Below are 140,131 nucleotides of genomic sequence, written 5' to 3'. Positions count from 1 at the left end.
AGTTGTCAGAAGTGTGAGCAACCTCTCCTTTTATCAACAACAGCTCAAGACTGCATCTCTTGGGTAAAACTCAGCTTTTCTTAGCAAGATGTGAACATTATATTTAACAAGGAAAATAAGCTCTTTCTGCTCCCATATGGATCCTGATTGTAGAATCACCTTTTCATTGTATGATGTGAGAGAACACACTGGGGCTAATTTCTCATCATGGCTCATTGATATTTGAAGAGCACAATGATGGTGGTTCCAGTCCTATGGATATGATGCTCAGCTTTCAGATTTATCTTGCAGCAGTCACTTGGCATTTGGGCACCCCACAGAGTGAAGCTGGAAGCACACCAATTCCATTCTTTTCTTCATGTAAAAGGAAAAGTAATTGAGGAAGCTTTCATAATAACAGTTACTCCTACAGGCCTGCCATACTGAGGAAGGAAATAAAGTGAGTATGTTGCTCAGCTGTAAAGGAATATGTAGTGTTTCATGTTTAATACAAGCCATATTACAGTACCTGCTCTTAGAAATCCCTACCATACTGACTGGTCCATTGTATTACACACTCGTATTAAGAAGCAATCCCTGCCCAAGAGTGCTTGCAATTAAATGTGAGACTGACAAAGTGTTGTCCCCTGAGTATCCCTAGTGTAGTCAGGCACAGGTCTTTAAAGTGTTTCATTGCCTAACTACCACTGAGGACTATGGCAAAGTCATAAGCTGAAGGCAGATAGAGTCCTGTTCCCATGACTTAACCACAAATAAGCCTTTCATCTCTTTGCCTTTTGAATGCTCTTCTGAGAACATCAGGTTCTACAAACATATCATGTGTCTGTCGCTAGACAAGCCAACAGGCAACAGCTCTCCCAGGCAGGTAGGGCTCCATCAAACAGATAAACTGAAATCTAAGTAAAGTTAAAAAAACCCAAGCCAAACAAAAAGAACCAAAACCCACACCAAACCCTTGAGATTGGGAATATTTAAGGGCAATTTACAGAAGTCTGTTCTTCAATATGATAATGAACTGAAGAATCGAAATCACTTAACTTCATTTACAAATCATGAATATGTATCAGTGCCTTTAAATAAAAGGGCTACTAAAGCAGATATAGTGTTTGTTCAATTCATTTAAAGGAAGACAATTTATCAGGAGGGTTTTTTCCACTCTTAAACTAAAGCTATATGCAAATGTTGGGAAATCAAGACCTTGCGCTAATTCTGCTGCATGATGAATATTTTTATAATCCTAATTAGAACTAGGCATTTAGTTCAGCAATTTCCCCCAATCTAGCCAATTTGAAATTAAAATAGATGCCTTGATTACAAAACTCATTAGCAAAGAAGCACCCTTTTCACTAACCAGTTCATTTGGAATGCACGAGCTGAATGAAGTGAGGAGCACTTGTGTTGTCAATTGCCGTAAGTGAAGTGAGCCTTAATTGTTAGCATTGTGAAGTATTTGTATTGCTGCATGTTTCATTGCAGTATAATATATCATTCATTAAACGTAACAAAAGCAGTTTTAAAATGATTTAATTAAGTGATGTTGGTGCACTAGGTAATTTTTATAAAGTCAGATGTCACAATTGTTTGCATTTGAAGTATTGATGGGCATTACTGTCGGAAAGAAGACATATGACTCTACATTTATCATTCTGATTATGATAAGCCTGGCAATTTTAACAGGAGATGAGAAATTAAATTATGCAACCCTGGCTCTACTTCAGAAATGCCCCATGAATTTTGTCCTGGCAAAATACTGAACTTTGGGTTTGCGATGATTTGTGGTGGCAAAAAGAAAGTAACGGCTCATGAAACTTGATTTAGTTAGAACAGACTTTCCTGTTGCTTGTTATTTATGTTATAGATACTTCAGGGGCAGGTTTTACTTTGAAAAGGGAAATATAGAGATAAATGGAGCGAGATACATTTGATGCTTAAATGTGCTCTTCTGCTGGAGCAACCTCATTTATTGTGCAACAGAGCGAGGATCCCCTGGTTTATTCCTGGGCCATGCTAAATCATGGCTGTATATTGATTTTATCTGGAGCCTAAGTGGGGTGAAGAGTGGTTATAAATACAGCAGATGGGAATAAACATGAAGGAGTGAAGAAGGCTGAAGAATAAGAACACCAGGGGCATGATTTATTTTGCCTGACTGTAGAGATCCAAAATGTTGCAATGTATGCCTACATTAGGTGTTGAGGCTTCACATTGTGGTTGGTGGTGATCTTCTAAGGTGTTGATTGATTTCTGGAGGTAAATGTAGGTGACTGCTTAAGGATAAGGTAAATTGTGCCTTAGACTCGTTTGTATTGACTAGGCCTCCACTGACTGTCAAGGAAGTAATTTCCTTTCCTGGGATGCAACTATTTTCTATATTACCTGAGATTAGGGGACTTGAAACTAACTCTGCTATCTGGATGTGTGCAAAATGGATTACATGGGATATGATTCTAATATGATCAAAACAGCAAAAAGTATTAAGTTTCCCAGCTCCTGCTATCATGCCTACAAATTACAATGACTTCCACCGTGGAGGACAGAGCAAACATGATGTGCAAGCTGAGAAGGAATTCACAATCTTTTGTTTTTCTTTATCAAGACCCATTTTTGTAGATGTGGGTTACTTGCAAGGCTGCTTCAGCAAAATGAGATGAACCCAGAGCTTTCTTTTTTTTTTTTTTTTTCTTTTTTAATCCCCATTCCATTTTCTTTGCCTTCCATATTGCTTTTCAAAGCTCTTTCTCAGGATTTGCATGTCCTGATGGCAGCATTAGTCTCTTCTAAAATCTGTTGAGCAAAATTAGATGAAGAAAGAACACTTGCCTGGTGTTGACTTCACCTCAGATATTTGCTGATGCTGACTATGAAAAACTTCAGTTTGGTTCTTTGCCCCTTCAGTAAGTTGACTCAATGTGGTGCTTGAGTTTAGAAGTGTGACTATTGCATGGCAAAGCACAACAGGATTAATTTTGCCTAAAATATCACAGCTAAAGTAATAGAGAGGGGCTTGTGACAACGAATGTAAACTTGTGTGAATTTACTAAAACTTGTTAGAAAAAAAAGGCAACCCTGACCACAGAGCAGCCAAATTATTTAGTCTGGACCTAATTTTAAGGTTATACATAAATGCTTTTGTGATTTAAGGCCTTGAAGTATGTAAGCCTTTACACATTAGGGTGTGAGGTAGCTATACAGACAAGCTTTCAGTACTTGCAAAGTGTCTGCAAAGACATACAAGTCATGTGTGGGATTTTACTGTTGAGATTTTAGGTACTTTCACTCTCCTGGGTTTTGCTGCTCTCTCATCTTTCTTTAATGCTTCAGGATATTACAGCTATAGCTTAGGGAAGATGCGTCTGCCAGCACCTGAAATTACTGCTGTGGACATGTAGAATTGAGTACAGAGGGATGCTAATTCCCTTGGACTAGAGTACTTTCTGGGAGATGGAAATTAAGAAGCTGTTGTTTTGTTAACCATTAGGGTTACTCTTGGTCCAGAAGGATTTGGGACCCAGCAGCTCCCACTACTATCAGTGATTCAGGCAGCTGTTGGAAGTCTGTCCAGTGGGGATTGTTCTTTCTGTCCAGGTAATGGTGGCATTTCTCAGTATTTGCACATTGCCTTGACAATACAAGCCCCCACTGTTGAGAAATATTGCACATTGGGATGACAGTAGGCTACTTAAGAAAATTTTTTCAGCCTTAATGTCCTTAAAGATGGATGACTGGCATAGACTAGTGTCCTTGAGGCAGCCAGGATGATGTTGAGGGGTAGAGGTTGTAAGACCGCAAGTCTCAAGCTATGAGTTCACCAAAGGAGTTTCACTTAAAAAAATATACAAGGTTCTAAAAATTCTCCAGCTGAATTATTTAGAAGAGTCATCGGTTCTTTTAACACCTTAAGAGAGACTGAAAAGTAGAAGATGCTGCACACATTTTCTCAGGAGGTACTTTACAGGTAAACTTCAGGAAATAAGAGTATTTGGCAAGAGTCTACAGGGGAAACATTCAACCAAAATAAAGCATTCCACCAAGTTTTGACATAGTACGTGCTAACCCATGCAACTTAGTAAAATCCAGCCCATCCAGTCCTAAGCTACCCAAAATATTAAGAAAGGAGATTAAGAGAAGAAGTAAAGAAAGGGAGAGAAAAGGAGAAGCAATAATTAATATAATAATCCAGTGTCTCACGAAGGTACAGTCCTGTCTCTCCCAGTCTCCCCATGCAAGCACCTTACATGTGCATTTGTTACATGATCAACACCCAAGAACAGGGATGGTCTGTGAGGGTTCTTCCTGAGCGATGCATTTCCATGTGAGGGACTGGGAGCTTGCAGTCAGGAGTAGGAACAGCAGGCCTGGAAATAGCAGGCTGTCCCTTATCTGAGTTCTGTCCCTGAGACAGTGGTGTTTTAGCTTCCTGTTAGGAGCTGTGGAACCTCTGGAATATTTGCATAACCTGAAAAAAATGCTAGCACTTGGGAAGAGGGCTACGTGAACAATCCAGGGATGGGAGCCTTTAGGATGTGCTGAGTCAACCAAACAATTTTCCAGCTTACTTCTATCTGCTCTTGTAGCTGTGCTTTCCATTGCAACTGAGAATGAGTAGGGCCCAGTCATCAGATCCTATAGGCTGGCCCTAGACCACATTGAACATTTCAGACCTGATTTCAGTGGGGATCCTATGATGGCAATATCTGCATAATGAACTTCCTGGTGGGCATGTTATATCAATATCCATTTACCAGGAAACCATTTTTATATCTTATTTTTATCAGTACATTATCAAAATCTTTTTGTACAGTTGAAAGATGCGTATCAGAGAGCCAAAGAAAGAGAAACTCCAGAAAGGAGCAGGCAGGAGCTGACATTTCCTCTCCACCACTCTTCTGTGAAGTTCAACTAGGTTTTGTAAATCCCAGGATACCCTGGGGATTTTTACACCATGCAGCTCTTGGTAGTCCCTTTGTGCCATGACAAATCATCTGTGTCAGTGTTACTATAGTCTTGTCCCGGTCTCATTACCTACCACTGCCATGCAAAGGGCATTTAACTGGCTCAGAAATCCCAACTGGGTGTTGCCAATACAGAGACGGAGTCAGTGAGACAGAGAGAGAGGCTGAAGGGAAATAGAAGCACAGGAAGGTGAAGTGAGCTGTGCCAGGTTAGCCAGCTAACCAGTGACAGCGGCAACGTTACTCAGACTTCCTCAGTAATGTTCTCCTTCCCTTTCCACTGGCCCAGGGGATCCTACAAAAATTTTACAGCTTCTTGCAACACCATGTCTCCCCAGGCTTCAGGCTGTGGCAGAACTTTAGGTGTGGTCAGGGTGGGGTCCCTGTGTGGGAATTTCACATAGTAGTAAATGTCCAGGGTCCTTCTGAAGAGCAGAGAGGGTCCTTCTTTTATATTCTTTTATGTTGCAGCACAGCAGTATACTAAAAACCTCATATATTTAATTTCAAATCATGTAGTGTCCTTTGTATGTAATACTGGAACCTGGTATGTGGCCCTAGTTTTGCCTCAGATTGCCCTTTACAAATGTGTTTCTCTCTCTTGCCCTCTCCCTGTTCTGAGTAACTACAAACCATCCCTGTCTCCAGTGCTTGGTTTCAGTAGGGAAATGGACCATGTTCTGATTTAATAGCATACCTGAGTTGGTTTACAGAAGATGTTTACAGTCACATATGTAGCAGCTGATATTCAGTGTGAGTCCATTGATTTTATCTGGGAAATATGATTTGCATCACTGGATGATCTGACCTGTAAACATACATGGTATTTTTTTCTCACATAAAACAAGATAGATGTGCTTTCCTGAGCACAGGTGGTTTTTTTTTCCTCCTAAAATCTGCCTGCTGAGAGATGCAGAGTCTCTGGGTTCATCTTCCTTTTGTGTAAGCTCTCACTCATGTTAAGGCAATTCTTTATTTCTGTTGTTCAACCTTGACATACGAAAATTTGCTAATATTTGGTTTTCATTTTTCTCCTTTTATTTCTCCTTTTTTTTTTTTTCTTTCTGATAGAAACTGCAGGTAATCAATATTATTCTGGGTAATAAAGGTACCAAAGGAGCAGCTGTAACTCCTTTGTACCCTCAGTAGGCACAGATGATTCAAATGTCCCTTATGCTTATTGGTAATCCAGTGTATGTTTCAGCTTTTCATGATCATTGTATCCGTGGTGAAAAAAGAGGACAGTGCCTGGAGTTTTGGTCTAGAACCTCAGGAACTAGAATCCCAAGTGTTTAGAAATAATTAATGGGTCCTTTGAAAATCATGAGTTTGACAGAGAAAAGAAATCAGGAATGTGTTTTAATTACTTCAGTTGTCCTCTATTATATTTCTCTTGATGCTTCTGTGACTGAGGAAAGGATTGGGAACCATGTTTTTCAAATGCTTCCTCACAGTTAGTAAAACTACAAGTTTTATCATTAAAAAAAAAAAAAAGGCAGCAAAAACCTCAAGATTTTCATAATGTCCTGATTCCAGCATTGTTCTGCCACAGGCCATTTATGCTTCTGTATCTTTATTCCTCATTGCAAATGCTGCTGCACATCTTCAGTTGTGTTTTGGTGCACATTTCAGCTGGATATTCATATTGATTGTCTGGGAGAAGACTGGTGGCCTGTTTGTACAGGGTGTGCACTTGCCTGTGTGCACGTTTGAATTTTTGCAGCAGAAACCCCACAGCAGTTGTGTGACAGCTACAAGAAGTTCTTCCAGAGTAATGAAATTCTTTAGTTTTGTGTTCAATTGATTTTTATAGGACCATGGGTGGCTATAAAATGCAAGTTAGGGCACGATGCAGTAAAATTTTGGCACATCCGAAGCATTGTGGGTATGATAAAAGCAGAAGATGAGGCATCAAAATGAAGGGTGATATTTTTGAGAGGAGGACAATTGATCAAAGAAACAACAAAGCTTAAAGCTTTATAAAATATTCCTGAGATTCTGTAGTGCAAAAGGAGTAAAACAGGATCCTTCCCAAAACCTCCTACCTTGGGCCTCTCATTTCTGCCAGCAGCTCAGTGATCATAAACTGTCTGGATCTAGATTTTGTAGCATTTTATGCTTGCAGTGTTCAAGAGATAACAGCAATACAAATAACATGTTAGCAGAATATACTGTACCCACGGGGCCTTTCCTGCCATATAGTAAGAGAACAATAATGTCATCAAAAGTTTTGCTGCCAAAACAGGACTCTGGCTTTGTCCTCTAACACAGCACTTGCTTCAGGCCAGTTGATTTTCTCAGATCTCGGTGCAAAATCCACAAGAGTTATACACACATACCCAGTGGCACAAATGTGACGAGCCTGAAAGTTCTGCTGCAAAACTGAGTCTGATAGTCCCCAGCCAGATGAGCTGTGCTTTTTCTCTAGTGACAGCATGGAAACAGTTGCTTTATTTTTCCTTTGTGCCTTCCAGTATGAGTTATGCTGCACCATCACTGTGAACTTAGGTTAACTTCAGGAATTAGAGTTACATTATATCAAGTTTGGTGAGTTGTCACCATTTTTGCCTTGAATCAGGTTTGTTTATTGTTGAGGTTTTATGGGAGCTTTTTTCCTCCACTCTGCTTCGTAAGGTGGATTGAAGGTACCTGGAGTTTGAACTAAATGGGATAAATAGCTTAAATATAGATACCACAGAATATTTAGAAACCTGGAGAGCCGCTGAGAGAGCTTGGTTAGGAACTTCCTTTTTCTTGCATGATCTGCAGTTGCAGATTCAGTTATTCCAAAGGTATAAATGTTGTTTGTTTGCAGGAACTGGGTGATGGATGAATCAAAGACAGCAGTGTAAATGATGTAGCCTGGCAGCTCTAAGGGATCCCTGAAACATGCAAGTTTCTCGTTTGGTGATTTTTCTGGCAGTGATGCCTCAATGCAGTGACAGGTTCTGCTACAGCCGTCAAGATAAATTGTTCCTGATGGTGGCTGCTGTTTACAATGATGCTGTTCATTTGGGTTCCTTCTGCAAACTGTCTCCCTTGCACATTTGGATCAGGATAAACCTAATCACTGTGAAGTGCAGGGAGGATACCATCCCTCATCTCCCATGAGACCACTTTCTGTTCCCTTCCTACATGTGATCTCTGGCTTGGCTGTGTATGTGTGGAGATGAGTGCCTGTATAATCAGGCTCTGCTTTTCCTTTCAGTAGTTGCCTGCTCTCAATACAAGGATTTCTAGGGAATCTGGTCAAAAAGAATTTTGGCTAGATAGAGATGAACTGAATTACCCCACTGGATTTTAAGTGTCATAGTAAGAGCAGTACTGAAGCACATTTTCAAGCTAGCAGAGCCCCTGGTGGAGACCAGAGTTGTCCACAAAGTAGGAGAGTAAAGCTGAAAGGAACTCTAAGTTTCTTTATTATATGCTCAAGCTTACCTCTTGATTCATTATAGGACAGGACAGACAAGCATGTGGTAATGAAGATGGCCTAAAAGAAAGAATTGTAGAAGACAGTACAAGAGCTAGGGTATTCAAGTAGGAGATAATATTTGCTGAAAATGCATCTTAAATGTTATCAGAAACTGAAGTTTTCTACCTTGTTTTTATAATTTTTTACTCATAGAATTTATTTCACAGTCACAGTTGTCCTATGAGCTTCTATGTTTTCCTTTAGGGGACATAAAACTCCCATTAAGTAAGGTGGGCCTTTCTCTGAGCTGGTTTGGTCCAGTATCTGGCCTTGGTCCCAGGCAGAATAGAGCATAGGCTGTGTGTGTGGACCAGAGAGGGATTTGTCTCAGTGCAAAACCCATATAATTCCTAAGCAGTATCCATTCATCTACTGTAGTTTCCCAGAAGCCTTTCAGGGTGGCACTGGGAGCATATCCATGACCAAAGAAGACAGAGGTGTCCCAGTGTGCTGTAGCAGCCTCTAAATGCCTGCTCAGCATTGTAAATGTAAAAACCCACCGTAAAATAACGAAAACATGGCCTCAGGCTGAGGTAACCTCACAGGGTGAATGAAATATAAGAATATGGACAGCTTGTGAGACTGCTCTGAATTTGTGAAGAAACAGGATCACACAACACCGCTGAAAAGTGGGGTGAATGTCTTAAGGAAGTTTTCATCTAGTGAGATGAGAACCTTACGAAGAGAGCGAACATCTACCCTCTGTCAGGGCTGACCCAAGTGGGAACAGCATTTTCATCTATGTGAGCTAGAGCAGTTCAGGTGTGTGTCTTCTCAGTGTCTGAGGGTGATGTGTCACAGAGCTGGGAAACCCTTGTCTGAGAAAATGCTGATGAATGGAGAACTGTTTTGGGTGGAAGGGGTGTGTGTGTGTGTCAAATAGCATACAGTTTAACCTGGAGCAAAATACATTGCTTCAATTTTGCCTAAATGACATATTCTGCTTGAGCCCAAACTAGTATTGCTTTCAAGCCACGTGAAATTTTTCACATGAACAACAATTACATCTCAGAATAAAGTGCTGTTCTAAATGCAGTTTCAAAACCTATTCATTAATGCCCATGTAGGCACTTTTCTTAGAAATGTTTTTTCCACTTACAGAAATAAATTGGAAAAATCTTATATAAATTTGGAAGGTGGTTTGGTGGTGTGGAATCTCTTTCTTTCACTAATCTGAAAACAACCCCCTCTGCCATTAAATCCTATTCTGTGTAATATAGAGGTTAAGCTACAGATAGTGCCACAGGGTTTATAAAGGAAGGAGGAGAGGAACAGCCAAGCATGTGATTGCAGTTTTATGTCCCACTCTGCCTTATGTCTGAGCCTCTCCTACTTTCTCCCTTGTAGTCTTATGCTCAATAAACATGAAAGATTGGTCTGTAATAGCAACAAATGTATCCAGATGCTTGCACTGTAATTAAAGGCATATATCACACAATAAAGCACATTTGAATGAAAAATCTTCCCATTAGACATGTGGTTCCCATTTATTTCTCCTTATTGTTAAACTTTTGGAGTATAAGCATTGATGGAGTGTAAGCAGGGACTTCTAAAGGGCTGCAGTGTAGAGCCCCCAGGGGCAAACAGGATTTTCCTCTTGATCTGGGAGGGCAGAGAGCGACTCAGTGAAGGCTGACCTGCAGAGCAGCGTTGGCTTCATCCAGATGGATCCATTTAGCACAAACCTCAGACCAAAAACTGACTAGTGATTTTTAACCTGAGAATAAACTGGATACAAGAAAATCAGCAGCCACTGAAGCTGATTCATTCTTTTGTGACTGTTAAAGAGCTGATCCTAGGGGCAAAAAGCAGTGAAGCAGTAGCTGCAGACAACAGGAACAACTTGCAACCCTCCTCTACCTCTGGCTGAGCCTATTGGATGCCAGTGGAAGAAATAACTCCTGCTTATATATAAATAAAGATAACTCCTAGTGTACTTCCTAGATTCTGGTAGCAGGAGGCAGCCCTGCCATCTTCATCCCATTCTGATCTCTTCACAGTCCCAGTATTGTTCCCTTGTCCCCCATTCTGCATCCCTGTCCCTTTCTGTGTCTCATCTTGCTCTCTGCTCTGCGTGGCTGATGTGGGAAACTGTCCCCCCGGACATCATGTTGCTTTTCTTGTCTGTTACATCTCGATCCAGAAGCAGCCTTTCTTTTTGGTTTCTGTGGTTTTTCCCCTTTTATGTCTTCAGTTTTCAATAAGAATTGTTAACAAAACACTCATCAGAATGGGGGTGGTGGCAATGTATTACTCTGCTTTAGTCCTCCCCCAAACTTTTAGCTGATTTTGAAATGGTTAAAATGTCAAAGAGAAAGGAATAAACAAGAATTAAAAAAGTTAGCCTTCCCTCAAAATGGCATTTCTATTTATAGTGCCTTTTGAAAGTTGCTAAAGCTAAATTATTTAGAAATGATTGAAATGTGTTTTGAATGGCCAAAGTGAACATATTTTTTCCCCAGATTTTCAGTTTAAGAAAAAAATCTGGAAGTAATATTTTTTATCTTGGTTCTGAACCACTCTGGCATATTTGGAGGTGGGTAGAAGGCAGAAAAAAAAAGAGAGGCTGTTTTTCACCCAAGGCTGAAACGTGCCTTAACTTCTTTGTGATACCCATTTATGATGCTGTTTCTGTTGAAACTGGACTTCTTGTTCTACTACACACCAGTCACAGAGTAGAAAAGCAAAAGGTATTCTTCTCTGGGCAGAAATAGCAAATTTTTGTCTGAGTGTGCTTGATATCAATAAGGCTTAAGAGAAATTGTGAAGGTTTTTGAATGGACTTTTTTCACCAGTTTAATCCGCTTTCATCTTTTCCTTGGAGATGAAGTGGCAAAGCAGACAGAGGCAAGTCTTGCTTTGAGCATCAAGTTTAGGCAAAGTGCACTGCTGTGAGTGGAGCCATTAGGTGAAAGCATTTTTTAAACTATGAAACCGTGAAACATAACATCAGAGTATTGTCTTAACCTACCTCTTTTCTTGGTAAGTCAGGTCTGGATTTTGCCATACAAGTGCAAAGTGAAGTCAAACATTTCCAAAGAATTTGGTCTTTGTACAGAAGATCCTTGACCAGTTTCTTACAGCAGTGAGATGGAGTCTGAGTTTCTTTTTCCTGAAGACCTACTTTTACCAGCAAGCATGTAAAATATTTCAGTATATCAGATTTAAAGTGCAAAGAGAACTTCCCAGCCTGTGATATATTTAAATTTTTTTCCTCCCTATATGAGACAGATGATGGAAATTAATTTCCAGTGTCCCATCTAGTATACAACATCTGTAGGGAAATGAGTAGCTCTCATGAGTCTTAGACATGCAGCAGTTTGGGAATGTTCTCTTTCCATGCTTAGGACAGTCTGGCTGTACCATGCTAGAGAAGAACCTTGGGCTGCAGTGAGTTCTCCTGATGCAGCTTTTAATCACCTGGAAAGGAAATCAAAGCAAGAAGATAAACTGATCCATTTGTTTTCATTACAATTACTAGTTTTTACAAGCTTGTGTAAACAAAGCCCATAAATATGGTACTGGTAGACTTCTTTCTCCTAAGTTCAGCTCCACCAGCTGCTGCACAAATCTTTTGGCTTGAGAAGTAGGATTTATTTTTAGCTTCTTTAGTGTGGAGTTGTAAAGGATGCATTACCTGACCTGTGATTTCCAGGCAGTGTGTGACAAGGGAGGAGAGTGATAAGCTCTTCTTTCCACTGTTTAAAGGTCCAGAAGCACTTCCAGCCTTCAGATCTTGGTACCACTGGAGTCCCAGCAAAGCAAAGTGTCAAGGACAGGTATTTCCCTGGGAGGAGGTGTAAGAAACAAGCATAGATAATAAAATTGTTCTTGAGTTGGTCATCAGCTTGAAGGTGACGTTAGCCATTGTGTCCCCAATGGCAACTGCCTGACACTCCAGAGGTGTCTCACTAAGGCCCAAGCTGAGGGGAAAGGTGGAATACAAGAATGAGAGGAAGGCCCTGAATCTTTCCTTGAATGCAGCCTTTTCAACTGTGAGTAATAAAGCCCCTTTCATGGTAAGGAATGTTCCTGACATGGTTTCAGCCACACAACAGAAGTTTGTTAGACCTGAGTCCTGCACCTACAATGGTGCAAGTAGCATGTCCTGCCCCACAGGAGAACCTGAGAAAGGGGTTTGCATAGACCACAGAGTTTAAACATTATACTGGTGCTGTGAAAGGGAGAGGTATCCATCTGTCCTTAAACAAGGAGGGATGGACGATAGGTGAGGAAGGCAAGATGGAAGATGTGATATAGAAGCAGTTTCTGTGGTACCAACTACTGTTTTCATGGCTACACCAAATCTATGCTGTTTGTGTTCTTCTCAAGTCTGTTGTCTTTCTTTTGTTGTTTGCTCTGTTGAGGCTTCACAGTCTGCTCTGCTCCCAAAGGCATGCCATGCCAGTTCCTGAGGGCAACTTATGGCTTCAGAACTCTTGTAGTGGGGTCTACACAAGTGGACCTAGCATGTGGGACTATGAGAAGGAGGAAAGCCACAATTTTATGGCATCTCAAAAGGAAAAATTAGTAAGAGGAAATGATGTGTATTGTGGGTATTGGTTAGAAATCTTTGGGTCAGTCTTGGCTATTTGGGAGTTAATATTCCAACTTGAATTTCTTGGGGATTTGAGGATCCAGTTTCAATTTGTATGAATGAGGAGTTATAGGGAGATGGTGTCTCAGGGATTCAGCTGGAGCTGAAGGAAAAAGACACCATATACAAATAAAGGGAGCTTGGAATTTCAGTGCTAAATTCAACAAAATGGAGAGCATGGATCTGACTTTCAGGAGCAGTCTTGCAGTGGTTGAGTAGCACTAGGTGCTATATTAGAGTTACTTGAAAGAAATACGACAGGGAGAAATGCAGTTATTACTCATATTCTTTTACTTGCTGATACAGTTATCTCCTATGGTGCAGTCTCTGGTTTAGTTTTTTTCTGTTTAGTTTTTTTGTTTATTTGTTTTGGTGAGGAGGTTGTGGTGGTTTTTTGTTTTGTTTTGTTTTTTGTTGTGGTGGTGGTTTTTTCTTTTTACAGGCAACTTTATTTAATTGTTCTTAAATCCCATTTTAGGAAAAAAGACCTTTTTTTTTGCAGTGGGTAAAGTGAGGGCCATCCATTCATTTTATTCTGAACATTATTCCAAGGTCTTGCAGAATGTTTCTCTTGCAGTACTCAGCTGCTCAGTGTATCTTTAGAAAAAAAATGTTGATGTTATCTCATGAAACATTTTCCCTGCAGTTTAAATTTGTTGCTGTGGTGGGCTGACCCTGGTTGGATGACAGGTGCCCACAAAGCCACTCTATCACTTCCCTCCTCAGCTGGACAAGGGGGAGAAAATATAATGGAAGACTTGTGGGTTGAGATAAGGACAGGCAGAGAACACTCACCAGTTACTGTTATGGGCAAAACAGACTCAAGGAGATTATTCTAATTTATTGCTAATCAAGTCAGAGTAGTATAATGAGAAAGAAAACCTAAATCTTAAACTACCTTTCCCCCATTCCTCCCTGTATCCCAGAGGTGCTCCCACAATCAATGATGGGAAGAAGCTTCTAGCATGCTCTCACAGAAACCGCCCCTTTAGACCCCTGCTACCAAAACCGTGCTGTGCAAACCCATATAGTTACATGTGTCTCTGTTGTGCCGTGTGATGGATCAGCTCTTGCAGTTGTCAGACATGGCTTATCTGTTCTTTATTCTCAAGAGTGAAAAGTGATCTGAAGTTTTTATCCAATTCATTTTCTTTCTAGAAATGAACTTTCTGGAATTTTAATGATGGCACCTTCTTTTGGAATTTTGTCTGCAACACAAAAGTGTAAAGAGACAAACCTTGCAATTTTCTGAGAGTTTACAGCTTTTTCTGAGCCTCTAATTTTTTTCTAGTGATTATGGTCATTTTCCCTTTGTAGAGAAAATGTAAGACCCTGCAACAGGCTTTCTTTTCTGAGTTATTCTTTGCAGATCACTTGCATGCAGTCCAATTTCCTGCAGAAATGTTGACCTAATTTTATTTTTCTTCTGTCCTGGTTTGAGATTTTGGCAGGAATCCTCCACACATCTTGTAGATTTTTCCCACCAGCTCTGGCTGAGAAGGTGTTAGTTTGCTTTGTGCTTTTCTGGGATCAGAGCCATCTTTTCATGTAAGCAATTTGAGCTACTGCTCGGGATCATGCTCTTCTGAGGCCATGGCAGGCCAGACTAATCTGACCCTCCTCTTCCATCATGTGTCAGCTGCTGCCCAGTTATTACCACTAGACTGCCTCTCACTCTGCAGCATTTATTTTGAATGCATCTTCCCATCATTAGCTGGATGTATTGTCTGGGGAAGTCTAATTTTGTGTGTAATAAATGAATTGTTTCTCTAAGTGCATATAGTCCAGCTGTTCTTTCTCACTTTATCTGACACCATTGTTTGCACTCCAGGGTTTGCTGGCAGAGAGGAAACTATTGAGATTCTCACCAGATGTTTTCTCAGGCCAATAGACCTGATTTCATAGCAACGGAGAGTATTTGATTTTATTTGCTTATAAGCTTTTTGTATATGTTCCTGATACCCTTCTTCTTGTGTGCTTAGGCACAAAATTCTATAAATATAAAAGGTCTATGAATTTCTTCAGTCTGTCATCTATTGCTTTTCGATGTATACATGACATTTATATGTGCTTCTTGCTATGATAAGGTGTACCCAGGCTCTTGCATGCTTGGTCTTTCTTTAGCTTGCCTTGAATATTCATTCTTCTACATACTTCCCCCATGAAGACCAAGCAGGTCAACCTGGGAACCAGGAACCAAACACGACATCCATCTCAGCTAAATCATGTGTCTCTAGTGGGGTCATCTCCTTCTGCACTAGTCACTGCTGGCTGCTTTTAGTGTCTGTTGAGAGAGGTGGAGAATTCTAAGGCAGGGATAAAAAGCAACTTTAGAAATTTCTTGCCTGTCTAAAAATGAGCATTGGTGACTAGCTCAGATGTGTGTGACTAACATCAGGGGGTTGAGTCTCTTCCAGGGTTTCCATGTGTTTCCTTCACTGCTCGTTCTCTTCCCCTCTCTCTAAGTGGAATTTAAGCAGACCAGTCTCTCATGCTGTTCCAGTTTTGAGAAGCTTTGTTTCTTCAGGAAAATCATCCTTTTCAATTTTTTTGCTAGCTCTCATTGGCAAAATAAACAAAACACCCAAAACAAACCCTGAGAGTTTGTACTGGAGAATTTCAACAGCATTTTTCATATGCAGCTCTGTGGATGTATGTGTGTGTATATCTCCTTCCTTTACAGCTCTGTAGTTCTGACTGTGTTTCTGTCACATTGCGTGTGTTTATGGCACAGTATCTGACACTGGGGATAAAGCTCCATCTTTAAGGGGCTTGCCACTTTACTTGGAAACAATGCTGGTGTGAAATAAAAGGTTACAAGTATTCTTAGAGTTCGAAGACGAAGCATTCTGCCTGTGATATGTAGTATCTTTATGATTCAGATTTGTGCTGAGCAAAACAAGCATGAGTCAAGGTTCTGGCCTGTGGTGAAACAAAGTTCTGTATCACTTGGGCTGCCAATGTCTTTGCTCGCACAGATTGTGTTCTTCCTAAAAGGCAGGGCTGTGTTGGTGGATGTGATATGTCTGGTGCTACGATCCTCGAGTGTGGAGTATCGTGATGCTGTTTGGATAAACATTTGCTATTTACAACATTTACATTTTTAAATGAAAGATCTAACTAGGCTCCTGAATACAGGCAGGTTTTGAGCAACCTTGTCTAATAGAAGGTGTCCCTGCCCATGGCAGGGGGATTGGAATGAGGTGATCCTTAACGTCCCCTTCAAACCATTCAATGACTCCATGATATTTTCCTCTATTACTCAGTACCCATTTTCAAAGGCTGGAGCTGTACTGGGTGACGCTCAAAGCCAGGTGTGAAAGCAGAGCTGCTCTTGAATCCTACCCGTGTCTATCACCAGACACACTAAACAGGGCTTGTACTTCAGGGTAGTAGTTTGGGTACTTCTTTAGGCATGAGAGCACATTAGAAGATATATTTATCTGACACACAAAATGCTGGACCCTTCATCTTCCTGAATCCCAGCTGCACTGTAGCAGTGTCACATGCCAGTCTGTGGGCAAGCAGGAATTCTAGGACCGTGACTAGTAAATCCCCTGGCTGTCTTGCCATAAGGGTGGATGAGATTCATAAGTTTCATTTAGATGGGCTCATTAGGGTATCTGAACATTGTGTATTTAGCATCTTGGCTTTCAAGAAGCTCCTGAAACCTGTCTGCTCAAAGAGGTGCAAAGATTGCTGGGATCAGCCAAGTGTTGTGACTATGTTTATTGAGGTGTCTCTGTGGTAGAAGCAGGGTTCACTTTCATGTTAAAAAAACAAAATATTTCACCCTTGCCTTGAGCCAGGACTTTGTCTTTCTGTTTTGGGCCCTGCCTTGGAGTTACTCCTTAGTCAAATCCTTCACCTATCACTCTTCAGCTTCATTGAGGGACAAGAGCAGCCCATACAAATATAACGGCCCATCATGGTCTTAATTTTTCAGTCATCAGAGTATGTCAAATAACACAAGGGGGTTTCAGAAAGGGCATACCTCACACTGCACCCTCATGGTACGCTGGAGCCCATTCCTCTTGAACTGATGTGTTAGAGTGCTCTGGGAGGTTGAAATGCCAGAGATTATTTGTCACTAAAGAGCCAGAGCAGAGCTTTAAAAAGGTAAAATCTTGGCACCTTACCTACCTTGTTTCTTTCCTTTGCTCAGTATTCAGCCTTCAGAGAAATTAATCTCTATTGAAATCTGCTGTACTTGCCACTAAATTTCTTTTCTTTTCTAAAAATATCTCATCTTCTGTGAAGGGAGATAAAGAGAAAGTGCATGTATATATTCAATTTTAATGCATACTAGAAATCTATTGTATGTTTTATTTAGTAATTCAATATTAACCTTTACATTTGCATCTGTAAATAATACTATAAAAGTGAACTGGGCCAGAGAGGCCTTTTAGGAATTTGCTCTTTCATAGAGCTTTAAGACTCAGTCATCTGGTTAAAATTCAAAGTGGACACCTCAAACTAGAAGGTGAAAAAATAAGTAAATGTTATTGAAATGAATAGTATTCCCCTTATCTCTTTATCTGAAATCACATAAAGGCTGCAGGTTTAATTTAATCCTTCTACCATCAGTCAGTCTGAGTGTTAATAGAGAGAAGGGAGGAAAAAGCCAGACCAGTAACTGCTTTCTGGTTTTTAACTTGATATAGAGAAGGATGCTCCCTGAATGAGACACTGGGAGAGATGAGTAGTTAGAAAGAGATTGTGCTTCATGCTGCTGAGCTATCTGTAGCTACTGCTGTTAGGCTGCTGCAAAAGAAAAGAAAATGCCAGGGGCAAAAGATAAAAGAGAATCCATGGAAACGGATGTATTTTGCTAATCCTTTCCTTTAATGGCAGGAATGGTTAATCAGTTGCAGAATACAATCAGGATGCTAGACCCACTTGCCCTTGCTTGTGACCACGAGTTAAGTGAGGGTAATGAGTTAGCTAAGCTGCCTGGAGCCTGTGATTTGCACAGCACCACAGTTGTACAGCCCCATGGCTCAATCTGTGAGTTGTACCTGCGGTCAGGAAATAGAAAGGGTGACCAAGTTTGATGCAACTGATGCAACTCTGTGTGCTGAGGTCCTTGTATGTGTCAACCATGTCAATTGACTCAAGGAATATTACTGGCAGGCACTGTGATAAAGTCAGGGCAGAATTGTAGCACTTGTAGAGTTTTGACTTTGTATGTGGATCCTCAGTTATTGTTTCTAAAAATCCGGATGTTCCAAGAAGGTAATTATCTTAATATTGACTTCATAAACCTAATCTTGAATTTGGACAAGGAATTTTCTTTTCCTGGCTCCTTTAATTAAAAGAGATAAACAGTGCTTTATTTTATATCTATGCAGAATTCCCTTTGGGGCACAGGATTCTCTACCATATTTTTGTAGACAATCACTGTGATTGGTTGACCAGAAAAGCAGAGGAAGAATGTGGGGTTTACTGCACTATCTGACCTTATCTAGTGACAATGTTAAAAAAATATGGCCAAATTAGAACATTCAGATGATGTCTGATCTCCTGAAGAACATGGGGCAGAAAATCTTTCCTAATAGTTCTTACCCCAAGCCCAGTGATGTTGGCTGGAGTGAAGTCTACATAATTGAAGCCGTTTTTGCCATGAGGATTGGAGGATGCCTGCTTCCATCTCTTCTCCCCTTATGTGCTTTACTGGCAGCTTGAGCTGTCGTTGGCCCAAACTGGAGTTCCAATTGGCATAAATGCAAAGGGCTGATTCTTTTGTCTTTGCTCATACCAGTGGCATTAAATACTTGATGGGGTCTGAATTTCAGGTTTTGAATTTCCTTTTGCTGGCTATACACTGCTTTGGTTATGTAGTTAAGTACAAACATAGCAAGAGTTAATCAACTGGCTCAGGATTTGGACACTGCTCAAACAGCCCCTTCCAATCATTTTTCTAAATTGTTCTATGGTCCAACTCCAACGTGGCTGCTGCATCTTTGTGGTCAAAGAAACTTTAATATTCAGTGTGAGCACATGTAGTTTATCTTCCCAGTCACATTTAGCCATCCATCATAGTGGTGCCACAGTATACATCACTAGGTTGTGAACCATTCTAATCTGAACATGGACCTGCCTACAATTTGCAAATCCAGAATCAAATCAAATGCAGAACCTGTGCTCAAATGATATCGTTTTCCCATTAATTACTTGAATTTTAATATTACAAACATCTAAGTTTTTCAGCTCAGTTATCTACCTCAGCCCCTGTTTTGTTAGGCCAGAATTTATATCAGATGAAATTTATTTGAAATACTGTTCAAAATGCTGCCTGATATTTATTTCTCTGGAATCTAGTAGTAAAGCATAGTAGTTATTTCTTAAAGTGTATTTTTTTTCTCTAAGAAAACTTGCTCGAAGTTGGAGAAAAGGAGCTTACATATTTTTGATCATGAGAGAGTGCATTGTGGGTAATAAACTAATTATATGGAGAATGATGTTTGTGATATTAAGCAGAGTATGCATAAGCAAACCTATGTCTGAGACTTAGGGTGGAGTTTCATGGAAATTTTTTTACATTACAACTGTGACATTTGTTAACCAGAAAGACTCAAAAAGATCATTATATCGAAAATTTAGCTTTCAAGAAGAACCACTTCACTGTCTTTAATATGTAACTAATGAGCTGATTGATTTCTAACTTATTTCAAAATTTAGACCTCATTCTGAATATTAGAAGATGTAAATTAGAAGCAATTTACTTTTTTTTTCCACACAGAAGAGATCTAAATCACTCCATAAAAAACAAATCACAGCATGACCTTGAGTCACTAGCTACCACATCAGAGTCATGTTGACTAATCTGATTTGCCTTTCTTTCTATTTAATTTTAAGAATTTATAGGTCAGCGATCACCTGCTTCCTGATGAGCAGAAAAAAACAGGGGGAGAGATAGGTTTCTTATATGGCAGCCAAAGTGAATGTATTGACAGCTGAAATTGGGAAGCACAAAGATGTTTGAAAAGGTTTTGGAAGAGTCAACCTGCTTTTGATTCCCAGGAGCTCAGTATGGGTTAAATGTGAGGGTAGGACGTTGCCTTATTAGCAACTGTGCAGGGCAATCCATTCAAGTTCTTTAATCTGAATTGCTTTTAATACTTTATCTAGCAACAGTCTTTCTTCTTCTTCCTCCAAGTTTATACTTTCTCTGTCTCTTGTCTTTCAGCTGTACAGCTCCATGGACTTTGGAAGGAAATGGCAGCTCATGCACGAGCGGGTCACACCAAACAGGTTTTACTGGTGAGTTATCCCCTCTGACTTGGATTGCTTTGGGGAGGTCATGGAGGGGAAAAGGGCATCTAACTTGAAAGGATTGGATGCTTTACCTGAACATTAGGTATACTGTTGGTTTTGGTCATCATCAATGTTATGTGCTCAGTCCATAGTACATATCGTGCAGTGCAGTAGTCTCACTTTGGTACCTTGCTGAGAGCAGGTGATGTCTTTTACAAACAAGCACAAGTCTTTTGATAATTGCAAAATTATAAAACTCCCTCTTCTTTGTTGTATACCTACTTAGAGTAACAGAGAAACTGCCCACAACTTCTGCTCAGAAACTGCCCAGAGTGGCAAAGCTATGATCATTAGACTTCCTATTTTTCAGCCCTTCAGAGAGCTACTTTAGCCTAGAACACAGTCTTTGTGCAGAGCCAGCCACTCTGACCAGTCTCCTTATGCAATCTTCATGAGAAAGGATGATTCAGACTTTGCTTTGAATCACTCTCTGAGGAGACAGTTTCTCTCTACTGACTGGTGAGAGCCCAAGATCTGCACACAGTTTGCTAAAAATCTGTTTTGTGACTCAATTCCTTTCCATTTCCCTAGTGTCAACCTCCCAGATTGGGAGAGTGTCTTAAAATCAGATGGTGAAACAAATTTAGTTCCCATCTGCAGCCTCGTCCATCTCAGATGCCTCTTTTCCAAACTTTCCTCCACCACGTGAAGGCCCAAGAATTGACTTTTAGAGAGAAAGAGAAAACTGTAGTTCTTCTGTAGTTGAACTTAGATTTGGGGCTTGAATCAGGTTCTTAATGCTGTACTTACTACGTGCCAGATGATGGTGTGTCTGAATGTGTAGAAGTGGTGATTTACAGAATATGTGTATATTTAAAAGAGGTGTCTTGTCATCAAGACCAAAAAAAACCACCATACCATGTTACTCTTCCACACTTCCATAGTGAAGGAAAGGAAGTTCTTACGTTGTCCTGGTTCTGGTGGCAGGTGGATGATTGACTTAACTATTAAAAATCTTTTGATTTCAGTATTCATGCTGGGTGCACATGATAATGGTGAGTGTAAATCCTCTCCATGTATATCCTTCTATGGAATAGAATAGCTGGTCCTTGGGATAATTTTACCCTACCCTTCAAATAACACAAGTGAGCTTAGGGGAAAGGCTTTCTTGGAGGATAAAATGCAAGGGCTAAGCTGACTTAGGAACAAAGCAGAATATCTTTTTAAAGGACAGGTTGTGGTGTTGTAGCTTATTTTCTACTTTTATATAATACTGGCTAATTGCGTCTTTATCTATTTGACACCAAAAAGTGTATTCTTTTCCACAGTAACCTCATTTTTCACAGTCTTTTGATTGCATAATTTGAACACTGTTTTTTAACACTGCATTATATAATGTCTGTTTCAGGTGTCTTTTTCTCTTAGGAAATGTACAAGTTTTCTATAGTTAAAACTTGTAAGACATAGACCTAGAAATCTTTGTTCCACTCAGAAACAGTAGAATCCCACTGACAATAAGCTTCCCAAGAGAGTGAATTAGGTTTTTCCCAGAGTGGGAGGGATTTGAACCAATTCGTAGTGCAAGGATCAGAGGTGTTGAAATTGTGGAACATAATAACTTCCCTTACCTGATTTCTCTGTCTTTTTTTCCTTTCTTTCCTTTTAAAGCAGCAAACTGTGATGGCTTACAAGCTCTGGCTTGTAAGATCTGTACAGAAAAAAAATACAAAGAGAACATTTCAGCCTCAGGAATTTGTTGGTTTCCTTTTATTAGGCTATGAAAGGGAGAGAAATATGGGCATAGCTATAGTCTTCAGAGGGACATGAGCCATTACTCTGTGGAGTGCATGGAATCATAGAATGGTTTGGGTTGGAAAATAATTTAAAGATCATCTAATTCCAACCACCCTGCCAAGGGCAAGGACATCTTCCCCTGGACCAGGTTGCTCAAAGCTCCATCCAACGTGGCCTTGAACACTTCCAGGAATGGGACTTCCCCATCTTCTGTGCACAACCTGTTGCTGTGTCTTACCAGTCTCACAATAAAGAATTTATTTCCATTATCTGTTCTAAATCTACCATTTTTCAATTTAAAGCCACTATTCTTGTCCTTTTATTACATGCCCTTGTAAAAAGTCCCCCTCCAGCTGTGTTGTAGCCCCTTTAGCTACTGGAAGGTGCTTTAAGTTCTCCTGGAGCCTTCTCTTCTCCAAGCGGAACAATCCCAACTCTCTTAGACTTTCTTTGTAGGGTAGGTGCTCCAGCCCCCAGATTATGTTCATGGTTTCCTCTGGAATCACTCCAGCAAGTCCACATTCTTATGCTGATGGTGCCAGAGCTGGATGAAATGCTCCAGCTGGGGTCTCACAAGAGTGGAGTAGAGGGACAGAATAACCTCACTTGACCTACTGTTCATGCCTCTTTTGACACAGCCTAGGATATGTCAGGCTTTCTGGACTGCAAGTGCACGTTGCCAGTTCATGTTGAGCTTCTCATTAACCAACACCCCCAAGTCCTTCTCCCCAGGACTGCTCTTAATTCATTTTCTGCCCAGCCTATACTCATGCTTGGGTTTGCCCTGACCCTGGCACAGGACTTTGCACTTACCCTTGTTGAGCTTCATGAGGTTCACACAGATCCAACTCTCTAGCCTGTCAAGGTCCCTCTGGATGGCATCCCTTCCCTCCACCATCTTGACTGCACCACACTTTGGTGTCACTGAGAAACTTGCTGAATGTGCACTCCCTGTCCATGTCACCAGCCTATCCCTGCCCATGTCATCAGTCTGTCAAATAATACATTATTGAACATCTTAATTAAAACTTATATGAAAGTTGAAATAATAATGATAGGGAGAGGCCAAAATCAGAGATAAGCTACTCATTGGTGCTGCTCTGCTCAGGTAAGCATCCTTCATCAAATGGGACAGTCTTCATCTGATTTGAATGCAGCTGGCTTTATCTGGGGCAGGCTTTGTTGAATGTTTTTGCCTTCAAAGATGACTTTCATCTCTCAGGCTGCTGAGAATGGGCTTGTGTAGACTATAAACTCCACCTGGTTCATGGGATCAGTCAGCCTTTCAGGGAAAGGTCTTATTTTTCTCTCTGAGACCTGTACAAATAATTATACATTCCCTGAGAGACCTCATATATAGAGACTTTAAAGCCAGGATAAAATTATGATTGCTTCTGAGCTCTTGAGATTGGGATGTGAATTTTCACTCAGCAGAATAAGAAAGACCTCTCTGTTAGTCATGGACACACAAATCACTGTGTATTTTGGTGTAGCTCTAGCAGGCAGCACCTATGATGGCTCCCCCTAAGTGAAAACCGAAGCCCTAAGCTCCAGTCCTGATTTGTAGCATTGTATCCTGGCTCTTTCCTTCAAATTTTTTCCTTAGTCCTAGATGTTGGTGCTACTCACTAGTTTGTAGTTTTGTGTTCTCATCCCATATGGATGTCACAAATCCCTCAGTTTATGGAACATTTCTTATCAGTTCCTGAGCCCTCTCAAAGCTTGTGCATGAGCTGAGATTCACCTCTGGGCCACTCATAGTTATAAAAACTTAGGATTTGAGATCTCTACTTCAGTAGTAGTGATTCATTTGTTAACTACACCCACTGATGGCAGTGGCAGTGCTTGAACAGAATGCGTTATTTGATGTGAGTACAGGCATCCAAATTTGGCTCCCACGTGCCTTGGCCCCAGAGATTTTAATAACTTAGGATCCTGTAAGGCTGGAAATAGGAGCTTACGCTAATGTGATACAGAAATTCCAAGATCACTCATCTCTCTGAAATTACTCAAGATAACTGGAACCAGCATGGGTGCAAAGTTTATTAAAGACCTACACAATGTTCTCTTCTTCCAAAACACATTTCTGCAGCTCCTTCTGGGCTCTGTTCATTTTATCTCACTATCACTTAGACACCTGTGCTGCCATGTGGAGGGATATAAAAAAATGAAGTCCATATTTTGTACCATAGAAATGTTGGGGAAGTTTCCTTGTTTGTAAAACACGTGGTGTGTTCTGTGCTGACTAAATACTCTTGATGCTGTGATAAAAACTCAAAGGACTTGAATTGTCCTTCAGTTGTTTTACTACCTCAGCTTTTTCCTGTGGTGACACAATGGGACCAAGCAGATGAGCAGGGCAGTTTGGTTAACAGGGCATTTACAGCTGGACCACAGTTTTTCCCTGCCATCTTGGATGACTCAAGCTGACTTTGCCTTGTTACCCCCTAGGTGAGACTGGGATAGGAGAGCACCTTGATGAATGTAGTGGGTGAATTACTAAAATATTGTAATATGAAGTAGTACAGTAGTGGATTAAGAGCACTGGAGGGCAAGAGAGAATTTAAAGATACTTTAGTGGCATATGAAGTCCTTTTATCATCTTATGGCTTAATTCCTTAAATATGGAGTTTCTCAAGGGGACCTGTGTTTTCTGTCTAATTAGCTAAATGGCTGTGAATTTATCCCCTGTTCATCTGTCTTTGGAGGCCCTTGTGTTTGCTGAGCAGACACAGGATCACTGTCCTGTGCAGAGGACAGAGCTTTATCCCTTAAGACACCCACACCCTTTCTTAAGGTCTCCGCAGGCTGATCTTTACTGGAGAACACATTATGAAGTGGTGGATATGGAACCCTTCTCCTTGGGGTTTATTGCTGGTTTTGTTGTTGTTGTTTTGGGGTTTGTTGTGGTTGTTTTTTAATTATTATTACGTGGGGTTTTTTGTTTGTTTGTTTTGTTGTTGTTTGGGTTTTTTTGTTTGGTTTGGTGTTTTGCTAGACATTTCCCTTCTCTCTTTCATTTTTCTTTTAATCATGCTACCTGGGACCGTAGATGATTCTGTGAAAGCTTGGTCACAGGAAAGCAGGGAAAACCCATGTGTGTTGAAGAAAGGGAGAAATCTGCATAGTCTGATGACTATGGGGATATTTGGAGCCCTGAAGTCACCAGCATGAGCCTAGTCAGTAAAAGACACTAAAATACACACTAGTGATGAAAGCTGGACAGAAAACACCAAGGAAGGAAAGGAGAGACAGTGGGAGGAGGAAAATAGGACATTCACTAACCTAGCTTCAAAGAGCACTCTTTGTATCTGCAAGTAGAAAAACTGTCATGTATCAAGCAGTTCTCAAATACAGTACTGATTCTTGCACTGAGTGTCCCCAGAATTTTATATTTTCTCTTTTTTTCCAAGATAGTCAGCCAGATTTCTGTTTGTTTTGGTATCCATGAATGCCATCATGTTTTAATTGCCAAGGATTAAAACTGGGGAGAAGGGAAAAGGCTGTACTTCACTGGGAGGAGAGAAGCTGTGCATCCACTAACTTAGGCTATTCTTCAGAGTTAAGGGTTTTCTGTCACAGTTGTTTGAGGAATGAGACAGCAGATTTTGTCTCTGGAGGGCAAGGTTTTTGGTCCTTTTTGTGATTTTGGGTAGGAATAGATGATAAAATGTAGCCAATGTATTTCTTTTTATTTGCAGCCTGAATTTCATTACGGCTATAGTGGAGGGTGGCTTGGTTATCTGAGAGTAATGTAGCAGAAGATAAGGGGTTTTCCTCGGTGTTTCAAAAGGTTATGATCTGGGTTTGTGCCTGCTCTGAGGCAGACAATTGTGTCTCTTTTTATTTCCTCATCCTTGTGACAGCACTGATATTTCCTAATTCCAGTGCCAATTTTGGTCCACACAGATTGTTTCAGCAGCAGTTCTGGTAGTGACCTTTGGATATAGCCAAGGTTAACTTTACTTACCTAGTTTGCCAGCAGTGAAATGGTTAGTCAAATATGTGCCTGTCTCTCCTGTAAATCCCCCTAATCATTAACTACCAGATGGTGTCATTGCACAGTGCTGGGGAAACATCGCCTGATTTTTTACAGCCAAGTTTAGTGTTAAGAAAACATAGTCTTGTAAATGTCAAACTGACTGTTAAGTAAACCTACATTAGAGTTTTTCAGAATTAAAACCATACCATATATGGAGCTATGGATAAAAGGAGTGATTCCAGTTTGGCAGCCAAGGATAACACCTCTTAGCATCACCAAGACACCTACCCAGTGTCTATTCACATGGACAGCACATCAAGAACTGAACAGGGAGCTATTACTGGAGCCTCCCTTGGGCTAATGACTCATTTGGCTTTGTTAAGGGACTTGCTTCATATGCCCTGTGGGCAAGAACACCTGGGAAAGGTTTTTCTCCTGGAGGGTAAAGCTAACATAAATCTGGAATGTGCCCCTCAAACCACCATGACCATAAACTGTTCTAAGCTGAGGACAAAATCATCAAATATTCTGAAATATTTGGCAGCTTTTGAAGGTTTTTTAAGTGATTTTAAAATTTGAATAAAAGTTAATTTTGCAGTATTTAATCTTTTTAAATTAAAGTAGAGAAAGAGTGCAGTTCGAAAAAAAAAGTGTGTGATTCAAGCCAACATTGAGAGAGATCCTGACTCCTATTCCCACCTTGGTTCCTCTGAAATGCAGAGAAGATATTGGTCCCTAATATTCCAGTTATATGTTCAGAATGCTTATAATGTATTACTTCATAACAGTGATCGGAGATTGATCACAGAGGTTGATCAACAAACTTTGTAAGTTTTATATTTTGCTTTTGTCCATGAACATACTTTTTGCTAAACATAATCCTATACTGTTTTTCAACTGCAGATTGGTAAGTGCTCTTCCAGAGATGTAGTGGTAGGTATCATGAATATCTAAGAATATAAAATCCTAAATGACCCTAAGAACGGGAAAATCCTTCACTTTCTATTTCTGGAAACACCTCAGGACTTTTTTTATAGAGATTGCTCAGACCCCCAGTGTTCCATCAGTGCCTGCAGTTAGTGTAATGTTCAGAGTACTATTCCCCTTTCTGAGCACAGTCCATGTTTTTTTAAACTAATTTAAGAGAGATTGACAGAAATAGTTGGATCCGGGAAAGCATCTTTGTAGGAGGTGAGAAAAAATCTAGTACACTAGTGGAGAAGTATTACAGAATATTTTCTAGTTTACCTGGGACTAAAACCAAAGATATTTGGGGGTTTGGTATATATTTATACTTTATGCTGACTGATGACTTCATTTTACAGAGGAAATTTTGTACATCTAGTCTCTTATACTACGAATGTAAGCTCAAAATAGTAGCTGATGTTTTACTGTTTTGTGGTGCTCCTCTCCTCACTGCCTGCTTTCCTAGGAAAATAAGTGTTTGGCTTTTTTTACAAAATCCTGTGGATGCCATTTTATCAGGCTGCCTGGGCTCAAAGGTTCTTTAGCAAGATTTAAAAAAAAAAGAATAACATATTGGCTACAAGGATTGTGCGTGATTGTGTGATTATAAAGGTAAATAATTTTAAATTATCCTTTAAAACCCAAGAACTACATAATAAATGAACAACAAGAAAAGTGCCACATGATAGCAAACTTTCAGTACATCTACTGACTCTTTAATTCTGGTTGCTATCGCAGCAAGAGTGAGTTCTTTCAACGAGTGGTGTATAGCCTCTGAAAAGGCAATTTTGGAATAAGTTGTCTTCAAGGAACTTTTCTTTCTAACCTCCTTTTACTTGAGAAGCACAGCATATCTTGCAGAAGGAAGGATTACCCCTTCTCTGCTAGTGTTACTGTGGATGCCCTGACATAAATGCTATCTGGCTTTTAGAATTGGAGAATTGTTGTGATTCTAGTACAATTTTGTAGTGTTTGCCATGTTCATGACTTTAATGTACTGTGGATTGCAGTTGTGGGGTCTTTAGGTGTTGAAAAGTAAGGGCTGAAATATTTCTGTTCATTGGGTTTAAATTTATTGCTTACCAATATATATTGTACTGCAGTTAGTGCTTTCAGTCATCAAAAAGCCTTTTGCTTTGGTCTCTCATCTGTGAGGTTTCTTTATGTCCCAAGGGCCAGTCTCTTCTCTTATTTTTCCCAGTGTTAATCTTGGATGATTAGCACCTCCCCCACACTCTCTTATGACTATGTCTCTGAGACTGAAGCTGACTAGATAAACCACTAATAGGAAGGATCTAAGGAGGAACTTGTTAAATATTTCTCCCACTTTATATTGATCCCTGGACTGGATCCCAATACCATGTCTCTGAATAGCGCAGGGTGGAAGGATCTGTTCTAATCTCATGCAAGAAGGTACCAGAAAAGAGTTCTAAACTTCATCACTGTGTTTCAAAAGCCAGTGTTGGAAGCTTAAATGCTCTACTGCCAACTCATGTAGTCTGCCTGGACTTCATTCTGGTTCTCCTGATGCACGTGAACCCAGAAACAAATTAATTTCATCCTGTCAGTAACAGTCCCAGAGTAATTCTTTGTGATACTTTGCAGGAAGCAGTGATGAAAGCCAGTCCTCTAATTAATATATTGAATAATGCATCCCTCTGAGGCATATGGGGATCTCCCATACTGTCATAGCTTGGCAAAGCTAATCAAACACCAGGCTGCCAGGCTGAAAGTAGCATCATTTTTTGTGCTTGTTGGCTAGCAGGGAATAGTCTCCCACTCTTTTTTTGTGGTGGATTTGGCTTAGGTTTTGGCCTTTGTTCTATACCATACTAATCTCTCTGTTTCTGGGCCAATGGGTGAATTTTCAGTGTGGGAGAGAATCCCTCGTGCTTTCAGATGACTGAAAGAGAAACATTTGGGAATTCTTTTAAAAATGTCCACTGTTCTGAGAAGTTTAGTAATAACCTCTTCACATACTCTGATTGTGGACTTAATTTTCCAGCCATTTCATTCAGTGGCAAAACACCTACAGGCATCAAGAGCAAGCATCAACTCTGGATCCAGCCTCCCTCTGTCTGCATCTTATCTCCAATCCACTTGGATTTCAAGAGATGCACCCTTAAGGGGTTTTACAGCTCGTTTCTTTGCAGCATCTGGGGCTGGAAGCATTCTTCCATTGGAGAAAGCTGCAATCTGATGGGGGATTTATCCTCAGCAAGTTCACCAACAGTAACAGGGACCATTTTTACTGGAAACTAGATGTTCAGTCACACCTCAAAGCTTTTCCGGGAGATTTTCTCAAGATGAATCAGGAAGGATTCAGGTAAATTCCATTTCTTTTCCCTGAACTGACTTCAGCTGCTGAACCTTTGGAAGTTCTCCTGGCATTAAGTTGAACAAAACCAGTTGTTTTATTTAACAGAAGAAGCTGAACCCATGCTGTGGAGGAAGAACAGTCTTATCATGGCAAAACAGACAAGATGTTTCTGCTTTCATTTAAACATGAACCATTTGTGTCGCTCAATAACATCCATTAAAGATAAGGAGGTCCGTCTTTATGCCTTCTGCTTGTTGTAAATTAACAAACTCTCTTAAAACGACAAGTCATCAGCAGTTATATGAAACAGAATTCATTCTCAGCAAGAGAAGAAAATGAAACTCCCATCCTTTCATTCCCTGGCATTCCCCTGAGCCTCCTCTATAGAATGAAATGAGTTTAATTTTGCTTTTGTTAAGCACAGCGAGCATGAAGCCACATCAGAACATAAGAGCGGGAAGGAGCACTTATAAGCTGTACTACAGGTTCTTTTAAATAATGTTGATTCAGTAACTTGTCTCTTGCTGATCATATACAGAACAAGGATGAGAAGCCAGTGAGTGATACTGTTACACTTGGATATTTGTAGTGAGCTAATTGGAACAGGAGATACAGTGGCTATCAAAGCTCTGTAATTATCTCAAAGATAATTGTCCTCCATTGTGCAGAAGGCAATAAAAATGGGATCTAGACCACATTTCCATGTTTAGTGAAACATCAGAAGTTCGGTAGCTGAGTTTAAGAGAGATAAACATGCTGACCTGTGTCTGCCAGCAAGTACTTAGGAAATAATAAATTATACCTGTAGACTTCAGAGCTGCTTTCAGTATATCTGTGTTTTTCTCCCATAGGAGAAAATCCTGCTTTTTATTGAAGAAAATAAAGAAAACTAAGCCAAAAAGCAAAAACCCTGCTAGGTTTTTAGCCAAAGGATACAGAAGGATTCTTAGTTTTTGCTCACAGTTTTTTTTGATTTTCAGGTTTTGATTGAAAGTCTTTGAGGGAAGGAGACATGTTCCATTACAATATTGATTTTAGGGGCAATCTGTAATAGTGATTCCCTGAAGCCATTTCTGGATCTGCAGTAGTTTCTCCAGAATTCTCTTTCTTCTTTCTACAAATCATTAGATTTGAACTGTGTGCTGACACTTTGGAATTTGCCTTGAGGCTGGAAAACAGCAGAGTTTTACTTTTCATTTGGCCTTGTACTTTTCTTTCCTTTTATTGCTCCTCTATAACAGTAGATTAAGAACCCAACAAAGAAGCTCTTGATTTACCTACATCTTGACCGTACAACTTTACTTCTTGATGTTTGGGTAACACAGACTCCCGTTGCAGCTTTCTGCCCTGAGCATTCTTACGTGAAAAGGGTAATTCTTTGAGGGTGAGGATGCTTTGGGGCCATTGTGAAGAGCTAGGAGTGTGTCTAGTACTCAGCTCCCTGGGCAGCCTTGTGTCCTTATTGTTTGGTCACCCATCTAACTTGAAGCCAAGGAACCCACAAAAGCTCCATGAGTTTCTCTGGTCTCTCCTGATGCATTGTCACTCTTCTACCAATAGAGACCTGCAAGTGACTGTGGTTGTTTTATTCATCTGTCCATTCAGCCTGTGAAGATGCCTCTGTTTTGAATGCAAACCTGGCACGTCACAAACACGTGGTGATCTGCAGACCTCCTGTCATTGTTGCCTTTACCCATCATAGCCACACAGACTTGCTGTTTCTACAGACAGTTTGTCTTTGCATATCCGTCTGCTGCCAGAATCCCTTTTGTTTCTTGCTTCTTTGTCTTTCCCCCTTGTGATGTTGGGACAAATGAGCATCTCACTCTCAACAGCTAATTGAGTGTGATTTTTTGGGGGCAAGGAGACATGTTGATGCATTTATGCTTGGTGGTCCAGAATAGTTTATTCTGTTCTTTCTCCTCCTTATTCTCCTTCTTTCCTCTCTCTCTCTGTCTCTTCCTTTCCTAGCTGGTGATTAAAAGTCAGAGAGTGAAATAAGCCATTTGTTCTCTTCAGGTTAGCATTTGAAATGCAGAGAAACAACTGTCACAAAAGGTTTGTGACAGAAATCTATTTTTTCACATTGTTTTTATCCAAAATGCATGAACTGAACCACAAATTCATTTCCAGAATGTTGTCCCAGGGTGATTCTTCACAATATCCTACAACAGGGAATGTAGAGACTCATTCTTCCTTAATTAATTCAATGTGCAATGCCCATAGGCATATGGGGCTCATCAGCAAATCCTATACATATTGTCTGTGCCAAGTTTCGTACTGGCATCCCCTCTTTAGACAATTTAAGTTTTATTTTTATCCATCTACTGCTGCATTCATTTATTAAATGATGCTCTGAAGCTTTTCAGAGGTGCTGTATTCTGCCTAGGACTCTGTTAATAGCTGGATCACTGAGCCTTAGCATTTCAGGCATGTCATATTTGCAGTTGGAAAATGTTCATACAAATGAGGGCAATTAAACACATAGTGAACTGAGGATTCTTTTTTTGGTGTAAAACATTTCTTCAATGAGTCACGTTTAAGATACTTTTCTAGGAGACAAATTCAGAGGAATTTTACAAGTCTTACAAACATTTCCTTTGAGAGAGGGAAGGAGTAACCCCAGTGAAGTTTTTGGCTACATGACTGCTGGACTGAGCTGAAAGCTTCTTTGAGCATGTATTTTGCTTTTCTAAAGTGATCTGAAACAGGCTCGATTCATGTTTCATGAAAAACCAGTCATCTATAGCAATTCCCCATGTGCATGACTTTCGAAGGAGGGTAGCCAAGCACTGGAAAAACATTAATTAACTGGGCTTCCTCATATAGTAGGCACTAAATTCATTTTAACCAAATACAAAAATTCAAAAGTATACTTTTATTTTTGCTTTATAAGAGGACATGAAATTTAGAATATTAAAAATAAAATTGTGTCCCTTCCTGCAGAAGGCAAAACAGAATCGAACCCTTCTCTTAGAACAGGTTTAAAACTTATCCACCATAAAGTTTGCAGACCTCCAAATCCCAGGTAAATCCCATTTCTCCTTTCTACAAATGCTCTCTCTGAAGCATCACTGTCTGTGTTGGATGCATATGGGATAGAGAGCTGATGGTATATTGTGCACTCAAACTTTGAGGTGTCTTCAAGACAATAATGTCTTAAGTCAGTGAGCTGATGCTTCACTACTTCCACCATATCCCAGTGCTGGTGCTGCTAGGAATTGGCAAAAAGAAGGGCTTCCTATTCAATTAGGATAAACCCTCAGGACTAGTTTTACATAGCCCATGTCAGCTGTACCCTGATGGCTCAGGATCAGCAGGCTGCCTGGGAGCAGCATGTTCAGTTCCTAAATGAGCAGCAGGACTGTGACTACACCTGGGAGTGACCCACTATGAGTGCTGGCTTGAGGTAGCTGACCTGCTCCCTGCATGAGCCTCAGTCCCCAAGTGAAGTTATTTCAGGCACCACAGGGAAATTAGGGTGCCACCTCCAGCACCCTGTTCTGCTGGCCCTTTCAAACCTTGACAGGGCCATGAATAACGATCTGTAGCCTTCTACCCACACACTTTTCCAGTAAATTTTACAAAAAATTGGTTATATTTATTGAGGTTTATAGTATAGGTTGGGGAAGAAATGACAAAAGACTTTAGAGGGCTAAGACTTATTAACTGGATGAGAACTAGACAGAATTATTTGTACATTCTTAGGTTTTGGTGCTAACATAAAGAGTAAATCCAAACTCTGAAGCAACAGCAGCTTTTTCTGTTGATAAATTCACATTAAAGGTATTCTCTGTTAATTTCTGAGATATAAGGAGTCACCTTCTTTTATGTACTGTGAAGAGAAAGAAATGTTTCTGTGTGCAGCAGAGCCTGCTGTCTTGCATAGATTTTCTGGTGGGGGTTGATACCGTTGAGACTAAATGTCAGTTTTGCCCTCAAAGAGAAGATTGATTTAGACCTCTTTCCTCTTCTTGGCCTTCTGTATCCATGAAATAACTATGTTTAGCAACCTTGTAGTTCTGGAACGTGTGATCCACAGAGTTTACAGGTGAGGTACAGCTTTAGACTTTCAGTATTAGTGGGGATGAGATGCAGGCAGGCAGATGCATGTATGCACATGTGGAAACACATGCGGATGCTGTGAACATTTTAAGTTTTGTTTCCTTCAAGATACGAGGCAGAACACCTTCTTAAAATTCACTAGGATCTTTTTAGAAAGAATCGGCTTTGCCAAAAAGGCATTAGCTGAGAATAAACACTTGGCAATTTTTTTGCCTTATCTTGCAAGCTAAGTCTCGCAACAATTACTTCTGCCGATGTCCAGAGCTGTAGCATCATGGAAATTAGCACTGGAGAAGATGTAGAAAGCTCCCGGGACCTGGCTAAGACAGTTTCTTACAGTATCTTCCTGCCCAGCTTTTTTCCCAAGCTTCATTTGAAATATGCTGTGCAAGGAGGCTTTGTCCATAACTCTTCAGAGGCCTCATCACTTCCTAACACATCCAGCAGTGTCTCCCCCTGTTCAATCACAGAGAAAGTATTGTATTTATGTGTTTAATAAAAGCATTCCATCCCCCAGCAGTTCAGCGCTCATATCTTTTCTTAACTATGGTAGTTTATGGTGTGTTGTGGGCTTGGGATGTGTTTAGGTTGTGTGCACGTTGGTTGTTACGTGCTCAGAGTTAATGTCTGATAGAGCTAATTTTAGACTTGACTGCAGTAAATAACATATGAATACAAAGAATCTCCCAGACCACATGAAGATACCTGCAGTTATTGATACCTGGACAGATGTGATGCAATGTCAGATAAAGAAGGTAGCCTGTTGTCCCATCTTTGAAAAGTATGTGTAATTTAGCAATGGTGCCATGTGAAAAGCTCCAGCTCTGTTGAGCAGGAATTGTATGGATTGTCTTCTGCTCCCACATACCCATATGGGCATTGCCCTTGTGTTGCTTGAGTGACAGTCACATGCACTGTTTGCCTGGTACAACACAGAAGTATTTATTCACTTCTGGAGCAGGGTAGAATTAAAATTGCAGCAGACTAATTGGCAACATCCACTAATTTGACAGCAGTTGCCTGCAGCAAGAAGATGAGGTTTTCCCCCCTTTAGATACTATTGCACAATAAATGTGCCTTGTTCCTTTCCTATTTCTAGCCCTTATCTACTGCACAACATCCTGCTAAGTACTCTCTATCTGTTTCCTCTGTCTGTTTACATGAACACTGGCAATTGCCTTCAGTCTGACATCTTAACCTGCAAAAATGAGTTTTCTAGTCCGCATCTTGGCAAAGTCTCAATTTGGTGTAAAAGTTTTGATTTTGTTTTCAAAGCTGGTGAATGTCCCCTTGACTGGTAAGAAAATAGACACACACCTGGCAAAAAGCTCAGTCCAGCAAATTCCAGACCAAGTCTGAAAGGCTGATCCCTGGGACCTATTTTTTTTAACCTTGTTGTAAATCCCTAACAAAAATGTTGCTCACATTCAGTGATACCCACTCACGCCTCCCAAACTACTGGGTCCAGGAGATGAAGGAATAGAGCATCTCTTATTACCTGTTGATGGTTTAGGGAGCAAAGATCAACAGTAAGTGGTTGGAATTGCTCAGCATTTTTGACCTAAGGTGCTAGAGTAGCTAAATCTCAATGCTGCCTTTCACCATTAAATGCCTGATGTCTGGAAAATGAGTAGAAAATAATGCGAAAGTTGTTTATTCCTTAGAAAGGCAGTAGTGTTAATAGAAAAAGTGAGCTGAGGTCTGCAGTAGGCAGGTAACCCAGAAAGTCTGTGTTTTTCTTTTTTCCTTTCTTTACATGTGTTAACATTTTTAATTTTGGAGTAAATAGCATCTTACATGAAAATGTTTCAGGAATAGCTAGTTACAGTGCAGAGTGCTGTGTTTTCCTTGCCCTTCTCACTTGCTCTCCCTCCCAGTCAGAGATGAAATATTAGCAGAGCAGCCTAGTAAATGTGCATCCAAGCACAATGCTCTTCCCTCAGGATAGAGATAAGAATCTTGCCAGGATCCTGTCCATCTTTCAACTTTCAAGAGCACACAATTCTCTTCTGAAAAGAAGGGAGAAAAGATCTTGTGAAAATCAAGAGCTACCACGAGAATAAAAAAGAAAAGCAGCAGCAGTAGATAGGGGAAAAAGTAACAATTGCTTTCTTCTAATGGAATTCAGAGGTATTTGAATTCCTAATTGGCAAATGATCCTGTGCCCATTGCAATTCTGGCTGCAGGCTCTTCATTTCGAAAACTGCTTTTGCAGCAGCTGGGGAACGTGTCAGCAGGAAAAACTGACCTTTCCTGTCACTTGTGCCTGCATCCTCTCAGCATTTTCTCATGGAAGGGGTGATTAATGAATAGGGATAGTGGAGGATGTTGATTTAGCATAGTTTCTTGCATGAAGGGTGCCCTTTTTTCCTCTCCATGCCAACTCAAGAGAGCAGCACACATGGGCATATTTTGTGGAACTTGGTTTAGATTTTGCTGTCTGGAGTTCATGTACAGAGAACACAGAGCTGAGCTGTGCATGGATCCTGAGGAGTGACCACGTGCCAGGAAAACTGTTTTCAAGCTGACCTTAGGCTTCTGAGTGTTGTTAAATACTCCTCTTTGTAAGCCTCTGAACAGAGCTGTTTTTCAGCCAGAACACCATGAAATCCCTTCCCAGCCACCCCACTGTGTGGGCTTCACTTGCTTATAGAGGACATGCTAGGGAAATGGAAAGTCAGGGGATGCTGACATCTCTCCTTGTTTTGCTTTAGTTGCTTAAATAGTATTGAGCAGTGCATCCTCCAAATGTTTTTCAGAGAGATAACGTGAGAAAATACAAGGCTGTGAAGGTGTCTCTTCTTGTTTTGTTGCTGTATTGCCAGACCTGAGAGGTTGTTGCAGTGAGTTCTCAATGCTACAGAAATTACAACATGGGATAAAAGAGTAGCTTTACAGTCTGTGTGTGTTTTTGCAACTGTGCTTCAGGACCTGCGTTCACATCTTGCTCTTTCCACTGCTGACTTTTTTGCATTCTTCATGTAAAGCTCCTCCAGACAAACAATGGTTTAATAAAAATATCTGAGCTCAGGAGGAGTCAGAGCACTGCAAAGGAAAGCTATGCCAGTGAAAAGAGACATGAGGTGCGGCATGAAAGAACAGCATTGATTGGGGATCTGTTTTGCAATCAGTCTTTTACGTGAGGGTGGCATGGTTTGAGCAAAGGAAGGATGACCAATGCATTACTTTCCAGACTTGTTATCTGTCTGCAGATAACAAAAGCCTGTCTTGCTTTTGGATTGCAGAAGATCGCTTTTCTAATCGAAATGCAGAATTTGGTGAGCAGAGGAGTACTAGGTGTGTGCTGTGTACCAGTCCTTTTTTTGTCATCATTGTTGTACTGAAAAGAACCATTAGGCTTGTCAAAACTAATTAAGGAAACAAGTAGATGGCACTGCAAAGGAACTTCAAGCTAGAATGACATGTTTCAGGAGACTCCTCTCATTCCCTGGTGCATACTTAGCAGGCATTATGAGAAGATCCACAGAGCTTGTGTATGCAAATGCACAATTGTAACGAGTATTCTGGATTTTGTTGGGATATACTTAGGTTCTTCTAATTACAGTCCCTTTTAAAATGAATAGTACCGTGGCAGACTAACGTATCTTATTACCTGGGTTGGGAGTAGCTTTTCCCCATTGCTGTGGGGAGAGACACAGTGCCCTCTCCATCTAGAAGGAAGGGACCCAGAAGGTGTCAGGGCTCGCTGACATTGTGGTGTCAGGACGCAGCAAATGCCTCTGGGTAGAAAGCTGGTGTCTGGCTTCCAGCAGAATGCATGCCTGGAGTGTGCAGGCCCAGGGGAAAGGCTGGATTTAAGTAGGAAACCTGCTGGGAAGGACTGCAGGGCAGGTCCCTGATGTGTTCCCAACATTTACCTCAAAGCGCTGGAATTACTGCTCCCTTTGATAAAGTTGTGATGGATAGATAGGATGGTAGGCATGTACCTCTGTCTCTACTGGCATGTCATAGGCAAGGGTCAAGGTTGCTGAATGACTGAAATTACAGCAATTAGTGCTACTTGTTTGTAAAAGGCAGAAAACTTCTGCTATGCATTAGACAGATGTGTGCCCCTTCTCTATGTATTGGGAAATAATGTTGCTGTACACCATAATGTTTCACACTGACATTTAAAGGAATTTTTATTTGTCCTACTGTCACTTTTAACTATGTCCAGATATTGGGAAGACTTGACCCTGATAATTACTTGATCACAGAAACTCAGGCCCATTCTGGCACCCATACTGCTAACAGGCAGCACTTTCTTCCTTGTGGGATCACCCTGAAACTGATGGTAGCGATTAAGGGGCAGACTATTTCTCACCGGGAGTGGAGTGATGAAAGTTCTGCCTGTGCTGCTTTATTTTTTGGCTGCAATTCAGGGTGTTGTGAATGGACACGCTGTCGATGTGGTGCTCTAGTTAGCAAGTGATGCCAGCTTCAGTTACCTACCCAGTGGGTCATAATGTAGCTGTTTCGACATTTGCAGCACTGGCTGATCTTAGCTGAACTCCAGAACATTCAAAAATGTATCAGAACATCTGTATTTTTTTTTGTTTGTTTTTGTGGTTTTGTTTTGGTTTGCTTTTTCTTTTTTTGTTAGTGTTTCTAGTGTTGATGCCCCAAGGATGGAAGCAACAACAGATTGTGATAAAAAATGTCTTCAGAACATTAGGGAATTCTGAATGTTGGCTGGCTTGAAGGGAATCTATTATTTACAATCTACTGTATCAAATTCAACTCCCACCAAATTAGAAACTGATCTTTGTCGTTGTCCCTTTTTAATCTAACCCTTTGGTTAACTCAGGAGAAGCAGCTCCATAAATCACGTGGACATCTATGGATTTTTTTTCCCCCTGCCAGCTATTGCTAGGACTAAATGTTCATCTCCCAGTGATTCTTATCAGCTAGGACACTAATAATAACATTTCTGTTCTGGGCTTGACTTTCCCTCTGCCAGGAGAAAAAGTATCTTTTTAATGTGCTTGGAAAAACATTTTTAGGGAGTAAATAACAATGCACAGGAGGATTTGACTTGAGGTGCTAGTGAGATTAAAGAAACTCATTGTGCCTTGTTTCACGATTATAAAGGACTGTGGCATGGGATCATGTGGTGAATAATGAACACTTTATCACATTTTAAAATCAGAAATTCACCATATGTGCATCGTTTTTCTTTTGAAGATGGGGAAACTGAGGTGAACAATAGCATGTTTGCCCAGCAAACTGGGGCAAATCAGGAAACTTGGTCTTTCATGTCACTATTCAGTCAAATAAAACCTCCTTTCAATGTGCTTTCTATAAGCATGAGGTTGCTGTGCCCTCATCTGATTTTATTTGGTCTTGGAACCAGTTCCCTTTTTCACCACAAGAACGATCATAGTAGTCTTGATCTTGTAGACAAGGGGTAGGCAGGATCACTCACCCATGCCTGGGAAGGTTTAGGGCCCCTGAGAGTGGTCTGAGTAGGAACACAAAGGAGACAAGTTAGTGATCCTGAGACTAGCTCAGGTGGTTAGAGCATGGTGCTAATTAACACCAAGCCTGAGGCTTCAATTCACTTAAGAGTTGGACTTTATGATCCTTGGAGGTCTCTGCCAACTCAGAATATTCTGTAATTCTGTGGTAGAAGGTAGAGACCTACATACCAGGTGTCACAAGATAGACTGGGACTGGTTTTGTTTTCCCTCACCATCTCTCTATCTGATTGCAGCCTTTTAGCTAACTGGCTGTCTTCTTTCTCTTTCTCTCTCCTCCCAGGTCAGTGACTGGTTTGGATAAAGAACCTGACCTTGTGCACATGGAAGCCCGGACAGCTGATGGACGTGAGTGCCTGCAGACAATGCTAAAAATGTGGGCTTTGAGCCAAGAATGGAGTGGTTATGAAAATTCACTTTACTCACTTTATCTCCCTATTTACATTTTAAGTGGTAGGAAATATGTGGGTCATGGGGGTTTGATGTGAGGCATAATCTTATCCTTAGCCCATTTGGGGAAAGTCACTGGCTGCAGGCCTTGTGTCCTTGGAGGGAGTGGGAAGAAGAACAATCTGTTGGGCTAAGGACCCATCTATTCTGTTTCCTATTTAGCTGTTTCAGTGTCATGTAGTTTACATGAATCATAAAGACCTGGGATACCTCCACTGTGCCCTGCAGCCTTTGTGCATTTCCAGAGGTGCTCAAAACAGCTGGGTTGTACCTTGGAATTTAAGAAATTGCCTGCAGTGAGACTTATCCTCTGGTCAGAGTGTCCCTTTGTCCCCTTGTCTTGTACTGAAAGTACTTCTTAGTTTTGCTTATAAAATATGAATACCAAAACATTACAGGCCATGAAAGGTGCCTGGATCTGAAGTAGGAAATAGAAAAACATTTCTTAACCCCTCATTGAAATGAATCTAGTCACATTTGTAGTAGAATGGACATAGAATATAGGAGAATAGTATAATTCCTATGTAGTTAGATTTCAGCAAAGACAGTATCAGATATAGATAATGTTTTAGATATTTCTCTCAGGAACTACAGCATGGTAATGCTTCTGCTCCTGCTATGGAACTTCAGCGGGAGTAAATGGGAGCAATGGGGCAAAAGTCCTCTTTCACTACCGGGACAGTTTATAAGAGCAGCATATAGGACTGAGGTTTTAGAGGATTTTTGGGAAGAAAAAAGCCTCATTTTTGTTGGTTGCAAAATTTTCTGTTTTAGTCAAGTGCTGCGTAGGCCAGATGCTGTGTGAACAAGCTCCTGTCTGTCAAGGTGGCTTCTCTGAGGTTGTGGATCTCCTAAAATCACTCACTGGCCTCCCACTGCTATTTAGTGATGGCAGCTGAATAAATAACCAGGCAATAAAAGCTCAAGGGTGACAGCTGTTTGTTGAATATTTGGAAAAAGAAAAACAGGTCGGCAGGTGGGTGGACAAGGTAGGGAGGCATCTTCAGTGCCTTTGCTGCTGTGTGTGCTGTTGCAGGGATGCTGGGAGAAGTGGTCAAAAGCAAGTAAAAAAAACCCAAGCAAACTAAGCAAACAAACTGCTGATGGAATCTGTTTTCAAACTAAGTTTAAACTTTCTCACCCAGCTATTTGAATATTGGATGTCTCAAGGATGTAAATGCTTTATTTAAAGATGTTTCCCCAGTTTGCAGACAGCTCTCTTCCTTCAGGTCTGGTTTGCTCAGGGGTTTGCTATTTGTTCCTTTTTTTTTTTTTTTTTTAATGTATAAATGCAGCATTTTGAAGTTGGCAGGTAATGGTGTTGAGGGTTTCACTGAAAGTCAGACTTCACCAGTAGTGTCAGCAAAACAGCCCCTTTGCAAGCCATCGTCCCAGCAGGCACAGCAGAGACCCGTCGGGCTGTGCTGGCCCTGCTGGCAGGTACCACTGGGGCACAGCACCAAAATCACTCCTCTCCCAGCCAAGCACAGCACAAAAGAACTGTTTTGCTCCAATTAGAGTTTTTAAGGCTTGAAACAATATTAGTTTGTGTTACAAAGCAGCAACTGCCTCACAGCTATAGCCTCAGCTGGTGTGAAATGGCACAGCTCTGTGTGCCTAGAAATGGGAAGCTGAACTTTTCTCCCAGTTGGCTCTGTAACCAAATTGGGCTTTCATGTGCTCAGTGAAATGGCTGAGGCACTTCTACCTGGTGGAAAATGGGCCCCTGCAGTTATTTCCTCTCAATCAGAAAGTTTCTGATGAAAGTTTTCCTCAGTAGTGTAGAGAAGGACCCCTTAGGTCAGTCTGATGGCTCAGTCACTTATTTGATGCATTAATAGACATGGATGTAAGTATTCCCATTAGTCAGTTCAATTCAGGGAAAAGAATCTATGCCTTCAGTGTCACTGGCTACTTGAAAAATACATGATTCTTCTAAATGGGGTATTTTTCTTTCTTCTTCTTCTGTATTCCCCCACGGTTTTCACCTCTCTTGATGTCTGTCCTTCAAGACATCTTGCCCCATGGTTTTATCTGCCTGGTCATTAGGAATGGTAGTGTCTCTGAAAAAAACATCTTCCCCAGTATCTAATCTCCTCAAATATTTGCAAGATGCTGATAATTCCATTCCCGTCTTATCTCAAGCTATTCGTGTCTTTTGTGGCAGATGAAGTTTTTCAAATTTTTTCGACACCTTGGCAGAGCTATTGTAGCAGAATAATAATCGAGGCTTGCATTTTTAAATTATAAAAACATGTAGGAGCCTTGGGCATTGTACCTTCTGCCTGGGTGTAATAGGCAGCAGAAAGGACAGGGTTGGATGCAAGGAAACTATTATTAATGCACTTACACAAGCACCCACCAGCATTCCTTGGAAGGATATATTAAACTTTTTGATGTTCAGTGAGCTAATCTCCCCACTCACGGATATGATGCAATAAACAGGCTTTGAGTGGAAGGAAAAAGAGGGGAGAAAAAAAACTAACCAGTAAGATAAAACAGGATAACTAATACTTGGAAAGTAATTTACAATCCTGTCTACATTTCTAGATACTTTTTTCCTTCAGGGGAAAAATTGTTGAGGCCAGTGAGCTTTTTCTTCTTTCCATGGAAACCTTCCCTGGCAATGTTTGATTTTAAGTCTTGCCTGGCACCAGGGCCTGACTGAAGCTGAGCCAATGTGCCAGTGCAACTTGTTTTCATCAGCTGCCCTTCCCTCTGTTAGCCATGCTGGTCAGCCATCCCTGCTTTCAGCTGCCTTATAATGCTGACAGCAAGCAGCAGGACTTGCTGTCCTGTGTGTCTGTGAGCCACAGTTCCCTGCACACAGGTAACTGTAACACAGGCCCTTCCAGCCTTCAGCACAGTGACAGGTTTGACTGTTTCACAGTCTCCCTTTAGGAACCCACATCTTTGGGTGGCACCCACCATGGAGAGCCTCTTGTGCTCCTGCTTCCTGCCAAAGCTGGCATGGTTGCTTGGCTTATCTCACCCGTTTATCACTTCAAATTTCAAGAAATTGTTTCAGTTTTATCACTTCTAAAAGGGTAAAAATACACTGCAAATTCTCAAGATGGGAGGCTATGTTAAATAGCAATGAGGAGGTGGTTCAATCTCCTCAACTGCACATCTGTGAAAGCCGTTCCTTAATCCTAAATGGTGTGGGAAGGGTTTGTGTGGAGATATGGATGCTGGGATTTGAGCTGCAGCAAGCCCTCCAGGATGTTTGATGTCCATATTGCTGCCCTCACAGATGAGCTGAGAAAGTAGCTGGATGTTGGTTAAAAGCATGAGAAGCTTTTGATGCTGTCTGGGAAGGAGGGAGCTCTTCTCAACTTCTTTTGCAGCAGAACAGAATAAAAAACTCAAAGGAAACAAAACCCCCAACCCACTTAAAAAAAAACCCCAAAACAAACCAAAAACAAACAAACAAACAAAAATCACCAAAGCTAAAACACCCAAACCCTTTATTTCTGGTGTTGCATGGGACACTGGAAATAATCTCCAGATGGAAGCCAATCTCCCTTAAGACACACATCTCCCAGTGAAAGCAAGTAAGGCTCTAGAGCCATGGCTTGGGCTTATGTCACCTGTCCCTCAGGATGTCCTTTTTCCTTGTGGTTGTGCAAAAGAGGGGTGAAAAAATAACCTCATTTTGGAGGAGAGGGAGATAACAGCTTGGAAGTTAGGGTCCCCTCTTCTCTCTTAATTGAGATTTTTGTTGAGGGACCCTGTGCTTTCTATCTAAGGGAAGATGTTTTCTGCGAATGGGACCATAGCTCAGGAAGGAATCATACCTTTCAAGAAGCTTGAGCAAGGACTTGTGATTGTTTCTCACTTTGAGTTGCACACTCAAAGTGTAAATGGGAACTGAACTGGGTACTGTCATATTTTTTACCTGTTTTTTTAACATATTTGAAAGGGCATTATTTTTCATTTTCTTTGGGGCAGGAGAGAAAAAAATAAGACTTGAACTCTTTTTGGTATCCTAAAGCAGACAGGTTTGAATATAATTTTTGTGTCTGTGTTTTTTTTTTTTTTTTTTTAGACCTTGTGTTGTAAAATACATGAAAATAAATAAGTAAAGCAAGTGACAAAATGGAAAATGGGTAGTGAGTTACCCCCCTTCTCTACCACCATCGTCTTGTGAATATTAATCAGGTGTCATTCTTCGAGTATATTTGATTGCTGGTGTAACACACTCAAAATGACACATTTCCCAATAGGCAGGAAGCTCGTTGTCATGTCAACACTTGTGATTTATCTGCATTTATTTGTGACAGGTTTTTATTCCTCTTCCCATTCTGTCACTCAGCAGCAGCAAATTATCCCCTTTTTGGAAGGATAAGAATATCCAGGCGACTGTGTGGGAGAGTATACTGGAGGCAATGAGCTTCTAAAAATATGCCTCCTGACCTCTCCTCCTTGTTCTACCTAATTTTAGAGCTACCTCAAAGAACAAGCCATGTCTGTAGATCTCTTTGGGTAGCCTGGCAGCATATAAGACCCTCTTGTTTTCTGAGAAGTTGCTTTTATCCACTGCAAAGTTGTCTTAGGTTCCACATTGAGGAAATAAATAGCAGCTCTGGACCAAAGGTGTATATACATGTCATTTGATGAAGAACCTAAATTTATGCCAGCTGAAAGTCTGACCCCTCCACTGCTGCTGGTATTTTATGCTCGGAGAAAATACAACTCTGATACTCTGTTTGTTTGGCACTGTCCCTAGGTCAGATATTTTTCACCATACACTTTAATTATCTCCAGGCACTCTGAGCTGGCACCAGCAACATTTTCTGCTGCTTTAGCATCTTCAGTGGGACTACGATTTCATTACTGCATCAGACCTATGCAACTGCTCTGAATCAACCATGTAGCTCTCATTAACCTGGAATCCCCAATGCCTCAGCACAGAACCAGATCTGCAGCCTTTAAACATGGGACTTCAGCCATTAGGAGGCTGGGCATGAACCTTTATCAGGTTAAAGCTTGGTTGTAGTTTAGTGACCTTTTCGGACAATTTTTTTTTAATTATTATTTTTATTATTAATGCCTCTGACTTGCATTCTTTTTGCATTTTTAAGAGTGTTGGTGGGACAAGTCTATGAAAGGGGAAAATATCAGTCTGTGAATCTTGTCTTAGAATCTGAGAAGGCAGTTTGCTGAGTCTCAGTATTTCAGTCGTGCCTCCCAGAGCTTTTCACTGAACCCCGTTTTTCTGTCACTGGAAGGACACAAGTTAAGGACAACAGCAGGTTTTTTGGTACAGAGAATCATGTAAGCAGCTTTGTTAGGCAAGTACTGTTTGACAAGATCCGTGTTAAAAGGTTCTGTTGTAAATTAAAATCACAGCAACAGGCTCACCCTAGCCTTTATAAACTTGCTGTTTTCTTCATTGATGGTCTGTCCTCACCCTTTGTAGAAAAGCAAGCAAGCACTTGAATCTAGGAAGCCTGTAGAAGTGCTGCAGTGTAAAAGATATGACCCTTTTATCACTGCAGCTGTCATCTTAGTAGTATTTTCTTTTTCTCCCTAATTTGCAGTTTTCAGAAGAGCAGTTGAAGAGCAGAGAGGGCATATTTAGACTACATACATCCAGAGACACAGTGTTTTCATTTTTCTTTTCATGAGGTCCTTTCTTAGCCTGACTGAAATAATGCTCAATTTCCTATAACCCCTGTCAACTTGCTGGAGAGGAGCACATCTCTTCTTGTGCTGAGCAACTTTCTGTATGTCTGCCTTTGCCTTCTGTTATCTTCATGCTCTTCTCCCAGTCCTGTTCCTCCTCTCAAGCCATGCCAAATCCTGTTGGTATGATGGCATTCTCATCTTGTTTCTGATCAGAAGCATTTGATGGTTCTTGCAGTGCATATAACTACTGCTAGGACTCTTCAGCCAGTCATGCTATTTCATACCCATGGCATTTTCATACCTAGTCTATAGTGGCTATAAAGATTTAATTTTGGGAAATGCTTGGGTTTTTTTCACGGCAAAATAAGTTAAACTTAATAGTGTTGGCTTGGGCTTATCACTGTGTGTGTGTGTGTGTGTGTGTGTGTGTGTGTGTGTTACTACCACAATTAAAACCAGTCATGTAGGGTCTTTCAGAGGGAGGACAAGGACATAAGTCCCAGCAGGGTATTGGAACCGGTAAATTCTACCTGAATGGCTTCTGAAATCTTCTTCTGCTCCATGTAGACTCACCACCAGCTTTCTAGTACATTGATGGTGGGTACCTTCCACTAATGGTTTGAACTTCAGTCTCCTGAGGTATGTCTGCACAGTGGGGGAGAGAATGGTGAGTGTTCAAGTGTGATGAATTCCTGACTTCAGAGAGCAGTTGCAGTGTTAAAGGCTGGAGGCACATCATGAAATAATGTCTCTATAGCTGGAGATGAGGTTAAGACTTCTCTTCAGAGACCTTTTTTTGAGCTGCTGCTGATGTTGTCAGACAACTGGCTCCTACCTGGGCATTTCTCATGTGTACATATTCTCCCATTACAGACACCCACTATTTGACCTGTCGGATCCAAGAGTGCTCAGAGACCAAAAGGAGTGGGCCATTTTCACGCTCCATTGATGTCAGCTCCCTTGTTGTTCAGGATGAATATATCTTCATCCAGGTATGTTGGCTTGATGCAAACGTGACATGAATGCTGCCTGCACAAGGTATTTTTTCTGTGCAAGAGAGGAAACATATTCTTAGGACCAGCATGTGGGGCCACAAGTCATAAGACGTGGGAGTCTATACCTGCCTGCTATAGATTGGCTGTGCAGTCTGGGGCAAAACATTTAATCTCTCTGCTCATCACTTGTCTTATGGTGAATCTGATATATTTTAAAGTTCACTCATCAAGGGTCCATGGATTTCACAGAAGCTCTAACTTGATATTTTTATGGCTACTTGTAAAATACAAAGAAGCTATTGATAAATTGGACAGAACAGAGAAGAAGGAAGGAAAGGTGTGAATGATTATTTTAACAACGGGAAAGGTTTATGCTGATTTGACAGCATAAACAGGAGGTAAAATAGCAGAAAGATTAAAAAAGAGGTGTTATAGGGCAACTTCAAAGTGAAAGATGGCTGTAATTTTGTCTGCTAGTTGGTGATGATTTTGGAGATGAGAAGAATGTGACAGAAATTGAATGAGAAGCTACTTGTTTTTGAGATTTTTTGAGAGTACACGGGGTGGATGGAACTATGCCATCTCTCCCCATTTCATTTCTGTGGAAGTCTGAGAATGAACAGCACAGTCAGTATGTAAAAACACTTCCTGAAGATGTACCATTTGGGTGAAAGCTGGGAACCAGGCTGCAGTGATTCCAGATTGTAGGAAGCTCGGGAGACACAGAGATTAGAGACAGGATGATGTTAACTGCTTGTCACCAGTGCTGAAGCAGTGGGAAGGAAATGAGATGAGGTGGAGCTTTGATTCAGGTGGCACAAAAAAGACATACACTTCCCTTTTTGAATGAGTCTGGGTTGCATTAAGCTCCTATTTCATTTCCTTGGGGGAACATTTTTCCTGACTGTATTCAAATTCTGAGAAAGTTTTGCTTAGCTTATTGTGAGATTCTCTTATAAAGGGGAGTTTAAATGGGAAGGATGATAATTCTGTCCTGAGATTAGGTGGAGGACTGGATCCCCATGCCCCGGGAGGACTGCAGTATGAAAACTGCATGCACTGGAGTAACATTGGCAGGGTTCTTCTTTGAATAGGGGAGTCTGCTGCTCTGGAGATGACCTACTGCAATGGGAGTCACAGTTCCCCTCAATGCCCCCTGAAACTCAGCCTGCTATTGCTTCCTTTGGTATCACGGGGGAGACCTGCTGCTAGAAAACACTGTGAACACAGTTTTTGCAACCTTAGTAAGTCATGATTTGACTGGAGGCAGTGGCTTTCCGATCAATAAATGCTCTGCTCCCCAAGAAGTATTTCAGAGACGCTCTTAATCTGGAGGTTTATGTCTGTGGCTGAGGATGTTGTGGAACACCCAGTTCTTTAAGGCTACAATGTTTCTCATTCCACAACCCTCACCTGTGTTAAAATAAAGGCTGCTCACTTTAGAATATTGATCTCAAAGTGAGGACGTGGGCCTGGTGTGTGTGTGTGTTCCTCTGCCTAAAATTAGCAGCAAGTAGCTAAAACTACTAGCTGCTAACTACCTCAAGTTAAAAAAAAAACATGCATATGGGTGTATACACACATATAAACGTGATATTCTAGTGCCTTGACTATTCTTAGCAATGTTTTATTGCAGCTTAATGGGTGTTTGAATTGAAAATTACAACCCCACACCTTTAAAAACTGTTACATACACACACAGAACACTGCTGCTGCTTTGGGCAGCAGACTCTCCATTCACAGGTTGTCAACCCCTTTCACTCTTTTCGGTATCACACTTGGAGGGTTTCTGACTGTCCAGCAGCCTGGCAAAAGTGCCTGCAGAAACTGGGTGTGGACTGAGCCCATATGGTGCTCAAGTAACACACAGGTACTTCAGATTCACAGCACACACCTCTCTGAGCTGAAGGTGTGTTAAATCCACTGTGTCCAGCATAGAGTCGATGGACTATGCAGAATGTTTGCTCGGTACATATGTAGGAGTGCTGATATGCCCTGGATGTATTAGTCTCACAAGCCGTGTGATGTAGCTGGGATGTGTCAGATTGACTCTGTATGCAACGTCTCATGCATATCATTCAGTCTGGATAATCTTGGACAGAAGTATGGGAGCCAGGTCTTTAGAATTTCAAATACTAGGCAGAGATGAATAAATAAATATCAAATTAAATGTTAAGAACCTAGTGAGGTTTAATAGCTGCATAAAGGATTGGTGCATGTGTTCTGATCTTTCTGTGCTGGAACAAACCAGAACTAATGTCTTGGAGTGGAGAGAGGAATTTGTTTCTTATAAATTTTGTCATTAAACAAAAATTTTTAGGCTTAATCCATAGTCAGTTTTCCTCTAAAGAGAGATCAAAATCTTCAGGGCAATTTTCCTTCTCCTCTTTCACTAATCCAAGATGAGATAGGTTTCTCTTGGAATATGTATTTCTCATTAACATTAGAAGGAACCTAAGTATAGCTTAGCAAAGACCTCTAAATTTTTGACGGCTAAAATTAGGGAAGATAAATCCCAGCTATTGATATCAATGTTTTAGGTTATCTGCATTGGTTGTTTACTCATGAATATCCATTGTGATCAAGTTGATGAACAGGCCTGTAGTATAAGATTCCTGGGATGCATTAACCTGTGTAACTGTGCACTCAAAGCAAATGTGATACTATGGTGCATAATGAATAGAGAAAAGAAGAATAAAGAACATGTTGTAATGCCTTTCTAAATCAATGATTCCTGTTGTGCAGCACTTCTGAAAGGATCTTGCAGAATTACAGTACAAAGAAAGAAAATGAGAATGATCCTCTACTTGAAAATATCTTGTCCATGAAGAGAGTTTGAAAAGACTGGGACTGGTTATCAGGCAAAAGAGATAAATAACATAGCCCATGAGAAAAGATGTAAAAGGTAATGTGGAAGGAAGAAAGAAATAGCTACTAAGAGTAGGAAGAATTCTTATGAATAAAACAGTAGCTGTTCACTCAGAGTTTATTGATTGACTTTCTATTTGATTGATCAATAGTTATTTAGGGATGCCCAGCACATCACTAAGATTGGGTTGGATAATGCTGCATAAATTGCTACATTAAAAGAAAATCCTTCTCTGCTTTTAATACTTAAAATTCATACAACTTACAAAACAGGTAATTTATTTGTGAGAAAACCGTAGAATATATCTGGACTTATCTACTTTACCAAAAAGAGCTAATTTGTTGACCAACTTTGCCATTTAAGGTCAATGTCAGTGGTGTTCAATTCATAAATAATAATAATAATACCTATCTGTGCACCACTGAAGCCCACGCTTTCTGCATATCTGTAATGTGCCATTCTCAGTGGCTGTACTACATCTTTCCTTTTTGGTGCCTTCGAGTACTTGCTACTAAGAAAGTATCACATTCTAAACTTATGTGCAGACATAACCTGCAACTGCCTAAAAGATCTGATTTCCTGAGAGTTACCAGAACGGCTACAGTATTCTCATGTGCAGAGCCTACATTATGAAACACGGGGATCAGGGATAGTCTTGGTTTATGTATGAATCTAGAATATTTATACTTTGGAGAACTGAAATGGTAAAAAATAAACCACAGAGGGAATTCTGTGGAAGGAAGTCTTGTATCAGGGTTTCTAATGGAGTTGCTCAGGTTGCTGAAAAGAGTCAAAAATGCCATAGGCTTTAATGAAAATGGAGATTATTTTCAGGAAATTTTATTTTGAGAGAGAAAACATTGTTTGGAGAAAACCTTTTTATTTTCCTGTAAGTAAACAAATAACATCAGTGCTACGTAGTTCTTTAAAGACTAAAGAGAATAGCCTGAATGATCTGTGTATCTTTCTTTGCCAACAGATGAAAATTTTCCACTAAAAAATGCAAGAATGAATGAGTAAATATCATCAATTATTGCAGGGAGGGAGGAGAGTCTGGACCAAAAAAGTCTCAGTACAGTGGCACTTTGTTGTTGTCTGAGAATTCCTAAGGGTGTGAATAGGGCAACACATTCACTGGGAATCAGCTTTGGTCTGGGACAGTGGATTCTGCAGAAAGCAACATTCTTGTGGGAAGACCTATGGCTGCCATAGGAAGTTAATTATGTCTAAGTTAAAGTAGTTGTTCCCAGTTGCACATAGCCAGAGGTTATGTGCAAGCTCTCTCAGGTGCAATGGCTCAGTGGTTCTGCTGGATGAGTGGAGTCCCCCGTTGCACAAGCCTGGCTGCTGGCAGGGATGGATGACACAATGGTTGGGAATGTAAGGACTGTATTTTCACATCCTAGGTGTCAGGAGAGGGACAATAATACTGATGAAACTCTTCAGAATGTGTGACATGAAGACTGCTGGCACTGCTGCTGTTACAGCAGTGGTGGCCTAAGGATGTGAGACAATGTTTACAGGAAGGGGCACTATTTTTCAAGAGATTGGAACTGATGAGTCAGAAATGGCAGAGCTAAGGTTTTGGGTGTACTCACAAGATCCTGAAGGACTTTTTTTTCCCCCAGCTGTAGATGTAGGTATCATAAATATGTTTCCATCTTCCTATTAATCTTGTTGTGTTGTATAAACCCTTCAGTGTGTGGCTTTCATCGCAGAGATCATACCAGTCTAGTTCAGCAAGCAGTTATCACTGTTCCCATTCCTCTTTTAAGCTTCTGTCTCTGTCAGCACTTGGAGACCCTCAGGGTAACTTTGGCCTTTTTGATTTGAGCTGGCTGTAAGTCAGTGCAGAGATGTGTGGATGGGTGATCAATACCTGTCTCAGTTGTTTTTTATGTCTTTATTTTTCTCTGGGATGGTGCAGACTCTGCTATCCCAACCGAGTACAGCTGAAGTTGATCTGAATTGTAGCTCAGACTTTCAGGACTTGCTATGGCAGTGACAAAGCTACTGGTCCTCCGATACTAAGAAATTGATACCTGTTTTGAATTTAGGGATGATGCAGACCAAACAAATGCCTTTGGAGACGAACACTCTCAGATCTGTCTTTGACTCCCAGTCTTACCTCACAAAGACGAGGAATGATACCTGCAAACTTTGATTGAAAAGGATTGACCTTTTGCTTCAGACTCTGCTCCATTTCCACTTTAAATGGGAATTGTTTTGCACCATTAAAGAGAGGCATTCTAAGAGGCAGTACCTTATCACTTTTCCTTTAAAGAGTGGAACACAGGTGCCCCTTCCCCTTTCCATTCCCATGGCATAATTTAACGAGGTGTTTAACTGCAGGCTAAAATTCATAAAAGTGTCTTGTCTCTCACCTGGTCTCTGTTGCTACTTCTCCTGGGAAGCTTTCTTAGGTGCTCTCAATGCCATTTCATTTGTGATTCAGTCTCCTGGGAACCTTGGGAACTGCACAGCTTTCTCTTGACTCCAGATTCCTTTAGGTCAGGTTGTCCTGGGACATATAATGGTTCCATGTCTAAAAAGCTAAATTGCACTGTTGATGACCTTTTGTTTGGGGGTTGATATGATGAAGGGAGGAAGGAGTGTGAGGGAAGCTGGGAAGAGAGAGAAGGTCTTGGTTGTAGTTTATAGTTCTGCTAAATGTGATGGAGTCTATGGTGTTGCCATTTAGGAAGAGAGGATGGTGATTACTCCCATCTTGCACATGCAGGAGTGTAGAACCAGCCTGCAGTTCTTGTGGGAATTGTAGGAATTATGTGTGGAAAGTGAAAAGTTCAAGTCAAAATGTTCTACTTTGATACTGAAAATTTATCTGTCTCTTCTTCACTTTCTAAAGTAATTTTGAGTTTAGAAGACTTTTGCCTAATTCGGGGAGTTGCACAGGAAGCAGCATATCAGCCTGTTCACCACTGTCAGTGAGAATGAGCAGACCCAGAATTTCTCCAGATGTTGTTGTGTGGTGCAGCTGAGTGGGAGTCTTACAGTGCACATCTGAATAATTCCTCTGGCTCAGAGGAGCAAACACTTCTGCCAAAAGCTGTTGAACCAGTTTGATCTTCTTTTGCATCAGAAAGTCTCCTTAAAACATATGCAGATGTCAGTATTCACCCACAATCACTGATAGATTCTTATAGGACCTGTGGATAATACTTCTTTTATTGGATGAGTCTCATCACAGTGTGCCCAAAAATTTCAGCTGAAGTCATTTGACGTAAAATGACATCTGTAGACTTTCTTTTTATCTAAATCAAATTCTGTTTTTATTAAAGTGGATAAATTTATGGATAACATTTTTTTCCCCAACCTCAATAAAAAGAAAAATACTATTTATAATATTAGAATTCGGGTGGAGGAACATTTCTCTTTTAGGTTTACAGAGAAGGGAAAAAATTTCCTAGTTCTATAAGCTGTATATGCCTAAGCTCAGATCAGAGAAGTAGTTTAATAGTAATACTGGTTGTAACTATTGTTTTTAGAAAAACTCAGAAGTTTAGTAGGAAGTGTGTGTATGTTTCAAGTTTATTAGGTATTTAAGGCTAGGCTAAATGAGCATATTTCCTGGCTGAAGTCAGTTATCCGGACAGTAGACTTCAGCCAGCAGCCACAGATAAGATTATGCCAATTCAGAAGAATTCATAACTTTTGTTCTCAAGCTATCAATTTAATGACTTAAATAAGTGGTAAATTTCCGTTTCCCCAGGAATAAAGGAAGGGGTTTTTTTAATTTTTTTTTTTAATTGATGTGAAACTTCTCAACAGTGAAACAAGATAAGAGGGGAGAAATTAAACTTTGATTTCCTAGTATAGAGCCTCCTTTTTATTTTCATAGAAACTAAATACGCCATGTTCAAATATAAATTTCTTTCCTCCATTTTTTCCTCCATTAACTAGGAGCCAAAGGTCTTAACAGAAATCAATCCATGCAATTTATTTTTAACTTCACCCTGCTTAGCTACGATTGATTTTTATCTTTGCAATCGATGGTAGAGAAAACGGTTTGGCGGGACAATGAAGCACTCTCCAGCTTGTAGGGGTTGGTTTTTGAGTCTTTTATTGAAGGAATCATTAAAAGCTTATTATGAAACTAATAGGATGAAGACGTTTAAATGATGAACACGATTACACCTGTTTTACTGGTGAATAATGCCTGCTACAGCTGATCTCCTCTTGCCCCTTTTTAAAATGCTGGACAGCACTCTAGTGGGGGAAATTAATCCATACAGATGAAAGCAAGTGCATCCCACGTGCTAGTTAAAAACTCTTCTTCAAGCAAGACAGGCAGTAAGCAGTTAGCTACTTTCCTATTCACTACGGGGTGATTTCATCCATTTTTAGCACAGTTTCATCTTTTCTGTGCCAAATATCAGATTTGGAACTTGAACCTAAACATCTGTTGATAAAAAATTATTAACATTTTCCTTTATTTATTTATTTATATTGATTTTCCTTCTAGGGCTTTTTGTGCTGTACTTTCTTTTACCACTCTCTTCCCCTCCACTCACGTTGTCTGATTTATCGGCTGAAGATGTAAAGTGTCACCTTGGCAAAGCCATATGTTTCCTCTGAAATCCTTCAAAATGGGCTATAATGTGTACACTTATGCTCCTCTCTTAGCTGTTTTCTGTGTGGGGAATGTGCACCTGCAGCTCTGATGTGGCTCGTGCTTTGGTGTAACCATGCACATTTTCTGCACAGGAGTTGCTTTTAGAACAAATGCAATATTTTCACTCAAGATTATTCTGCTATAGCTGTGTCATCATAGCTCTGAAGAGAGAGGGAGGTGAACAGAAGTTGGACCAGTGTAATAAATGCTCCTTTGTCTTAGAAAATTTTCTCTGACGGATCTGCTGCTCTAGAAAGTGGCATATTTTCAAACATGCCTGCTGAATTTACCAGGCAGCTTGAGGGTGCTTTGCACACAGAAACACTGATCTGTGTGTCCCCACGGCACACTCAGTAATTGCATATTGCTTTAATGGCTGTGCAGAAGGTATTATATTAATGAAAACCACTGGGAGGGAATTCAGACTAGATGGTACCTATCATGATGGGATTTATGCTGGAGCAGTGGAGAACCTCAGTATGGAGAAATATCCAGAAGATGGCTTTTCCTGCCCATGGTGGATACTCAAGAAGGAAGAATGTTACACTAGGCTCATGTAGATGTGTTCTTACCTTCTGAATCTCTTATGACTGTCATTTTGGTTAGGCTTAGGAAAGGAGGTACAACTTTTTAATCCTCATACTGGCAAACCTATGCAAGGCCTAAGCAGTTGCTGGCTCTGAAGAACTCCCAAATCCCTCGCTAAGCATGTAAATGGAGCAGCCTCTCTGCTGACCTTGTTATCACTCCTCCATGCTTTAAGCCAGAATTTGATTTAGAGGATTTTATGCCCACAAGAAGGAGAAAAGGAACCAGAAGTTAAAGCAGTGTAGAGGGATGCCAGGGCTCCCTATGGAATTGGAGAACACATATCCAGGATGCCATTACAGTAGAGAGAGAGTGTATCTCAACTTTTGACTTTTACCAATTAATTTTTTCTCACTGGAAAGGAGGGAACTTTACAAGCGGAGAAAATCACCTCAGAAAACAAGTGAGGTGTTTGTTGAAAATAACATCAACTATATACTATCAACTACTTAATATAAAGAAGAAGTTTGAAGTTTGATTCTGTGAGCTTTCTGTTCACTTTTCTGAAAGTTCTTTGAGCAGCAGGAGGTAGATGGGGTCTTGCTTAGCCCAGGGCCATTACTAAGACTTAGTAGTTCCATGTTTGTTACATCAGTACCTGCCTGACACTGGAATTTATGAGTCCCAGCATCAGCTAGCCAGGAAGATGAGAAGGAAGCCTGGTACACTGTGGTTTACACTTCCTGGTATCACCCAGGGCGTTATTGCATCCTGGGACCTCTTAACTCATTCTGCTTGCTTTCCAAACTCTTTTACATGAGAAGTGATTTTTTGCTTAAGACTAACTTCAGCATGAGAAATGGCTTAGTGTGTGGCACAGATATGGCACAGAAATTACAGAGATCAATATTAATTTTTTTTTTAATAATTCTCTGCAGTCTCGTGAACATACTTGTTTTGTTTCTGTGTTTCATGCACTCTGTCTCATTACAGATCAGGAGAGGGAATGAGCAGATGTACTGAAATTTTCAGGGCTTTTAAAGAGAAATTTCTCATGTTTCTCTTCTTAAGTGTCAGCTGATATAAGTTAAATAAGATTTTTCTCTTGATACAAAATGTGGAAGTATTAAAGAAATTTAGTAGATCATGACTGGACCCAGGAAGAAAGAACACAGGTTATGAAAGACAGATGTGTTTAATAACAAACACATTTGTCCATAGGAATCATTTCCACTGGCCATAAACCCAATTAAACACATAAAGTAGAAATCCAGAAAAACAGATTAACGATCTGATCATTAGCAGTGGAGGAGGGAAAAGACAAACCCAGCTAATTCTGTACTAAGCATGACAGATGAGCTCACAGCAAATAATTGGGTGACATTCATCAAATGTGAACTGAAAGGAGGCATTGGAGGGCAAAACAGTACCATAATCTCTGGGATTTACAGTGTTGGAGAGTTTGCTCGTAGGAAAAGGAAAAGTTCATCAAAATAAATTAAGCTGTGCCTTCCAAAATTCATTCTCTACCACAGTGCTTGCCAAAACTTTATTGAAGGCTTGATCATTTTTTTGGAACTGTTATAACCGTGTGTGTAAATCATGCAAAGATGAGATCCTGGCTGGGAAAAGCTTCACACAATTCCTGCCAAAAGAATTGTGGGTGGCTTCATATTAACTGGCTCAGAAAGACAACAGACCGCAAAGATTTTTATTTCTAAACCATTGTCAAGGTGACCTAGTCCAGGTAGAGGACTGAAAGGGAGCTTAACTTATGCACAGTGAACTTGAACAGTATTTTAATCCTACCTTTCTGCATTAAAAAGCAGACAAACACACAATACAGCCAAACAAAAAACTTCCAGGTACCAATTTGCAGTGGGATAAAGCCAAAAAAACTGTGTAAAACCTGAGTGTGGCAGACTTGTAGTGGATCCTGTTTTGACACAGAAAGAGGAATTTGATCACCCCTTGATATTTTTGCCACTTTATGTTCTTTGGGTTAACTGGAAGATTGTTAGTCTGTTCCCAATTTTAATTGGTCATCACAGCATTTACAAAGTATGTAAATATTCATGTCTGCATCTTAAATAGAAGTTGAAGACCACATCTCAGCCCACCAGAAGAGGTGGATATTGAACCCAGGGTCCTTACCAAGTAGTCACACATGTTCAGTCCTATCTGGACTCCATTACAAATAATGGTGTGGTGCTGAAATAATAAGTGGTATAAAATGAGTTCATATGGCAAAGTTATATCATTTGAGAATTTGAATTTTCCACTGGAGGTTAGAAATAACAAAAGAGAAGAGGGGATGTTTAAATATTCCCTGTGTTATTTAGATAATATGACCTAGAAGTGTGGGATCCTTTGAGCACTGCTTGCAGAGCTGAGAGAAATAAAATTACTGCAAACATGTATTCTTGCCTTTGAGTTGGACTCAGCGTGAGCCAACTGCATAGTCTGTTCTCTCCTGTGAAAACTTATTTTGATGTGGTAGTATTAGATGGGAAATACATCCTTCAGAAATAACACTCAACAGTGTTATTTCAGCCTTTTCAGCCTAGAGGAGAAAAGGCGCTGGGGAGACCTCAGAGCACCCTCCAGTACCAAAGGGGGCTACAAGAGAGCTGGAGAGGGACTTTTACAAGGGCATGTATTGATAGGGCAAGGGGGGGGATGGCTTTACACTGAAAGAGGGCAGGTTTAGATTAGACATAAGGAGGAAATTCTTTACTGTGAGGGTGGTGAGGCACTGGAGCCGGTTACCCGTAGAAGTTGTGGATGCCCCATCCCTGGAAGTGTTCCAGACCAAGTTGGATGGGGCTTATGTATAACCATACAATGTCTTGAACTGGAAGGGACCCCCAAGGATCATCTAAGTCCAGCTCCTCGCCCTCTACAGGACCCCCCCAAGAAGCACACTATGTGCCCTTGAACACTGTACAGGTGATCTGGTGGAAGGTGTCCCAGTCCATGGCAGGGGTGTTGGAACTAGATGATCTTTAAGGTCCCTTCCAAACCTAATCATTTTATGAGTCTATGATCCTCACAGCTGGAGAGAAGGACCCTGAAATGCTAGCTACTGTGCCAGTCCACAGTGCACTTTACATGAAGTGAGACCCTCTCATGAAGTGACTCTTGTTCTGTCCTTGTTTCTGCCACTGACTTGCTTTGGGTCTGTAAGCAAATCACTTTAGATTTTCATGTTTGTGTTTACCCTTGGTTTTAGCTGCATGCTATCTGTATAGAGTTTGTTTGCTGTGGTATGGGTCATTCTTATGGCCTTCATATGTGGTGTGTGGTATAATAGTGGTTGTTTTTTTGACCTGGGAGGGCTAAATGCAGTTATGATAACACTACAAGTGAAAATGGGAAAAAATCAGAAGGGGAAGTCTTAGTGTAGAAGGCAGTCCTATTTCTAAACTTTTCTTTCGTTACAGTCCTTCAAACTCTCAATGAAGCAACATTATTTTGAGTTGATTAGATATCAAATTTCATGACCAGTAATATCGTGTCCTTCGAATGACGGCTTCTCTAGGGAAGAAAGCCACTATCTAGAGGTTATATCACTGCTGAGAATACAATTGATGCTGTAGCAATATTCTGTGTAAGCTCATTCTAAAATATCACTGTCAGATAAAGGAGGTATATCTAGGAGAGAATCTAGGACCTTTCTGTTAGCTTTATTGGAAACTTAAGAAGCCAACAAATGACATTCCATATAATAGAGAAGTGCTTTGTGCATTTTTTTATCTTAAGACCTGCAAGACCGCCAAAATAGCAGAATACAGGAAATTCACTGATGTAAGCCTTGTTGTAGCCAGACCTGAAATGGTGCTGGAAGGAACAACTACAGTAAAAGTGACTAGTGACAGGTTTGAAATCCCATATTTTACAAATTATCAGAGATAGATCTCATTGTTACATAGCATTTATGCATAACCTATACAATTCATTTCAATCCATAAATCCACAGATTTGGATGCCTATCAGTTAGTTCCCCTCCCCCATATCCTCTTTCAGAGAAAGTCTGAATTCAGAGAAACCAGTTTTATAGTGGCAAAGGGCAGCTAAGAGTTTAGCTCCATCTTTCCAAGAGCACATTTACTGTTAGCATTAAATGGTGCTAGTGTGGATCTCTGCTGCTAGTCACTGTAAAAGGTTGTGGGAAGACAATCCTGGCCCCAAGGGACTTACAGTGTACACAAGGTTGAGAAGCAGCAGAGAAAAGAGGGATTATCTCCTACTTACAGGAGAGGAACAGAAGCACAGACACTTAAAATTACCTGCCCGAGGTAGTTGAGCTGGAACCATGTGATGAAACCAGATGATCCTCTTCCTCCCATTCAGGACCTTAAACTTTATATCCACTCTTCCCTTTTTTCCTGAGATGTTAAAATCACACTGGATTTGAAGTGTGAGAAACAAAATGGAAAGTTCAATAGCACATCTTAAATAAATAATACTCCAGCCCTCTCAAATTTGGGATTTCTTTGGAGCTACGCAGATACCTTCAGGGACAGCTGTGTGTGCCATAGAAAAGATATCTGAAAGAAAGGTTACCAAATGATTTTAGAGGTGGCAGCATAGAGTGTCTCAGAAGAGTCATCACTTACTTTCTCTGGTGTTTCCACAGGTGACAACTGGTGGAAGAGCAACTTACTATGTGTCATACAGAAGGGAGCCTTTCGCACAGATTAAATTACCCAAATACTCTCTTCCTAAGGTGAGTCCACACTTTGTGAACACAGATATGTAATATCTTGGGAGGCCAAATATAGGACATTCAATAAAACAAAGTGCTGAGTCCTGCACTTTGACCACAAAAACCCTTGGCTTTCTATTCATATCAAACAAACCTCAACAAGGAGAATATGTCCTAAAATTATACTCAGATTCCATAGTATAGTCATGATGTAGGACTGTGTAAAACAGAAGGGACCAACCTTTCCAGTGCCTAGGCTGAACACAAGCTTCTGGGTAAACTAGTGGGCACCTGAGACCACTGTTGCACTTTGGATCCTTGGAATTGCTGTTGAGGCTACTCTCATAGAGGGCTGATAATCAGCAGTAAGGGATTTGCTCTTCCTTTCACAAGTGAAAAATTTGGGGGCTGTAGCTGTAAGACAGGTGACTAGGTTTGCCTTATGGATGGATCTACCCTTCTAATTGTCTATGGGATATCTGCAGTCCAGCAGATATGGCATATTTGCTTTAACTTGTACCTGAAAAGTTGTGAGAAAGTTGCATATCAGATTCCCAGTGTTACATCCCAACTCCTTCTCACTTGGGTTGATCACAGTCCATTATGTATTGACACCTGCACGGCACAAATGAATTTTCTTTTGTTTGTGTTCCATGGTGGTGGTGTGGGATTCAGACTGTCTGACTACACACCAACCTTTGGAAAACCTGCTGCCGTTTTTCAAGAGAAAACCATTATTTATGGTCCCACGTTATGGACTGGCCTTGAAAGCTGTCCCTCATTAAAAAGTCAAATGGATAGAGGGAGTGAATGCCCTTTGATTGTCCTGCTTTATTGACTGATATTGTCACAGATTGGCCTGTTATAATACAGATTTTTTGGTGGCCCTGGTTTAGAATTGGTGCATAGTATAAAATCAGGGATACTTCTGTAATTTAAAAAGGAGAAGTACTATTAAGCTAGTCATAGAAAAGTCTTCTAGCCATGTAGAAGAGGCTTGTTGATTCTGTCCTTAGTCACTAGAATATTTTTGCTGTACAGTAATAACTATCCTGTCAGCTGTAGATTAATGAACTCTGTTGGAGTTGTATGTATGTGAGGCTGGCACTAGGGTAATGCAGTATTTCCACTGCAAGTGGTCAAAACAGATTGAAGTCATTGGGCATTTTGCTTTATTTTTACACTGTTGGAATGGGTTGGGTGCCTACTTAATCTTTAAGGAATTATAGCTGCTGGGCAAGAACAAACTTCCTGATTTAGTCTTCCTACATTGAGGAAAATGGCAAATCTCTCACTGATTGCACTTGCTGGGATAAAATTAGGCCCTCACATGGTTTTCCCACTCATCCCATGGTGATAGGCTATGGCAGATCTATTAGAAATAGCCCCATCTAATCAATCCTAACTTTTCATCTAGATACCTCACACAAAAGATTAACTCGCCTCCTAGGCAGGATGAGGATATTGAACTGATCTTCCCCCAGATATTCTTCCCCAAAATCAGGTCACTCCACCCTTTGGGAGACTTCCAGAATTACGGTTTCTTGATGCGGAAACAGTGCAAGGAATTAATCAAGGCCTCCAGGCACCCTGGGGAAAGTTTAAATAGATACAAATAGATAAATGGTGTCTCATATAACCACAGTTATTTTGCTTCTAGCTGGACCTCTGTCAGTTTGTTCAACAATAGCAGCAAGGATGAAGTCCTTCAGTACTCATCACGACTGTGGAAATAATTTCCATGAACCTGTTTTAAAATAATAGTGAGAAAGTGCACTGTAAAATCTCTTTGGTATTAAAACTAAATGGGGAAACCCTTGCTGGACTTTCTGTATCTTGGTCAGCAGCAGAAATCCAAAAACAGCTAGCGGGTGGATTATTTCATAGCCTCTATATAGTGGGATAATTGATCTCAGATAAACTCTCAATAGGAAAGTGTGTTATTAAAAATCCTTATCAGCAGTAGCTCAAACTGATCCCTATACCTCACCTCCAAATAAATGTGAAGTCCTAGGATTTTTTAAACCATGCTTTTACCAGTTGGAAGCACAAGCCCATTAGTTTAGCATGTGAATGGAAATTATCACTGCTTTTAGCCTGGTGCTACACCATGCTTAGTGACTATGAGGACTCCAAGGCTATGAATCTTCCAGGAGTGATAACACTGGCTTTCAAATTTATAAATAAAAAATGAAACTGGACGAAATTCCTTGAAGGTACCAAAAATGAAGAAAGCAAAAATCCTTTGCCCAACTGGCGATCATTAAAAAAATGAAATGCAGAAAAGTCACAATGGTGGTAATTTATTGGCTTGCTCTAACAGAAAGTTGTTTAACATACCTATAATTCATGCTCCATCTCCATTCTTTCATAATTCATGGTAATTACTACATGTCCCGAAGGGCAAAGAAATACTGAGATCCTCAGTAACAGGCCTTTTGTCTTCTTTTAACAGGACATGCATATTATCAGCACAGATGAGAATCAGGTCTTTGCAGCTGTTCAAGAGTGGAACCAGAATGATACATATAATCTGTATATCTCGGACACACGAGGGGTCTACTTCACCCTGGCCTTGGAAAATGTGAAAAGCAGTCGAGGGCTGGAGGGGAATATCGTCATTGACCTTTATGAGGTATGTAGTAAAGGTCACCCTGCAAAGAACAGCAACTGCTTGATAGTTCAAGCAAGTGTAAATCTCTTACCAACCTCCCAGGATCTTCATTTGTTTTGAGATTGGCCCTGAGGCATTTACTGGGTTTGATGCTCAGTTCACTCACGTGGGAATAGATGCAGTGCATTCTGCTATAGGTGCAACAACTGGTTGCTTTCAAGTCAGTGACTGGTTAGCTATGTGTTATTTTCAAAAGGGAAAACCATTATCCTTCTCATAGTAATGTGGATGTCTATCAAAGGACTCAGAATACTGGGGCTTTTCCCCTTGGATGTTGAGACACCTGCTTGCAGGCAGGGAATCTGGATTCCACCTTCCTGAGCACTGAACAGTTTGTGAACTATAAGCAGAAGTTTGTAGGTACCCAAAGAAGACAGATGGATACCTTCTACCTCAAATTATCTTCCATTCTCATTCTTCTGCCAGACCTGTCAGCCTTGGCCAACAGCAGTCCATTCAGAGCAGTTGTTCTGGTTCCTGTTTTGTTCAGAGCATTCAGGTTTTGGTGTGTCATTACTTGCTGGATGGAAGGTCTGCTGAGATTCAGGGCTCAGTGCTTTGCCAGCAGCAAACAACTAATCAGTAATACTAATAGTAATGGTTTCAGGCTGACTTCTACTATTACATGGAGAAATGTTTTCAGCTACGTGTAGAAGTTAAGACAACACATTTATTTATTTCAGCCAGAATAATGCTCATTTACCAACATCATCAATTTGTTTGTAAAAATCCAGGTAGTTTAAGTCAATGAGGGAAAACTCACAAATAACACATATATCAGTAAGAAGAACAAGGTTTATATTTTATTTTCACCTGTTAAATGTATTTTCCTCTGCAAATGTATATTTCTTTGCTGTGATAAACCAACTAAAATAAATATGCATTGTTTCCAATTCCTGGGCAAACTCTGTATCCCCCTGTGGTTTATCATAGACTTTTCACTGTTAAATGCCTACAGAGATTTTCCCAGAGTCATTTAAAAAGTAGTATCACTCTGAGGGCTTTTGAGTAGAAGGGTTTGCATCTTGGCTGTCACCAGGAAGTTGCAGATTTGCAGCAAGTTCCTTCTTCCTGTCTCACTTTCACAGCTGTGCAACTGAGACTCAACACGAAATCTTCTTGGGAATGTTTTGACAGGAACATATTTTGCTGTACTGGGTTCTGCTGACAAAAATCAAAACATTTGAAACAACTGGGTTGATTTTGTCAGAATTTGGGAGTAGAAGGAAAGCGAAGAATTCAAGTTTGCAAAACCTCGGTGTTTTGGCATATTCAGGATTTCCATCTTTTGTGTTGATTTTTTTTTTCTTTTGCACACAAAGATCCCACACTGCTTCTGATGTGACCTGCTGTCTCCCATGTGCTGGCAATCTATGGAGGGAGTGGGGAAGCTCAGAGTGCTCATGTGTGGCATGCTGTACCTTCAAGTCCATCAGCAGCCTATCTGTAAGCACTCAAGGAAATGCTAAAGTGGGCAGTTTCCTAGGGATTTGCTCTGTGAACATCCTTGTCTTTTTCTTCCCAAGAGAGAGATCACATGAGGCCTTTCAGCTTTGCAGCCATCATCAAGTTGTACTTTTAATGCCATTCACAGTCTTCTAAAGCTGGATTGAGATGGCTTCATAGCTTTTTCAGAGACCTTCCGCTCCTGGGAGTGCTCAGATGGACACTGCTTTTAGCCTGTTCTTCCGGTGTATTTTTTCATCTCTCTCCGTTTTTCCTAGGTAGCAGGGATCAAAGGCATATTCCTGGCTAACAGGAAGATAGATGACCAAATCAAGACTTTCATTACCTACAACAAGGGCAGAGATTGGCGTTTGCTGCAGGCACCGGACACTGATCTAAGGGGGAATCCTGTGCTTTGCCAGCTGGTGAGTGGCAGATCTTTTTCAAAGCACAACTGACTCTTCTAGAGCTGCTTATTTAAGTCAGTAGATTAACAAAACTCTCTTGACTTGCTGGGTAAATTAAATAGATTTCTTTATCTATAGCTTCATAACTTTTAAGTAAAAATTCTGACCATCTTCCTTGATGGTTTTAATGGAACTCAAGTCAGAATAAGAAGGTTTCCAGGGAAAAGTGCTCTTGATCAAATTGTTGGTGAAAACAAGTGCAGAGTTCCTGATTCTCTTGTTCTCATCTACTTTTGTGGTGTTTATCCTGCAAATGAACATATGCTTCTATTTGTAACAGTGCTAAGAGCAGAGGGGTCATTTTCAGAAGGATCAGAGCATCTGTGTGTAGTCACCCAGGGTTCCTCTGACATTTAACTTATTGCATATTAAAGCTTTTGCCTTTTGTTTGTTTTCTGTCAACAGCCCTTTTGCTCATTGCACTTGCGTCTGCAGCTCTCAGAGAATCCATATACATCAGGAAGCATTTCCAGCAAAGAGACAGCTCCTGGGCTGCTGGTGGCCACTGGTAAGAGCAGAAGGGCTTCTCACCCTCACCCATACCTCACTGGGAGCCTGAGAGTATATGAGATGTTCCCTATTGATGCAAAAGCTTTCAGCTCTGTTTCAGCAAGTGCTGAGCTAATTCACTTTATCTCCCATTTGTAATGGCCCCAAGTTCAAAAAAGGTAATGCCTGTCAGGTGTTTTTTGCTCTTCAGTAACCCATACGCAGGTCTAAGCCCACACTTCAAGGGACCATTACCAACTGGCATTACTTATACCTCTCACTCCTAGGAGGTATCAGTACATTCCACCTTTTGAGCAGCAAGCACAGAATTGTCACAAAGTCCATCAGGTGAAGCCTGGGCTTCGTATGTACCTGTCTTGTGCTTGGCACCTACTTTAAACCCTGCGTTGCTCCAAGACCAGCAGCACCTCATCAGCCCTGCATGGGCCACTATTATTGTGGGTTGTTCTGCAAAACTGTGCTTTGGCAGGTCATGATGTTTTAATGGCAACCTGCTACAATGCTTCATGGTTGCAATGGCTGACCCACTGTCATTAACCTGACAACCATCCCAGGCCCTGTTTGCACACATCATGTAACCTGATCAGGATGGATGGGGCTACCAACAACACTCAGAACTGCTGCAGCTTTGTGAGAGCTGCTGGGCCAAAAAAGTGCTTTCTGAATGGCTGGTGCTACTGAAAGCTGGCCTCTGAAGCATGTAGGCTGTTCTATCTTTTCAAAGAGAGGCTCCTGCATATGCTCAAATATATTCAAATAGCCTAACTGTTCTTTCTAAGGCTCAGTTTATCTCCTTTGTCCTGTTCAGCCTAGCACTGGCTTGCAAGTGTGTCATGTTAGCATATTGCCTGTATGAATTTACACTATTTCTTCCAACCATTTTCATTCTCGTGTCCTTCTGTGCTTCCATGTGTCTGCCAGACTAAGACAGAACCTGAGAGACAGGTTCCCTTCATGACATTTATATCTCAACAAGGGAGACACCATGTGATTTCCAGTTCACTGATCCAGGCCAAATGGAGTGAGATAATTTGGTTTAAACCTCCAGATCTCCCTATGCTTAGCCAAGTGGAGTCATCACTCCTTGGCAGGTTGCACTTGCTAGATGGATGCTTAGGAACAAGCCCTACTCATGATGCTGCAATTGCAGAGGCTTTTTTTTTTAACCTTTTAGGAAGAAAATAGAGGCAGCAGGACAGTGAGATTCTAGGCATTAATCTAAATTGTTGGTAAATTAAGTTCTTTTCAAGCTGCCAGTGCATGGGATGAATGTTTTCCAAGTCTAACAATTAACCTTTTAAAAGGCAGAATACAATTTCTGCCTTACTGCTTTGTACATTAAAAAGCTTGACGTGTAGGGAATATGCACATCTGTTTCCGCTAATCAGTTTTCCAACAACGGGAACGTGTCACCAAATTTGTGAATGTGTTCAAGGATAAGCTTTGCAATTTATTCTCACAGGCATTGGCTGCTCAAAGACTGTGTCTTGCTTGATTTACAGTGGGACATTTCCAGCAATGACTGGAAACTTGGGCTCTTGATATAGGACAGAGGTTAGATTCTTGCAAATGAAAGAATTTTAGTAACCCCTTATACAGCTGTTAAATCCTCTTGACTTGATTGAGAGTTAGTTATGTTTTGTGGGGTTTGAAACCATGTAGCTGAAAGAAACTAGATGGAGAGAATGAAGAAAATAATGAAACAAGTTTTGCACAGAAATACAGAAAGAAGTGATAGCAAGAAAATCTTGGTGTTTTACTCCCTTTTCTTCCTTCAGTCTGAAAATCGCTGTTTGAAAATTGAGGTCTCTAATTCAATATTTAAAATATGACGATACAAAACTTACACTTCTGCACTTTAAATCAGTTTCTAATTCTTGAGGACTTCACCTCATAAAAAGTCACTGGGCAAAAAAGATCTTGAAACTAACATAGATTTATTCTCATGAACCTGGATGTCCCCATAGACTGACATTCTATATGGTTGCCCACATCAGGTTTTCCTCGTAGCCTCATCTAAAGCAGTTGGTCACTCTTGCTGTTGTCAAGGAATAAAATTAGGTAGATGGACAATGTGACTTTAGAAAGTAGGGAAGTGAGAAAAAAATTATTTAGAGCAGACCTGCATTGTTTAGTGAGCCTGTGAGTATAGTATGGGATATCTGTTCCCTAATGCATGGTGAAGCAGAGTAGTTCACCCTGTAAGGTTGTCAGCAAAATGGTTTCCATAACAATGGAAATTACTAGATTAAAATTAAGAACTGTATCAAGTAACCAGTAAGTTTAAACTCACGATTTGGGACAGCTAGGTCAATGAGAACAGTCAGTGTTGTCTAAAATGCTGTTCAGTCTGGTTTCTACATCTGTGCTGCAAAGTCATTTGACCCAAGTTAATTCTCTGAACCGTTTCTGCCCCTGGGTGTGGTTCATACTTAAGATTTTTTATGAGTGGAACTTACACTTCATTCCACCATAGTCTTCATCAGTTGCAAACCATTCATAGACCTAGTAAGAAGCTTTGTTTATTTGACTGCAGGGTCTGAGATCAGTTATGTGTTTGAGCGTTTTGACAGAATCTTGAGTAGAATTTCTAGCCCCATAATCATGGGCTTCAAGTGGGGTCTGGGTTTCACCTTTAAACTCAGCTGTAGGAGGAACTTCCCTTTGGGTGCTCTCCTCTAAACAAAAGCAAAGACAGAGAGGTAATTACCTTGCCCTTGGCTGGCAGATCACAGTGATGCAATTCACCAGCCAGAGCACAAAGACTGGAAGTTCAGAGGAAAATGTGTATGAAGTAAAATACCTGGTAGCTGGGGACAGTGGCCACTATTTATTCTGCTGCTGTTCTGATGATTTGTATGAAATGGGCATGAGGTTTCATGCACAGATTATCGGGTATGTAGGTCCTTGCCTACAATAAGCCTGGCTTTAGTGGCTTGCAATTATGGGCAATGTTATTTGTTTGGAAGATAAGCTGATAATACGGTTTCTCCCAGTGTCAATTTTGAAATGCCACAGCTCTTGTAAACGAATGTTGCCACCTGACCATGATGATGTTTTTAGATGAGAATAGAATCAAGAGCAGCAAAAAAGCAGGCCAAATTATTTTCATGTCGTGGAAATATGCAGTTCTGTGTTCATCCTTACAAGAATGTCTGATGCTTGTGTTGCAGGCAATATTGGCTCTGAGCTTTCATACACTGATGCTGGTGTGTTCATCTCTTCTGATGGTGGCAATTCCTGGAGACAGGTATGTTTTGCAGAGCAAAGGAAAGCATGGAGCCTTTTGCTATTCTTCTTCTGACTCTTCTCCTCCCAGTGGAGTGGAGCACTCATGCAGTATCTAATTTGTTTGCAGATCTTCGAGGAGGAATACAATGTATGGTTTCTGGACTGGGGAGGGGCACTAGTGGCCATGAAACACACATCAGTGCCCATCCGGCACATGTGGTAAGGAAACTTATTATTTTGAGGTTTCCTGATGGAGATAACCTGACAGATATGGCATCACCTGGTCAACATCTGCTAGAGTCTCTAAGATGAGAAAATTACCTCATTATTATCTGTGTTTTACCATCATTTTGGTTTTGTTGATTAATACAATGATTGTTGTACCATTTTATAAATATAATGTTTCTATACATAATCACATACATATATGAATTACTCTTTGCACTGGTCATGTACTATGAGCCTCCAGGTGGTGTTTCTTTCCTACAGACACATACATACTAAGTAGTGTCATCCTTTGTGTATCAGGTATTTCTGAGAGGATGTGTCTAATTTCTGCTCTTTGTTAACAGACTTTAACATTAACCTGGTAAGACAGATAAAGGCAGAGAGAGGAGAGGGCAGTAGGTGTAGATAAGGACAACAGAGATATGGTCCAGACGTCTCTGTTTCCTCTAGTATTCTACTATCAGTTTCCAGAGATACACTGGTGTCAACAGAATAGAGTTGGAGGTGAAATAGGGCAAAATGATTTCTCAGTGGAAGACACTGTTTTGCTATAAATGGGTCATAACAGTCTAAGCACTAAAGATACCACCCAAAATTATCCTCTCCTTAGCTCTTGCCCCTCTGACTTCTTCACCAGGGAAACATGGGAGAGAGGCATTCTGAAATTCAGAACTAACACTGATAACAGCAAATGGGTGTGTTAGCATCACCTTCAGTCTCTGGTCTTGACTGAAAGAGGGGCATGCCTAATACACGTCTAATATACATCTCTAATGGACTGACCTACCCAGTTTCTAATGTTTTGTGGAAATTAATTAGTTAGAAATAGCTTTCAGAGACAAGATTTGTGTTTCTGGCTACAATATTGAGTTGTCTCTCAGCTTGATACAGCTCAGCACATGTCCATCACACGTTTCAGAACAGTAAATGTGGTCTTCAGTCAAATAGAACAAGAAAGCAATGGTGTTTGGCAGCAGGGATGAGGAGTTAAGGTCTCCTCTACCTGAACCATTATTGTACAAACTCCTTCAGTGAAATCGCAGTCATTCCAAAGCTGGACACCTCAAGACAGGCTGTCTTTACTCATCAAAAGCTAACATCCCAGAGATGTACTTTAAGAACATTAATGGCTACATTTTCAATATAAAAAGATTCTGGTCTTTATATTTCTGACCTGACAGATAACTCTAGGATAACTGCATCATAGATTTCTATAAAAGTTTGAATATGTTGCATTTGAGCACATTTCTTTACCACCTGAGCTAAAGAAATGACTGCTTTAATCTTGGTATGGTAGTGGATTGTTAACCACAGGATGTATTGGCTCATATTCTGAAGGCTTTGTTATTTTTCTAGGATAGGGAACCAACTGTTCTTCAAGAGGTCTGTTCCTCCATGTGGAATTACATAAATTCATTATATACAAAATGAGGGTTGCAATTTTTGTCTTGCTTTCTAATGTTCAGGAAACAGGTTGGTTGTTTTATCACAAGCAAACTCATTGCAGTTCTAACTTAATATACATGGCTGTAAGTGAGTCATGACCAAGGATAAATCTAGGCCAGCACTCTTGTCAACAGCCTCCTTAACTGGACATATAATGGAAAGAACTAACAGGGCAGACTCACAGTGATGAGCTGCAGAATCCAGTCTGTGGTTGGAGTGTGTTGCTGTGTGACTAGAAACATAAGGCATTGACAGATTACTCAGTTCTCATGACTGTAACTAAAGTGCCCTCAGGAAAGAGGACATCAGGACCATGTAAAAGTCTTTAGACTAAACCAAGTATGAGTCAAGGCAGGAGAAGTGTGTATGAGCCAAGAGTAGGTGTCACCAGCTGTAGTTACATCAGACTGTGGAAAGCTGAGCTCCAGAAGGGTGAAAGGTGAGCCACTTACTGAAAGAGCTGCAAGACAGGTGTAATTGTTTTAATTGTGTCTTTAATTGTGAAGGCTCTTTGGACATAAAAACCACACTATATACAAGTGCCTGTTCTTAGATATCAGGAAAGACTTGTCCCCAGGTTGACCTTCCACAGCAGCTGAGAGCTCATTTCACCTTTATTTGCTTTGCAGAGGTTTGTTTCACATGTTCTGCCTTTACAGTAAGTCTCATGCAATGGCATGTGCAGTACTATGAGTGTCCCACCCGCTCCATTAAATAAGTAGTGATTTAGATCTGTTATCAATAAGCTCCAACAGGTTTCCTTCAAAATTGTACCCTTAGGGGCTTTGGAATTTGCTTCATATTGCCTCAGTAGGCACCTGTTTTATGGGCAGGAGTGCAATAGATTAAAGGGTACATGTAAATCTATTAGTTCTCAGGCTGAGACATTGTACAATAAGTTTCATCCTGGAGAAGAGAGGGGTGGATAATTGAAAAGCTGAGAGAACTTTAGCTAAACTAATGAAGCATGCTGTTCCCCAGAAATTGAAATGCTATTTAGAGAGATAAGCATGCAAGCAGAACGCATACAAATGCACAGGTGTATGGGAAGATACATACATTTAAATAAATAGATTAAGGGCAGATAATCTTTTTGTATGCTTTTGTACTCCTAGCTTTCTGTCTTTAGTCTAAAGGCAACTTCCTATTCTGGCACATATGCGTTGTAAGCCAGGTAAGGGTGTCCTTCTTGGTGATGTGATGACACAGAGTTAGGGAATGGGAACTGTCAGCCTTGGCTTTCCACACCAGAGACCTGAGGCTGGTGTAACTCATGGTTTGTAATACACACTACAGTGGCCTCCTGGTCCTTTGGTGGCATCTCAGATAGTGTCCTACATACTTGGAGTGGGGAGGATCCAGGTCCCACCTGACTAATTCAGATGCTCATGTGCATGCACACATTCAGCACCTCCCAGTCCCACCCCTGCCAATTTGGGCAAATTTGCTTTTATGCTGACTTTAAAATCAGAAGTGTTTCCTGCTATTCAAAGAAGAAATTTGTGCTGTATCTCTTTGGTAATGTCTGTTGAAAGTAATCTATCAACCTTCACAGCGCAGGTACCTCTCAGAATTACAGAGAATTCTGTAACAGCTGTGCTTGGAAAGGATGAAATAATGTTATAGCCAGTAAGCATATGTGCTTCTCTGTTTGTTCTTACTTCGCTTATACAACTCAGAGCTGAAATTTTGGGCAGAAATTGTGCAGGAACAATTGTATGGAGAGTCTGAGAGCAGAAAACCGCTTGGTTGCTTTCAGAAGTGTCCATTGGCAGCAGGTCTGGGAGCTGGGTGCTGATAGCTGCAGGATGCCTGTCTTTCCTGCTGCAGTAGCAGTTGGGTGTGTACACCCTCCTCTGGCTGCTTCCTGCACTGCTGTGGTCACAGGCTGTCAGGGGAAAGTGAGGGCTGGGAGCTCTCAGAGGGCTGCAAAGCCAGGAGCCCACTCAGATCCCTAGGGAAGTGGGATAGCATCTGGCAGCCAGGCCCCATCCCATCACCCCATCAAGGAGCCCAGCAGCCAGGGACAGCCCCAGCCCTGGACATTGGACAGCTCAGTGGGGACATGGATGGACTGAGACCACCTCTCTGTAAAACGAAGACTAACTCTGAAAGGGCATGCAAAGAAGTACTAATAGGGCTGGTAGCTAATGCCATGTGGCACTGATACATGGATGGGTCAGAATGTCCCGTGGCAGTGATAGCAATTTTCATGCATTCAGGCCAGGGCTGCTTTTGCTCTGAGTGATGCTTCATGCCAGGTGCTATTCCAGATCCAGAAACAGGTTTTGGCAATGCCTCTTGATCCCTTGAGGTCTGATGTACAGCTGCATCAAGTATATCCATGTCCTTATTGCCAGTGTTTATGCTTTCTAAAGCTTTGATCTTTTAAGTACATCAAGAGCATGAATTTAGTGGGATGGGAAATGGCAAAGATTGGTGTTTGTCTATAAATCTAGCTGCTGGAGCTTGCAGACCTTAGCCAATATTTAATTGCTGCAGTTGCTCTAGAGTAAGTGTTTTTATGTGTATAAATGTTGTCTGCTTCTATCACAGGATGAGTTTTGATGAGGGAAGATCCTGGAGTAAATACAGTTTCACATCAACACCACTTTTTGTGGATGGATCCCTTGTAGACCCTGGCATAGAGACCCAGATAATGACGTAAGTACAGCAGCTCCTCTTTCAAATTGGGATGACAGAGGGGGTGCATGGAAATCCCCAAGTGCATGGTAAGCCTCATGATGTGCAGTGCAGCATTGTGTAACTACACATGTAGTGTTGCATGAAGGCATGGTGTTGTTTTGTGGGTTTTTCTGGTGGTCACAGACCTAGTTTACATGTCCATGTACTATGTGGCAAATAGATGAGGGAAGAAAACTCTTTCCAACAGTGACAGGGGGTATAAGAGGGAGAGGTGATACCAAGCTGTAGCTTGGGAGTTCACATAGGACAGTAGGTAAATCTGCTTCTCTGGGGAGTGGTGTCCTTTCTCATAATTACTGCTAAGATTGTATTCCTTGGATCTGATGGCCCAAGGAATCAGTGCTTTTCATAAGTCAGAGATCTGTATGGTTACACCTAATGTCATTTCTGTGCTTGCTTCAGTTGTGCAGCGTGACTGTCTTTTGAGATTGCTGCTGGTATATGCTGCTGGTATTGCTGCTGACTATCCCCAAACCTCATTGCTTGCTATCTGCACAGTGCATCTGGTTTTACCTCAAGGTAAAAGTGTTCTCACTGTGCATGTGCAAAGCTGAGCTCAGAAAAACCTTCCTGTTCTGGGGTGTAGTATGCCATGGATCACCTGTACAGTGACAGAAAGAGCCTGGACTGGCACTGAAGGTGCTTGGACCTTCCTCCTCCTGAGAGGGCTAAAGTGCTGGGTAAGGCTGGTGAACCTGGTGGAGTAATGTTGGCCCAAGAACAGGCCAGGATCTTAGTTTAACAGCCAGGGGAGAGAGGGAAGTTTTTAAGTTCGAAGGCGTCTTCAAGGAGTCATCTGACCTCTTGCACAAAACGGATCAGAGCAATCTGTTCTGGGACTCTGAGCAAAGCAAGGAGTAGATGGACTGCCCTCCTTGCTTGCAGAAATGCCTTCTTACTTGTGTTTTCTCTGACCTGGCTGAAACAGCTTTCTGAAAAGAATCAGAAAGCAAGGTGGCTAAGATGCCTTAGTCTGAGGCATGGCTGTGAAGCATATCTGCAGTGGCTTGAAGGAGTGCCTTTGGTTAATCATATCAGACATTGTTGCATCACTCTAGTTCAGGGGCAGCAGATAGACTGTAAATTTCATCTTGCAGTCAGTTTGGTTTTCCTGCTTTTCTGCACCTGCACTTCCTGCAGATTTTCACTATTTGTGAGAGAAAAGAGATTCAGGTCAGGTTTATTCTTTTCTAGGCTTCAGTCCATCTGCCTACTTATATGGCAGAAGTGTGTATGTGGATCTCATTGCTGGTGTCAGAGGTAGTGATAAACTGAGAATAGACTGCTGGGTGTGCTTGTCATCAGTTTCTGAGGAAGTTTGGACAGCGTAATTGTTGTGTGTCGGACATTTCTGCTACTGATTTGAATTTATTCCAACTCTGTTCCATGATGTGTTGTTATGCCTTTCAAAAACCAGATCTACATCAGCTTTACACAAACAGAAGTGACTGTGTTGAAGAGAAGTCCGTATTTTAAGTTGAGCTCATCTTAGCTGCAAAATAAAAATCCTTTTTGGCTCCTCTAACAAAGGCTAATTTGAACTGACTTCTTTGCCTTGTATGCCAGGACAGAAAAAAAGACTTGGTGTTGTAGTCTTGGAGGGCTCAGGAAGGCATAGCCAACTCCTGGATCTCCTGTGATAAAGTGTCTTAGGAAGGCCAGGCTAAGTAATTATGGTTATCCTTTATGCCTTTATATAAAGCAAAGGAGCAGCACTCCTGTGCTTTATTCCCAGACAGTGCTTGGGCAGAACAAGGCGGCCTCTGTGTCTGTCACAGACAGCTATGGAGATTTTATCAAGTATAGGTGGTATCAATTCCATAGCATTGCCAGCTTTTCCTTTATTGCAAAACGATGTCTCGGCTTCGGCTTTTTCTTCATAAAAGCGGAGTACTTGTTTGTGTGAAAGAGTATATCTGTGCATCTGCTGCCTTGCTGTCTGCAAACATTGCCCCTATTTTTGCAAAGCGCAAAATGCAACAGCATATGATATACCTGTGAGCCTTTTCACACGACTGCTGTGAGCATCCTGTGGGGAAAATATATGCCAGCTCCCAGCTAAAGATTAGAACCTGCAATTCTGTGCACTGTATGCAAGGATAATGTGTCACTTTCTGTGTTGGTAATATGTGGGGTTTTTTCTGTGAAATCCTTTATGCAGTGTGCAGTGTGTGTCCCTTGCTAACCACACACACATGCAGACACGTGCACACACACGTGTAGAGAGACAGATCCGAGATACCATAAATCTGCACATCAGCACCTTCATTCAAATCAATGGGGCTATTCAGTTGCAACTAGCTGTGGATTTAGCCCATTTATTTTATAAGTCAATGTAGTTTTCTTTTGAGAAGAAAGATGCATTACGAATCTAAGTTTATTGTTTTTTTATATCTCTGTAGTCTTCTGATGAAAAATGCAGTGAGTTATCTTCCTGAATATTATGTATTAGATTTTTTGAGAACTGACTTTTTAAAATCTTTGCAGGCATATTATTATTATTGCCAGCGTTATTGCTATTGTTATTGTTTTTATTGTTATTGTCATCATTAGCAGTTTTTAAAACTATTCTTAATAGTTTGTAAAAGCTATACAAAGAAATTTCATGACGCTTGCAGTAAATATTTAGAGAAATTCCTATCCACAACATTAAAGGAGCTGAGGAGGAAAGGGCCTATTTGTAAAGCCTGTATGCAAACCATTTCTATGCAGATCATTTATGCCTTTCTAACAAAGAGAACTCTAGTGAATGCACCTATAAGGGCAGTGTAGGATCATGCTGAGCTTGTGGAAGCTTTGGCTGAGAAGAAATCGATGCCTTTCTAATTGCTACTGGCCATCCAAGATAGCAAGTAGTGTCTTGGAGGTACATGGAATTTGTCTTTGTGCGTAGAAATCCCAAAGACTTCAAGAAGTTTCAAGATGAGAGGAGCACAATGGTTTGGGATTAGCATCCCCCAGCTGATCATGGAGTCAGTGGGAGTGCTTAGACTAGAAGCATGGCTGAGGCAGAGAGACCAAGACTGTGATTATATTTGTGTACTGACAGACTGGATGGGTTAGCTGCTTTTAAAGAGTGGATTTTAAAGATTTGTCTTTCATCCCTGAAAATGCAAAATATTTCACTTAGGGGTCTTGGCTGATTCCTATTAGGGAAAATTTCTTCCATAGATTTGCATCAAAATTGTCTATGTTCAACTACTTCAAAAAATAATATTCTGAGGGGAATGTGTATTAAATAGTCATTATACTCCAACTATTACTAACATATTGCATTATTAACAATATTATCATAATCCTATCTTATTAAAATCAATATATCAGTAGAATGACTTTCCCAACCTTCATTGCCACATGCTGTGAAGGGCTCTCTGGGCTATGGGAAGCAGCAACCATTTTAGCACAGAATTTCATATCACTTCATGGCTGTTATTTGAGCAGTTGCAGTATCTGTCTCTATTGTATCCTAGGTTTTTTGGCTCTTCTGTGCTTTGGGCTGTGTATACATGCCCTAAGACAGTCCTAAAGAACTTTCCAGTATGGTAAAATCTGTAAATTTTCAGGTAGGGGCTTTATGTGATTTTGAATATCTCAGCATAATTTGAATTGGGAGCTGCTTTTAGTGGGAAGTGGGACAAGATATCTTGAAGAGATCTGTTCCAGTGTAAATTATTCTATGATTTTGTTACTTTGTATGGCTATAAGAGTGCAAAAAATAATTATTTCCTTACAAGCTTAGTGAACTCTGTTAAGAATGTGATACACAGGGAATTACCACGAGACTGTGTGAGCTGGTCTGCCCTGGAACTACTGCCTAACCAAGGTGAATCCACTCTCTTTCTTCCATTCCTGGCTGGTCATCCACTTCTGAAGTTCCATTTGTTGTTGTCTTGACGCTTATCTCATCTGACAAGATGGTCATTTCAGCTCCTTTAGTGAAGGGGATGTGCACCAATGTGTACCAAAGCACATTGCAGTGTTTGGTGCAGGTGTGGGGAAAGCACCTGTAGAAAACACTAGGTCATTTAGGGAAATAACTCCAGTGCATAAAGGTGATGGCTTAGACAGGTTCTTAGAAGACACAATGCAGTAGTCTTCTTGAAATCTAGTTTTTTAAGTTCTGTCCTGTAGCCCTCACTGGTGACCAGTATTTTTAATGATATGTTCTGCTGAGCCAGATCTAACATCTCTGTGTTGATAAGCCATAGGCACAGCATGTGACTTGCCTGATGTTCACCAGGGGAAAGGCATCACATTGTATTCCCCTTCTAGCTGATTGTGATATATCCAAACAGAAGCAGCATTTTCTTGGTGGAGTTGCTATTTTGTACCATTCAAATGTGAGACAAGATATTTTTGTGGGTCCAGAGAAGGGTTTTATGTTGTTCCAGCTCTGACTCATAATTATTACCCCTGCCACTTCATCTCCTGTGCTAAGCATCTCTCCAAACCTTCGTTGAGAGAAATAACCTTTTTGCTTCACAGCCCTGCATCATTTTACTAAAGTCATTATGTGTGTATGTGTGCAGACACTCATTTATAGATGGGGATCATTAAGTTTGTACTGGTAAACATATATTTATGTAGACACAGCCACATGTATGTATATAAATATGTATATATTTCTATGTATGTGTACTTAATGATCCATATATATCTCTGCATGCATAACTGAGCATTAACATTTTCAGTGAGCTGAAAGTTGATCTGTCAACATTGCTCTGACTGCTGCCCTTGGCTATGTGTGTTAGATAATGTTCCTGGTTGTAAATGGATAGGTTATGAGTCCTGGTCCTTCCTAACACTTTTTTGTTTACATGGCCATGCAGCTTTACCGGAGATGAAGTGGGAGCAGTTTTTTCCAGGAGACCCATAAAATAATGGGCAATCCATCACTGGGTGGCAGAAGAGTGAGGCAGAATGAATAAGTAATTGAGAAATGCTGGAAAAGGTGAGATGGATGCCAGGGGAGGTTTGAGGTGAGAAAGAAAGCATTAAAAGCACAGGCCATACTGAGTCAGACCAGAGGTACCTCTATCTCAGTCCCACGTTCCAAGAGTGGCAAGTAGAGGATACTAGAAATACATATTAACAAAATTACCTTATACACTTCTCACATTTAGAGATTTGCAAATAAGTGACTTTCTTGTCCAAATATGACATTCTTTGAATTTTTAAGACATTCAAGAGTTTTTCCATTTTTGAGTTTTTTCCCCCCTAATAAAAATTTTAGGAGACATATTATCCTGTGGCCAGAAGTTCCATGAGTAAACTCTTATTCTGAAGAACTGACTGGCTGCTAGAAGACACCAGCAAAGTGGGTACAGGTAGGAAGGCAACATGGACAGATTCTGATTCACACTTAGCAGAGATTCAGCAGAGGGAGTACGAGAAAGGGGCAACAGCTCCCAGGTCCAAGCTCCCACTGAGTTCAAAATTACATGGGAGCCAACAGTCATTTTCCTGTCGCTTTCTGATAAGCTGATTATCATCTCTGCTCTTCAAGCAAAGGCAACATCCTCACCCTTCTGCTCAAGTCTTCCTGTCACATTTAAAAGCTGATATAGGAAAGAAAATTACAAGGTGACACACTGTCCTTGAAACATTCTGCCCCTTTGCTTAGGGGTAGGGAGTCATGGGTCTGCCACCTCTGAGGGGTTGTGCTGAGAAAAGTTCAGGTGAAACCAGTGATAGAAAATAGGTACCATTAGATAGTAAAAGGACTGGTAGGTTCTAATTGTCCTTATTGTGGTTTCATCTTGCATTTCAGTTTTCCTTTCTTTTTCTGTTAATTGCAGTATCTGTTTGTGGTGCAACCAGCACTGTTATTGGCTATAGATTTTTCTGCAAGGTTCTGATGTGTCCTTGTGACTTCATTTCACTGTCCTGACTCATGGGGCTGTGCAGAGTGCAGTGCATAAACATACATAATGACTCTTCAGAATAGAATCCATGACATTAAAATGGATCTGTGAAAATAATGACTGCATACAGAAAGAAAAGTAGAATTTGGAACTTAATCTGAGAACAAAAATTTCAAATACAATTATTAAGTAAGGAAACCAAAATGATGGATTGGATATTGGCATTTGCTTTAGTGAGCTGCATTCCTGTATCGTCTGATCTAATTTCAAAACCTTCTGGAACTAATGAATAGCTTGGACTTTGCAAGAAAATGATCAATCTGCTAATGCCATCAAGTGACTTTACAATGGACAAGAAAATGTGTGTTATAGGAATTCCCATTTTATCCCAGCAGATGATCAGTTTATACCCTGGAGTAAGACAGTTGATTACCCATATCATTATCTTCGTTTGCAAGACTTAAAAACATTATTAACGATCACAGATTAATCAGTGTCACTTCCTCCTCCCCTCTCCCTCTCTGCCAGAGGAGTAGTCTATTTGCTAGCCTTTGGATTGCTGCCTGAATTCACCTAAACAGTCCACAGAGGCACAATACTTGTGGTATGAGCTGAGGTCTTTCCGTAGCACCTGAGTAGACAAATCATGTGATGAGAACATCTACTTAGAATAATCTTTCTCAGACAGCATCATGTGATTTATTTGGCTTTAGGAAAAGCATGTCTGTGACCTAAGATCTGTTCCCAGCAGTTGCACCATGTACGCAGAAGATTCCTGGCAGAAGCCCTAACACATGAAGATGGGGCACTGGGCTCCGTGACACGTGTTGTCTATCTTCAGCTTTCTGGGGAAAGCATTACTGTCACTAGAGTCAAGTGCTATATATGGACAGTAGATCAAATATTGTGCTAAAGAAATCAACATTGTTAGCTGTGTTGTGCTGGTAGGGGAATTGAGGGAGAACAAGGGGCACGCCATGGTCAGTCACTCAGGAGCCAGTCATGGGGAGAGCTTGGCATTAATGCAGGTCTCCTGAGTCCTAGGTGCAGACTTTTCCCATTCCTTAGGGGGAAGGAGACGCTAAGTCATGTCTGCAATGCTCAGAAAAAGTGTATGGAGAGATAAGCATGTGCAGGGAGGAGGACTAGAGAAAGATGTGTTGACTGGAGGCTGGTATTCATTGAAGTGAATGAAAAAAAAAATAAAAAAACCTTATAGAAGGAGCCAGAATGAACATCAGGCTGATACATGATTTCCCTCACTAACAGGACAAGGTTTGCCTGATGGCAACACAATCCAAATATTCTCTATAGAGGCTACTGTGCTTGGTTTTTTGTGCTGCTAAGTAAGGACAGATGGACTGGTCCTGTGCTGTCCTGCCAGCAGGTGGGCTGGGCTGTATGAAGCACTCAGGCCTGGTGTGGGGTGCACAGAAAGGGGCAGGATGCTGTGTACAGATACTAACCTCAGAGTCTTTCACCTTTGTGTTAGAGCAAGACATGAAATTTTCTGGTGCCCTCATCCCACCAACCCTGAGGAGGCTGAGAAATCATATGGCCTTAGCTCCTTTCCAGCTCAACCTGGCCCTGATTCTCCATAGGGCAAAGGGTGGTACAGCACACCAGCTTCTCTGGGAGCTTGAGGGCTCAGTGCTGGGTTGGCTGCAGAGTTCACTCTAGCAGCTTTTTGATCATTGGGAAAGCAGCTCTTCAGAGGTTCCCTCTTCTGAGCCTTCTTCTTTGATACCCAAGCAAAGCTCCTCACCCTGCTTCACCTGTCATGTGTGTTCGGAGCTTACATATTCTGAGCAATGGCTTCCACATTTGTATTGGACATCTCTGGCTAGAAATCTGCTGATTGATAGGATGAAAGACTGAAATGAGTGAATGTGCTGTGCTATCCAGCTTCTGGCAAAGGATGTGCACTTGCCTCTATTGAGACCACAGACTTGCTAGTGGATAAAACACTCAGATTGCTGATACCTGCCAGTATCTTTTCTAGAAGAGAGTGGCAGCATCTTCGGGTTTCAAAGCTGTCAGAAACCAGTCCTCTTCCATGACTGCTTCGAAGAAGAGAGAGAACACTTCTGAAAAACAGCATTAAAAATTAATGTGCTTTCCCATCCCCCTTCCTAGGTGTCTCACATTCCCTTTCATGTTGCTGGGATTTCTTTTGAAGCAATTGTCATGTAAAGTGGTTTGAGAACACTGGCAATAAATTTTTTAGAGACCAAATTTCAAAAGGTTTGGTTTGTCATTCAGTAAGTTCTTATTTTGATAGCACTTTCTATTTGAAAAAATAATAATAAAAGAATCCATCTCTCCCCCATTGCCTTTTGCAGTGTTTGTGCAGCTAATGGAGATATTGGGTCTGAACTGTAGGGCTGTAATTATACGTTCTGCAGATTACTTACTAATTGCACTTGGCATTACTTGCTAACTAAAAGAGCATGCTGTACCATGTCATTTGCAGTGGTTTTCCTCTTCTGCTAGTACTTTAAAGGAAGTGCCCATGGAGGTGATGAATAATCCCAGAACTGTTTTTGAAAGCTGAGGGAAAAGGATCTGCCATGGCTTCACTGCAGGATTTTTATTGCAAGGTTTTGGTTTTTTAATCTGTATTCATAGAAACTCTTCACCTGCCTCATCTCCTCTCTCTCTCCTACCCTGAAATCTGGCAGTGATGCACCTTTCCATGACTAGTTCAATATGGATTGCTAGTGGCCAAGTCTTTGAATTTCTCTTGTGTGGAAAACCTCCATGTCTTGACATTCAGTTTCACCTGGAGGTGGAAATAAATCACATCTTCATATTTCATCTGCATGAGAAGTTCTTTGAGATTCTTCTTTGACCCTTCTCCTTGCTAATTAAAACACAGACCAAGATTTTCTTGAACAAATTTGCCACCATGGAAGGTGCTGTCTGATCTTGGTATATTCTTGCTAGTTTCGCTACTATTGTTTTTTCTCCCTCTGAGTAGTAGCAGTGGAACAAGGTCTTATGTCTGAGATGGTCTCTTTAGATGGTCTAAATTACACTAATTTGAACCAGCTGAAAATCTAGATCCAAATGGATGGTATATTATATTTGGAAAAAAATGCACCTCTTCTTTCTAGAAAAAAAAAAAAAAAAAGGAAGCCAATTTACTTTTTTTTTTTGGTCCACAGACAGAAGTACAGCAGCCCTGAATCATCATCCATTGCCCTCAGGCTACTGTTCCTAGTTGACAGGTCAGCCAAAAGCAACTGAATTAAAAGCTCCAAAGCGGCTCTTAAAAAATGTATTTATTGTTTAGGAAAAAAATTAGACAGTGTTTTTTTGTTGGCAATTGCCAGCCTTTCCAGTGTCATCTTTCATTTTTTATGTTTCCTTTGTTTCCAGTCTCTTACTCTCTGCACCATCTTGCCAGGCGTGAGACAGCTTAACTCTCCCTCTTCCACTCTTCCTAATTGCTGATCTGTGTCTCTTTCAATTAAGTTCTACTTCCTCGTCTCAGTTCCTTTCCAACCAATTTCCATGTAACTGGTGACCTCCTTGTACGCTAATTCCATCTAAACCCTAATAAAAAAAAAAATTGGGAGATTACACAGCCCATTTGGTTTCTCGTAAGTCATGATTTATGTTTAATTTATGGGAAAATAGCTCCTCTCTCACGGCCTATTCGTAGAATCTGGCTCCACCAGCACAACTTGCAACAGTTCCATTGCTGTTTGTGTCATTTTGGCCATAACAGCTCAGCCATAGTCTTACTTTACTGCTACTTTCTTACAGAGAGATTCATATCTGGATTTCATTACAGACCCTTTTCCTTGTGTGAAATTGTCAGCACTTTCTTTTATTGTGCGATAAACTATACATGTCAAAAAGTGATGGAGGTACATCTAGATACCAAGATCTTCTGTAAGTGTTCCCTCAGCAAGCACCTCTAGCATTTTCCCCGAAAATGCAGGACCAGCCTGGATAGTAGGGAGAAAAATCCAAACCAAATCAAGCGAATTATGAATGTGAAAGATCCTTATACAGGAACACAATCAATTCTCAGCTAGAGCTGAGAATTTGGCTGAATCTTTACTGTTTCTTCCAAGGAATCCCCCTATCTCTGGTCCATGTTACCAAGCTCTCTGGATCAGAGGAAATAGGAGCACCCAGTTCATGCTTTACTAATGATGTACTAATCAACACATGGAGCACTGGAATACAAAGTTCAATAACCAATGGCAAACCACAACTCTGTTCTGGCTAAGCTTCTTGTCTCCACCTCAGTGATGCCTGTATAAGTGCCAGAATAGGTCTTGCAAAAGAACTTTATTCTCCAAGCTTGCCAAGAGCCACAGGAGTGGAAATGCAGAGCTTAGACATATGCAGGCTTTACCTGGCAACCTCTCAGGTCCATGTCTACGTGGTATACCCAAAATGTTAAATGCCTTCAGAGTTCATGAGAGCAGACCAGCCAAATTTAAATAGATCTGTCTGGTCCTTGACTTTTGCACTGATGGGTCCTAGTTGGTGCTGCATGGACATACCCTGAGTGACTGTGTCAGCCCATCTGATACCCATCCAAGCTGTTTGTAGAGAGGAACTCTCCAACTTGTGCTATGCCATTACTTTTAGGGTGGATTCGATCAAACACTGCTCATGAGACAGCATTGGTGATATTTGCTGGGCAGGTATGGTCTCCTTGGATACCTGGTTATCTCTTAAAATTGCAGCAGTAGCAACATGTGGTTCTTTTTGACAGATATCAGAGAAACTGAGCACCTTCAGTTGTGGATTAGTTACGCAGCGCTCCTGTAGCTGCAATTGCCCAGATCTGTGACTCCCCCTGGTTTTAGTCAGAGAAAATCATCCTCTCCAGGGGACTCAAACAAAAAAAAAACAACAAAAAAACAGAACAACACATGCTTGTTTGCTTGCCAGGAAGTGATTCTTCCAGAGTGTGTTTCACAGCCTTTCTTGGATTCACCTATTAAATATCTGCTTTTGGCACTACCTGTTAGAAGCACAGATGTAAATAAAGAGGGCTTTTAACTGAAATCAGTTGGTGATCTTGCTGGACTCTGTCCCTTTCTACATTCCCACAACAAAAGCACGGATTCAGGTCAACTGAAGCATTTACTTATTTGGGTGATTTTACTATTGGGAATTTTTTGCTTGCTAAGACACTTTCTCTGCAAGCGTTTTTCTTTTACAATGAAAGGAAATAAAAATCAAGGTTGATTTTAAGCTTTTCTAAATGAAACAGTCTATTTATGATGACACTGCAATTAGCTTTTCTCTCAGTATTATCAATTAGAGTATATATTTGGCTCTCTGTTGTTCTGGCTTTACTTTTCTGTTGATCCATCCATCTGTCTGCTTGCGTAGTTCATCTCAAAAGATGGTGTCAAGTAAGTATATTATATTTTTTGCTTTTACTTTATTTTTAGATATTAAGAAATGATTATAGTCTATCCTGTGGGACCTAATCTTGTTAAAATCTGGCTTCAGAGGTGCAATGGCTATTTTGGGAAAAGCAAAAAAACACCCAACCTTTTCATATCTCTCACCTTGTTGATGTCCAGTGAAGGGAAAATGCTTCAGAAAGGAGGGTACTTTTGATGTTTTGTGTAGTGAAGATTACCTTATCAGCTGCTTCCTTCCTTGGCATCTCCAATCATCTGTCTCAATGATGGACACAGCTGAGCACAGCAGGTGTTACACTCAAAGAAAGTAGGATGATTAGCGGAGGTAAAAGTATTCCATCCACATCCAGACCAGACCAGTCAAGTACAGGCAGCTTCAGTTCTTGCTTGCTCCATATAATGTCTTACTGGTTTACTTCAGAAATGATAGAAGGCGACTTGATTTAGGCATGAGAAGACATTTACATTTTCATGCTTGAGCAGCTTGTCTGAAACTGCCAGCAGGGATAGATCCACAAGGACACAGCTGATGCCTTTCCTGAGAGCAAAACAGGAGCTATTACTTGAGATCTGTTTCTCATACCTTAAGCAGGGACAGAGATGAATCTATGGACCAAAGGTAGGTGAGTTATCTTGTGACCCTCAGTTCATTCTATTGACCTGTCAGAAGTGAACAGTTTTGTATTACATAAAAAGCACAACTGTCAACAATGCAAGGTGAAAGTGGTGCAGTTTGAGAAGAGAGCTCTGTATAAATGTAAAAAGCCTTTTAAAAAGCTTCTGTACAAAGTTATCCAGTCAGTATATACTGAATTTTTAAGTTATTGTGTATTTTAAAAATTAATGAAAGATACAATTATAGCAGCATTACCAGTGACCTTCTCTAAAATGAGTCAATCAGGAATCTGTAGACATTTCAGAACTGTTTTCCATGTTTCTGACAATTTTTCTCCAAATAATGACATCCAGTCCTGGCAATAAAAGCCTTGCCTTGTTTCTCCAAAGAAGAGTTTGGGAAGCATTTTCTGGTTTCTTGGCAATGACTCCACTGTAAGCTATGCAAGAACCAATTGGGAAGTTGCTGTCCTGTTAGCTAAGATTTTATGCAGAGTTTTAACTGCTTACTCAGAGGGCTAGAACAAAATCTAGACAGGTTAAAGCCTCTAAATTACTTTTCCATGGCTTAGGTTGGAGAACCTAGTCAGAAAACCTAAATACCTATCTGAATACCATCTGGGCTCTTTTATTTATTGCTTCTCAAGCACTTCCAGATCAGACTGCTTATCTAGAAAAATCAAAGTATACTTTTTTTGTTGGCTTCTCAGAGTGGGACCTTCTTTTGTCTTCTATTCTTTCAACTAACAATTAAGAGCTTTCAGTCAGATCATGATAGACAAAGTTATTGAGACAAAATTTATGATAGTTTATTTCCTTTTCCCCTGTATCATCTTGGTAGTTTATCTATGTTCGTTAAAACCATCTACCTCCCTAATTTACTGACCAGACAAAGTAAATGAAAAACAAAGCCACGTGGAAATCAGATAAGATGAATGAGATGGTATCTTCCATGCAACATGAGGACTCACCAGTTGAGTAGGGAAAAAAAACCTCCCACCAATCTCTATTTTCATCTCTTTCCTTGGGACTTGTTTTGTTTATTTACACTGGATACAGAAACTGTTAAGTACCAACTGGAGCACTTAGTGCTAGCACTTATTGATAGCCTAACCTGTGCAATTTTCAAATGTTGCAGCTCTTTTCTGTCTTCCCAACCCTCTCTTGGACCTGGCCACCCCAAGAGATACAGTGGGAAGACATCATGTGCGTGCACCTTACTCTCTATGGAAAAAGATCCAGTGATGTAGTTCACAAAATTGATAAAAGCAGAGTTCAGCTGCACTATTTGGCTTTACTCAGTCAGAGTTTTTGTCCTCTGGTGGTTTGTTTAGCCCATTTTTGATTTCAGAAACAATGAAGGTTCCCGTCACTTCCCAAGGAAAGCTGTTTGAGAGACCAGTGGAGCCCCACAGATAACAAAGCACTCTTTTCCATTCCTTGTGTTTGTTTACAGCAACTCACTGAAGTTTCAAATGCACAACGAAGTCATCATGAACTGCAACATAACCTTCATCATGTTATCTGGTCAATTAAACTATTCTGTAGGTGTCCAGGTGGCATTTAGTATTGGTGAGCAGTGCTCACAAAGGGTGCAGGTGCTTGATGGCTCCTCTACAGATCTTATATCTGAAGCCTGCACCACAGTGACTGATTAGCCTTAAGGAGCTTTTTATTAGCAAGGGGAGGATGGGACCTTACTACTTGAGGAATCAGGTGACCCAGAACCATCTCTGCAGCACAGAGGAAAACATCCCTCTCTGTTCACACTCCTCTAATTACATTTAGTGTAGTATTGTTTCCATCTAAATTATAGCAATTATACACAAAGATCTTCTTTGAAATCATTTAATTAAAGACTATCTAATGCTCTGTGCTTTTGGAATGCTAATAGGCTGCTTTCCACTTAACAAACTTTGGAGTTTTTTCATTAATTATCATGGAAGAATTTCAGTGTTGGAGATTTGGTTTAGCTTATTTCAGTAGATGTAAAAATCAGGTAATTCTGACAATTTTTCTAAAACAGAAAGAAACCTTTTACTCTCCTGATGGACAGTTAGCTAAGGGTCAATCTGAGGAACAAAATCTTCCTTGAGATACATTGATTGCCAAAGTGTTGGATATCTTTGGCCCTTATATCTTCTGAGTTCAGGCAAATGTATGTGTTTGATCATGTTCTCTCCTCCTTTTGCTATATCTTTTTATATAATAAACACTCAAGTCAAATCCTAAACTGGTATAAATCTGCAGGGCTAAAAGGTTTCTGCCTGCTGCATTGCTGCTTTGCAGGAATGATGTTTCAGTCATGCCTCACATCCAACACAGACAAGACTGTGCTGACAGCAGTTGTGGTGTAAGAGCTGCTGGGCCTTACCCAGTGCCAAGGGAAAGTGGGAAGGGGAACTGCAGTTAGAATTCCTATCTGAGCACAGTTTTGGAGGCCTTCTGCATCCCTCTTCCTGTGGTCTTTCCCTTTCCTCCCTTTTCCCTTCTTCTCCCAGCAAGTGCCCTGGCACTCCATACTGCTTTGTTTTCTGAGGGTTTATCTTGGTCCAGGATGTGCATTCTGTGCTGAGGAACAGGAATTGCAGCTTCTTCTGAACCTTCACCTGAAAGCCTTGGTGTTTCATATCCGTAATACCCCACAATTAGGACTACACTGAGAATTATTCTGGAGAGCAGCAACAATCTACCTAATAAATCCATTCAACCAGACAAGTCCTTCCCCACCTACTCACTTCTGTGTATTTGGCACAGGTTCTTTTCGTATCCTCTTCCTTTCTTGTCACCTTTGTGGAGCAGACCTTGGATATAGACACATGTCCACAGCAAACCCACAGCTCCAGACTCTCAGATCTCACCCACCCACCTTTCTCTCCCTGATACCCATGAGCTGAGATAGGTCTCAGTGGGAGAACATGACTGATTCCTGAACAGTCTTTGTTTCACAAAGAACAACACAATGCAGAGGATTTTTGATGCAAGTTAAAATCTACAGAAGGACTGAGGGTAGAGCAAAGCCAACACTGTATAATTACAGTGTAAACTAAGACGGTCCAGAGTAAAGAATGGCATCACGCTGGGGAAATAGCAGGATCTGAATTTTGGTCAGTGTGTCAAAGTCTTCTGTTTCTCCTTATTTCATAGGAAAATTTGTTCATCTTCTTTCTCCTTCTTTCTTTGTTAGTCTGGAATAATTAAAACAACAAAAACTTTAGCCTCAGAAATGGCTTGGGTAAAAACATAGATTGGTGAAAGATTTGGAATAATGAAAAAAATCACTCTCTGCCCTCTAAATATTGCAGTAATGGTGATGCAGTGACATTTCTTGAATGTCAGAAAAGATCTGGGTTTTGGTACATACAGAATTTTTTAAATTTGGAACTCGTGTTTTAGATGAAGTATTAGGTTCTTTTATCTATTCAAAAGAGTCAAAACCTTGGCATGTTATAGGGACAAATCAACTTGATCTTTATCTGCTGATGTGTACTGAGATTTCCCCCTGTTGATGAGAAGCTGTAATATTATTCATAGCTTTTAAAGTCTGATTACCTGTCCTAATCTCCTCATGTTATACACCTCATTGTACATCCAGCTGCAGTGGATTGAAAAGTTCCTCCTTACTGAGAAAATCACAGTAGGCAAAGAAAATGGAAATCTGTTGCTTGATTGAAAACTGAGCACTCATGGAGTATTTTGTTTGGGCACCTAGTCTCAATTTATTAATTAAACCATGAGTTTGCCATGATTTTGCTTTCTCTGGTGAAGGTATGAGCTTTCAACATGTAGAGTACCTGGTGGTACTTTGGTGATGTGTGTCATCACTGCTTATTGCTGCCTTGGTCCTTCTCTTCTGGACGCTTAAAAAATTACAAAATTTTCCCTGCATGTGGAGAAAGGCTGCATAGTTGAAATGGAATTTAGAGAGACTTGTATTTGACAACCATCTCTGCTCACAATATTCTGGTCCAAACATGGGGAGAAACCTCTGCTACAATTCAGTTTTATATGATCTCTTTCATAATTCTATTTGTAACAGATCTGTGCCTGAGTTTCAGATTACATTTGGAGTCCTTCCCCTATTTTTTGAGTGCTGACTCTTCAGCTCCAGCTGCTCCTGTATACTGACTTAGTCTTGTGTTATCCTAGATTTGTGTGAAAAATGTGTCATTTTCATCCTGAAAATGAACTTATTGCTTATTACATTGATGAACCACGGAGTGTGATCAATGACTGCTGATGATGAGTGACCTGCTCACAAGAGTAAGAAAAGCTCTGCAGTGGTGATCATTTATAATTCCACCCCTTCTAGCTGCAGTCAGCGTTCACTAAGTGGAAGGGACACTACTATCTTTAGTCCATATCCCAAATGTTAATTTCTGGTGTTTCTTTTATAATTCATTAAGTAGTAAGTTTGTGCAACACATATGTTCAACAGTAAAGAAACTGTGTTAGATAAGAAAGGCTTGATTTTGAGACAGCCAAACATTTGCTTTCTTGTCTAGTTGTTTATTGTTCTTGAGTAATACAATATTAGACCAGGGTCCCATTGGGCCAGGTACCACAGTCATGGAAAGACCTCCCAACAGAGGCTGTACAAGGTGTCAGGAAAAGGATAAACAATCTTAGGACGTCTTAGGAACAGAAAATGTTAGTCATGACTGAATATCATTTTCTGGAATCAACCTCCAAGACTGTGTGTTGGTTTCTGCAGCTGAGATTCACAAGACATTGTTTGCATAATGGAAACATGTCTGGCTGACTCTCTTTCTTTCCTATTTTTTTTTGTCTCCCATCCTCAGAGTTTTTGGGCACTTCAGTCTCCGTTCTGAATGGCAGCTGGTCAAGGTGGATTACAAGTCCATCTTCAGCCGAAGGTGTAACAAAGATGACTACCAAACCTGGCATCTGCACAATCAGGTATTCCCACTGTGTAGGGAGGGATTGATGGGTGTTCCTTTTCCTGCACTCTGTGTTGCCTGGCAGGAATGCAGTTGTTATTTCCAACAGAGTGTAGGGATTTTTTTGCATCCCTTGAAGAATATGCATGAATAAACATGGGCCCAGTCTTCTGTGGGCAAGTTCAGGAGATTAACTTCTATTTTTATAAAAATAATCCATTGCACCAGATGGATCTTTTTGGCCTCAGTTCTTAGGGCAGTGTAAAACCTCACCTTGTGACTGAATTGTGGAAGACGCTGAACTCTTTGTAACTCTGTCGGTGACTCATGAAAATAATTTTGTTTCACTTTACTTCTATTTTCCCTACTCAAAAATGAAAATAAAAACATGTATTCATCCTACAGGTGTCTATTAAACTCTGGGGAGCTCTTGAATAAAAGACACCAAAGAAGACAAAATGATTTCATTCTATTCAAGGATTCATGCTTTTCTTTTCATCCTCTCTGGCTTATTTTCATGCTGGATATATTTAGGTTCTGAAGTGACCAGAACTGAGAGGGCAATACCCTCTGCAGATTACTTATGGGCTACTTGCCGCCAGCAGGATGTCCCCCACCCTGCAGGGGAAGATAACCAGAGCTAGAACCATTGGCACTGTGATAGTCCTGAATGAAATCCATGAATTAGAAATGAGCATTAATTTGCAAGGATATGTCAGATAAGTGAAGTCATAGAAATGAATAAATGTAAATAATTTAAATGATAGAAAAGGGAAGACACGTGTGTAACCAAGGGCATCATTGTTAATGGGAAAGAGAAATATTTCAATTGGGTATTGTCTTTTTTTTTCATATTTCTATGCAGACAAATTATTTCTGCATCACAGAAAATTCTGTTTATAGCAGCTCGCTTAAACATCAAATGTTTCTTTTAGATTAGGTACTCCCAGTAGTGTTCTTGAAAACCTTTGCATTCAAAAAGCCCAGCAAATCACACCATGGGAATTATTTGAGATCTATAACAAAGCCAGGTCTACTAAGGAAAGATCAAAAGGGAGTCAAATCCTGTGTTCCACACCTAGATTTTGTCCCTGCCTTGTGTTTCAGGCTTGGACACTTTCTTCTGCAGCAGACATATGGAAGAAACCCTGGAGTGCACCCACACTGTCTTTTCAGGATAATTCATAGGACTCGATATTGGTGGATGCCTTCTGAAATGTGGCATAAGTGGCTGTGATGGCTTGGGCATCCAGACATTTTGGGCACATTATCATTATCATCCCAACTCAATGCTGAACACACTGCACTCATAAGTCCTCCCATAGTGACTTTTAATTTTGCAAAGACACAAAAGGGAGCTGGACTCTGAGCTTCCAACTCTCCCAGTGGTAAATGCTTGTTTTCATTGCCTTTTGCATCTTTTGACAAAATGCTCCATTTAGGACACAGCTGCCACTACAAATCTCTTTCTCCTCTTGTTCCTTGGCTAATGAAGGGGGAGCCTTGTGTCATGGGAGAGAGGAAGATCTATAAAAAACGCAAGCCTGGAGTCCAGTGTTCCCTAGGTCAGGATTATTCCCAAACTGTGGTGTCTGAACCGTGTGTCTGTGGTCAAGGAGACTTCGAGTGGTGAGTACGGGATTCTGGGGATTTTTTGCATGAGCTATTCTTGTAGTGGTGTCAAAATAATACCCAGATAGAAAACCTTGCAGAGAAACTGAGTCTACTGCGGCTTTGTGTCTGTCATTACACCATATAGCAGAGCTATGACCCCCATGCCTGTTGCATGGGGGAGGTTTCCTTCCATCCACAGGAGAGATTTGTTAAATTCCATGAGAAATTCAAGCCTGGAATTCAAAAGCAAAAAATTGCAAGTACTGATTGACATTTTTGTCTGTCACTCTAGGAGAGTGACAGTCAGGACATCTATGGTGCAAAGCATGTCCCTTTCAGGAGAAAGAGGGAATTTCTCTGTCCTCACTTACAAGGTTGTTGAGTCCCTAGGGAGCAAGCTGGCGAAACATGCACATTTTTATTGTTATTCCTTTGAATTGCTGGGAACCGTTTGTTGCTTTTTAACAATGTTTTATTGAGAAATTTCTGAAAGGGCTTCTGTGACATGACTACAGCCCACCCTTGTCAGATATAACTACTTGTTTTGCATAAATATTAGTGTTTCTAACTTAATGGGGCCATAATTTTCAAATTGCTTTAAGGTCACTTTGAAAGCAGCTTAAAAATAAAACAGGGGGAAAATGAAACACTGTTTGATACTGCTTGACAATCAGAGATAGGAGATGGGAGAATGCACAAGTCAGAATCTCTGCACAAGGAATTACTACACTGAACCTGTGATAGGCAATATTTCACAGATTTAAAACTGTTAATATCTGTCGTGTTTGAACTTAAATGATCAGAATGTCATTGAAATAGAATTCAAGATACCCTGAAAGCTGATCAGCTGAGAAAACATTTTAATTTTTATAGTAGTTTATCAGTGTCTGACTCAGTATTGGTATAGTTTCCAAAAACTTCCCGTACCTTTGAATACTTTCTGAAGAGGTATGAGGCATGAGATCTATGCATTTATTTGGACTTAGGCCAGCTGAGCCTCACAGTTCTGTTTTAGAGCATAGGCATACTGAAATATAGAAAAATGAAGACAAAATATAGACCAAAGTGTTCTCTTGAATATAATAGTAGTTTGGCTTTAAGAGAGGTTCAGGGATATAGAGCAGGGATTTTCATCTTATCTGGATGGATGTTTTATTTGTTCCTAATGCCAAAATTACATCTGAGACTCCTTACCTTGACTCATGAGATTTTTCCCCTTTGCTTTCATAATGAGAACTTGCAGGACAAACTATCTTGCTCTACAGTATCTGCCCTTGGCGGTGGCATATGCCTCTAGGGTGAATCAAGAACCAATCTCTAGAGGTACTTATGAATTTACTTGGGGTTTTTTACCCTTATGCTGCTTTGTGCCTCACCAGCTTTCTATTTTCACAGTGAAGTTTGTCTTTTCCAAGCTGTAAGTGGAAAACTGTGACGGCTAAATTGGACTTAAGTGCTGTTCTGCCTTGAAAAAGATCTGCATCAGAACTCACTTTTTCAATCAATTGACGGGTTCCTTGCTTGCATTCACTATCATTTTTGCTGAACTTTACTGCTAACATGAGAGAATATTGCTGTTAACCTTGTCAGTCCCACGGAGAAAATGCAATAATGCAATTGCAGGATAGCACGCTCGCTTTTGTTTCAGACCCTGCGCTGCCAACAGAATTGTTAACTGGCTTCCAGTTGCAGAATTGTTATAGCTGGTGATGGAGAATCAGAAGAAAGTGCTTCAGTTTGAGTTTTGATGCTAGTTGGCAGGGCTGACTGGAAGGGGTGGGGCAGTCAGTTTGAGGAAAACACTAGCAGTGCTGGAAATGGAGCACCAAAGCTGGATTATCTTGAAAGTGATTTTCAGAGAGAAAGGTGGACTCATCTGCTCTGACTTGTGACTTCTAAAGCATAAGACAATTATTTAATCACTGGCAAAATACAGGTTATTCTAGAATACAATTTAGATTCATCTGCCTTCTTTGGGACATCAGTATGACAAGTCCCTTTTCTCTCTGCCGACCAGAAGGTGGACAGGACGGTTTAAAGGAAAGCTCCTACTCTTTCGCTTAATGAACTTTCAAGAAAAATGTTTTCTTTTCAAGAAAAAAATATCCACTCATCCTTTTCTCACTGGGTTCCCAGCGTCCAGTTGTTCTTGAAAGCACTGACTGGTCTGTCCCTTGTGTTGAACTGAGCCGGTCCTGTGGAGTGTCAGGGAAAGGAGGAGGGTCAGCAGCTGGGGTGTGTGACTACACTGACCACTAAGTCCCAACAGACAGGCCCTCTGCTTCCCCAGTAAGTAGGTTTGGAGGCTGGTGCTGGTCTGGGAGCATCTCAAGCTACTAGGTGTGACGATGCCTGCCTTCGCGAGCCATGGGGATGGGATAAATGGCTGCAGCAGCCCCATAGCAGAGACTGTGAGGGCCGTGCTCCCTCCCGTTTGGTCACAGCACCCTTGCCCCTCTCTGCCTCATGCTTGCAGTGCTGCTTTCTCCTGTTAGGTATAAGGCTAATCTAAAATTCAGGGGCATAAATTACGATCCAAGGCCCCAGTTCAACAAATCCTCATGAGTCAAGATCAGGGGTGACTCCTGCCAACCCTTGCAGTCATTTTCAAAAGCAAATCCTGGCCTTTTTCTGGCAAAAGGAACTCCAAAGTGTTATTAAAGCACTTGCTGATCTTTCTTTTCCCTCCTCCTGCTTCTTTATTTACCCTGTCAAGATAGCTTTCCTGACAAAGACAGCACAGCAGCTGGACTTGATTATTTCCTTAACTTATGCAAACCCTAGGGCTTATGAGAAGGAAGGTGGGCAGCATGCGAGGTTTTAATATACATTTACCAGAAGTTAATGAACAAGCACAGAACCTTGAGGCCACACAGCAATGTTGTCTTTAATGTTATTAAATATTTATGCAGCTCTTTTCTTCTCCTGGGCAAAGTACAGCTCCTCCTGAATATTTTTAATTACCAAGTCCCTGCCAGGCATTTTTGACTGTGCAGGTTGGACCCACTGAGAATGATTAAATTGAATGTTGAGAGAAAGAGCATTAGGGAACCTCCAAACCTTTTAAAGTAGCTTGCAGAATTTTTGTCCTCCAAAAAAGGAACATTAGCAGCCCGGGTCACTGGGAACATAGCACAATTTTGTCTCACCAAAGAACTTCCTAGAGACTTTCTGTTGGCAGTTCAGACTCTGAATGGGAGAAGGACAAAACTCAGATTGTCCTAAAGGGCACAGAGAGGTTTCAAGAGTGGCTTCTGTAGTGTCTTTGTTTTCACTGAGGTTTAGTGTGTTGGCATTTCTTAACTTGCTTCAGGCAAAAATCCAGAATCTCTCTTTATTTGCCCTTTGAATCCAGACTGTGAATAAAGGCTATGCATAGAAACCTGATTCAGAGCCTATTAAAAGTTATGGAAAGCTTTGGATTAATCCTATTGCTTCATCATTGTATTGGCACACAAAGGCAGCTGTAAAAAGAAGTTTTGCGTGTGGTTATGTACACTTCCACTCTTAGGTGGTCCAAAGAAGCATCGATACCCTAAATTACCTTCCCTATGTGACCAATACCATGTAATCCTTAGACTACCATTTTGACGGTATTGTTATAGTTTAATTAGAAAAATATTTGCTGTATTTTTCTCTCAGGCAAGTCATAGCTCAGTCAGAGAGCAGGGAGGCCATTAACATACATAAATATACATACAGTGGCTAGTTGTTCAGGAAATGCTTCTAGTGTTTTATATTCCTAGCTACTTTGTTGGGAAAAAGTGAAGAGATATATCTTAGAATTAGTCTGGTTTGTTCTAAAAGCAAAGACTGAAAAAAGCAAGCAAACCGAAAGAACCCAAAAAGTGAAATTTAAATTAGAGATTAATAGGAAAAGAAATTAATGATACAATTTTCTTTCTTATTCATCTGTGTTTTGCCAAATGAAATTCCAGTCCTTCAGTGCTCTGCAAGGTGGGTAGTTCTGGTGTTGTCAGATATCACATGCCTTCTGTGAATCATGTTCCTGCCTCTCAAATTAGTCCATTACTTTGTCTCTGGATGAGCCCAATCCATGATGTCATGCAATCCAGCAGAGAACCCCGAACACACACATGCTTTGGGGACATCACCCAAAACTCTGAGCTCAGTCCAGTAGATGGGTACAGTGATGCACTCCTGACTTGTCTCCATAGTGACTATGGGTATGAGAGGCACAGCAACAACCAGTGTATCCCAGCCTTCTGGTTCAGCCCATCCTCCCTGTCCAAGGATTGCAGCATTGGTCAGAACTACTGGAACAGCACTGGGTAAGTGAATCTTACAGTCTGTCTGGTTTTGGTGATTTTGCAGTACACAAAGGGAATCTGGATGGTTCTTCTTCCTCTGCATCCCATCTGGCTCTTTTCCAGTCATATTTATGGGGTAATGTGTGCAGCAGCATCTGTATGGAGCACTGCCTCATTCCTCAGAGACAGGGAAAAGCAAGTTAACATAAGTGACATGTAGATATTGCATTGCTATCAAGTGATGTGTGATCCCTGGAGTTTAGACTTGGAGCTCCCCTTTGCTGCAAAATTAAAATGTGAGTCAAGAAGGTCTATCTGAGACAGCTGAACATTTAAAGGTACAGGTTCAAGGTATTTCACATTGTTTTTTATTGAACCTCTTACTATCTTACAACTCCTATTTGTATCAGCTTCTAGGAAGGCTCATATGAGCAATTTTTAGCCTCTTTTTATTTTTTTCCTTTGCCATTTTCACTTTGCATAGACAATGCCTTGCATTTCAGGCAAGCTACATGTGCTGATTTCTCCTGGTTTTATTCAGAACAGATCAAAAGTGTTGGTTTATTATGGTAGTATCACTTTGCAAATGCTATTCTATCATGCAGGAGATGTTGTGAAACTCTGTTTGCACTGACTTGTGCAAAACTGTTGGGATTTGTGTCTTCTTAACTAATCCTTTATTTTTACTCTTAAATTAATAGAAAAGGTTAATCCCCCTCAACAATACTGCGAGTAGGCAAGGACCTTGCTTCTTAGCTAACCTCTTCCAAGAAGAGCTAAAAGAAGAACCTATTCCTTGAATCATTTTAAAATTGAACTGGACAAAGCCCTTGGTAGATAATTTCAAGTGCCTTCTAGCACAGTACAGGCAGACAAAATATCATAAAAAGCATAATTAAAAAGCTATGATGCAGGGTGCAATCCTGCAGGCATGGGGAGTTGGAAGAGTTCTCTGCCCTTTAGCAGGGCAGAGTAATTCACCTCCACAGTGTGTCTTTTCAGTGATGCTGCTGAGAATCTCAGGAGAAATTTGGATAGTGATTGGTTTGGCTTTCTCCCATTTAATAAAGCATTGGGTTTTGATTCTTCCTTTTGGTGAGGGAATCATGCAGACACTTAGCCTTTGGAAAAACACATGCATAAATGTGGAGAAACAAACAAAAAAAACCTAAACAAAGGAATATTTCCACCCACTGTCTGAGCCCAACCTCCTTTTTTGACTGTTCCCCAGGTACCGAAGGATTGTGTCTAACAACTGCACAGATGGCTTGAGAGAGAAGTACATGGCCAAGATGGAGAAATGCCCTGGAAAAGCACCTCGGGGATTGCACATCCTCACTAGCGATGGAAAGCTGGTCATGGAGCAGGGACACAATGCCACCTTCATCATCCTTATGGAAGAGGTGTGTTAGTGGTCTCAGCAAACTTTTCTCTGCAAGACTGACATTCTTTTCCTTCACTTTTCAGGTTGCTGGGAGGAGAATAGCAATTGAGTGGGATTACAAAAAGGCCAGGAGTCCTGAGATTTATGAGATTTAATAGAAAAAGGCTATAGGTGAAACATACAAGCAAAGCATCAAGCTGATGTTTGGCTGGTTATCTTGTCTATCAGGCTGATGAAGTCAATACTAAAGGAAGAAAGATCTGGACATAAATTTGTTTCCCCCCTAGCCTCTTGCTGCTTCCAGTGAACTGCAGATTATAGTGTTTGTGAGGCTGAAATGGTGTTTCTATGCTTAATAATTCTGTTTTTGAGATGCAAAGCTTTAGCTGACTGAACATTTTCAGACTCATGGGGAGCAGTGAGGGGTATTGTTGTTTTGCAGTAGGAATTGAGCCTCCTCAAAGCACCCTCTCAGCCCATATCTATTGAATTTATTTATTGGTATGATTCCCTCTGTAGCCAACAGTAGCGTAAATGATACCAGGCCATGTTGCTGCCCAAAGCATCAAAACATTGAGGCACTTCTGGTCAGCTCTCTGAGTCAGGTACCAGTCTGCTTAGCAAACACATATGGTGTGACCTGTGTCACCAAGGTTTGTGACACACTGGAGGCTTGGAGAGCTAAGGCAGGCCCTTGGTATGTGTTCAGACTGATAGGAGACTTTTTCAAATGATCTTATGCTGCTTCTGGCCTGTGATTTGATTTGGTGTTTAGGGATATATGTGACTACACCTCAAAAAAATTCTACTGTGTTTGCAGCTGATGCACTCCTCTGCTGGCTTCTGACTGCCCACAGAAGGTGGTGTTGGAGGTCAAATAGTGATTTTACCACAGTTGATTGTGTTGCATCTGTTTTCTAATCAAATGGAAGGGTCAACTCACAGCCTCACTTCTAACATCCTTAGGTGTCTCAGCAGGGACAGCCAGGGACTGGGGACCACAAGTATATTTTGTCCTCTGCTCTGTCCTGTATGCATAATTTTGGTACAGTACCTGAGGAGAGCTGGGAGGCAGACCACCCACAGACAAAGACAGACTGACACACAAACACTCACGCTAAATCAAATTCTTATACAGTAACTAAGTGTTTCATTGGGACCACACTAAACTGACAGGGCCTCTTAACACACTTCCTTTAGAGATTCATGCATGCTCTGCTTTTATACAAAGGGGATTTCTTGTCTACTTGGCTGATTCTTTTATATTCTGCAGACTTGACATGGTAAGATGATTTGTATAGACACTAAGAGTGGGAGTTCAGAAAAGCACAGATATAATCTAAAAATTAGGATTCTAGTAGTAATTTATTAAGGAACTCAAGTGGAACTGCTGCGTACAAAGAATGATAAACAGATGGGGAATAAGGCAGCAGTCAAGGTAGCTGTAGAGTGGAGTCTATAAGACTTCAGAGATTGAAGAGGCAGCTGAATAAATATGTGAGGGCATTCACTCTATGTCCTTTGTCAAAAAATAATGATAGTTAGAAAAACATTTCATTGAAATAATTGTTTTTCTAAGACAAGAGGATCTTCAAAAACATGTCTTTTTAGGTGAACAGCTTATTCTACAGACTGTTGTGTTGTCTATTGAGTTTGTTTCTTAAAATAATAGACATTTCAAGAAGAAAATAAAAGGAACACTTAGATTTTGGACAAAAGTATTCCAATCTTTTAGTGTGAACCTGAGAAGAATTGTCATCAAAGGACTCCTTGGTAGTTGGAAGAAATAATTTCTGTAGAAGTCTTAATTATTACCTACCTTGCTGTCATACAGATTCATTCCTGAATTCCTCCACCTTCTCTGGTCAATCTCTTTATTAACTTGTTAGTTGTTAGTTTTGTACCTATGGTTACACTGACTTTCTGAGCCAAACAGCAGCCTGGCAAGCCTTCCTATGGATACATCTGTGTGGTCTCTTTTCAGCCTTCCAGCTGTTTCAGACTAACCCTGACAAGTTCTTCCCTACCTTCTATTACACACCCTAAATATATGGATGTGACTGACCATTGTGCTGTCAATGGTAAATGAAGACTTCATCATAGTTAATCAAAACCTGAATTTCTCAGGATTTAAAAAAATAACTTTAGTAGTATTGTTTATAGCAGTATTCAGAATACATGTGTGGCAATGACTATGGACAAGGAAATGCAGATTGACTGATGGTTTTGTTGTGCTTTTAAAAAAGGGGGCTGGACTGTGATTTGGACGTGTGAGGGAACATGAGGAGATAAGAATCTTTTTAGACTTTTTTTTTTATCTGAGTCTGGGTTTGATCATAAAGAAATAATAGACTGCCAAATTGATGTTGTATGAAGTTGTATTCTTGACCAGATATATGACTCTGTTTGTACCTGATCTTGTTTTGGTTTTGTACCCGATCTTGCCGTGCATCCCCAGCTCCCTTCTGAAGAGTATATAAACTCCCCTGAGGCCTAATGGTTGTTTATGTGGCAGCTCCAGTTACTGAAGTGTTCTGTTCCCTTATCTACTGTTTATGTCAGGTCATAGTTTCCCCCTTTCAGTCATTAGAAGGTGATTGCAAGGGCTGTAGTTGCAAGTGAGCTGAGAAGGCAAGCAATGACCAGCACTGAGAAAGTATTGAAGTTCTGCACATCTGTTAGAGGATTGCTGAACCGTATTTACAGAAAGAGGTAACCACATCCCACAATCATAGAATGGTTTGATTTGGAACGGACCTTAAAGACTGTCTAGTTCCAACCCCCTTGCCATGGGCAGAGATGCCACCCACTTGACCATGCTCCTCTGAGCCCCATCCAGCCTGGCCTAGAATACCTCCAAAGATGGAACATCCACAACTTCTCTGGTCAGCCTGTTCCAGTGCCTCCCCATCCTCACAGTAAAGAATTTCTTCCCAATGTCTAATCTTAATCATGTCATATTTTGATGACATCAGTTTGAGAGCTTTGTTAGAAAAGAACCAAAATGCCTCATGTAGATACACTCCCCTCACCCCTTCCCCACGCATATGTTAGATGAAATGCAACCCTCCTGAAATCAGTGAGAGTTTGGCTCTTAACTTCAGAAAGCAAAAATTTCAACCTATACCTACAGTTCTTGTCTGTTGTGACTCTAGAGTTTTTGTCACTTCACTAGTGTGGCTTCCAGACATGAAAACTTTTTCAAGCTAGTCTTGATGGTGATGACTTTGAAGGACTGTTCTACGGCAATAATCCATCCATTTCACTACCCTTTGTCTGCTCACTGATTTCAGTAAACAGAGCTCCAATCTTTGTGGCAGCCCCCACCTCATTCCCTTGCAGTAGTTTATGGGGCTTAAAGCAATAAAATGTGCCTTTTGAATAAATATGGAGAGCAATGATTTTTTTCCTTTTGAAATACCACCATTTCTATTTTAATCTATATTCATAAACTCCAGAATATCTGATATCATTGTGTGGGACTAACATGCTTGTTTTAGTATTTTATATACTGGATACAGGTGTACTGAAAGAAGAAAGAAAACATAATTAGTGTGATGGGCAGACTTTACGTTGAAGACCCAACTCATAACTGGATGGGAAGATCACCTGCTACTGTTTAGTCACAAAAAAACTGTTCCTGCTTCTCTACTTCAAACCTTCTCATTTCAGATAGAATCATATTGAAGAAGCAAGGAGGAAATAGAAAAGAGCAAAGGAGATGAGTTGCCATGATTGGTGCAAGAGATTTCAGCCTGAGGTCATCAGTTATGAATCCAGCCCAGATCAAATTTTTATCCTCTGTTCGATGTCTTCCATATGAGATGAACTTGCAGTCTGAATACATTCCCTTGAGAAGTGGTTTTGAAAGGTTTAACAAGCTATGGGAGCCTTTCTATCAAATAACTGAATATCCCAAGAGTGTAATTTTGTTCCTGCTAGAGAATTTTTTTTAGTGACTTAAAAACCTCTCTGTCTAAAGAATGTTATTGACTACTCAATATTACAGATAGGATTTAGTGTCCCTACCGCTCTAGTCCTCCAGGTATTCTTTTTGGTTTATACTGGATTTTTAGTGCCCTAGAAGGGGCAGAGGTGAAAATGGTGCCCTAATTAAGTCAATAGCCAAAACTCCCCTGGCTCCTGTGGAATGTGAATGATGGGGCAAGGAAGGAGAGTGATCTAACATATATAATCAAATATCTATATTTCAAAAACTACATGCAATAATCCTGATTATATGGGTGTGTATCTGAAGACCCTTAGTATAGACTCAAAGCAAATTCACATCTGAAAAATTCTCTTCCTGCACACTGATTTGTTAATGCAGGCATTGCCTATGAGGAGGATAAAGTCTGTGGGGGCTGCTGTGGAACTGATTATCTTCTCAGGGGACCTGCTTCACTGGGGTCTGTGTTCTGATGTGTGCTCCCAGGTTTCCATTCAAAGGACAAGGTCAGATGCACTTTCAGGACAGGGACAAGTAGCAGAGCACAGCATCCTGCTTATGTCAGTATAGCAATTGCCACTTATACAGGCTGATGGCAATTAACAGTTAGACAGCGGCTCCCATGAGTTTGGAGTCAGTGGAAGGCAAGAACTGGGACCCCTTGCCCTTACTGAATGTTTCTATCTCCACGTGTGCCTTTGTTGTGCCCTTTTGGTCTGAGTTGCTGACTGTGTGGGATAGAACAGCCAGATAGCTCTTTAATCCTGATTTAAGGACCTCTCTTTCCATGTCCTCGTGTGGTTAGAAGCTGTGATCCAAAATGGATCTGTGCTATGTATGAATGTGTTCAGACCGTATGAAAAATTGTTTATGGGTGTGAGGTGATCTTTTTCAGTGAGCCCAGTTTAGGACTCTGCAGGATTTGAGCTGGCTGTGGAGGGATTGTAGATGTGTCAGAATCATCAATGAGATATAAGGTTGCTTCCCTTCCTTACATCAGTATATACTAAAACTGTACATTAGCTTTGATCCTGACCCTGTGTGTTTACAGCTATAATGGGCTTTATGAGATGGCTGTGTAATATTTCTGTATTCCCTATTTAAAAAAAATGGTTAACTTAGGAGCAGGGATTTTTCAATTTAACTTTTAATTTCATCCTCAATATATCTAGGGATTTGCTTCAGTTTGGGGCTAGGAACATCTTGGAAAGGTAGTGGTATCTTCTTCATCTACAGTGAATACAGTGGAGACTTTTCATTAAGGGACTTGTGACAATACATCTTATGTATATGCAGAAAGCTAAAGCTACAGAGATTTAATCTGAGTTCTAGTTTTATTTCAGTTTAGCAAAATCACTGCAGTGGGCTTTAGCTCTGTTTAAATTAGCCTTGTTTAGTGTTACCATTAGTCAGCTGGGGGCAAGTATAAAGTAAGGCTCCAAGAAACTGAAATAACAGACACTTCTACAGTTCAACTACAGCAGTTTAAACCATGAATTAAATTAAAATAGTGCAACTGCTGCCTCTAGACAATACCTGCAGTGCTGGAATTTCTTGTCTGCTTTTCCCTCCTTCATTTAATAACTGTCATTGACAGCAATCCTAGAAGAGATTTTCTCATCATCTACTTCATTCTCCTGTGTATCTAGGCCCTGTCTTTGTGTTGAGTGACATTAGACAGAAAAATCTGTCAGTCCTCAGTGTGGGACTCAACCTGTATAAATTCAGCCATCCTGAAGTTACATGTCTAGCTGAAACTAGTCTTCTAAACTGTCTATCATCAGGGTATGGGAATGGATATTTGCAGGGGGTTCATGTCACCTGTCTCAGTTATCTTAGGTGGAGTGTTGGTCTTTTCTTTCTCTCTCTTTCACTGACAGTACAGGAAACCTGGAAAACTAGACTAGGCTAGACTCAGTGACTAGGTTCTATGTCTTTGGAATGTATGGGGGAGCCACTTCAACTATTTTCCTGTCTCCAGACTGTTCCCAATGCTCCCATATTCACATGGGAATTGCTCTCCCATTAACATCTAACCTATCACCAGTATGGTGTCTCCCATCTCACTGCTTGATGGAGGTACTTGTTGGCCACCACCCATTCAAAAAAGGGCTATGGAACGCCCTGGCCACTCCAGTGACACGTAATCCCCCACCATGCCTTGTATTACATGATTCAAACCTGGTCCCCTCGATATATGCACATTGAACACTCTGCCCTCAACAAATCTTTAAACCCAAGATGGAGGGTAACATCTCTTTACAGGTGTAAATGATCAATTATTCTAAGCATTGCTTGAATTACCAGCTGCTGACTGGAATCTGGCCACTTTGGGAAATGACAGAACAAAGCAAGGCTTTTTTGGAAAAGTTACAAGTTTGTGTACGTACTAATGAAATGGAACAGAGAAGTGGGATTGAGAGTAATATAAATCCCTCTTGTCAACCCGGTTTCCTAATTAAGCCTTCTCTATTGCAGGGTGATCTCCAAAGGACAAACATTCAGCTTGATTTTGGAGATGGCATTGCTGTATCCTATGCTAATTTCAGCCCTGTTGAGGATGGCATCCGGCATGTGTATAAGAATGCTGGAATCTTCCAGGTGACGGCATATGCAGAGAACAGCCTGGGCTCTGACACTGCTGTCCTCTTCCTGCATGTGGTCTGTAAGTACTTCCACCTGCTGGATTCCTTGGGTGAAAATCTGACCTCACTGAAAATTCCTGCAGCTTCAGTGGTGCCTGAGTATACATGCAAACCCAGATACACAAGCAGCTCATGCTCCTCCAGAGTCTTGGGCTTTGGGGCACTCCTCTAACTTGTTAAATAAACTACTGAATTAAGAGAAAGGGAAGGTTTCTTTTTTTTAACACAAGTATATGTGCAGTCTTCAGGGATACAGAAAAAAGTTTCTTGGGCTTCTTGAAAGGGTAAGAGACCAAGCAGCACATGAAACAAAGTCCAAATGTGTATTCTCAAAACATGTCTAATTCCAAGAAGTTTAGATTAAACTACTAAAATTTGACCCATTTATTCAGGATTTTGGAGTTTACAGTGCTTATTAAATGAAATAATAGATTATGCTGAGCATGCTTCCAGGGATATGAACATACTGAGGGCTAATGTGCTGCTTTTCATATTTCATGAGTTTGCCATGCATCCCTGATGTTTCCGTCCTGTTTGGTAGATCAATGCAATTTCCCTCCAGTTGACACATGAACAAACTCAAATACAGAGCTCCCAGCTAACTTTTCAAAGCTACAGGAGAAAGCAGAGGATGTGGAATGCAGGATGAGACAGGAAGATCACAGTTCTTTCTTCTACTCTCAGACTATCAGATCTTCTGGGCAGAGAACGCCATCTGGTTTTGCCCCTAATGGTGTTCACAGCCACGTCTGTCTTCCCTCTTTACCTGCCAGAATGTCCCCATGCCTATCTTTTACTTGAGCTTTCCTGCTGGAAGGAAGCAAGTTAGAAATGTCCAAAACTCAGGAACTTTTTCTCTTTTTTAAATTCAAGCTCCCTGTGCGAAGGAATAAATGTTCCTTGAAGCTTTTATTATGCCCATAATTCCCTCAAAGTCAATCATGGCTGCACTTAACAACCTGTTATTAGAGCATTAACTGTTTTTTACTTCACCTTGGACCATTAGCTGACAAAAGTGATGGTTACCTGGTAATAACAACCAGATTTGTATGGATTGTCTGATTTTTCTCATAGGAACTACTTTTTCATGGTGAGAATTTTAAAGCAGAATGCAACAAGGGGACAGTTCCTTGGCCTGGTTGCTCTGCTCCAGTTTTCTTCATCAGCCACTCAGATCTCTCCTTTGACTTATACAGAGTTCTTAGGTAGCCAGCTTATCCTTATATGTAGGGAAATATTTTGTGAGCCCTTACATTCATGCTAACCCTGAAATAAGATGATAACTCAGTACTAGAGTTTTAATTTAGTTTGATGTACTTAGTCAATATAGGAGGTTTGACCTTGAAGATCAAATGTACAGACAAAAATGCCTGTGAATCATTCTTATTATATGATCTGTCTGATATTGAAATCCTCTGCCAGAAAATAAAATTTAAAAAAAAAAAAGAAAAGAGCAAAAAGCTTCCTGGCTTCAAGGAACATTAGTTTTCTACCCTGCAGCTTTATTAGTGGTCAGTCAATTTTTCAGCTTTCTGGAATCTGCGGTCAAGCTGCTTATCTTGACATTTAAAGGAAGCAGAAATATTATTGTTTTTTCCTCTTACATGCACTGTCACAAACTATTTGGGGAACCTGCTATTCTTGAGCACCCAAAGTACCTTCTGTGGTCAGAGCTCAGGAGTGACTTGCTGGTAGATACCCCTTGGGAAAAGGGAAAAAAAAAAAAAAAAGATCAAACTGTAAGGAGTCAAAAACAACAATAGTGTCCCATTGTGCTTGGAGCTGTATGTTCTGGTGGTAAAAGAACAGCTCTTGCTTTCCAAAATCTTTGTAATCCAAGTAGATGGAGAAGTGATTAATGTCCCTATTTCATGCTTGAAGAGCTGAGAGGTAACACAAGAAGATCCTCTCAGTTAAAATCACCAAAGTTTCTGCTTCCGAGAATGAATGTCTTAGAAAAACGTATCTTTCTTATTTCATCCTTTCCATATCACAGGGATAGTCTGTCAGTTTTAAAGGTGTTTTAAAGGTACTACTCAGAAGGTAACACTGTCTAATGGACAGCAGTTATCAGCTGAAATTCACTACCAGCAAAAACAAAAGATTAAACAAGAATTGGAACAATGGAGATAGTAAAAGATTTAAACAAACTATCAAACAAAACCTCAGAATTTTTTACTCATATTGGTTTTCTAGAGAGGCACTGTCTTAATTCTGGACTTCATTCATTGGGTTTATGAGATACAACTTTGCATTGGTACTTTGTTATTTTTTTCAGTCTTTCAGAAACAAGTGCTTCAAAGAGTTAAATGCTTTGGTATGCCAATGCACACATCTTTCACGTAGTTCATGACTTTTTGCTAGTGGTAACTGACTCCCCAAAGACTTCCCAAAGTCAGGCCAAAGTCAAAAAGATAGCAAGGATTTCTAAAAATCATGAATCTTTCTTTTGGAGACCTTTTAAAAAACTGTCAGGGGTATTTAATCAAGTCAAAAATGCCTCTTATATAACCAGATTTAAGCCATCCTGGCTAAAATGATTTCCCCACAAATCTTAGTAGCTCAGTGGCTAAATTTTCTTTCTCTCTTGTGTCCTATCCCTCTAGCTTTCAGCAGCAACTTCCCTATCTAATGCAAAGCCAGCTCATTGTTATTCCACAAAATGCATTTTAAAGAATTCTTCTGTACACAGTACTGACCCTGTCTGAAATCAGCACTCTGGAAAATGTACATTTCTGGCTACTCTAGAATTAGGAGGAAACAAAAAATAAGATTTAGGGTTTATTAATCTATCTTTTTCTGTAGCCTATTGACTGCTGAAATTCTCTTTTATTGCTAAACTAGAGGCTTGCTACTGACATAGAACATGTGATTCATTTAAAGATTCTTACTGTTTACAGCTGTGCAGGGAGGACTTAACTCAAAGCCTCAAATAATGAACTCTCTCTTCCCACAGGTCCAGTGGAGCATGTCCATCTGAGTGTTCCCTTTGTCGCCATCAGAAACAAGGATGTCAACATTACTGCTGTAGTTTGGCCCAGCCAGGCAGGCACACTTACCTACTTTTGGTGGTTTGGCAACAGCACCAAGGTACAGATACCCTTTGGTTTATTTTCACTTCCTAAGCTTGTCACACGAGACAGGGAACTCTCTCAGCCCTAATAAAATCTTCTCGCCTTTGCTTGTTTTGTGTTTTAGTTTTTAACTTGTCTAAAAATTATTGTCATTATCTGAACTTCAACCTTTGTGAATTTTTTTTTCTCCTGTACTGTGCTGTTCTTAGGAGTCATTACTTTTTTACACCCGGTTGTTATCAGCCCTACTGAGCTCTGGAGACCACTGTTATTACCAGTGTTCACTTGCAACTTAACTGAACTGTATACCACTATATATGGAATAATACTGGCTTTCAACAGAGTGTTTAAAAACTGCTGGTGTTCCAATAACCATGGGGGTTTCCATTATGTACCAGTATGCCTTATAAAATGCAGGATTCCAACACACTACTTTAAAGTTCTTGGTGTTCAAATAAACAGTTGCATCTAGAATTTCATGCTAGAAGAGTCTAGCTTGAATGAACTGTTTGTGTTGATCCATGACTATTGTTCACAGTCTGGAATATATTAGAGAGGGAGATGGGATTTCTTTGTAGCAAATTTTCAAAAGATGGGCACAAATTTGTCATAAAGAGCCTTTTTATCAATAGTTAAAGTAAATTAAACTACAAGTTAATGCCATGCTTTCAAATGGAGAGAGCAGGATTGCTTATTAGCTACAATTTTTATTTTAGGCTTTAGGAGTGGGACAGGCACTATTCTCTATTCTTACAGTTGTGAATTGTACAGCTGAAAATTTTGCAATGTAGTATCTGCTGTTATTTAAAAAAGCAGTTTAAGTCACATCGTTGTCTACATTTGCAATTGAAGGTGTACTCTGAGGTGAGATCACAGCAGAAAGAAATGAGGATTTTACATGAAATATGGAACTTGAGATAAAAAATAGCAGGCAAACAAGTATTTTGTTTTCTCTTTGACAAAGCTGCTTGAGTTTTAACCTCTTACCCGAGGTGCCAACAGTAGCAGGAGAGGGGGGAAAAAACCAGGAAAGACTGTGTCTATGGAGATTTTACATCAAGTTAGGAAGCTTACTGTAAGAACTTGATTATTTTTGTGGGAGCATAATTGAGGCACCGGAAGAGCTCAGGAACAAAAACCACCTACTGTAACTTTGCAAGTTGCTGTGCCCTAGCTGAGCTATGGCAACCACCCACATACACATCTAGTCCATGACAAGTACCAGGTAATTCCACATAGTTTATACTGCACTGAAATAGAGGGATGCAAAATCACATTACAGTTCAGATATTTTTGGCTCACTGCTCACACATAGCCGGTTGTCAAAGTACATCTAAAACAATTTAGGTACTGGCAACTTGCTCATCTGCTTAAGCCTTCCAGTTTATGCAGGTGTCAGACTTTTCCTTACATTGTTTTTGTCCTTAATATAGAAGATAATTGTGAATAGGGCCTTTAAAAAGACTTTTTGTAATAGAAAGTAATCTAAAAAAAGGTAGATCGAAGCAGTGGCGTTTGCTGAAGATCTCTGTGCGGTTCTCATGGTGCTTGCACCTGGATTGCAAATATGAGCTGTTTAATCTTCCAACTTAAATTTCAGACCGTAGGTAATAGAGTACAAACAGATATGGATATGTTTGAGGTAGATGCTCTGGATATAGCTGCACATGGAGTGGCTGATCCTGTGATACCTTGGCCTGGGATGAGGAGAAGGCTGAGGTACTTAACACCTACTTTGCCTCAGTATTCACCAGTAGGACAGGTGGCCCTCAGGACAACTGTCCTCTGGAGCTGGGAGACAGGGACAGGAAGCCGAATAGCCCCCCTGTATTCCAGGAGGAAATAGTTGGTGACTTACTGAGCCACTTGGATCCACACAAGTCCATGGGACCAGATGGAATCCACCCAAGGATGATGAGGGAGCTGGCAGAAGAGCTTGCCAAGCCGCTCTCCATAATTTACCAACAGTCCTGGTGCTCTGGGGAGGTCCCAGATGATTGGAAGTTGGCGAATGTCACACCAATCTACAAAAAGGGCTGCAAGGAGGACCCGGGAAACTACAGGCCTGTCAGCCTGAGCTCAGTGCCTGGCAAGGTTATGGAGCAGATCATCCTGAGTGCAATCCAGAGCACCTACAGGATGGACAAGGGATCAGACCCAGCCAACATGGGTTTAGGAGGGGCAGGTCCTGTTTGACCAAACTGATCTCCTTTTACGATCAGGTAACCCACCTGGTGGATGAGGGGAAGGCTGTGGATGTGTCTATCTGGACTTCAGCAAAGCCTTTGACACTGTCTCCCATAATATACTCCTGGAAAAGCTGGCAGCCCATGGCTTGGACAGGGGCACTCTGTGCTGGGTCAGGAACTGGCTGGAGGGCCGGGCCCAGAGAGTGCTGGTGAACGGGGCTGCATCCAGCTGGCGGCCGGTCACCAGTGGTGTCCCCCAGGGATCAGTGCTGGGACCAGTCCTGTTTAACATCTTTATCGATGATTTAGATGAGGGGACTGAGTCCATCATCAGCAAATTTGCAGATGACACCAAGCTTGGGGGGAGTGTCGACCTGCCGGAAGGCAGGAGGGCTCTGGAGAGGGATCTGGATAGACTGGAGAGATGGGCTGACTCCAATGGGATGAAGTTCAACAAGGCCAAGTGCCGGGTCCTGCACTTTGGCCACAACACCCCCCTGCAGTGCTACAGGCTGGGCACAGAGTGGCTGGAGAGCAGCCAGGCAGAAAGGGACCTGGGGGTGCTGATCGACAGGAGGCTGAACATGAGCCAGCAGTGTGCCCAGGTGGCCAAGAAGGCCAATGGCATCCTGGCCTGCATCAAGAACATCTGCATTGGTGAGGCCACACCTTGAGTATTGTGTTCAGCTCTGGGCCCCTCAGTTCAGGAAGGATATTGAGGTGCTGGAGCAGGTCCAGAGAAGAGCAACGAGGCTGGTGAAGGGACTTGAGCACAAGTCCTATGAGGAGAGGCTGAGGGAGCTGGGGTTGTTTAGTCTGGAGAAGAGAAGGCTCAGGGGTGACCTCATCACTCTCTACAACTCCCTGAGAGGAGGCTGTAGCCAGGTGGGGGTTGGTCTCTTCTCCCAGGCAATCAGCAGTAGGACAAGAGGGCATGGGCTTAAGCTCTGCCAGGGGAGGTTTAGGTTGGATATTAGAAATAAGTTCTTTCCAGAGAGTGTGATCAGGCATTGGAATGGCCTGCCCAGAGAGGTGGTGGATTCAGTGTCCCTGGAGGTTTTTAAGATGAGGCTGGATGTGGCTCTGAGTGCCATGATCTAGTAATCACAGTGGGGTTGTATCAAGGGTTGGACTGGATGACCTCGGAGATCTCTTCCAACCCAGTTAATTCTACGATTCTATGATTGTACACATTGCTGAAATATGGAATAGTAAACATGGTGCCACTTACCTGTGGCCAAATCTAAGATTCTTCGCAAAGCATTAACTCTAGCTACATCATGAAATGTACTTCAACTCTGAGAGAAGTAGGGCAAAGGATACAGGCATAACACTATCAGCCACCTTTTTTTCAGGACAATAGTCTGCACCACATCAAAATTCCTTCTAGGATGTTTAATGTGCATGCCGGATTCTTCTCTGTGCCCATTCATGAGTAAACTCCGGCATTCTAAGCAAGGTGAAAAATGGGGACACTGATTTGTGTGTGAATGGAAGGATGAGGTGTGTAATATTGTGCACAGTGACTGGTATTGTTAGGTGATATATTCCAGTTCCATGCTGAGGGATTGCAGCTGCTTTTCCTGTTCAGCCCATAGCCATCCCAGGCAGAACTAGATGTGTCTTGTGTCACTGTGCAGTCTCACTCTCTCTGTGCTCCTGCACTGGCGAATGTTGTCTTAGACTCAAATGCCCTGGCTGAGGCTCTTCTGTTGCTCTCCCCACCCTGCTGGAACTCTTCTACTGTGCTGATTTTTGCAGTATGCCCAAAGGCCAATTTGCTTGGATTAACACAGGTCCAGTTTGATAAATGTATCCAGCTGTCTAATAGGTTTGAGCAAATGAACCTTAAACTACTTGATTTAATTTGGAATTAGCATCTAGGTCTTGGTGCTTGAATTAAAATTAAGGAGTTGGCTGAATGTTAAAACTCCATGATGGAGATGAAATCATCCATGATAATGGAACGTACAGTATACACACATACAAAAAGGAAAAATTGTAATTTTAAAGGCCAGATTGCTTCCTCTTATCTGCCTTTGCACAGAAGCACAACCTGTAACCTCCAGAAAAATTGCTGATATCAATATCACTGCAGTTTGATACAGGCCCACTGGGCTTGTCCAGGATGCACGTATATCTAAGTAAATGTTGGCCAGGCCTTCAGGGCTGGTACAAGCTGGGGCCCTTAGTCTGAGAGTCCCGTGTGATCAGACTTTTTGGTTTTTTACTGCTTTTTCATCTCATAGGTGAGGGGGTCAAAAGAAGGTGGCATTCTGCAAAGAGAGAAATGCATTTGCCAGTCTGGCCTATGCCAGTGGAAATTTTGATCTGTCTTTGAAAACGATGTGTATGACCACTGTTGTGAAGTGCAGTCAGGTTGGCAGTCTAATGGGATAAAGAATGTTTAGAGGTTTTCTTCTAGAAACAAACTGTCAGTGTAGTGAAGGGACAATAGCAATGGTACAGTGGCTTTATCTGTTAGATCTCTGTGTGCATTTGCAATGGAGATTAGTATCACTATTCCCATTTTAATGGTTTAATTTAAACCAAGAGTTTTGTCTGTAGACCAGCTGTCAAACCAGTGGCACTGTGAAGGCTTGCCCTTTGATTTTCAATTGTGGTGGGTTGACCCTGTCTGGACTCCAGGTGCCCACCAAAGCCTCTCTTTACTCCCTTCCTCAAGTGGACAGGAGACATAAAATGTAACAAAATCAGGTCACATTAAGGACAGGGAGTGATCACTGATTACCGTAATGGCAAAACAGATGTGATTTGGTAAAATTAGTGTAATTTATTACCAATTAAATCAGAGTAGGATAATAAGAAATAAACCCAAATCTTAAACCCCCTTGCCCCATCCCTTCCTTCTTCCTGGGTTCAGCTTCACTCCTGAATTCTCTACCTCCTCTCTCTCCAAGAGTGCAGGGAGACAGGGAATGGGGGCTGTGGTCAGTTCATTACCCCATGTCTCTGTTGCTCCTTTGTCCTCAGGGGGAGGACTCCTCATGCTCTTCTCCTGCTTATGAGAGGGAGTTCCTCCTGTGGGAGACAGCTCTCCATGAATTTCTCCAGTGTGGGCCCTTCCCATGGGCTGCAGTTCTTCGCAAACTGCTCCAGCACGGGTCCCTTCCACAGCCACATTCCGTCAGCAGTGTCAGCAGGAATTATACTGTACTTTCAACCTCGTTAGAACAGTTTACCACCTTACAGTTGGAGCTGGCTTACAGGTTCAAAGCATGGACAGGGCAATGCTAGATGTCCTCACTCTGACCTGAGCAGTGTTGCTTTGTGATACATAAATGGATTTATGCTCATTGAAGTAGAGGCTGGCCCTGAAATCTGAATAATATGGATTGTTTGAAGAAGCATCTGCATATTTGGTTTATTTTCAATTTGAGCTTGTGTTTTGTGCAGCTGATACAGCAACTGTGCTGGGGGAATGTGTGTCTGTGTGTGTCTATGTGTGTATGTGTGTCTATGTGTGCAGTAACTCTGCAGTTGCCAACTGTGTTTTACCAGGAGGTCTGTAGTACAATGGGTTGAAGTTCAGTGGAAGAATATTTCAGGAAACATCTACTGAAGTGAGAGAAACTTCTGCCTGTGGGACACTTCTCACAGTGGTGTGTTGGGGCCATGTTTAGTCCTTGGCAGGACACACAAGGTTGTAGCACCATGCCTTTATCAAGGAGGAAGGATGTTGTTGCCTGGTGGATTAGTCAAGTGCATGTTGTGATCCTGAGTTAATCTCACCCTGATTTTGATATTGCCATCTGTGTTTGCCTCTTACAGCCCCTCATCACCTTGGAGAGCAGCATCTCGTACATGTTCACTGTGGAGGGGATGAACACTGTGACTGTGCAAGTTGCTGGAGGCAACACCCTCATCCAAGACACCAAGGAGATCGCAGTTCATGGTACCCTAAGCCTTTTACAGTCATGTCTCAGAGGATTGAAGGACAGACAGACAGACACTGCTTATCCAAAATGAACTCTGGGAACTCTTAAGTGCCTGGAGGAACCTATGAAGACAAACCTCTGATGACAAAGATGTGTCATGATGCCAAAATATAGAAGTGACTAGAGTTTGGCAGCTAGCTAAATTTGTAAGCTCAGCAATAGTAAGGTGGCTGGTGTCTGCTTTGTCCGTTGGTCTGTCTGTACACCCAGACAGGCAACTCCCAAAAATAAAAAACACTTGGAGCTGTAATCAGACTGGTTTCCTTCAGCTTCCCAGCTATGGAAAGAAATAGTCATAGTGCATCATTAAGGTGGTCTGAATACACCTGGTCTGTCTATCAGTGACTGTATAAATGACAGGGGTCTGCAGGGGTCTGGAAAAGAGGGGACATCAATGACTCTGTTGTTGGTATCTCTGCCCATCTTTCATGTCACAGATGGAGGTCAGAGTGAGCCTCCAGGATTTCCCCATGGGTAATGTTTGGTATCTTCTTGCTGTATCTGCATGCCATGGGCTCCAAAAAGCACCCTTTGCCTGACCACAGTCCTGTTTAGGACTTATAAATCCTGAGTGAAAGGGTTATCTCAGCAGCTCTGGCCAGGATTTTGAGATTTCTTCAGAGAATAATTTCCACCCTAAGCCAGTCTTCATTTTCCTTATCCAGTTAGTGGTATCCAGCATTTGAGGGCAAGCTTTTCTTTGGATATCAAGTTTTAGTGAGAGACTTGGGCTTCAAATAACTTGGTTTGATTTGAAGTCCAGCACTGTGTAGTTGAACTATGTATGTCTTGTTTCAGTAATTAAATGCAAATAAATGTCCTGCTGTATGCTCAAACTTAGCAACCAGCTAAATAGATATTTATTGATTATCTGGCCGTGAAATGCAGTGGGTTTTAATAATTTGTTAATATGATTGAGTAATACCCAAACTTGCTATTAGCAAGTACTAATAACCTTCTACTTGATAATTTTGAGCATTGCAAAATGCAATGTTTACTTCTGGGAAATTTCCATCTTTCTACTAGTTTCTGGAATAAACCTGAATCAGGCATATCTAAGAGGGGTCCCCACAGGTAATCTTTATCTTTTGTCCCAGTAGGTCCCAGAGAGTATGCTCCTGACTGTTTTTAAACACTTCAGAAGAAATTTTGCCATTCTATTTAAAAGATCCAAATATTTTGGCTGTAACACAAAGAGAAATTGATCCAGTTGAAATGTTCAAATAGTCCTATGCAGTGCTGTGCTGCAGACTGACCTGGTCTAAGGAAGGAGTCCTTCCAATCCCCCAGTCTGGTGATCAGTTCAAATTTGAGTACATAAATGAGTGACACATTTAGTAAACATGCACTCTGCTAAATTTGTACCCTAATCTGTATTCTGTGTCGAGTGATTATGGCTCTAGGCAGGAAGGTATGGATTTCTGGTGTTATCAGTGGAGGAGATTTATTCAGAATTTTCTCAAATTGAGATTAACAGAGAAGAATTTGCTCAAAAAATAAATTGGACATGGTACTGAGGGGTCAAAAGTAGACTTATATATCAGGCTCTGAGATAAACCTTCAGAACTTGAGAGAGTTTCCCTGCTCTCTTTGATGCTTGTTTTATTTAAAAAGATACTGCACCATCCAGAGGGAAAGAACAGATCTTGCAAAAGATGACGCATCAATGCTGTGCTGGCACATCCCTGCTATTCTGTGGATTTCCTCATTTATACTCTGGCTGGGTTTTCGTGATCTAAAACTAGTGCCTTCTTACAAATGGTTAATAATACTTGTTTGTAGGGTCTGGAGATCAGTTGCTTCAGGGTGAGGCATAGCACATCTTCAAAAACAGAAAGGAGAGTCTTCTGCCCTGAGAAATTAAATCTGAGCTTGATTCCTGTCCTGGATCTGTGCCTCCCACTGGCCCAAATCCATTGTGCACAGCTGTCATAAGGACTCCAGGCTTGGTCTCTGGTGACACCATAGGGGAGAGTTGGAATTGAAAAAAAAAAAAAAATTGTTCTGTATTTGAAGTCTAGGAAGTTTTTCTTCTTCCCAGCAATCAGTCAATTAGGAAGCAATTTCAAAGTGTTTCATGAATAGCCATTGCTTGATTAGCCTGTCATTAGCACCACTGCGTTCTGCTTTGTTGGGGTATTAACCACTCATGGCTTCCCTCCAGGAGAGCAAACAAATAATATGCTTTTGAAAACGTTACTTACAGCAAGTGTTTGCTCTGCAGACCACAGTGCATACAATTGTACAGACCTTCCAAATTTCAGCCAGGTGCTGCCTTATTTACTGGTCAACTTCCTTGCTGGCAGAATCTGACAGCAGCAAAATGGCAAAGCTCAAAGGTATCATGAAGGGAAGACATCTCCTCACCTCTCTCATTCTTGCTTCTATTTCTTTGGGGAAAGCCAGAAGTTGGTATTACGGCAAAATGTCCTGTATAAGAGCCATTATAAAAATTTGTTCCTTACAAGCTTTCCATCCTGTTTTCCATCCTTTTTTCTTCCTTCAGCCTTTTCTCTCTCTCTTGCTTTAAGATAATTATAGTCTTCCTGTTGCCATCTGCACCCTTATCTGTAGCCTGAACACTGCCCATTTAATCTTCTCATACTGTTTTTCTATTCCAGAGTATTTCCAATCTCAGCTCCTTTCATTTTCTCCCAACTTGGATTACCATAACCCTGACATCCCTGAATGGAGGCAAGACATTGGGAAAGTCATCAAGAGAGCACTAGCACAGGTAGGCATCTCTTTCCTTGTCTCTACTAATATTGACTAGATGGTTAAAAAATGCACTTTTTTGACACGCTAGCTTAAAAGAATGGGAAAGGACAGCAGTAATGAAGCTGTCATTAAAAATCAATAAAAGGCTTCTTAGTGTGCCGTATCTTTTTACAGAGGCAAATTATATCGGTAATTTTGTGGAAATATTTAAATTACTTTTATTAATAATTCTGTGGTACTTTTTAGCTTTTAATAACCATGAGGATTTTGCAAATTTTTGATTGTCATTATTTTTATCTTGACAAATTGATGTGACAGTTTTCTACTCCAAATATTTGGTAAATGTTACTGTGTGTTGTTAAACAGCTGATCCACCTCATCCCAGAAGACAGGCATTGTAGTATGCTGGATGCATGAGGAAGATATTTTTATCTCTTCCTGATATTCAGTCAGGAGTTCCACATGCAGCTTAGTGTAGCAACTGAACATTTTAAAGCTCTACTCTCTTTCCAACTGGGACAAAAAAATAAGGATTCAGAGTGAAAATAAACTTACCTTTAAAATACAGGATAAAGAGAGACTTCTGTGTGTAGGAAGAATACTGAATCTTCCTTTGGGATTAATTAGAATATGTAAATTAGTACTCATATTCTTGCAGGAAAGGGGACAGAATAATTTATGATATCAAATAGTCAGGGACTTTGGTTTTTGTGAAATCAGGAGATAGATTTAGACAAGCTTTTGTGGGTTTTGCATTTTGCCAAAAATGTATCTTGCTTTTTTTCTTCAGCTACAGCTGTTCTTAGAAATGGAGGCTGATTATTTTTACTGGGAAAGTGGAATCCTGCTCAGCTGTTCTCATCTGCAGCCCACTCAAAATTCACAGTTTATAAGATTTCTTAGATTTTTTTTTCATCCTGAGAAAACACTAAGTTCATTTTTTTAAACTGCTGTTCCCTTTTACTATATTCAGAGTCAAGCTTGCGTGAAAAAAATAGATTAATTAGGTTGTAACTATGAAGGGTTACAGAGAACAGGAGAAATCTTGTAGAACTGCTTGCTTGTGTATCCCATTAGGGATGGGCTGCCCTGCTGATATATTTCAGCTCATGAATGAGGCCATGGAGCTTGAGGTGGGATAGGATCAGAGGGCTAATTGAGTTAACCTCATGTAGCAGAGCATTTCTAAGGGAGGGGAGGCTTCCTACCCTATTGAGGATGCACAGCTTGGATCTGGGGAGAGAGGGCAGCAGCCTTGGTGGGCAGGTCATGCTGAAGGCAGTTGTGAGCATCAGGTACTCTTGGTTCAGTAAACTGAGCAGCCCTCACTCATCAGCCACAGTAGTAAAAATTCTCCCACTATGGACATTGTTATTCGTGTATGGCAAATGTGGATCCCCACAACCTGATAACATAAGGTGATTGCAGGCAGTTTTCTTAGTATGTCCTTGTTAGTTGCACACTCACCAGTGGTTGCCCTGAGACGCTCTGTGGATCTGAGTTTGGGTCATTCTTTTGTAGCAAGAACTATATGGAAAATTCACACCTGGAGACATGCTGTGTTTGGACTTTAGGTTGAGATCTTTGGGTCCAGGGATGTTGTCAAGCATACCTTTACTTCTAGAAAGGAAGTAGAGTGGATATTTAGCAGAACTTCAATTTCTGGCCCACCAATTGGGCAGACCAGCTCATTAGGACCACAACATCTACACTGGAACTGGCAAATAAAAACTTGATGGGAGCACCATTTCTGGTACTGAATAGAAGTATGAGTAACAAAATAGCGGCTGAAGACCTCCTTTTTGCTTTTCTTTTATTTTTTTTTAGGTTACTGGTATCCCTGATGAACAGATCTTGGTAGCTGTGTTTCCTGGACTGCCTACTTCTGCTGAACTATTCATACTGCCCCATAAAAACACAACAGAGAGGAGGAAAAGCAGTGAGGCTGATCTGGAGCAAGTAAGGAAAGAAGGATTAATGGAACATTTATTCCTGTCATGTCATTTGCAGATGGGCCCCTTAAGTTGCGCAGCATTGGAAATACTTACAATAAGTGTGGTGGAAACAGATGCATCTGGGACTGTGACGCTATAGTTTATGGCATTAAAGAAAATTATTTTCAGAGGAAAAACAGGATTTCTAATACCTCATTGAGATATGTCACAGTCTACCACTAGAGTAGGTTCTTCCTAAATCAGTGGTGTGTCCTTATTACGGTAGTTATGGCCAAAGGAACCTTGAATATGTACTCCCTCTACTCCCTGGAGGAATGCTAATAGACAGAGGCCAAAGCAGCAAGATAATATACTAAGGTTTACTAAAAATAAATCAGGCTCTTCAGCTCATATATCACAGGAACAAGACCTCTTTTTTTTTTTTTTTTTTTTTTTTTCCTGCAGCAGTGAATGGCCTGTGCAAACTATATTTGGAAGTTACAATATCCATCCATTTAGATAAATAGGTAATTATGGTGATGAATAGCAACAGTGATATGCAGGCAAGGAAAGAGCTAGGAACAACAGCATTAGTCTGCTGTAGCTTTCATGTTAGAATTACCAAGTGATTAAATCAGATCTATGAAGGTAAAGGAGTGAAGTACTGCTGCTAGAAAGGCTGCTTAGCTCTAGCTAGTGTTCTTGTATACAGCATTTTTACGGTGCTGCATACAAGCTACGCAGCTGTGTGCAAGCTGTGTGTGAGCCCAGTGCCACTTAACTCTTGGAAGAGTAAGTTTTTTGTGATCAAATATTAAATAATTCAGAGAACCGCTGAATTCAGTGGAAGTTCTTGTCACCCACTGAGTAAAGTCGGTTCCTGCAGAGTAGTACCTTTGTCCTAGAAAGTTAGCAAAGCTGGCCTCTTAAATTTATGATGTTCAGAGTGCAAAAGAGATGGATGCACTGAGGTGGGAAGGTTTGAAAGGCTTTTTGGAGGAGGTGTTCTGGGAGCCATTTCTATCCTGTTCAATAGGATCTACCAATACTGGAACTCCATCTGTACAAGCTGTTGTGTAAATATTTCATATATCAGTCTTATGCTGACACCTCAGTTAGGTTTCTGACTAACTGACCATGAGGCCTGAAGCTCTAATGCTCTAATTTTATTTGACAGTCTACTCAGTTGTACCTTGGCACCTGTTGTTGGCTTCTGCCTGAGGAGCTCTGCCTTGGAGAGTAGGTCATCAGAACTACTCAGTAGCTGTGCTCTGTCTATGAGAACTACTCTATGGAGATTAGGAATTAACAAACTCAGGTTCCAGTGTGACATGCCAAGTATGTCCTCTGGGGCAACCAAATAACACATCATAGCTGAGTTGCTGATATCCCAGCTCATCAACTCCAGTAAACTACAGTCCAAGGCTGCTTTTCTAAATGATGGAGAAATATGGCAAATTTTCCACTAATCTTAAAAACTGGATTGTCTCACCTCTCCAATAGCCTATTAAAATAGAAGCTACATGACAGGATCACTGTGAATAAAGAAGTGTAAGTCGGGACTACCTAACTTAGTTCCATCATCCACCAAGAAAAAGCCAATGGGTCAGTGATTTCCAAATGCATTTGATAAAACTCACAGGATATTGTTGAGGGTAAAAAGATCCTTAGTTATTTTCCCTCCTCCTCTTGTAGCCCCCCAAAAAAAGAAAAAAAAGATTGCTAACCCTCTTGGTTTGCTCCTCAGGAGAGATATAACAACATGCTATATGAGATTCAAAAATCCTGTAAGGGAGACTTGCATATAATAACACCAAGTTTCATGTAGAGCACACGTACATTTCTTTCCACTCCCTCAGTCCTTTCTGAAGGCAGTAAGAGAAGTTAGCCACCTTTCTACGTTATGTGCATTCCTGAATGTTCTCCAGACTTTGCTGTCTTCTATATTGTAACTATTGTACCTCTTCCTATTTCTTCAGGTGGTAGAAATCCTTTTTAATGCTCTCAACCAGAACCTGGTCCAGTTTGAACTGAAGCCTGGTGTTGAAGTTGTTGTGTATGTTACTCAGTTAACATTAGGTGAGTGTGGAGTCAAATGCTTAGCTATGGTTCTCTTGAGGCTTCAGACAACTCCAGGAGAACCAGTCTACATCAGAGCACTCACAGTTTGGTATGAGCTACTGGAACACGTCCTGGGATCGTATCGAGACGTGGTAGAAGCGGGAAGTGTTAAAAACAATCCATCAGGGGCATCTTCATGCTCCAGTTTGTACAAGTATAAAAAGTACCTCCTAAGTTCCCTATGGTTTAATTAACTAGCGCACTGGTGTTTTTCAAGTGTTTTAGAAAACCAGGTGAATGGTGTTCTATAAAGCCCTCCCTGGGCACATGTGGAATTCAGGGGGGGTATTGCTAACTTTCATGGATATTGGATCAAATCCTTATTGCAAAGGGCTTGTTACAGTTATTACTAGCTAAAAACCTTTAAAGTGGCAAAGTACTCATGAAGACAAGGCCTAGGCCTCTTACAGGGAATATGTGCTTGAATACTGACTTCTACAAATTGGAATTTATTTAAATTTAAACCCATCTTCATTTTTGGACAGAGTAAGCAAGAGTAATTTTAAGCTTTTTCACTCCCTTTGCTTTAAACCATCCTGGTGTGAAGCCCTCAGCTACTGCTGAGAATTTCAGCCAGCCTAGTGTGAAGCTCTCAGCTATCAGTGAGACAGTCATGGTTACAGAGGAGGTGATGGATTTATTTTTGCCCTTGCTTCTTATGACTGCCCTTGCATCTGTCTGCAATGTGGGATCTTGTGCAAGTGCCATTGCTGATAGCCTCTCTGAAAGATTGGGATTCCAGTCCCACAGTAATGCACTTCAGCTACTTTTTATGGGAGCTCTGAGAGAGCCAAGAACTGGGCTAAATCAAGGCTTGTGACTTTCCCTACAGATAATATGGTTTTTACCTTCACTCTCTAACACTGTTTGGGCATATTAACAGAAGTAGGATGGAATTATTTAATTTGAAAAACTGGGAATGGGATGCAAATGTCTGCAGTCTCCAGGTGGCTAGAATTCTCCAGAATTTGGATTTGTTTTAGCGAGACACTACATTTAACAAACATTGCACAGCTATTCTTGCACCCCTTCCAGTGTGGGTATTGTGTCTGTTTCATGAACATTCCCATAGTATTTTGACTTGGATGAAGTGACATTCTTTTCCATAAAACAGTCAGAAGTATAAGTAGCAGAATATTGGCAGGAGCAGACTGTTAGATGTGGAAATTTGGCAACGAAATCAGAAGTGACTTTATTTGCATGACTTTGTCCCCATCTTCAGGGTGACAGAAAAAAGAATAGAGAATAGTAAAACACCAAAACCAAATATTTATGCAGAATGAGAGACACTCAGCTGCTACTTATAATCATTTGTGCATCATTAGAGACTTCTCATCAGACACTTGATTCTCAGCACAGTGCTCAGGCCATTAAGATGGTGTGCTCTGATGAGCTGTGGGAATAGCTGCATAAACAAGGTATAGGAATATACTGTATTTAAACCACTGAAAATGTCAAGGATAGATGGATCAAATCTCCAAAATGTTATAATGCATTGCGTGCTTTGGTCCAGGATTATTGCTTTGGGCTCCTCCACGTTATGAAAACTGACTCAATTTAAAAGTCTCTAAGGACCAATACAAGGATGAGCATTGAGTCTTCTCACAAGACTGTCACATGTGAGACATACATACGTCCTTGGAAGATGGGAGTCATGCTGTTCATTGATGCTCTGAGGTAGCTTCTTCAAAGGGGAATAGGCATGCATTAAACCACACTTCATAAAATTCATTTCCACGCCAGTCCCTGGAAAAGCCTTAAAAGAAATAGCTCAGAGTGTTAACACAGGAGTGATCAGGCATTCAGCTAAGCATGTCTTGCTGTGCCTTTTCACTTGTAGATGTTAGACGGCACTGTCTTGAAAAGGGGCTTGATTTCTGAAGGACAAGAGAGTCAATTTGTTTCCTACTGATTGGTTCTGCCAAAAACAGCATGCACCATGCAATGGTGATAAAGCAGATGTGACAAAGACAGAGTTGACCTCAACTCTCTGGTAGTTAACGTGTTCCCTTGTAATATCCTGAAAATATAATGCTCTGCTTTTCCTCCTGCAGCACCCCTTGTTGATTCCAGCTCGGGTCACAGCAGTTCTGCAATGCTGATGTTGTTGTCTGTGGTGTTTGTAGGCTTGGCTGTTTTTTTGATCTACAAATTCAAGAGGTAAGTTGAAAAACTTTGAGATGGGAGAAGGAGACACTGGGTGTTTTACAGGAAATCCAGGCAGAGCTTTGCCTGAATTGCAAATGTAGAGTAAGTTATGCTGGCCTGAGACTTAGACCAGTATAGTTCCCTATTTCTGAAAGAGAAAACCATCTACTGCCTTTTGACCACAAACTCAATGTTCCAAAAGCTCATCAAGAGCTCAGAAATCAAGCTGTAGCCTGTTTCAGCAGATGTGTTTGAACCCCACACCAGAAATGGGAATCCTCTGTGCTCACTGGGTACAGAGGTACACAATACTTAGAAAAAAACCCATATAATGTGAGACTTCATACAGCCTACGTCCACCTGGCCAGCTGCCTTCTCATTTGCAGCATCTTGCAAAGTGAATAGGTTAGTTTTGCAGAGGAACAGGTGTGATTATGTTAAAGGTGGGAGACTCGAAGCCAGAAAATTTTGTGTAAAGTGTCAAAATGCCTTTGGGAATCTATGCTGAGATTTACTTTGACAGATGTTAATGTAAACCTTTTGCTTCCAGCAGCAGGTAGGACCAGTGCTGGCCCGTGGCACTTGGCTGCTGCAAGCTGTGAAACAGAATATGTGATAAGAATGGCCTGTTTGCTGAAGGGCTGCTTTACAAGAATATATTTTAGGCAGATGGAGCTCCTTAGAAGCAACTTAGCATTCAGTCCAGGACTTACTATATAAAATGATCTATGTGCCCAGATTCTGCCCAGTGGTAAAATACTCTACTGGAAGCATAAGCTGAGTTTGATTTCAAAAAAAGATAGGAAAAAAACCCAACAAAACAAAACCAAACAAACTAACAAATTTTAAAAATCAAACTTCCTGAACATAGTAATTCCTCCAAATGGGGAAAATAGAGCTGTTCCTGTCCAATTCTAGTTATGTTTTTCTCTCCAGATTTTCTGCACCCCAGAATAATGCTACTTCTCTCTAATGATCACAGTGGGGTACAAACAACATTAAAAATGGAATGATAAGGCTGCACATATCCCAGTCTCCAGGTTTAAAGTTTCCCTCATTTTTAACCACTTACATAAGCCATTGTCAAAATCAGCGAGTGTCCCTGTTTCTAGTGCTTGATCCTGTGCACATTGATATCTCTTACTGAGCTCCTACTGACTTCAGTAGCCCAGGATAATTTACAGGGAATGCATTTGTGTGAATCTGCTCAGACACAGATTTCAAGGCCTTCAGCATGACCTCCTAATTGCAGTCTGAAATCCTCTCTCTGCTTCTGTGAGGTGGAAAACAGCTTCCCATGTGAAAGGGGAATGGGACATGGGACTTGTTTAAGGCATTGGTTTAATAATATGCTGGGGAGGTAACTGATGATTTCTCTCATGCCCATACATAGGATGAGGAGGGCAAAGAAGTCTGTCAGGGGGATGTATCAAGATGAATGTACAAACCTGTGTATGACATGCTTTCCTTTATATCTTGGTGAGATGGTTTCTTGTTTGGAGTGATGCCTTTGTCAGCAATCAGTTATGATGAAGAAGGATCTCTATATTCCAGCTGCCAGAGAACAGTGAGGAGCTTGTTAATCCACTTTGCTTTGTAGGTCTCCAGGTCATGTTATACTACTACAGCTCATAAAACTGACTCTTGTACTACTTTAGCATCCCGAGTCTTGAGCATAGCAGCCATCAGCTTTCTATTGTGCTCCAGGGCTGGGAAGACCTGCCTTGTTAAAATCTGTCTGAAAATTGAATGTATTACAAATTGGGAGTGAGGAGGAAGGTGGTTAAAGCATCAGTTTTGCTTAGCACAAAAGCTCATCACCTTGCTGTCCCCTCTTATCTGCTCTGTCCCAAAGAGGACAAACTCAGAACGAACTGAACAAAGCTTAGAATTAAGTTAGATACACCGAGGGTCCTCAACTTCATTTTTCAGAACAGAAGGCAAGTTTTCAGCTCTCTCTAAAACCCCTGGCTCAGTGGAGCAGAAATGAGAGCATGCAACAATTCTTAATGGAAGAAGGGGGGCAAACCCAAAAGCTTTCCTCTACCTCTCAGCAATGCAGAGATCCATTACCCACGTGTGCTTTTTTGATTAATTTTTTGATCCCAGCCTGAATACAGGACTGCAGTTTACAGGGAAAGGTCGTGGGGAGAGAATAGGCCTGCATGAATTTTTAATTCTACAGCTTCGCAGATTTAGTACTTTGCTGGTTTGCACACAGACTCGTTATTATGAATCCATCAATTTATAGACTCAGCAGGCACATTAAACACTGCTGCCAGAGAGATACTTGTTGAGCAGGTCCAACTGGAAAAGGAAGGAAGAGAGAAAACTATGGAAATGAACCGTAAAGAGGTGTTTTCATTTCTGGGAGTATGAGCAGGTCAATACTACCTCACTATGAGTGGTGAGCAGCAGTGGGGCAGGCAAGGAGTGTGTATGTCCTGAGACAGGACTGCAGGAGTGTGTGCTCTGTCATGTGGATAATGTTGTGTCCACCTCTGTACTGGGAGGCACAGCAGAATTAGGCATGTGTGTATGGATACACATATGTACAACAGCCTCAGTTTCTTTTTTTCCCTAGCTGTCCCTAACTCTTTATCCCCCTTCTGAAGTGGAGAGGTCTCTGCTTCACAATTCTAAAAAGCTTTTTCTCTCCAAGCTCAGAAAACAATCACTTCTCTGCCATTGCATTGTTTGGAAGCAAAATTAAGTCTTCCGATATCTCCAGGTGTATTCTCATGTCCATGTTTCTACACATCTCCAGACACGTTCTGGGCACTTGAATCCTATGGGAATGCCTTAGTTCTCTCACATTCCCTGTGTAGTTCTCATGTCTCCTAATGTCATGTAAGGCACATTTTAACATTGCAGATTAGGAGAAAGGGAGAAGATAACAAGATTTGTTATCTGCTGCTAAATATCCCAAATATGGCCTGGCTTGCTGCTCGTTAAGAACAGAATTCCAGATCAAGCCATTAGGACTAGTTGGTTGAGGCCAGAACTTCACTGGAGAAATATCAGCATAGACCTATTGAATGCATGAGAGCTGAGGCAATTTCCACTGTTTTAGTCTCTGACATGTCCAACAGCAGACAGATTAGCATAAAGATATGGCATTTTGTACAAGTTCTTTTCAACATATCTTCTTTCTCGCTCCTGTGTGCTTTTAGGAACTGAAAATATTCTCCAGATTTTCCTTTTTGGAGCAGTGTAGACTGTCTAACTGTTTTTCCAGGATATCATTCTAACAGTCCAAGTTAATTTCACTTGGAAGAAGGAAGAACTATTCCCTTAGCTTTTTTGGCAGCAAGGGAAAATAAGTCCCTGCAAACTTGCATGATCCATAGCATGACAGACTGTTTTTTTGCAGTGCAATGGTAACAAATAGACTTTGGAAGGGTACTGTGAGGTCCAAATTCTTTCTGTACTCTGAGGCAGGACCAATTCTTTATAGCTCTTTCTGTGACAATTCCTATTGAGTCAGTGTGGGCCTGTCAACAGCAGCAAGCCTAGCAATTTTTTTTCTCAACTGATAGTAGTCCTCAGATTGATTTTTACTTTTGGTTTCCAATGCACCACTGATCATACAATAAATACTGAGAGAGCTGACAATTGCAGCTGATTGTACTTAGTTGATTGCTGCACTCTGAGCTGAGTACCGTGCCCACTGTGTGCACGACTTCTCATTTAAAAGGACAGGACCAAAACACTCAGGTTTACAGCTGTCAGTGGCCTGAGATTTGGGGCAGCTTTAGGCTGGTATTGGAATCAGTGGATGATAATGGCACTTTCAGAGATGAACCTCTCTGTGTTGCTTTCACCATTCTGAGGGCTCATATTTTGCATCACTGCCAGTCCTGCATTTCTGGGCTTGGTCTCAGTTTAATTTGTCTGAATAATTAATAACATGCTGAGGATCCCTGTGTTACAAAATAAAACCCCTCATTTTCCTTTCTTGTACAGGAAAATCCCTTGGATTAACATCTATGCCCAAGTTCAGCATGACAAGGAGCAGGAAATGATTGGCTCGGTCAGCCAAAGTGAAAATGCCCCCAAAATCACTCTGAGTGAGTTCACAGACCCTGAGGAGCTGATGGACAAAGAGCTGGACACAAGAGTGATGGGTGAGAGACAACCCTCCACTTCTGATTTGTTTCACAGTCTGGGTGAGGATGTTGGTCACTGGGATATTAAAGAGGCAACGACTGTCACCCCAGGTACAAGTAGAGCCTGAGACACTGAGACAGGGGGAAATCTCTCTCTCCAATATGGTAACAGAGAGTTTTTCTCACAACTTTTCCCACAGTGTAACACGACCAGGGTAGTAACCTGTAGCCAACAATAGCTATACAGGACTTAGTAATAGCTGTGGCTCTCACTTATGCCTGCTCATGACCCTGCCTCTCCTGTGGAGTACCAAATTCCCTGAACCCTCAGAAGAATCAGCTGAGCCAAGCTTACACTGCTGCTGTGCTATGATCACAAGCAAATATGTCCCTAACAGTTTAATGAGTTTACTGCTGGTCAACTGAACTGTAATAATGAGTTTTCTGCATGCTCCCTGCTTACTGCAAATACAAAAGAGGATGTCTTACTTCTAAACACCTTTGCTGTCTTTACACTTAAACAAGCACATCCTAAGAAAGAGTGAGAAGCAATATAGACCAAACTGTTAAAACCACTTCACTGACTCTCTTCTCCATTTTCTCCTCCACAGGAAGCATCTCAACAATTGCCAACAGTGAAAGCACAAAGGAAATCCCCAACTGCACTAGTGTTTAATACTGAGAATCCACTTGGTCTACAATATTTCTGAATTTTTATTTGTAATTATTATTGTTATAATTATTATTATTATTATGAAAAAAGAAAGAGTTACATGTCATTATTATCATTTGGGAGGGGATGGGGTGGGCTTTGTGTTTACCAAGGCTGCATTCATAAATCGCAGGGGTTCTTCATATTTAGGAAATACACATCAGATCAGAAATAAAAAGCAAAGAATGAGTCAAGTGTGCAATGGGATTTGAATGCCAGCCTCCTGTTAAACACAGAATGGGAATTAAGTATTCAAATCCAACAGACAGGTATTGTACCTTAGGGAACATGTTGTAAGTAAATTGTCCCTTTTCAGCCCTTTTCAAACTAAGTCATGAATCAGCTACTTCATTCTGCCAGAGGGTTCAGACTGGGCTGTTGGACCAGGCTCTGCAACATGCCAACATCCCTTGCTTCCTGATGACGTGCATGTCTCAGCTTTTTGCAGGATCTTGCCTCTTTTAATTGCTTTTAATTTCAGTCACCCTCTGGCACTGTTGACTGCTGAGAAAGGAAAAAAAATCAGAGTAAACACACACATCAGTGTTCCTTGGACTACAGACTGGCTGGAGGGGACAGCACCACAAGCAGTGGAGGAACATGCCTGAGTTTATGAATGCAGCCTAAACCCTGTGCATGTGAATAGCGAGGATGCTGAAGGCCTACTGTAGATAATTACAATGTACATAGCTTTTTATTTCTTGGGAAATAATTTAATGTTTAGTAAAAGAGGATATGTTTAAAACAGAACCTGAACCACACACAGACATGCAGGCACACGCACATGCGTGCACACACACACACACACACACACACGTGTGTGTGCTCGTACACGTCAGCCAACCAAGGACCGTGGCTGAATCAGGCTTTGGTTCCAAGTGTGTTCCAGTTGTCTGTCATATTTCAATCTGACACTGCTGTCTATAAGCAACCTAGTTTATTTCTCTATGTATAACTGCAAGCCTTTTTTTACATATATATATACATATGGTGTCATTTCCTATGATGGGGCAGAGAAAGATTTTAGTGGGAGAGACTATGAGCCTGTCATAAATATTTTAATGATGTTCATCATTTATTCATCTCTGTCACTGTTGTCAGCTTCTGAGAAGGATCTTGGTTAGTGGATCTTAACATCTGTTAGTGAAAATGAGGAAAACAATAATGAAATTATCACCATCTCAGTGTGGACAAATATCAGTGGCCTTGCAGTCCCTAGTATAGCCTCAACTAAGTAGTGAGGTAGGTTGCAATGGCTTTATTCCTGGGGAGAAGTTATGCTTTTAGCAGTTAAGCTGATGAAGTGAAGTGCTATTTAGGATGTGTAAGAGTAGTAAATTTTGGCTGAACAAGATGTATGCGATTAGGGACTGCTCTTTGGAGAGGGCAATGAAGGGTCAGACCTGTATAAATGAGCTATGAAAAGTCTTTCTTATGAGTGCTGCAGAACAGCAGCTTCCAATTCAGAGTGGAAATGCCATCAGAGTAATTTCTCTGTGGTGGGTTGATGCTTTCTAATTAGAACAAGGACGTTAATGAAGAAAATGTATTGAAAAAGCTCTTTAGAAATTTTCTACTACGCTGAATTGAGGACACCCCTTAGGAGTGACGGAGTTCTGAGGTAAGAAGCTGGGGCACTAATGAGTTACTTTTATCCATTTTTCTTGAGCTGATGATCTCAAAAATGAACCTTATTCTGCAGAGTATCGAGTGTAGGACCCCTTAGGAGGGGAAGGAAGATTGAACGCACTTCTGGGAAGATGTTCTACTGTTTGTGTGCTAACAGGAGGCAAAAATGACACCAGGTGACAATGTTTTTTGTAATTTTTTAGGATCTGGATGCAGAACTCCGCATCAAAGGTTAAAATCCTGATGGATCTGCAGATGTAGAGAAAAGTAGTTAAAAAGAGTTTTGGAGAAAAACATAGGAGGTATTTCAAGATGAAAATTGTAAAGCCAAAATGTAGAGAAATACTGTTTTGTGAGAAGTGCTAAAGCTAAATATTCTCAGTTCTTCTTCTTCTCCATTTCAGTCAGGCTTATGGACCTTTTCTTTTGTTTTAAAAATATTTCTCTATTATTTCTTCCCTCACTTTTCTGCTCTGGTTTCCAATATAAGCTGGAGACTGATGGCTTTGTTATTCTATTTAACCTTGAGTTTCCATCCATCACATGTGCATAAATTGTTGCATTACTGTCTTTGTTCTACTGAAACATCACAGTAGTTTACAGTAATGGCCCAGTCTGGTGATAAGACTGTTAGCACAAGGCCATAGCTTCCATTTAGGTATAGGTGGGAGGGATGTACATAAACAGTGGTCCCATGGGCCTTGAGCTAAACTGTGGGCTGATCTTAGTCTTTGCTGATCATTATGGTTCAAAGGGCCAATTTTGGGAGCTGCTGCAGAGAACTGAATGTAAAGTACTCATTATTTTCTGTATTAACTTTCTCTTTTATAAACCACAAAACAAAGTGAAAATATTCCTTGTTGTTTGGAGTTTTCTAGGTTTTTCATGGGATTTGAATCATGTTGATTTAACAAGAAAGGCAGGGTATTGCAGTTTTCACAATTTCTTTTCACAATTTGACTTTCACACTTTTAAAGATGGCTGTTAAATATGTCATAAAAAATGAGAGGAAGCTAGAAGGGAAAATTGAGAGTAAGATGCTGAAAAAAATGGAAACTTTCACTTCTCAAAATGAAATTTAATCTCGATGAAGGTTGGGGAATTTCTGAATGATACAAATAATTTTTTGAGAAACTTCTGTCCAGAAAGCCATTGTCAATCCCAAATGATCCTAAAATATCCTACAAAGCAGACCAAAAAAAAAAAAAATCCATGGAGCCAGAACTGAGTGTCAAAAAAACCTGACTCATTCTTGAGTTGTCTCAAACTTCATCTTCCATGACACTTAATAGGTATCACTACCTCTCAGGGTAGTTTGTCACACTGCTGTCAGGACCAGAGTGTGCTCCATGCACATCTGAAAAGAGCTCCCTTGGGTGTGCATGGTACCACATTTGCCAAATCACACCTACTGCATTAGGGACAGTCATGGCTGATGGCAGCTGAAAAAATCTTGTGTTCATTACTGAAAGCTGCTTCTTTGGGATATTAGAAGGGTAACAACTGTGTCCCAGTGGGATTCTGAGGGCTGTATCTATCTATCCATGGGACATCTTTAAGGTTTGCATTGGGCAACCAACACTGTTCATCTGTTTTGGAATGTACTGAGCTGCGGTGTTAGCCCAGATTGGAGTGCTGGCCACTTTTGTTTGTGTGTGTCTTGCTGCAAAATAACTTGAGGTTGTCATTAGGGTTTTTCCTCCTGCAGGAAAGTTTTACCCCTGGGGAAAATGTAATGGAAAGCCTTGAAGCTGTAGACTATTACTTATCTGAGTAATGAGGGAAAGAGACAATGGTATGAGTGGAACATAAATAGCTCCCACACTGTAGTTATGTAAAAAGAGGAAAAGAAACATAGAGCAAGAAACTGGGCTGGTGCCCTGTATCACTGCCAGCCTTTCCCCCATGATGGATTCTACTGTATTAGCTATAACTTAGGATTAATGCATGAGATATGGAGACTAAATGCAGCTTCTGGCTCTGTATGGCAGGCAACCTAATGTAAACACCAAACAGATCCTCTGCTTAGTTCAACCAGTGGTTGAGAACCTCAGCACTAAGCCCAGATGGATCAGAGGTGAGACTAGAGTGACTGGAGACTGCAGAGAGTTTCAGACACAGTTGCCATCAGCAAAACCATGTACAGGAAGTGTGTGTTTTCTTCTGGACTAAGCTTTGGTTTCACAGATGTGCAAAGATGCCCTGATGTTTCCTCTGCTTTCCTTCAGTCAGCTCCCACACACATTCCAGGTCTAACAAACCAAACCAGAATCCTCACATGTCAGTCACTGCATTAAACCCAAACCACCACCGTGATTTTAAAGGATTAAATGAGACAGACAATTGCAATACCTGTATTGAACACAGTAACACAACTGCATGAGTCATATATATACATATATATATATACTGTTCTTGGTTTTATTGTTCCATTTGAATATTTCTACTGTAAAAAAAGGCAGTGGTTTTGAAATTGTTGAAAATAAATGTATTTTTGTACATCAGAGTTACCCCTGGCTGCTTTTTCAGTTCTTGTTCTTCTTAGATTTCCTTTTGGCAAACTCTGCTCTGTCTTCTGAATTTCCCTTGCCATATCTGGCCCTCCAACTCTGTTGTTCAGGGTCATGCGAAGCACATGGAGGGTCAGCAGAGAAATGTTCTAAGGCAAGATTTTTAAAGATAAAAGAGAAAACAAAGACCTCTCCTTCCTTCTTACTGCTCCCCTCCAAAAATAATTATCTTCTTACCTTTCCATTCTACAGGCTGATTATCTTTGGAGCCTCGGAGGTGAATAGGAGGGGCGAACTATCTGCTTGTGCAGACATGACCCAATGAATCCCATACTCTCACCTAACAGACTTTAGCCTGTAAGAGACTGTAGAGTGCCTATGTAGGAAAAAAAGGGGAAAAAAAGGAGAAAATAAAAGAAAAAAAAAAGCATCTTCTTCAATCCTTGGTAGAAGAGACTGTTTAAAAAGGAAAAAAGAGCATGGAAATATGTCTCTGGATATGTATAAACCATCTCTACCCATGCTCATGCATGCATACTTATCCTCCCCTTACTCCTCCCACCCCCCCTTTCCTTTAGCTCTGTAGGTCCATAAACTGCAAATTTCAGGAGTGTGACAGACCAACCTCCATGGCCCTCTCTTCCATATGCTCCTTCCCAGATGCCCACTGCCACTCACTGGTGGAGGCCAGACTAATGGCCCAAATCTTTTCTCTGACCTGATGCAACTAAACTTTTATGTATATATTATTTAAGAATGCAGTGGTGTCTGTTTATTCTCCCTTGTATATCCAGTGCTCATTTTTTTCTGTTTTTCCTTTATGTCAGTAAGCTGAAAGGATGAGGCAACGAAGGACTGGGTTGGCCATCTCTGAGTGTGATGTGTGAGAGACATCCAGAATCACAGAAGATCTTCAAAAGCCTCAGCTTTTGAAATATTTCTGTCTGGCCCTCTTTACAGCAATACTAGTGCAACATTTCTGTTCATAGGATCCTGAAATCCAAGTTATGAACAGACTAGCACAAATGGGGAAATTACCGTGGCTTAACAAGCTGCCACTGAGACTGTTCAGGATTGACTGTTCAGGAACCCAGCTAAGTGCTGCTGTTAAGTCAAATACAGGCACTTAAACATCAGCCCTCATCAAAGTCTAGAAACATGAGCATTGACTTAATCTTTGCCTGAATCCAACTGTTTTTCCATGTTTCATTCCCTTTACTAAAGGCAGTGTAAGCATTGCTTACTACATCTGATATTCTCATGGTTGTGCCAAATACCCCTCTATCAGGGAATATGGTGCTGCTCAGGAAAGTGTCATAACTACTCCTGGATTCAGCTCATCACTGCCTTGTTTCAGTCCTTACTGTGGTGTTCAAAAACACCCATATGACCCGAGGCTGCCATTCTGGGTGTAGGACACCTCTAATATAGGAGACAAAAGTAAACACCATTTTCCCTGGCTTGGTGTGTTAATACTGAGAAACTTGGGCTCACTGCACAGCAATGCTCTTGTTATGCAGGGAGAGACTGTCATTACTTGTGCAATGGGAGCACCCAGAGGGCCTGGTTATGAACACATCCCTCAGTGACCCCCACTAATAAACCACATTGCAGTGATGTTTGTCATGGAGAGCACAAATGCAGCAAAGCTTGGCTGGGGCTGGCTGCATCCTCACCCAGGAATGAAGGAAGGTGCATGCCTGAACCAGCTCACGCTCAGTTTTCACCCTCTTTGGGACACTAGGCTGGATTCTCCTGCTGCAAGGCAGAATCTGACAGACACCTGATGGACCTTTTGTATTGTTTAGAAAGATGAGTGCCCCTCTAAAATCATCATCATGATGAGGCTTACTCTCCCTTCCTGCCAGCAGTGTGCCCAGCCTTGGCAAGGTAGGAGAGCAGCCTCTTCCCCTTGATTCAGTCCAGGTCTTGGTGCAACCAGAAATACAAATTCTCACGCCCAAGAGACGATACCTCGTGTGCCAGGTACCTTCCTGTGAATGCTGCTGCTCAAATTCTAGCCCTGGTTCTGGGAACACATGAGGTGTTTCCCATCCAGAGCTCATGGCACTTACACACTTCAACAGGGTGAGGCAGCACTTAACTGAATGTGCCTCCTACCCAGGTCTTCTTTTCCTTTGGCCCTCTCCCCAGTGAAGTACTCTGGTTATTAAGGACTATCAAAGCACCATTGCATTACTGACATATTATTGTAATACATCACTTGAGTGCTGGTCTGCTGTTATATATCATGGTGCTACATCAGGGAATTGACAGGTGACAGGAACCCCAGACCCAGAGACAGATCACTTTTCTAAGCTTTATGGGCTACTTTTTTCCCTTAGACAGCAAGCAAAGGCAAAAAAAGTGTTGGGCTGCTGCCATGAAGCTTTCAAAGCCTTTGAATATATCTATCTATACATTTTTCCCTTGACCCTGAAAAATTAATTAAACAAATCTGCTGATGTTTCTCTATGAGACCATAGAGATGGGTTTATTTTGGGTCATGGAGGAGGCAACAATTGCTCACAGTGAACTGTTTCATGAGATTAGTATGTGTCAGTGACTGGTTGTGAGCAGAAAAAGAAAGAGTTGTCCTTGTGAAACAAAAAAACGTTTGTTCCTGAATTTCAGAAGAAATATTATTAGTAGTTCTATTGACTATATTTTTAAGGTAGTTGTGCAGACAGAGGCAGGAGAGAAAGCAATTGTTCTGTTTGCTGTTGGAATTTTACCCTTGATGAATACAAAATTATTTGGTTCACCATTGCTTTTTGCTGGTTCTACCTGTTCAGGCACCCTGATATCAGTGAATTTAGTCTTGATTTACACCAGTCTGAGCTCTCACATTAAGAGGAGTTACATGCCTACTTCAAGGACAAAATAAATCCTTTTTAATGCCTCATTGTGAATGTCAAGCAGTTTTCAGATCAAAATTTAGGGAGATTGTAATACTATTATTAATAAAAAAACACATACAAGGACATAGTTGGGAGGCAGAAGAAGTATGTTTATTAAATGAAACAAAAATGTTATGATGATGTATGGTTTTTTTTAAATCTTGTGTTGTTACATGAACCGGGAAGGCAAAAGGGCAAGAAAAACTGGAAGCCAGATGTGAAGCAGAGCGAGGAAGAAGAAAGCTGGACCAGACTGGCTGAGATCCTGTGGGTGACCAGGAGGCACAGTGAGAGGCACATGGTTGTTTAATCATTTAATGGTTTTAGCATGGGAAATTTGTAAAATTGCAGGCTGTACCAACTGAATCAACAGGAGATGTAGCACACTCAGGCCATACAAGATAGAATCATCTCTGCTTCCACATCCTGACACTCAGCATTGAAATTCAAGTTTTAAGCAACTTATTCTTTACTGAAGTCCCAGTGCTGAGCATTGAGGTTCCTTTTAGAGCAGTGGTGGGTGAGTGAGGGTTCAGGTAGAACTTGTTGGCCATTTTCAAAGCTCAACCCAGTGTTGGATATAATTGTATTCAATGGGTTGAGTGTCTGCCATGTAAAAGAAATGCCTGCTGATGTGGGATGTAGGGAAAATGAGCCTGAATAGGTCAATGGTGATAGGGCAGTAAGATGGGCTTCTGAAATACTGTGCAATATTTGTCAGTTCATGGGACTCGCTTCTCTTTCCTTGATATTAATTGGCCTGTATGCTGGGTGAGGGAATGAGTTAAGATCATTGTCTGGGATGGGAGACAAGGATAAGCTTTTACAGGGAATGAATGGGCCATCAAGAACTGACTAAGGCAATTGGCTGGACTAAGAGGAGGGGTGTCACTGAAATAAGCATTCCCTGAAGAGACCTTAGGAGAAACCAGGGATATTAGAGAAGTTTTAAGGAGGATAAGAGCTGGGGAAAATGAATATGAGACAATCTGACAACCAAGATAAGACAAAGTCTACTTGGGCACCTCCTTCTGCTGCCAGATCTGGAAATGTTTGACTGCATTTTCAGTGTCCCAAAACATACACACTCCTCTTTTCAGAGTGATTCTGGGGCTACTGTGAGTCCACAAGGATGTGGACATAGCCCACCACTGGGATGCTGAGGTACAGACAGTGCTGCCAGCTGAAGGAGAAAGATTTCTGTTACCTCAAGAGCTCTGCTCCACAGCATGCATGTGGAAAGTGTCTAAAGCTTACTGCAGGCAAATTTTAGAGTTTAAATCCATTTGTGGCTCTGGACCTTACTGCCTAATAATATCACCTACACTTGGAATAATCTGAGATATTGTTAGGAATACCTGTGAGACTATGGCTTTACTCTTTTTTTTTTTTTTTTTTTTTTTTTTTTTTTTTTTTTTTTTTTTTTTTTTTTTTTTTTTTTTTTTTTTTTTTTTTTTTTTTTTTTTTTTTTTTTTTTTTTTTTTTTTTTTTTTTTTAACCTTGAAATGTTCCTGTCAGTTTCAGTCTACAGCCTGCTGGAGATCTGAACTGTAAGATGCTGAGGGACTTTCCTCTTCATTTTTTGTATAAAACTTCCCTTTCTTTTGTAGGTTATGTAGCAAAGTCTCAGAATAAGCTTCAATGCTCCCTTCACCCATTGTACTTTGGGACTATGAATAATTTACAGTATGCAAAATATTTACAGTATGAGCAATTTGTCCATTTCCAAAAGGAAAAGTCACAGAAAGGGAAAATGTGCTCTCTTGTGGCTTTGGTGCAGGAGAGCCTGGAAATACTTTTGGCATCAGTGGGAACTTTCACTGTGGATTTGTCATTAACTCCTATAGTCCTTGAGGCACATCCCCACTCTGCCTGAACACTTGGGTGATTCACACAGCTCCTACAATTTACCAGCAGATGAGGGGGATTTAAGAACTACTGCAAATTACTTATTCATTCAAATTATTTTCATCAGCCTTGAAACATTAACTGATCCTGAGTAGTGGGAGGTAATTGATCTAATTTATTTACTTATCTGTTCCATTAAGGAATTTTTGGCAAAGTTACTCTGAGAGCAAGATGTGAAGACATTACAAAGTCTAATAAAATTAGGGCAGACTATGCTAGGCTGGGAACCAGGTTCCTGCATGTCGGTCCAATGGAAGTTTCTGGGCTTGGGAACTACTAAATAAGTCCAGGGCTGCTCTGTGGGGATGGAGAGCAAGATGGAACTGAAGAAAAGGCTTAGTTCCTCACTTAAAGGGCTATTTGGACTTAAACCTCTAACACAAGGTCATGCATTAGTTTCTGATTTGGGCTAACGGGGGTCCCTGCATGAATCTCCATCACGTTTGAATCTGAATTTCTGTTTGTAGCTGCTGCATACCAACAATCTTCAAGGTGGACTGGACCTCCTTTACAGACCAGCTTCCTTACATCAGGAACTCTGACTGAGAGGAATTCTCAAAGGGAATTGGGTCAGTGGATTGGAAGGTGTTGTAAGGTGTAAGTGGGTGGTAAAGGGTCCAAAGGGAGGCTGAAGGTTCACTCTGACCCCAGAAGGCTGCGCTAAGGTTTCAGTTTGTTGATTTTCTTTGATGGTAAAATGGTGACTCTAATTTTTAAATCAGAATTAATAGCTCATCAGGAACATTGGTTTCAGAAGTTATTATTATGTTTCAACAGATGTTCAACCAGTCAGATTATTTAATTAGCTTCATGCTCTTTAACCTCATAAATCTATGAGTGCTGTGACAAGGAAAAAGAAAATGAATTCATGAAAATAAATCAACACCCTAGACCTTAATGCAGCCTAAAAAGTTTTGATCAAAACATCACTGAAAAGTCTGCAGAGCAAAGTGAATGCATGTCCCTGCACTATAAATCACACTTGAGCACTGCTTTGGAGGAAAATACCCTGGATTCTTAGCACAGCATCCTTGGGAAGTGGGGAAAGCTTTCGTGGGTAGGCAGCTGGTTTGGCACTGTAGACACCTGCATAAAATGTGACTTTCAGATATTCTGGCTGTTCCTTTTCCTTTTCTCCCTAAACAGTGGAAATGTTGTCTGACGCAGAGTGCAACCTTAAGAATGTTTTTTCAAAATTTCTCCAGAGAAGAGGATCATAATTTAAGATGCTATTTAGAAGATAACCTTCTCTGCTTCCCATTGACCAGGATGCCTTAGGAGACTGGCATCCTGATTTCCATTCTTCTGTTACTTCCTTGGCTTGGGTAATAGCAGTATCACTCCTTCTGTCATACAAAAAGTGATTTTAGGTTTATTTGAAATGGGTGGATGAATAGATGGCCTAGGGACCTGCTGCACAACAGCAAGGCCACCCCAGACAATGAAGATGGAAAGCTAAATGACAGTTTGGTTGCTTCACCATAGTTCATCTGAAGTACTGGGTGCTAATGCAGACAATTAGCTTAGTATTCAATCTGTCCTTGAAAATAATCCTCCCCTGTTAGGTTTCAAACAATTCAGTGGCAAACCTTTCTGCTGTATGGCAAGAACCAGCCACTGCCAAGATCCTGGGCCAGCTGTCACCAGCAACTGGAGTGGTATCTCTGTAGGCACTCGTGTGACTACAGCAGACACGAGTCAGTGAATCAAAGCATACAGTGACCCACTTCATCCTCAGCGTGCTTGGAAGTAACGGGTTTTATTCCCATGTGTGGTATTCTGAAATGTGTTGCCCTCATCTTCATTTCAGAAAAATACTTTGTTGACAGGCTTTTGTCCCTCCAGGGACCAACTTCAAACGAGATCATTTATACTCCATTCACTAAGGGCTTTTTTGTACCCTCACTGGCTTCAGCAAACCATTTTTTTTCTTAATTCTTCTTTGCAGCAATTTCATATAACGTGTCTCACAATATGCCTGCGTTCCATAAATCAGAGGGGACAGACACCTGCACATGGCAGGAATGGATTTGCTCCAGAAACTTCTGAAGGTCAGTTTTGACTTTGCTCTGAGCTCCGTACAGTGGGATTTGGGTCAAGCACAGACAATATGGTCATCCCCCTGAGATTTACAATTAAACGGTTTTTGCTTCATGGACCTGTAACTCTTGCTGCACAGTGCACTGGGCATTGCTTTGGATCTTGTTTTCCAGACTGCAGCGAATGGGTCTTCAGTTCCTGCTGATGGTGCCATGGTTGGAACTCATATCACTGATTGCACTTGTCTCTTTTTTATAATCAGATACTTTCCAATGGCTGTGTTATGGTTTGCTTTTCCGGTTAACCGCTTCCTTTCATCTCCTACACTACCAACTATTTCTCTGCCTTCCTTATTTTTTCAAAATGGCATCATATCCCTGCTCAGAAATTCCCGCCTATGCAGCCAGTTTAGTGGGAAGGTGAAACTCACCCTTGTTAGTTCAAAGGTATGGAAGAGGAGAAATCTGAATGTATAGATGGCCATCTTTTGCAACTTTACTTGACTGTCAGAAAATCTGAGTTGAAAAAGGTCCAGGCAATGTGACCTCCCTCCTGCTGTGTCTGCCTGTAGCTCAGTGACATGTTTCTGCTGAAGGTGTCTTTCTCAGGCCAGGTTTTTATGCAACATGTGAAGAAATGGGCAGGACTCTCAACTAAAGCTCAGTTTATCTTGCTTCCCCCTTCCAATTCTGTCAGATAACAAATGGATGATGTTTACATTTGCTGCTTTTGTTGCCTCTCTTTAGAAACTCTGCTACCATTAAACATGCTGGTCTCATCACTTTTTAGCAAGGACAGAATTAAGAATGAAATTGCAAAGGAAGAAAATGTTTTTAACAGTAACATTTTTTATTTGATGAGAAATATCTCCCAGGTAAAGGGAGACATTTTTCTCTGATCAGTGACACATTTTCTGCAGACCATGAACAGGTATGCTGAGGTTTTGCATGGTAATCCATCATTATTACTTGTATTACTGCCAGCATCCAAACAATCTTCTGTTTCCTAGTGGTTGAAAAGAAACCATAAAAATATCTTTCTATGCAATCAGGAAGGCTTCCTTTAGAAGCTCTTCTTTTAGAACTCCAGAAGGGTTTTTTTCTTCCCTTTTCATTTTTTAATTTTTTTTTTTTTTTTATACAAAGAATACAACAGGGATTAAAATGAAAAAGGATCTGGAATCATTTTGACTGAGAGGAAAGAAATATTTGTACATTATTCATCGTACTCTCAGTTATTCATCAAAAGTTTCATTCTTCAACTAAAGTCTTTTCCTTATCTTAAAGCCACTGACATGAATATATATCACCCAGTTAAAAAGATTGAATTACACTTCTCCCGCTGCTGCTGAGATTCTCGGAAGCTCAAAGCCCAGCCTAGTCCCTAGGTGCACTGAGCCACTGCATTTTATGATTTCTGGAGAACAACGCTAACAGGGTTTGTCTCTTCATTGTGATACGGAGATGATTGAAAATGTGCTGCTGTATCGCTTGATAAAAGACCGTTGCCAAAAAGGAGAGCAGCTTTGTCATTTGAGAACATTACCCATGGGGTTTAAGAGACCTACTTGACAGCAAAAGCTCTAGCAGAAATTTTTTCTAAAGCAGTATGTTCTCCTTTGCCATTGTCGACAACTTGAACAAGAGATAAGAAGGAGCTGAGATGTGATCCGTAAAATCTTCTCTGCGTATTGTGTTGCCCCATGAGTACTAGGAGAACAAGTGACATTTTCTTGCTCTGGTTCTTAGTGCTTATGCAGAGAGAGTCACTCTTGGTTCATACATCAGCTCACAGCTTCCCAAGTGTTGCCTGTTTTTTGGGTGTCCATGTTCCAAATGAGCTGGGCGGAGCAGTGTGTTGCAGCTTTCAGCGTGAGGTGTGTTGTAGCTTTCAGTGTGGGGTGTGTTCCAGCTCTCAGTGTGGGATGTCTGCCTGCCCACCTGCCTCATTTAATCTTGCAGTTGCAGGGAAGATCTTTGCTGTCACAGTAACACTTGGAGTGGGAAGAAAGGTGTTTTAAAGTGAATTTGGTGTGTTTAATGTGCACAGGCAAGACATGTCCTTTCCAGGATGCACTGTACTGTCTTGAGGCAAAGATGTAGGAAGGCTCTACTCCCCAATCATTTGTGTGATGGAAAATAGACAGTTTTTAGGTCCTGCACAGGGATGAGTGGTCAGCAATGAGAGCAGGGAATCCCTGGGGCAGGCAGACTGAGTTAGCATGCAGGATGTGTGGAGCAGCCTTGCTCTGGGCAGTCTCAGCTGTCCCCCCTTTCCTTACCCCTCCAAGGGAGGAAGGGCTGTCCCTGCAGCTGCTGCACCAGGGCACAAACTTGGCAGCATCATGCCCAAGCTCACTGAGAAGGGACAGAGAGAAGGGTTTGCATCCTGAGTTTCCAAGTGAGTCTTGATGGGTTCATCTTGGCCCATTTTATGTTTGACAAACAATGGCTTAGTTTTTTCCTGCATTAAATGCATTTTTGAAATGCATTAAAAGAGCCAGTTGACATCAAGGGACCTCAAAAGTACAACAGACAGGAGACAAGTCTCAAGGCCCTCTCTCATACCTGTGTCATAGGTGCTGATGTAGGTGCAAGAGGAGAGGCAATTGGTAGTGTTGCTGCAAACATCCCACAAACAGGGATTTGCACCTCCAATCTGCAAAAAAGCTTCAGCAGGATAGAACTCAGTGAATAATACTCCTCATAGCCTATGAAGTGTGATTCTGGTTTCATGACACAGGCTCTAACTTTATTTAAACACTGATAACTTTTTCACCAAATTTGTTATGCATTTCTGGATGCAGGGCTACCAAATAGTGTGTAGTATGACAGCAGCAACAACAGCAATGCAGTAATATCATCTAAGGATGTCAAATGCCATTGTACAGCTATTTCTTTTGCTGGCATTTCAGATCTAGAACTATCATCAGGCATTTCACTGCAGAACTGGTACACTGTACACAACCACACCGAGCCCTCCTCAGCCAACTGCTCCTGTCATGACACACAAGTGCATTTTTCTGTCTGTGCAGGTGGCTAGACACCTACCAATCCTTGTTTTGCTCCATAACAGAGTGTTAGATGATCTGCACTGAGCCATATGTCATTTTGCAGCAACATGCCTTTGATGGGAGATTGGACCCCTGCAATGGGAACAGGGCTGAGCTCTGACTTGTAAAGGGCATGTGGTGATAACTTGAACTGAGAGGAGCCTGGGAGAGGAGAACTGTAATTAAAAGCTCCACTGAAGTTCAGGAAAACTGGATAAAATAATGATAAACTGGCCCAGGGAAAAAAAAAATAGTGGCATGGTTGTTGTCATTTTAGATTAAATGGGTCCAATTTAGCATAGTGATGGTGAGAAATATATTTTTAGAAAACATGAAAGGCCTTTATGCACTTTTTTTGTGTCCTTGGCCATATAGCAAAGGCTGTTTTTCTGGTTGCCTCACCCCAACCATAATACTTGCAAACTTCATCCCCTCTTACTGCTGTGAGGTTCAGAAAAGAAGGCTGGGGTTTAAACTCAGCCCACGTAGCCCCTGATTTACCTATTTGACAAAACAGATTGTGAGAGGCCTAATGAGAAATCACATATTTGTGATTTGAATACCCATCCTTCTTCCTAAATTATGAAGTGATGCTGGGAAAAAGGTAGCTGAGGCAGCATGGTTTGCTCTCATGCTGGTTGAGCAGCAGGGCTGAACCAGGCAGATGACCAATTAGTGGAGGCAAATAGCATAGGAGCAAACTCTTTTGAGCCAGGCTGCTGCTCCAAATGAAATGAAGGAGTTTTAGAACTGTGCCCAAAATTAAATGAGGCTTAAGTTAATCCAGATGTCCTAGTTATGCCCTCAGTATCAGTACCCATACACACTATGCCTGTGCTAGTGAGTGTTAATTTTCACAACAGGACAAAGAATATGAGGAATTTGCAGAGGTGTCTGCTTTGTTTTGAGCTCTTAAACCTCTTAATTTCCAAGACCTGTGCAAAAGCTGAAGGAGGTTCTAAAGTACACATAAGAAAATACTGAACAATCTCACACATGCCATTTCTGCTATCAGAAAATGTGCTTGTGGTAGCAGGTCCCTGAGGTATTAAAGGTATTAAAGAAGAAGGTCACAGCCC

At 41.0% G+C, this 140,131-nt stretch overlaps 1 protein-coding gene across 1 annotated transcript; it reads left to right on the top strand.

The window, feature by feature from the left end:
- Positions 1–20,180: 20,180 nt before the first annotated feature.
- SORCS3 (sortilin related VPS10 domain containing receptor 3) lies at positions 20,181–129,146 on the top strand (the record flags this gene model as incomplete). Its single annotated transcript, XM_027906013.1, has 23 exons — positions 20,181–20,284; positions 39,166–39,230; positions 45,837–45,955; positions 58,628–58,717; positions 61,152–61,331; positions 63,095–63,241; positions 63,689–63,791; positions 66,967–67,043; positions 67,152–67,243; positions 71,255–71,362; positions 88,088–88,205; positions 89,682–89,815; positions 93,979–94,092; positions 95,303–95,474; positions 101,883–102,069; positions 105,006–105,139; positions 111,105–111,228; positions 113,893–114,005; positions 115,817–115,948; positions 117,903–118,002; positions 120,099–120,204; positions 124,159–124,319; positions 124,913–129,146. Coding segments are annotated over 23 exons (2,745 nt in total), but the record flags the coding sequence as incomplete, so codon positions are not given.
- Positions 129,147–140,131: the final 10,985 nt, after the last annotated feature.

This window comes from Empidonax traillii, unplaced genomic scaffold, assembly GCF_003031625.1.
Source record: "Empidonax traillii isolate 1590-97213 ecotype Southwest subspecies unplaced genomic scaffold, ASM303162v1 scaffold1236:size281543, whole genome shotgun sequence".
Lineage (NCBI taxonomy): Eukaryota > Metazoa > Chordata > Aves > Passeriformes > Tyrannidae > Empidonax > Empidonax traillii.
Note: the sequence above shows the minus strand (reverse complement) of the source record. Positions and strands in the feature narration are given on the sequence as shown.